The sequence below is a fragment of the Aquarana catesbeiana genome, linkage group LG02 (assembly GCF_042186555.1).
Source record: "Aquarana catesbeiana isolate 2022-GZ linkage group LG02, ASM4218655v1, whole genome shotgun sequence".
In the NCBI taxonomy this organism is placed as follows: domain Eukaryota; kingdom Metazoa; phylum Chordata; class Amphibia; order Anura; family Ranidae; genus Aquarana; species Aquarana catesbeiana.
Window position 1 is genome coordinate 17,425,141 of NC_133325.1, and position 144,179 is coordinate 17,569,319.

At 48.2% G+C, this 144,179-nt stretch overlaps 2 protein-coding genes across 2 annotated transcripts in view; both read right to left on the reverse strand.

The window, feature by feature from the left end:
- Window positions 1-33,031: 33,031 nt before the first annotated feature.
- On the reverse strand, window positions 33,032-116,058 carry STARD10 (StAR related lipid transfer domain containing 10). The gene is made up of 6 exons (XM_073612634.1): window positions 115,459-116,058; window positions 65,154-65,301; window positions 59,858-59,961; window positions 44,441-44,558; window positions 37,747-37,799; window positions 33,032-33,808 (listed from the first exon to the last, which is right to left on the reverse strand). Exons 1-6 carry the CDS (start codon window positions 115,615-115,617, stop codon window positions 33,581-33,583), a joined length of 810 nt encoding a protein of 269 aa, XP_073468735.1. The 5' UTR covers window positions 115,618-116,058; the 3' UTR covers window positions 33,032-33,580.
- Window positions 116,059-142,777: 26,719 nt separating this feature from the next.
- The window catches only part of CWC25 (CWC25 spliceosome associated protein homolog), a 7,574-nt gene continuing 6,172 nt past the window's right edge, over window positions 142,778-144,179 (reverse strand). Inside the window, exon 2 of the mRNA XM_073612635.1 lies at window positions 142,778-144,179. This exon is cut by the window's right edge and continues 1 nt beyond it. Coding sequence (XP_073468736.1) covers window positions 142,975-144,111 — 1,137 coding nt within the window. The 5' untranslated portion in view covers window positions 144,112-144,179 and the 3' untranslated portion in view covers window positions 142,778-142,974.

The window sequence follows — 144,179 nt, forward strand, 5'->3', positions numbered from 1 at the left end:
TCCTATCAGTGCCCATTAGTGCCTTCTATCAGTGCCCATCAGTGCCTTCTATCAGTGCTCATCTGTGCCCATAAATGTCTCCTATCAGTGCCCATTAGTGCCTCCTATCAGTGCCCATAAATGTCTCCTATCAGTGCCCATCAGTGCCTCCTATCAGTGCCCATTAGTGCCTCCTATCAGTGCCCATAAATGCCTCCTATCAGTGCCCATTAGTGCCTTCTATCAGTGCCCATCAGTGCTTTCTATCAGTGCTTATCAGTGCCTTCTATCAGTGCCTTCTATCAGTGCTCATCAGTGCCGTCTATCAGTGCGTTCTATCAGTGCTCATCAGTGCCCATCAGTGCCTTCTATCAGTGCTCATCAGTGCCTTCTATCAGTGCCTTCTATCAGTGCTCATCTGTGCCCATAAATTCCTCCTATCAGTGCCCATTAGTGCCTCCTATCAGTGCCCATAAATGCCTCCTATCAGTGCCCATTAGTGCCTTCTATCAGTGCCCATTAGTGCCTTCTATCAGTGCCCATCAGTGCCTTCTATCAGTGCTCATCTGTGCCCATAAATGTCTCCTATCAGTGCCCATTAGTGCCTCCTATCAGTGCCCATAAATGTCTCCTATCAGTGCCCATTAGTGCCTTCTATCAGTGCCCATTAGTGCCTTCTATCAGTGCCCATTAGTGCATTCTATCAGTGCTTATCAGTGCCTTCTATCATTGCTCATCAGTGCTGTCTATCAGTGCCTTCTATCGGTGCTCATCAGTGCCTTCTATCAGTGCTCATCAGTGCCCATCAGTGCCTTCTATCAGTGCTCATCAGTGCCTTCTATCAGTGCTCATCAGTGCCTTCTATCAGTGCTCATCAGTGCCTTCTATCAGTGCTCATCAGTGCCCATCATTGCCTTCTATCAGTGCTCATCAGTGCCGTCTATCAGTGCTCATCAGTGCCGTCTATCAGTGCTCATCAGTGCCGTCTATCAGTGCCATCTATCAGCGCTCATCAGTGCCTTCTATCAGTGCTCAATCAGTGCTCATCAGTGCCTTCTATCAGTGCCTTCTATCAGTGCCTATCAGTGCCTTCTATCAGTGCTCATCAGTGCCTTCTATCAGTGCTCATCAGTGCCCTCTATCAATGCCTTCTATCAGTGCTCATCAGTGCCCATCAGTGCCTTCTATCAGTGCTGCCTATCAGTGCTCATCAATGTGGCCTATCAGTGCTCATCAGTGCCTCCTATCAGTGCCCATAAATGCCTCCTATCAGTGCCCATCAGTGCCTTTTATCAGTATCAATCAGTGCCTTCTATCAGTGCCCATCAGTGCCTCCTATCAGTGCCCATTAGTGCCTCCTATCAGTGCCCATAAATGCCTCCTATCAGTGCCCATTAGTGCCTTCTATCAGTGCCCATCAGTGCCTTCTATCAGTGCTTATCAGTGCCTTCTATCAGTGCCTTCTATCAGTGCTCATCAGTGCCGTCTATCAGTGCGTTCTATCAGTGCTCATCAGTGCCCATCAGTGCCTTCTATCAGTGCTCATCAGTGCCTTCTATCAGTGCCTTCTATCAGTGCTCATCAGTGCCGTCTATCAGTGCTTATCAGTGGCCATCATTGCCTTCTATCAGTGCTCATCAGTGCCTTCTATCAATGCCCATCAGTGCCTTCTATCAGTGCCTTCTATCAGTGCCCATCAGTGCCTTCCATCAGTGCTCATCAGTGCCTTCTATCAGTGCTCATCAGTGCTCATCAGTGCCTTCTATCAGTGCTCATCAGTGCTCATCAGTGCCTTCTATCAGTGCTCATCAGTGCTCATCAGTGCCTTCTATCAGTGCTCATCAGTGCTCATCAGTGCCTTCTATCAGTGTGAAGAAGAAAATCCCGGACTGCTGCACTCTGAAAAGCGATCATCTTTACTCCATCTTTAATCCATGGTAAAAACAACAAAAGTCATCCACACAGACAGGAGATAGCAATAGCTAACGCGTTTCACATGCAAAGATGCTCACTCATAGCTAAAGTGTGAATAAACGCAATTACAAATATGTAGGTAGAACAATTAGAAAACCACCAATAGAAAAACTAGTGGCAATTAATCAATGAAATGAATGAACAGTAATGGGTTCAAATAGAAAGGACATATGGAATCACACAGCCCCAGATCTTTAGCTGTTACAATATGACGTGCTTGAAAAACACGAACATATAAATCTATATTAACATGCACATTTAAAACGTAAAACTCAACCCAAAATACTGAAATAAGTCAATTATGTACGAATTCCAATATTGCTTGCCCCAGGAAAGCTAAGATGTTTCCTCTACATAACGCATCAGCCGGAAAAAGAAACCACAATGGCCAGATTCACATATCTGCATATAAATACCCCATGCATGTACCTAGACCAATATACTGACAGTGGGTGTAGAAAATCCCATTAAAATGTACTTAAAGAGGAGTTCCACCCGAGGTCCAGTCAAAAAAAAAAAAAAAAATTAAAAGTCAGCAGCTACAAATACTGCAGCTGCTGACTTTTAATTGGACACTTACCTGTCCCAGGGTCCAGCCATGCGGGGGATCGAAGCCCCGCTCGTCTCCCCCTCCATTCAGTGGCGCCGGCATTGCAACTGTGGGCGCCGGGCTGTGGCCCAGTCACCTGGGACCTGTAATGGGTCTCAGATGATTGACAGGAGGGAGGGAGCAGAGCTGAGCCCTTCCTGTGCCGAGGGGGAAGTGATGTCACCAGCCCAGGCACTGGAAGAGGCAGACTACGAGGGACCCCCTAGCAACAAGCATTTAGAGGTAAGTAAAAAAAAAAAAAAAAATATCCAAATTTTTTTTTTTTTTTTTTTTTTTTTTTAGGATTTTTCATGTACTTTTTTTTTTGGGGTGGAACCCCACTTTAAATTACGTAATATTTTGGGCAAAAATTGGAAAATAGACTAGCAGCTGAGCCGTAAGCAGACCCACTCCTCTTACTACAATGCTGTGGCTATAGATACATCGACTGAACAAGAATAAACTAGCATTAGGAGTCGTAGGTAGTCTCACTCCTCCTGCCATAACACTGTAGCTATAGATAGATTAACTAAAAAGACGGGTCCTGCCTTCTGACATTTTAACCTTATACAGGAAAATGCCAGGTTAGATGTCTTCCAATTATTAACATTACACAAATTAATGTCAAACTACACTTCAGGCTTAATAGCTTTTCAACAAAAGACTTAGGCCTCATGCACACGGGACGCTGGTAAACGCTCGTTCAGAGGCAGTTGGACACTTTTTTCAACTGCCCCTGAACCCATTAAATGCTATCCTATGTGTCCATGTACACAGTCTCGTTTTTTGGCGTTTTTAGGCAGCTGCGTTTAACCTCGTTTTTCCAGAAGTAAAAAAATGGGTTCAGACGCAAAAGTTTTCCACATTTCAGACAACAAACGCGGCTAAACGCCGGTACCGTGTTTAGCCCCGTTTGCGTTTATAAGTGTTTTTTTACAACCCGAATTTGGGGCCCCATATCTCAGGGCCACTTGGTGCTAGGAACCCCAAATTTGGTATGCAAACACTATAACATAACCAAATATGGGGTTCCTAGCACCAAGTGGCCCCAAGATATGGGGCCCCAAAGTCGGGTTACAAAATGTCATTCTCTGCTGCAGAAGTGCTTGACATTTTGCGACCCGATTTTGGGGCCCCATATTTCGGGGCCACTTTGTGCTAGGAACCCCAAATTTGGTATGCTAACACAGTTGGACAAACACTATAACATACCAAATATGGGGTTCCTAGCACCAAGTGGCCCCAAGATATGGGGCCCCAAAGTCAGGTCGGAAAATGTCATTTTCTGCTGCAGGTGCTTGACATTTTGCGACCCGATTTTGGGGCCCTGTATCTCGGGGCCACTTGATACCGGGAACCCCAAATTTGGTATGCTAACACAGTTGGACAAACTCTATAACATATCCAAATTTGTGGTTCCTAGCACCAAGTGGCCCCGAGATATGGGGCCCCAAAATTGGGTCACAAAATGTCATTCTCTGCTGCAGGTGCTTGACATTTTGTGACCCGAATTTGGGGCCCCATATCTCGGGGCCACTTGATTCTAGGAACCCCAACTTTGGTATACTAACACTGTTGGACGAACAATATAACATATCCAAATTTGGGGTTTCTAACACCAAGTGGCCCCAAGATATGGGGCCCCAAAGTTGGGTCGCAAAATGTCATTCTCTGCTCTGCAGACGCTTCTGGATGCAAACGCAGCTAAACGCAGCATGCAAACACGGCAAAATGGGCATTTCCAAACCCCAGTTTCAGCTTTTAAAAACATGTGTTCAGCAGAGTTTGCACCGGCGTCTCGTGTGCATGAGGCCTTTCTGTACAGAAAAACCCAGAGTTCATGCGTATACATGTAAATTTGTGAATCCTGACATACGGTGGAAAGTCTAATGCCCTGAACACACGGTCGGATTTTAGTGATAGAACCTTGTTGTCAGAAATTCCGACCGTGTGTGGGCTCCATCACACATTTTCCATCGGAATTTCCGACACACAAAGTTTGAGAGCAGGATATAAAATTTTCCAGCAACAAAATCCGTTGTCGGAAATTCCGATCGTGTGTACACAAATCCGACGCACAAAGTGCCACGCATGCTCAGAATAAATAAAGAGATGAAAGCTATTGGCCACTGCCCCGTTTATAGTCCCGACGTACGTGTTTTATGTCACCGATCGGATTTTCCGACAACTTTGTGTGACCGTGTGTATGCAAGACAAGTTTGAGCCAACATCCGTCGGAAAAAATCCATGGATTTTGTTGTCGGAATGTCCGATCAATGTCCGATCGTGTGTACGGGGCATAAGTGTAAATATAGGTTTGTGAAACCTGACATGCAAGATCCTTATTTGTATAAGTAAACTTATACAAATAATATGTAAATTGGTTCCTGTTAATGCAGGCTGTGTAGCCATCAGACCGCTGGAAACAGGAAAATAATTACATCGCCTGAGCCTTAGGCTAATATACAGTATTTTCTCCATTTATAGTAGCCCTATTCTTTAGTCTAACTCACATTGCTAGATTTGGATAATATATCCAAATTATTTAACCCTAAACGTGCTACAACTCATCGATAATATGGCCATAATTGGACAGAGACTCACTCCGTCCACTGAAAAAAACGGAACCTACTCTCAGTAATAACCATAGAGTGGGGGTGTATGCATAACGTGTATGCATAATCTAGTATAGATCTCGTATCTCGTATAATAACGTATATCTAGAACTAGTTCCCATCAGGGGAGTATACTGAAAGTTAAACCCCCGCTATAGACATCAGCCGTATGCCAACCATCAACAGAGTCTCACTCCGTTTGCTGAAAAACAGAACCATTGACCCCTTTTCACTTTCAGACAAAATACAACAAATGAAAAAAAAGCAATGAGAAAAAGCAAAGAAAAAAGCAAAAGGCACCTATTAATGGACTGTCAAAAGTTTCTTTTAGGGTTATTAAAGTATATTCTTCCATATATATGTAACCACATCTTACTTTATCTTAAATTAAAGTGGAGTTCCACCCACTTTTACAACTCTTCAGCATCCCTCACTAAACTGTGCACTGTAAACAAATTGGATATTTTTTAATTTTTTTTCCCAGCACCTACTGTATATCTGCTGTATTCATTTTTCACTTCCTCTTCCCTGGCCGTGGCCCATCGCATCATTTCCTGTTTGCAGTGCCTTCTGGGAAAGGGCGGCAACTTCCGCTGAAACTGCAGTTGCTATGGAAACCTGACCTGAAACCTATTACACTGCTTGTGCTGCACTGAGCATGTGCGAGATCTGCAAGGATGAGATGCAGGAAGAAATACAGTCTGGCTTCAGATGCCCACACTTAAGATGGCCACAGCCTGCTGTAAGTTTATAAAATGACAAACTACTGCTATAAACTAACAAAACAGACCTTAGTTTACAGACTAACTTTACTAGAATACATTAAGCTTGTGTGTTATAGGCATATTTTTATTTAAAAAGTATCATTTCAGCCGGAACACCACTTTAACAGATTCATATGGCTCCATGACTTTCTGTTATTGTTAACACTAAACATATTAAAATTGTTAGTGTGTATCTAAAAGGTGTCTCGCAATCGGATCAATGAGAGCTACAAATGGAACAAAAAAATAAATAAACAATTGGTTTAAAGGCTACTCTTAACTACAAGCTGTACTGCTTTTTAAGCCTTGATTAAAGGCTAAATGACTATATGACCTTCCATCAAATTGACACTAGTTGAGTTAGGTTACTGATATATGCACATAGAGTGTCTCAACACTAAACGAACACAGAGACTCCAAACATATCGAGAAGGATATACACTTAAAGTGGAGTTCCACCCACTTTTACAACTCTTCAGCATCCCTCACTAAACTGTGCACTGTAAACGAATTGGATATTTTTTAATTTATTTTCCCAGCACCTACTGTATATTTGCTGTATTAATTTTTCACTTCCTCCTCCCTGGCCGAGGCCCATCGCATCATTTCCTGTTTGCAATGCCTTCTGGGAAGGGGTGGCAACTTCCTCTGAAACTGCCGTTGCTATGGAAACCTGGCCTGAAACCTATTACACTGCTTGTGCTGCACTGAGCATGTGCGAGATCTGCAAGGATGAGATCCAGGAAGAAATAAAGTCTGGCTTCAGATGCCCACACTTAAGATGGCCACGGCCTGCTGTAAGTTTATAAAATAACAAACTACTGCTATAAACTAACAAAACAGACCTTAGTTTACAGACGAACTTTACTAGAATACATTAAGCTTGTGTATTATAGGGGTATTTTTATTTAAAAAGTATAATTTCGACTAGAACACCACTTTAACTACAAGCTGTACTGCTTTTTAACCCTTGATTAAAGGCTAAATGGCTATATGACCTTCCATCAAATTCACACTAGTTGAGTGTGTCTCAACGCTAAACAAACACAGAGACTCCAAACATATCGAGAAGGGTATACACTTAATTTAAAGGCTAATCAAAACTACACCAAACTAAGTTGCGTGCCTCATAAAAATCTGAAATTTATTGATAAAAATGGGAAACGACCCATTCAAAATTAAGGCCAAATGGAAGACGAGTATTTAAAATAAAAATCCACCGAACTTCTCGTTTACGCAATAAATTAAATTTATCTCCTCCTCTTGGTGGTCTCAAAATTTTATCTTTAGCCTGAATGAACAAACTAGAAGTATTTTTATTATGAAAGTCATTCCAGTGCCGTGCAACACTGGTATTGTGATTTTTCTCTATATCATAGAAGTGATCGTATAATCGATCCTTCAACCTACGTATAGTCCTAACTACATACTGGATAGAGCATGTAGTGCATGTAATAGCATAGATCACATAACGAGTGTTGCAATTGGCAAAAGAATGAATCTTGTGAGATTTACCTGTTGATGGGGAAATAATTACGTCCCCCCCCTTTTATAAATGGGCAATAAGAGCAATTATGTGTTCCACATTTAAAAGTGCCCTTAAACTGCAACCAGTTGTCTGTATTTGTTTTACTTGAGAAAAGGCTGGGTGACAGTAAATTTCCAAGGGATGGTGCCGTCCTAGACACCGTACGGATCCCACCGGCCAAAACCTGAGAATAGACAGGATCATGTGACAAAACGGAAAGATGCTTTTTAACTATTCTACGTGCTTTATCATATTCGAGGCTATACGGGGTAGTGAAAGTAGGGCTACCATAGGTCCTACTTTTACCATTTTGTTTTCTGTTTTAATTTCTCGGTTTTTCTTCTAACAATTTTTCTCTTGGTGTCTCAGATGCTATGGTCAGACCCAGGGGCGTTGCTAGGTCTACAAAAGATCTGGGGCTAGAGCCCATAGCAACGTAGTAAAGAAATTCATACGCTTGGGCGGGCATACACATGTATATAATATGCGTGTGTGTATATATCCCCAGAGAGCCCCCCCTTACATCGGGGTCCCCAGAGAGCCTCCCCCTTACATCAGGGTCCCCAGAGAGCCTCCCCCTTGCATCAGGGTTCCCAGAGAGCTTCCCCCTTGCATTAGGGTTCCCAGAGAGCCTCCCCCTTGCATCAGGGTCCCCATAGAGCCTCCGACTTAAATCAGGGTCCCCAGAGAGCCTCTCCCTTGCATCAGGGTCCCCATAGAGCCTCCGACTTAAATCAGGGTCCCCAGAGAGCCTCCCCCCTGCATCAGGGTCCCAAGAGAGCCCCCCCACTTACATCAGGGTCCCCAGAGAGCCTCCCCTCCCCTTGGGGACCCCTGCAGAGACTCGGGGTTATGGGCCTAAGATTCAGGGCTATAGCCCCAAAAGCCACCTCCTAGCGACGCCACTGGTCAGACCCCTATTGATCATTGATACTGAATAGCCTCTCTCTTTAAATCTGGATGTCATGTTGATAGCCTCGGAGTCAAAATCAGACCCCCTACTGCAAAGTCTCTTTAACCTCAGAAACTGGCCAACCGGGATACTACGAATAGTGTGACCCGGGTGGCTAGAGTCAGCCCTCAAAAGTGTATTCCCTGCGCTAGGTTTCCTAAATAAATTCGTAACAATTTCATTACCAGTTCCTGTAAGCGTAACGTCTAGAAACTCAATCGTATGAGGATCCAACTTACCAAGTAAATTTCAAATTAAGATCATTATCATTTAAATACTCAAGCCATGACTCCAACTTAATATGAGGGCCAGAAACAATAAATAACAGATCATCAATATACCTTCAAAAGAAAACTGTGTCCCCGCGACAGGGACTATCGACACCAAAAATGCGGAGTCTTTCCCACCACCCCATATAGAGATTGGCCAGGGATGGCGAGAATTTGGCTCCCATAGAGGCTCTGCATTTTTGGATATAATAGTCTCCGTTGAACATAAAAAAATTGTGAGTAAGGAGATATTCCAAGCAGAGGATGATAAATTCTTGTTCAACTGAAGAAAAATGTCCTGATCTATCCAAGAAAAAGGCAACCGCTCTAAGACCCAAATTATGTGGGATTGATGAATACAGGCTAGAAACATCGCATGATATCCAGCTGAAATTGTCTTTCCATGCTATTTCTCCCAGCATTGCTAATAATTGTTTAGTGTCTCGTAAGAAACCAGGCAGACTTTTAACTAGTGGTTGCAGTTGTTGGTCAACCCATTTACCTAAACGTTCGTTAAGGGAGTCAATGCCTGCCACCTAGAGTTTTATTGAAGTGCATATCAAACACACCTACATACAGTATACTCTTCATTTCAAGACACATATAGACGATGGTGAAACAATTTTTTTTTTTTTCTTTAGAGGAATTCAGAATAAAAATTCTTCTGTTGCGTTCTCCTACGTATTTTAATTATTTGACTAGATAAGATAAGCTAAGATAAGATAAGAATATCGGAGCAGGAAGTGTGTTTGCTAAGGGTGTTGCTGAATTTCAATACTTATCTCGCAAGCTTAATTCTTTTTTTTTTTTATGGGACACAGGGAAAAAAGGTTTTTTTTTCATGTTAGGTTTGGAAGTTGATAAGGAAAAGCTATTATATGCTTTACTGGTGATTAAAGTATAACTAAAAGCAAAACTTGTTTTTCTTAGTTTTGGACAAAGTAGAGAGGTATTGGACCCCCTGCCATGTTTTTATTGCTGTCTATGCTCCCTGTTATGGGAGAACAATCCTATTTTCCCTGTTTACTATTATCTTTGAAAGTCAAAGAGAATCCCAAATTTTGGGTTGTCCCCAGAACAGGAACAGAGGGGAGATCTTCCAATGGGGACACTAGAATCTGGGATTTCCTCTCTTTGGAAATTGCAAATGAATGTGTAGCCAAGGGTTTGTTACTATAATTATTACAGTTGTTGTTATTTTAAATGAGTTCGACTCTCTCTAGTGCCTGCTGGGTTCTGCTATGAGTAAGCATCTTTGCATGTGAAAAGCGTTAGTTATTGCTATCTCCTGTCTGTGTTGATGACTCTTGTTGATTTCATCATGGAATAAAGATGATCGTTTCTCAGAGTGCAGCAGTCCGGGATTTCCTTGTTCATATAGCCTGCTGGGTTCTGTTAGGATTTTCTTCTTATTCCTGAGAAGGAACGCAGCAAAGTATTGTGGGAGATGTAGTTTGGATGAGGAAGTGACTCTCTTAGCTGGATCAGCCCTGAACTACAATACAGACAATGCAAAGCACGCAGCACTGCCTGCTGGGAGGAGTGATAAAAGGACCGTAGCGGGCTGCTTTCAGCCTCTCGGGAACGCCATTTAACACCTGCCAGCAGGAGGTCTGTGTGTGACCAGGAGTGAAAGGCCGCGGCCTATACAGCGGAGAGCCAGGTCGCCCGCCTCTGAGGGATTTCGGAGCACAGCTTTGCCATCTTAGCAAGCGGACCGGCCTGCGATTCAGAGGAGCTTAAAGCCCCTGCACTTCAGCCCACCGGGAGCTGCAGAGCAGCACGTTGGCACCATCTTCACCAGACGGAGACACCAGGAGGGGATTCCAGACGGAGCCTCACAGCCATTGGAGTCCATTGTGGTGAGAGGGCACCTGCCCATTTCAGTAGAGAGTACAGTATTGTTGAGTGAGTTCTTTCTACAGACTGCTGGTGAGACTTGTAGTTCCACGGAGGTGAATCTACTTCTTCACAGGCATCATACAGCTAGACTTTGGGGCCTTGTCTTTTTTCCCTGCGCTGTAAGGTCAGTACTGTATTACACTCACAAATAAGGAGGAATCTACAAGTGTTATATTTCTTCAGTTAAGCAGTTATCAACATACCATTTATTCTACAGTCATTTCTTCTCCTTTGCTTTGTGGATTACAAATACTGCAGTTTAAACATCCGGCTAGCTGAAGATATCTGGAGCTAAAGAACTTTTACTATCTTCCTCAAGCATTGCTGCTCTTCTTATAGTTTGAACTCTGAATTACAGCCTAGGGGGAGCTATTGAGTACATGTTAAGCCCCATACACACAATAGGACTTTGTACAAACTTTCCCTTGGATTTTTGTACAAAGGGCGTTGGCCATAAGTTTGTATTGCATACAGTCGGCAGGACTTTTCCAGCCAACTTTCACCAAATCACGTGGTTTTTCAGCTCTTTACCACCACCCTTTGGTCAACTTCTGTATTGTTGTCTGATATTGCGTCAATCTCGCCGCTTTTATGGGCGAGGTTGACACCTTGCGAGCCGGGTTCACACTGGTGCAGGGATCCGGCTTGGATCCCCACCAATGACAGGCACTGTGTTTGGTATGAATCTTGAGGGGGAACCCCATGCCAAATTTTAAATAAAAAACCGGCATGGGTTCCCCTCCAGGGGCATACCAGGCCCTTAGATCTGGTATGGATTTTAAGGGGAACCCCTACGCTGAAAAAACTGAGTGGGGGTCCCCCCAAAATCCATACCAGACCGAAGGGCCTGGTATTCCCCTCAGAGGGGAATTCCCTCTCGCGCCCGCCGCAGTAGGAAAATGTGTTTTTCCTATTGCAGCCAGTGCGAGATGTGCAGTACCCTGTCGCCGAGAACCAACGCGATGGGATCGCGCTGGAAACATTCTCGCGGCTGCGTACTGTAGTTTCTACAAAAGTCTCATGCTTTTGTGTACACACGATCGGACTTTGCTGCATCGGACTTTTGTTGCCGGAAAGTTTGTCCGTTCGCACAGCCAACAAAAGTCCGATGGAAACAGAAAAAGTTTGTCCGGTGGAGCGTACACACGGTCGGATGTTGCTCCAAAACAGCTAATTTGCATGTTTGTTGTCAAAAAGTCCGATCGCGTGTACGGCCCTTAAGACTTTACACTGTTGTTCCTGAATGTAAGGAATATTATATTGCAATTTGGTGTGTGTGTTGAGGCCTCAGTGGGAAGGTATTTAATATATTTTTCAAAGATATTGAGTGCTGAGTAACAGTTTTGCATATCTGAATTAAGTAATACCAATTGTCAATTATTGCTTGTGTTTATTCATACTGTCCATTGTGTTCCATCATTCACTCTAGTAAACTTTCTGAGTGGTTCAGTGACATGTGTGAGTTTCTCATTGCTAACATTGCAGAATGGAACCCAAGGTGTCAGAGGTAAGAGGGGATCTGCAGAGTCGGGGTAGCCAGTGGGGTACAGAGTCAATCAGCAGACCTCACGGGGGGGGGGGGGGGGTACCGCTACAAATGTCACGATCTCCCCTACTCCAATCACAGTGCACCTTGTATCTGTTTAAAAGAATACAAGATGTTTACTGAATGAAGCAGGTGGAGCGCCACCTACTGTGATCTGGGTACTCCAGCCCCTCGAGAGCCTGCAGAGCAGCAGCTAGCCGCTGTCACTGTCAGTCAGTGGCATACCAGGAGGATGCCACCTGTGCCATACACAATCGTTGTGCCGCACCACACACCATTGCTCCTGTCCTGCTCCTGAGCCACTACATGTTCACAGTTGGCCATCTGAAGTCTTTAGTATTGATGGTTTTTAAACTAGTAATGTATATGCAATGTAAATGTCATTTATGAACCAACCTTCCCCCCACCCCAAAAAAAAAAAAAAAAGATGTACGCCCAAGTATGTTCAGTGGATGAAGGACATTACAAGGCGTTGGCGAAAAGAACCGTGACAATACCACATCATTCCAGCAGAGAGCGCTCCTGTTCTATCTTTGATTCTTTCCCTTCTTTCTAAGCGGAAAACTAGAACTGCGTTGGGTGATTTCTTAGTTCAGGTCATCAGAGGATAGTTTTTTATTATTATTATACAGGATTTATATAGCGCCAACAGTTTGCGCAGCGCTTTACAACATGGGGGCAGACAGTACAATTACAATACAATTCAATGCAGGAAGAATCAGAGGGCCCTGCTCGTAAGAGCTTACAATCTAGGGGGGAGGGTCAAGTGTACCTGTCACCACATCTAACAGCGTAATGTTAATTATCTACTGATATAGATTAAATGTTTGTTGCAGGTCCATCAGTTGAGTGAAACAGCTCAATAAAGAATTCTGGAATACGGTCCCCTTTCTTCAATGGCCGACCACCCACCGCACAGGCCGACAGTTAGTGATGGTAATTTATTGTTATTTTTTACAATGACTGTTGGTTGGGTGTTATACACTATCTCACAAAAGTAAGTACACCCCTCACATTTCTGTAAATCTTTTCTTCTATCTTTTCATGTGACAACACTGAAGAAATGACACTTGTCTACAATGTAAAGTAGTGAGTGTACAGATTGTATAACAGTGTAAATTTGCTGTCCCCTCAAAATAACTCAACACACAGCCATTAATGTCTAAACCGCTGGGAACAAAAGTCAGTACACCCCTAAGTGAAAATGTCCAAGTTGGGCCCAAAGTGTCAATATTTTGTGTGGCCACCATTATTTTCCAGCACTGCCTTAACCCTTTTGGGCATGGAGATCACCAGAGCTTCACAGGTTACCACCGGAGTCCTCTTCCACTCCTCCATGACGACATCACAGAGCTGGTGGATGTTAGAGACCTTGTGCTCCTCCACCTTCCATTTGAGGATGCCCCACAGATGCTCAATAGGGTTTAGGTCTGGAGACATGCTTGGCCAGTCCATCACCTTTACCCTCAGCTTCTTTAGCAAGGCAGTGGTCATCTTGGAGGTGTGTTTGGGGTCGTTATCATGTTGGAATACTGCCCTGCGGCCCAGTCTCTGAAGGGAGAGGATCATACTCTGCTTCAGTATATCACAGTACATGTTGGCATTCATGGTTCCCTAAATGATCTGTATCTCCCCAGTGCCGGCAGCACTCATGCAGCCCCAGACCATGACACTCCCACCACCATGCGTGACTGTAGACAAGACACACTTGTTTTTGTCCTCATCACCTGGTTGCCCCCACACACGCTTGTCACCATCTGAACCAAATAAGTTTATCTTGGTCTCATCAGACCACAGGACATGGTTCCAGTAATCCATGTTCTTAGTCTGCTTGTCTTCAGCAAACTGTTTGTGGACTTTCTTGTGCATCATCTTTAGAAGAGGCTTCCTTCTGGGATGACAGCCATGTAGACCAATTTGATGCAGTGTACGGCGTATGGTCTGAGCACTGACAGGCTGACCCCCCACCCCTACAACCTCTGCAGCAATGCTGGCAGCACTCATACGTCTATTTCCCAAAGACAACCTCTGGATATGATGCTGAGCACGTGACCTCAACTTCTTTGGTGGACCATGGCGTGGCTTGTTCTGAGTGGAACCTGTCCTGTTATACCTCTGTATGGTCTTGGCCACCCTGCTTCAGCTCAGTTTCAGGGTCTTGGCAATCTTCTTATAGCCTAGGCCATCTTTATGTAGAGCAACAATTCTTTTTTTCAGATCCTCAGAGAATTCTCTGCCATGAGGTGCCATGTTGAACTTCCAGTGACCAGTATGAGAGAGTGAGAGCGATAACACCAAATTTAACACACCTGCTCCCTATTCACACCTGAGACCTTGTAACACTAACGAGTCACATGACACCGGGGAGGGAAAATGGCTAATTGGGCCCAATTTGGACATTTTCACTTAGGGGTGTACTCACTTTTGTTGCCAGCGGTTTAGACATTAATGGCTGTGTGTTGAGTTATTTTGAGGGGACAGCAAATTTACACTGTTATACAAGCTGTACACTCACTACATTACATTGTAGACAAGTGTCATTTCTTCAGTGTTGTCACATGAAAAGATAGAAGAAAAGATTTACAGAAATGTGAGTGATGTACTTACTTTTGTGAGATACTGTATATAATGACTGTTGGTTGGGTGTTATGGTTGCACCACACTGTGGTCTTTATTTAGACTTGTACTCCTTCCTTAACCTCTTAGGTTTTCTTCTTGCTGTTTTAAAAACAAAAAAAAAAATTGGTAGCAATACTCTATTCTGCTCAGGTGCAGTACATCTTCTCCACCACAAGGTGTCCTCAGTCTTTTAGTTTGAATAACAACCAGCGTCATTTAACACAGAAGACCGAGGACATACTGTGAGTGCAGGTCATCATTTTTGACTTGCCAAGCATCTTTACCATTGCCAGAGGTCATCTGAAGAAGAAGAGGGTCCTGTACATCAGTGGTTCTCAACCTCAGTCCTCAAATACCCCCAACGGGCCATGTTTAAGCAAACTTAGAGAGAGCACCACTCTAAGGTGTTGGGACGTTCACAGATATGTCACTGTCTCTGAGGTAAGCACATACACAGTGGGTAATAATAAAATATAAATTTATTACAAAATATACAAAGCATAAAACTTATTTGACAGTAACATTAGGCCATATAGAGAATTAACCAAAAATGATACTCAATCCATATAAAAGCTTGAAAGATGCTTGTGTGTGCGGTAATCCGACGCGTTTCGCAGACTCCTTATCTGCTTCTTGACAGAAATAGTCAGTGTGACGCATACCACGGTAATGAGGCACGGATCTGAGACTGAGGGGTAATCTGTATCTCCATCAGGGGCGGATTGACAACTCATGGGGCCCCCGGAATAGGAGATTATGGGGCCCTCGGGCAATAGGATAAGATTATGGGGCCCCCGGGCAATAGAAGATTATGGGGCCCCCAGGCAATAGATTATGGGGCCGCACAGTATACACACACAGACATACAATATACACACACAGTATACACACACAGAATACACATACACACACATTTTTACATACTGTACCTGGTTTTATTGAGGCTGGTAACCCTGATGGGACCCCCTAGTGGCATGGGGCCCTCGGGCAGTGCCCGAGTGCCCAAATGGTCAGTCCGCCCCTGATCTCCATTTTCTAAACACAACCATGCACTTTGTCTCTATTATACCCAGGTAACTAGCCATGGACCAGGATGACCCTTAACAATTTGTCGGTGCTGGGCTCAGCACTTCCTTCTCTGAGCTGGCCGCACAGCTGTCGGCTAATTGCCAGCTCCCATCTGTCCACAGTTACTCAGCTGTTGATGATATCCTGCTCGTCGGTCCTGCCTACGTAAGCCGTCCAGTCCAGATGATCTCTGCCTTCGCCTTGGTCACATCTCTAGAGACTATCTCCTGCGTTCCTGTTAAAGACTTGCCTGGCTGACATTCCTTCTGGCTCCCTGATGTTTTGGCTTGTCTGACTATCCGTTCCAGTTCCTGAACTCTGGCTATGTTTTGACTACGTTTTCTCTGTTTACCTTTTTTTTATTATTATTAAACAAGTGTGATTTAACTGTACTTCTGTCTTGGTTTGATTTCATGGTTTCTGACAGTAGGTGAAGGCCATGAATTCAGAAGATACAGTCAATCAACTTGTTGGTAATATTTTTTCCAGATTGGATGAGCAAGATCACTGCATGGATCAGTTTGCCATGGCGTTACAAACGCTCCTGAGTCGCGCGGCTCACCTGGAATCCCCCACTGTAGCTGCTCTGGTACAACCTGTGTTGCAGGCCGTCCCTGCTGCTGCTCCAGTCTCTGTGCAGGCATCCACCTCGAGTATTACCTCTATATTACCTCTATAAGAGGTTTGTCTGGTTCCGCTCTGCTTCCCCAGCGATTTGGGGGCGATCCAGTCCAATGCAGAGGGTTTCTCAACCAGGTTGAGATATACTTTGAGATGGTGCCCCAGGCGTTTCCCACGGACAGAAGCAAAGTAGGTTTCGTGACATCTTTGCTTTCTGAGAGAGCCTTGGCCTGGGCAAACCCTCCATGGGAGACGCAAAAAACCTGTTTTCTTGAGTTACCCTGAGTTTGTGGCAAGAATGAGTAATTGTTCAGCTAGACAGAGAGACAATCGGTAAAAAGTGGTGTGCAAGTAAAGGTCGTCCATGGCCGCCAAGTGTCCCTAATTTCCTCCTCTCTTATTCGTAGATAGACGCTGTCATATTTTCCATTCTCCTAATTCAGTCTATTCTGGAGAACCTCTGTTTCAGAGATGGCGTGGTGGTACTCTTCCACAGGCCCGGGCAGCATTCAACATGTGCACCATCAATGATTTTTTATATTGGCGAAGGGGGGGGGGGTGCGTTTAGGTGCGAAAAGATATCCCAAGGGGTCCGAGCCGAGATCAACTGATGTCAGTTGTCTAATCACATTTCTCACCTCCTTCCAAAACGGGGTAAGTAAGAGGCACCCCCCCCAAAAAAATATGTAGTAATGTCCCTTGCTCTTTATTACAGCGCCAGCAGAGCCCAGACGTTTGCGGGTATAACTCATTAAGTAGGGCTGGAACCCTATACCACCTAGCCAGCAACTTATATCCCTGTTCTTGAAAAGGGCTGGTTGTGTTTTCTGTAGTGTGCCAAAAAAAATGCCAAGTTTAAAAGTTGAACATCGTGTCAATTTGAAATTTTTTAGTAAAATTGCACAAAACGCCAACAGAATGTTTTCAAATGCTTACTACATCTTATGGGAACGACGGCCTGTCTCGTGCGCGTGTGTTTGAGTGGCCCAAAAGATTCACCGAGGGACGTGAGAATGAATTCCCAAAAGTTAAATCAGTGCTTAATCACTTCAGCCCCCCCGGAAGGATTTACCCCCCTCTTCCTGACCAAGCCATTTTTTTTGCGATCCGGCGCTGTGTCGCTTTAACTGACAATTGCGCGGTCGTGGGACCCTCTACCCAAACAAAATTTGCATCCTTTTTTTCCCACAACCAGAGCTTTCTTTTGGTGGTATTTGATCACCTCTGCGGTTTTTATTTTTTGCGCTATAAACAAAAGAAGAGCGACAATTTTGAAAAAAAAAAAAAAAACAATGTTTTACTTTTTGCTATAATAAGTATCTCCAAATTTAAAAAAAAAATGAATTTCTTTCTCAGTTTAGGCCGATATGTATTGTTCTAAATATTTTTGGTAAAAAAAAAATCGCAATAAGCGTTTATTAACTGGTTATAGCGTCTGCAAAATAGGGGATAGATTTATGGCATTTTTTTTTTAAACTAGTAATGGAGGCGATCTGCGATTTTTATCGGGACTGCGACATTGCGGCGGACAGATCGGACACTTTTGACACATTTTTGGGACCATTGACATTTATACAGCGATCAGTGCTATAAAAATGATTACTGTGTAAATGTCACTGGCAGAGAAGGGGTTAACACTAGGGGGCGATCAAGGGGTTAAATGTGTTCCCTCTGTGTGTGTTCTAACTGTGGGGGGGGGATGGGACTGACTTGGGTGGGAGACCCATCGTTGTTCCTATATACTAGGAACACATATGTTTACACACACAAATCCCAGTTCTCTCTCTGGCAGGAGCGATCGCCGGGCGGACATTGCGGGCGCCGGGCACGCTCATCGGCTCCTTAAGGACGCAGCAGGTGCGCGTGGGCGTGCACGCCCCCTATACTCCTTAAAGCGCCCGCTGTACAGCTACGGCGATTTGCGCAGGAGTGCCGTTTTGCCGCCGTCAATCGACGGCGGGCAGTCGTCAATTGGTTAAAGGGGAACGTTTTGAGTCAGTTGATGCTGTAAAGAAGAAAATGGCGGATGTGTTGAAACAGCTGACAGAAATTGATTTTCTCCATGCCTTCGACGAGTGGAAAACAAGACTGCAGCAATTTATTAGTGCAAATGGGGAATATATTGAAGGGTACAAGCATTAAATTTGTAATAGATATAAATAAAGGTGAGTTATTTAATCAGTCTCATTATTTAATAGACACACCTCGTATTTGAGTTGGTGGGCTGAACTCAGAAGAGAAGAGGGGAATGATTAAAGACCAATTATCAAGGTAGAGTTGTCCTTTATGTCCAGAAAGGGGCCCATGTGGGATAGCTCTAGTGCTGCATCAGTCATAATGATAAATACAGCATTCTGATTGGCTCCTATGAAGGGGGGGGCGGCACTTCCTGAGCAGTAGTAACCAAAACCCTTTAGGCAGCAAAGCCACCACCCGGGGACCCTCAACTGAAGTACTGCTGCCTTTTTCAAAAGCAGGAAGGTTCCTCTCCTCTTTAATCTGGAGGACGTGGCGCCGGGCGGTTGCCAAAAAGAATGTCTAATTTTGACTCGTCTGACCACAGAGTCGTTTTTCCACTTTGCAACAGACAATTTTAAATTAGCTTTGGGCCCAGAGAAGACGGCGGTGTTTCTGGATCATCTTCAGATGTGGCTTCTTCTTAGCGTGAGAGAACTTTACCTTACTTATTTGGATGACGCGAGCGAATTGTGTTCAGACGGTGATTTCTGGAAGTACTCCCGAGCCCATGCAATGATGTCCATCACAGAATCTTGTCTTGTTTTTATTGCAGGGCCGTCTGAGGGCTCGCAGATCACCAGCATCCAATATTGAGTTTGGGCCTTGTCCCTTCCACACCGAGATTTCTCCAGATTCTCTGAACCTTTTGATGATATTATGTACTGTAGTTTCAGAAACCATGAATCAGACTGAGACAGAAGTACAGTTAAATCTCACTTGTTTAATAATAGAAATAATAAAAAAAGGTAAACGTAGTCAAAACATAGCCAGAGTTCAGGAACCGGAACGGATAGTCAGACAAGGCAAAACGTCAGGGAGCCAGAAAACAGCATAGTAGAACGGCAAGAAGCAGGATTTGGAGCCAGAAGGAATGTCAGCCAAGCAAGTCTATAACAGGAACACAGGAGAGAGTCTCTAGAGATGTTGACCAAGGCGAAGGCAGAGATCATCTGGGCTGGACGGCTAAAGTAGGCAGGACTGACGAGCAGGATATCATCAACATGTGAGTCACTTTGGAGAGATAGGAGATGGCAATTAGCTGACAGCTGTGCGGCCAGCTCAGAGAAGGAAGGGCTGAGCCCAGTCATGACACTGTAGACCAGGGATATGCAATTAGTGGGCCACCAGCTGTTGCAAAACTACAAGTCCCATCATGCCTCTGCCTCTGGGTGTTATGGTTGTGGCTGTCATAGTCTTGCTATGCCTCATGGGACTTGTAGTTCTGCAACAGTTGGAGGTCCACTAATTGCATATCCCTGCTGTAGATGATGATATACTTAACCACTTGCTGACCGCCGCACGCCGATATATGTCAGCACAATGGCAGCAGTGGGCAAATGGGCAAACCTGTACGTCCCCTTTAAGAGGCTAAGAGGGATAGCAGGCGCGCCACGTACAGCGTGACCGTGCCCGCGGGACCGGCAGACGCGATGTCCGCCGGTCTCCTGGCGATGGTGTCACAGAGCACCAGAAGTGCCTATGTAAACAAGGCATTACCCCGTTCGGGCCTGTGTCATGACAGAGATCACTGCTCCCTGTGACTTGAAGCCCCCCCCCCACAGTTAGAATAACTCCCTAGGACACACTTAACCCCTTCGTCGCCCCCTAGTGTTTAACCCCTTCCCTGCCAGTGTCATTTATATAGTAATCAGTGCATTTTTATAGCACTGATCGCTGTATAAATGACAATGGTCCCAAAAAAGTGTCAAAAGTGTCCGATGTGTCCGCCATAATGTCACAGTCCTAATAAAAATTGCTGATTGCTGCCATTACTAATAAAAATAAATAAATAAATAAAAATGCCATAAAACTATCCCCTATTTTGTAGACGCTATAACTTTTGCGCAAACCAATCAATATACGCCTATTGCTATTTTTTTTACCAAAAATATGTAGAAGAATACGTATCAGCCTAAACTGAGGAAAAAATTGTTTTTTTATATATTTTTGGGGATATTTATTATGGCAAAAGTGAAATAATATTGCGTCTTTTTCCAAAATCGTCGCTCTTTTTTTGTTTATAGCGCAAAAAATAAAAACCGCAGAGGTGATCAAATACCACCGAAAGAAAGCTCTATATGTGGGGGGGGGGGGGGGGGACATCAATTTCGTTTGGGTGCAACGTCGCACGACAATTGTCAGTTAAAGAGTCACAGTGCCGAATCACAAAAAGTGCTCTGGTCAGGAAGGGGGTAAAATCCTCCGGGGCTGAAGCAGTTAAAGTCTTTGCAATTTTATGCTGAGGAACATTATTCTGAAATTGCTGGACAGTTTTTAGATGCAGCTTTTCACAGATTGGTGAACCTCTGCCTATCTTTACTTCTGAGACACTCTGACTCTCTAAGATGCTCTTTTTTTTTTACTCAATCATGTTACTGGCCTGTTGCCAATTAACCTAATTAGTTGCAAAATCTGCTTCCAGCTCTTCCTAGTTACGCTGGCCATACATTATACAATTTTCTTGTTCAACTTTCCTTTAGATTTACCAAAACCATATAATATGAGGTAAAACCTAAGCCCTTTCAATTTGTATGCAATCAGGCAGGCCCTTGCACTACATAGTTGAAGGTAAATCTAAAGGAAATTCAATAAGAAAATTGTATAGTGTATGGCCAGCCTTAGTAACACTTATTTTACCAGTTTTTAGTTGCCCTGCTCCAACTTTTTTGAGACCTGTTGCTGCCACGAATTTCATAATGACCTTATTTATTTTTCTTAAAATGGTTGTTTTTTTTTTCATTTTAAACATTTGATACGTTTTCTATTTTATATTGTGAATAAAATATGGGTTTATGAGATTTGCAAATTATTGCATTCTGTTTCTTATGTAGATTTTACATGGCGCCCCCATTTTTTTGGAATTGGGGGTTGTACCGTATATATGGACAATATGTACTCTTATCTTCTCTATATCCCAGCGCTGTCCCCGACTTCCTTCTTAGTCCAGCGCTGGCGGTTATCTTTAGGCCAAAACTACATCATTCGGCTCATTTCAGCCCAGCCTGTCCTTTACACCCCCCTCCTATACTGGATCTGTTCTTGTGCCAAAAATCATCCTCCTCATTAGTCTTATTATTGTTTTATTTTTTTTTATTTTTTTTAAAGCAAACAGTACAAAAAAAGATAAATAAAAATAAAAACTGTCAGAACACAAATAAGGATAAAAAAAAAAAAGGAATGCAAAAACAAAAGGATAAAATAGAAAACAGCCTCGCAGTGGCCATTTTGTTATGAGGTCAGTGATGGTGGGAGAGGCAGTTCTTTTGGGGATCTGGGGAGCCCCGTGGAGGAGTCTGAGTAGAGACGGCTGGGTTACCCACAAATGGGAGAATCTGCAGTCAATCTGGACCCCTCCATTGCTGCTGAGGCTCCACGAGGACTCGCTGGGAGTGTGAGTCCAGGCCTGAGACCCCAAATCACACCACTGTCTGACCTAAGTGACAGCGGGACTAATGGTGTGACAACAGTAAAAGCCATTCACACAACTGTTTTGGGGCCTATTGGTGGAAGGGGCCCCATTGGGGGACTGTTGAGGCTGGAGCTGTTTAGCCTGGCAGAGAGAGTGGACTGAGCTGTGAGCTGCTTGACCATTAAAGTCCTCTGAAAGCCCCTTGGGCTCTTGGCTGAGTCCCTGGTAGCTCTATGTTTGATGCTGAGCCTACAAAAGGGTGAAAAGTTTTTATTTCTTTGTTACCTTAGTGCAGGGGTGTCAAACTCAGTTTTACCGCGGGCCGCATGAGCAGTATGATTGCCCTCAAAGGGCTGGTTGTATCTGGGGTGCACTGCATACAGAGTGCAGGGTTCTGGAGTGCACTATGCACAGAGTGCAGAGTTTAGGAGTTTGTTATGTTCTGTACATAGCACACTCCTAAACTCTGCACTCTGTACATAGCGCACTTCTGAACTCTGCACTCTGTATGTACAGAGTGCAGGGTCAGGCCCGGACTGGGACAAAAAATAGGCCTGGGCATTTTAGACTGGGCAGCCTGACCCCTGGGGGAATGGGGTGGAGATGGGGGGGGGGGGGGGGCAGGCATTCGCGTGGGTGGTTGTGACGGGATATTCATCTTGAGAGACATCCCAATCCAGCAAAGAGACAGCCTCAGACCAGCAAAGGGACACCCCCAGTGCAGCAAAGAGACAGCCTCAGTCCAGCAAAGAGACAGCCCCAGTCCAGCAAAGAGACAGCCTCAGTCCTGCAAAGAGACAGCCTCAGTCCAGCAAAGAGACATGCCCAGTCCAGCAAAGAGACAGCCCCAGTCCAGCAAAGAGACAGCCTCAGTCCTGCAAAGAGACAGCCTCAGTCCAGCAAAGAGACATGCCCAGTCCAGCAAAGAGACAGCCCCAGTCCAGCAAAGAGACAGCCTCAGTCCTGCAAAGAGACAGCCTCAGTCCAGCAAAGAGACATGCCCAGTCCAGCAAAGAGACAGCCCCAGTCCAGCAAAGACACAGCCCCAGTCCAGCAAAGACACAGCCCCAGTCCAGCAAAGAGACAGCCTCAGTCCAGCAAAGAGACAGCCTCAGTCCAGAAAAGAGACATCCTCAGTCCAGCAAAGAGAAAGCCCCAGTCCAGCAAAGAGAAAGCCCCAGTCCAGCAAAGAGACAGCCTCAGTCCAGCGAAGAGACAACCCCAGTCCAGCAAAGAGACAGCCTCAGCCCAGCAAAGAGACAGCCTCAGTCCAGTAAAGAGACACCCTCAGTCCAGCAAAGAGACAGCCTCAGCCCAGCAAAGAGACAGCCCCAGTGCAGCAAAGAGAAAGCCCCAGTCCAGCAAAGAGAAAGCCCCAGTCCAGCAAAGAGACAGCCCCTGCCCAGCAAAGAGAAAGCCCCAGTCCAGCAAAGAGACATCCTCAGTCCAGCAAAGAGAAAGCCCCAGTCCAGCAAAGAGACAGCCCCAGTCCAGCAAAGAGAAAGCCCCAGTCCAGCAAAGAGACATCCTCAGTCCAGCAAAGAGAAAGCCCCAGTCCAGCAAAGAGAAAGCCCCAGTCCAGCAAAGAGACAGCCCCAGTCCAGCAAAGAGAAAGCCCCAGTCCACTGAGTCCAGCAAAGAGAAAGCCCCAGTCCAGCAAAGAGAAAGCCCCAGTCCAGCAAACAGATCCCAATCCACCCCCTTAACCGCCGCTACAGAGCGGGACTTTGGCTGTAACACACACTGGATCAGTTCAGTGCACTAACCTTCCTCCCTGTGCAGCTGTCACAGTGCGCCGGCCATTGTTAGGAGAGAGGCTGCCATTGTCCCGAGTGCAGGTATATCTCCAGCGGCTGGCTCTGGAGGTGTCTGTCCCCTGCAGGTACTTCTCTTCCGCCTTCTTCTGCACATCCTAGTTTGCTTGCGCCGTCTCTGCTTCAGGCACAGCCGCATAGCGGGAGGTGGGTGGTGGCCGCAGTCTGTGTTAGCCGTGTCCAAACTGTGGTACCGCTTATGATTTGCTGTGCGGTCTGGTCTTCTTAGGACATGCAGCCCGGAGACCCCGGCCCACTGGGCAAACGCCTGGTGTGCCCTATGGCCAGTCCGGGCCTGGCAGGGCGTTCTAGGTGTGAAAGGGGTCCTTCTACCTTTGTTCAGCATCACTCACATTGTGTAAGACCCCTTTCACACTGAGGCGTTTTACAGGCGTTTTTGCGCTAAAAATAGCGCCTGTACAGCGCCTGTAAACTGCCCCTTCTGCAGCCCCAGTGTGAAAGTCTAAGTGCTTTCACACGGGAGTGGTGCGCTTGCTGGACAGGAAAAATGTGCTGCAAGCAGCATGTTTGGGGCGGTGGGGGAGCGGTGTATACACCGCTCCTGCCCATTGAAATGAATGAGCGCCACTTTCAAAGCGCTTTGAAAGCAGCGCTAAGAGAGTGCTTTTAACCCCTTCTGGGGGGTTAAAAGCGCCCCGTTAGTGGCGCCGAAGCGCCCCTATAACAGTGGTAAAGCGCCGCTAAAACTAGTGCCTCTTTACCGCTAACGCCCCCACCGCCTCAGTGTGAAAGGGGTCTCTAAGAGAGACTGACCAAAGCATGCTTTCATTATGAATAGTTTAAAACATTGGCAGGCAGTATACAAAAAAAAAATAAATAAATAAACATTGGCAGGCAGCATACAAAAAGAATAAAAATAAATAAATAAACATTGGCAGGCAGGATACAAAAAAACAAAAAAAAAAACATTGGCAGGCTGGCATAGTGTAACTTACCTTTCTGGCAGTCCAGGCTCTTTCACGACATCAGGCAGAATGGGTCTCCTCCAGCTCCTCCCCCTTCACGGTCACATGACCTGACCTCTTCATTTCCTCCGTCCAGAGCCTGATAGGAGACTGGCCGGACTGCCGCAGGGCCGGCCGTGGTGAGCCGTGCCGGCACAAGAAGCAGCCCAGCTGCCTTGAGAGTGGGAACCCGCGACCCTGCCAGAGAGACATGCGGCCCTCTACGCAGAGAGGCCGGCGGCGGGTGTGCAGGGCCGGCACCAGCAGCTGAGAGTCAGGAGATGTGACATGCGGCCTGGCGGCCCCCGGCCCACCGGGCACGTGCCCGGTGTGCCCTATGGCCAGTCTGGGCCTGTGCAGGGTTCAGGGGTGCGCTATGCACAGAGTGCAGGTATCACGGGTGCGCTATGTACAGAGTGCAGAGTTCAGAATTACACTACGTGCAGAGTTCAGAATTATGCTACATACAGACTGCAGAGTTCAGGATTACACTACGCACAGAGTGCAGAGTTCAGGAGTATGTTATGTACAGAGTACAGGGATAAGGAGTGCCTTACGTACAGAGTGCAGAGTTCAGGAGTGTGCTATATACAGAATGCAGAGTTTAGGAGTGTGTTATGTTCTGTACACTGTACATAGTGCAGAGTGCAGGGTTCAGGGGCGCACCATGTACAGAGTACAGGGTTCAGGGGTGCGCTATATACAGAGTGCAGGGTTCAGGGGTACAGTATGTACAGATCGCAGGGTTCAGGGGGACAGTATGTACAGATTGCAGGGTTCAGGGGGACAGTATGTACAGAGTGCATTCAGAATTACGCTAACTACAGGGGGCAGAGTCCGGGATTACACTACATACAGAGTGCAGGGATCAGGAGTGCACTATATACAGAGTAAAGAGTTTAGGAGTGTGTTATGTTGCTTACTCTGTATGTAGTGTAGAGTGTAGGGTTTAGGGGTAAGTTATGTACAGAGTGCAGGCTTCAGAATTATGCAATCTATAGTACAGAGTCCGGGGTTCAGCTACATACAGAGTGCAGGGATCAGAAGTGCGTTATGTACAGAGTGCAAAGTTCAGGAATGCACTATATACAGAGTGCAGAGTTTAGGAGTGTGTTATGTACAGAGTGCAGGGATCAGGAATGCGTTACGTACAGAGTGCAAAGTTCAGGAGTGCACTATATACAGAGTGCAGAGTTTAGGAGTGTGTTATATTCCGTACTCTGTATGTAGTGCAGGGTTCAGGGGTGCGCTATGTACAGAGTGCAGGATTCAGAATTACGCTAACTGCAAAGTGCATAGTCCGAGATTACTCTACATACAGAGTGCAGGGATCAGGAGTGCATTACGTACAGAAAAAGGTTATTGGTAAAGTATTTCAGTTGATAATCAGCACCACATCCCATAAAATAATAAGACAAAGAACAAATAAGTAATGGGATTTTCATGGCGCTGAACCATAACATTTGACAAATTTATAAAAAAGTATATAAAAATATATTTTATTATAAATGTTTAAAATAGCGTCTGTATCAGAATAGACCTATAGTGCAAAGAATATATATGTGTACACAGAAATCTCTAAAAGCAATGCAAACATCCCCTAGGCCAAGATATGCTAATTCCTCTATAATCATACATGCATACAATCATGGATACCCATGGCATACACCATAACATATAGTAGAGGAAGAGGTACAACCCGACGTGTTTCGCTTGATAGCTTCTTCAAGGGTTCTTATTGGAAGGAAATAGATGCAATAGAGTTGATTTAGTAAGTGATCATTCTGAGAAGCCCCCTAAGGGCATTACAAATTCCCAGCAGTGCAGTGAGAGGTGGATCTGATGTCCGTCTCCGTCGAACAGATCAAAAGCCGGTTAGGGAAGTCTGTCCCGGAAGCCACACAGGGTCCCATATAAAGGATAGACAGTTAATTCTGGTTGGTCACAAATATTGCCATATGGCACTAGGAGAAACCTCCCTGGTACACACACAGTCAGCAGCAGAAGCGGTGAACAGATTCCAATAGCTAAAGTGGACGGCAAAATCAATCTTGATAATGGCATGAAACATCAGAGACCAACCGCAAATGCCCTTGACTTGATCCACATTAACCACAACTGTCCTGGTAGGTGAATACCTCCAAATGAAGAACCTTTGATGGAGACGGGCATCAGATCCACCTCTCACTGCACTGGTGGGAATTTGTCATTTCTCAGAATGATCACTTACTAAATCAACTCTATTGTATCTATTTCCTTCCAATAAGAACCCTTGAAGAAGCTATCAAGCGAAACACGTCGGGTTGTGCCTCTTCCTCTACTATATGTTATGGTGTATGCCATGGGTATCCATGATTGTATGCATGCATGATTATAGAGGAATTAGCATATCTTGGCATAGGGGATGTTTGCATTGCTTTTAGAGATTGCTGTATACACATATATATTCTTTGCGCTATAGGTCTATTCTGTTATAGATGCTATTTTATAATAAAATATATTTTTATATATCACTTTGTCAAATGTTATCCCTTAAGGAGGGTTCAGCGCCTTGAAAATCCCATTATCCAGTTGTTCTTTGTCTTGCATTACGTACAGAGTGCAAAGTTCAGGAGTGTGTTATGTACAGAGCGCAGGGTTTGGAGGAGCGCTATGTAGAGAGTGCAGTTCCAGGGGTGCCCTATGCACAGAGTGCAGAGTTCAGGGGTGTGCTATGTACAGAGTACAGGGTTTAGGGGTGCGCTACGTACAGAGTGCAAGGCTCAGGAGTGGGCTACGTACAAAGTGCAGGGTTTAGGGGTGCACTATGCACAGTATGCAAACCGGAGGTTGCAAACCTGGGTGCGAGGGCTACCACAAAAAAATGTGGGTTGCAACCTGGAGGTTGCGAGGGTCTTGTATTTGACCTATGTGCCTTAGTGGGTCAATGAGCTAAAATAAGAGTTTGCATCTGTGTAACATTTTTCTGATGGCCACCAAAATCACTCCACTCATCCCTAATAAGGGGAAAATCCAGCTGCAGGTGGTGAAGGCCAGCCTTGTGCATATTAATTGGAGTCACTGGGGGCCTCTGCAGACTTCTTTCTCCTGAGGGGTCTGGGGACGGCAGCGCCTGGGACATTCTGTAGAAGAGCAGCGTGATGGGTTGTTTTACTCAGCATGACACCAACTGTAGCTGCACATCAAAGCCTGGCGTTAGTAGGCTGGCGGCACACCGCCGCAGTGCTCTGGAGGCGGAGGAGGTAATTAAAGGGAAGACGGCAGGAGGAGGTCCATCCACTGCTGTGATGTACAGACTGTTCGATGGAGTCCTGACCACAACAATCCTGAGCCGGTGATGCTCAGGCATCCTCATCCGTCCAATGGAGAGCGACTGATGAATTATTTACCACTTAAAGCGGATCTGTACACGTTTATTTCTCTTTTAAAAGGAAAGGCCAATCAAATTTTAAAGAGAAATATGTAAAAAAAATAAATAAATAAGAAAGCATTAAAAAAATCTCCAAAAATATTCGTGACATTGAACTTCCTCTATAAACAGACCTCTGTCAGGTTTTTATTGATCTCTATGAATGTGACATTCGCACTCTCTCCTGTCTTCTGCTGGTGTCACTGGGACAGGAAGTGAGAGGAAATCTCTACTGGGGACACAGACAGGAATGAAAGATGGAAGTTCTGACTGCTGTCTCATCTATCAGAGATGTAGAGAAGGCAGATTATGAAGAAGGATTTTCAGGAGCTCAGCAATGTGCATTGTGCAGTACAGTGTTGACATGGGTGACCGGGGTGCCTAGAAAGGATTCTTATTCTGGGTGCCAAGTGCTTTTTCCAGACCTCCACAGTACACTTATTCTCAATGTGAAGAGATCAGAGATGGTATATTATGTGCAGAAAGAGAAATCATATCCTATGGGCCTCCTTCCTGTAAACCCAACACTAACCCTCCCTGTGACCCCAAAACTAACCCTCTCTGTAATCCCAACACTAACCCTCCTGTGTGATCCCAACACTAACACTCTCTATAGCTTCTAATACTAACTCTTCCTGTAATCCTAACACCACCCTCCCTGTAACCCCCATACCATCCCTCTGTGTAACCCTAACACCATCCCTCTGCGTAACCCCAACACCAACCCTCCCTGTAACCTCAAAACGAACCCTCGCTGTAATCCCAACACTAATGCTCTTGGTAATCCTAACACAAACCCATCTTGTAATCTCAACATTAGCCCTCCCTGTAACCCTAACATCAACCTCACCTGTAACCCCAACACTAACGCTCTCTGTAGCTTCTAATACTAACTCTTCCTGTAATCCTAACACCAACCCTCCCTGTAACCCTAACACTAACCTTACCTGTAACCCCAACATTAACGCTCTTTGTAGCCCTAACACTAACCCTCCCTGTTATCCCAACACTGACCCTCCTGATAATCCTAACACCAACCCTCCCTGTAACCCTAACACTAACCTTACCTGTAACCCCAACATTAACGCTCTTTGTAGCCCTAACACTAACCCTCCCTGTTATCCCAGCACTGACCCTCCTGATAATCCTAACACCAACCATCCCTGTAACCCTAACTTTACCTGTAACCCTTACACCAACCCTTCCTGTAACCCCAACATCATCCCTCCTTGTAACCGCAACACCATCCCTCCCTGCAATCCTAACACCAACCTTACCTTTACCACTAACAATAACTCTCTGTAGCTTCTAATACTAACCCTTCCTGTAATCCTAACACTAACCTTACCTGTAACCCCAACATTAACGCTCTTTGTAGCCCTAATACTAACCCTCCCTGTTATCCCAAGACTGACCCTCCTGGTAATCCTAACACCATCCCTCACCGTAACCCTAACCTTACATGTAACCCTAACACCAACCCTCCCTGTAACCCTAACACCAACCCTCCCTGTAACCCTAACACCAACCCTTCCTGTAATCCTAACACCAACCCTGCCTGATGTAATAGCCAAGGGACGCCAGGGCTTGGTGGGAGGGAATTATTTGTTATGGAAAGACTTTGTGTATGTTTAATGTTGCCTTACGCTGCATAAAACAAACCTTCTCCCTGCTGAATTATATATATTTTTTTAAATATTTGCATTGGTACATCCCCCCCCCCCCATGATAGTGCCCATCTGCTCAATCATTTTTTTGCTTTTCAAAACAATACATTGTCTATCATCCCTGAAGGCCGGGAAAAATATATAATTTTTTTTATTTATTTTTTGCTGAATGTAAATGCAGCCATTGGTGGTGGGCCTGCACTCGTGTTCTGCTCTGCCGGCCTGTTGATGGATCTGGTTTTCAGGGATACAGTCGGGTTGTCATGAAAACGGCTCTGACGGCAATTCCAGATAAAAAAGAAATGTTATTTTCCCTCAAGGACAATTTTGCTTGTGGAACTCATTTTAACCTCTCGAAGGGGGGTGTAATGGTAGCACAGTGTTCAGCAAGTAGGAGCAGATGCCAAGTCTGCCGTTGAAGATGATGTACTGTACATGCAAGATAAGGAGAAAGCACTCTCAGCAACCTGGCGTGGTTCCGGCCATGGGCAGAGCTGTGGGTTTTTTACAAGCGATGTCTCTAAAATGACCAGCTACGTGACCCCTTGTGCCGATCACTGGACTAGTCTTCTGCCATTGCTGACTATAGTAATGGATTATCACTGACCTGATGGCATGCGGGGTAAAAGGGTAAACCCTTTGTATCCAGCATACATTGTGGGGGTGATACAATGTAGTAGAAGCACAAGGTAATAGAGGAGGGGCTACAGCTTAGTACTAGGAGCCTATCACTGGCTCAGCACTCATCTACCAACCCATGAGGAGCTCCTGTCAAAATTATAAGGACTCAATGTAACAGAAGTACGGGGAACAAAGAGGGAAGATCCAGCTTTGAAGAAGAATCTCTTCCTGACCATTACCAGCCAATAAATTATGAGAAGGACGAGGAAGCTCTGTTCTCTGGTTACTTGCTGGCAATGATACAAAGTGAAGCTGACCATAGACATCAGAAAAAGGACGGATATACAAAAACGAGGCATCTCACACATTATCTTCTGGATCATCTACAGCAGGGGTCTCCAGACTTTCTAAACAAAGGGCCAGTTTACTGTCCTTCAGACTTAAGGTGGGCCGAACTGTGACCATTGGGAGTAGAAAAGGTCCCGACGTCAATGGGAATAAACAATGCTCCATCTTTGGTGTCAGTAGGAGGAATAGTGCCCCATCATTGTCATGGCAGCAATTGTGGCTGGCAAGACTAGGCTAGCAGGGTAGCAGCAGTTAAAGAGTTTAAATATATAATAAGGTCAGCAGGGCTAAAACGTGTAGAGATAGTGATTGGGTGAAAAGCAAGGTTTGGGTGGGGCAACGTATGTGGGAAGTGGAAACGTGAAGGATCGGATGAGGAAGAAGAAGTTTTCCCACCCTCCCGCCCTGTTGATGGAGATCTTATTGGATGCTCATAGTGGTCTGGCGGTTGGGGTCCTTGGAGGCTTTCTAAATTTTTCTGGGTAATACCAGAGTAAGAACCCGTCTATGGTATGGCGTCCTATGGTTAATCCCAGTTAGTGGAATAACGGGAATTTGTGGAAATGGAGGTGTCTGCGTGATATTTTGGTATTGTCCTCGAGCCCGTGTTCTGCGGCTGAGGACCCCTAAATGGTCTCCTAGATGCAATTTTTTTATGTTGGTTGGGTAGTACCTCCATGGATCGGCAACTTAGGGGGTCAGTACTGTTAAAGTTCTATATTCTGTTCTAGGGAATGTTGTTAATGGTTAATAAATGGCCGATACGGCCAATTTTCACTCCATAAAGGTGTGTCGGTTGTGTCATTTTAGGTATATATGGGAAGTGGAGTTAATTTTGGCTATTGTGGTCTACGGGAGCATAGTGGGCGATACCTCTGGTATGCCCTAGTCATGCATCTCCCCAACTCCAGTCATGATGACTGACCTTTGAACATTTTTTTTAGCTATCAAGAATAAAGAACAATTTTAAAAATAAATGTACAAACTACTCCTGATATGACCTCTTCATAGTTATTATTGTGGCCCCCTGTTCCTAAAATTGGGGCTATAGTGTAAATTTAGTTTTTGGCTGAGCTGTAAACAGCTCAGATTTGATTGTATATTTGGTTCTGTTCCAAACTTGGCTGAGTTGTGCATTTCCCACTGTTGCCGGTAGGTGTCACTGGTACCACAGGTCAGTATGAGAATTACAACTAGGTTGAGCTGTAATGAATATTCTTTTTCCAGAGACAGCCCAATAGGAGGTTCCTGGCCGCTGTGCATTCTGGGAAGGGGTATTTATTGGACAGATGCCATGTGCTCTTAGTCGTTACCTCTGGGCCCTCCTGGCCTGAGGATGTGCTGCTGCAAGTTCTGCAGTAGGCCTAGAAGCCTGTCTGGGGCCTACTAATCCTGCGGTGGTCCTTAGGCTGTCTCGCCTGCGTGGAAGAAGCCAAGCCAAGCTGAGGAAATCCAGGGGAGGACCCTTGCTGGAGAGAGCCAGGATGAAGGCTGCTCTCCCAGGAGGGCCTGGAGACTCGTTTGGAGGATGCGCCTATATCTAAACTACCCTTACAGTATTGCCGGGTCGGCTTAAAGGTTCTGGTACTGTCAAGCTGTTCTGCAATCTAATCAAGGTAACTAGCTCCTGGCTGCTAAGTCTGTGAGAGAGACTTATCCAGACATTCTACCGGTTGCTAGGTCTTGTGGGAGAGACTTATCCAGACATTCTACCGGTTGCTAGGTCTTGTGAGAGACCTATCCAGGTATCCAAGATCTTCTAAAGAAAGCCGTTTTGTCCTTTGGATTCAAGGAGTCTGCAAGTGATCTGCTACAAAGTGTATCGGAAACCTCCCCTAACCCTCTTTCCTACAACCTTTCTCAAGTTCTCATTAAAGCATTGAAAAATACCTAAAGTGACTGGCGCATAAATTCTGTTCTAACTCCCCATTATAGCCATGGATTCAGCCCTGGGGTGAATGTAAGCTTGCTCCCTGCCTCTGGAGGTAACTTTCTGCTCCCAGTAGAACCAGAGAGGCGCTACATTATATAGCGGTATGGTATTTTGGGGTTGATTTATTCATTCCATCCATCAAAGAAGAGAAAAAGTAAGAATGTAAAACATGAAAAAAAAAAAAAATACAACACGCAGAAATGAGTTGTAAAATCTTTTAATATCTCCATGGTGAACAGATCTGAAGATGTCACCTGGCTTTGTCACTTCCGATGTCTCTCAGGCGTCCAGTCCGTCACCGAGCCACTCTCACCGCTCCTATCTCACGCTCCCTCGTTAAAACAATTAGCGCCACATAAGTCACCACTAAAAATATTCACTCTGGGCAGTGCAGACATTTAAAAAAATTCAGACAGCAAAATAGACTTAAATTACAATCTCATGGAGTGCTATTTGTCATGGGGTGATGCCTAAAAGTTGACGCTCAGTCTCTAGTGAAGGCCAATATCACCAAATCTATATGCAACAGTTCTCGGTCATTAAACAGTTCACTGAAAAGGAGCAAAACAAATGCCAGAACCCTTTAGATTTGTGTAAAAAAAAAAAATCACCTTCTTCCCAAATAAATTTTTTTACCCTCCCCACCCCCACCCATCCTCAGTGTCTTTCTCCGCCAAACCCTACATCGTAGGGCGAAGACACTGTTTTTTGGTCCTCAAAACCTAGGGTCTGGCAAAGGTTCTGCGCCTCTCAGTTGACACTGTCTTCATCACTGGCATCTCCTCGGTCATCCTTGGTCTCTGCTACGCCGCTCTCATCGATATTTTCTAGCGAATCGGCGTGCTGAACGGACACCTCGGACAGACTGATGTTGGGCAGGGTGCTCTGCTCTGGGTACAGCCAGGGCTTGTGCTGCGGATTGTGTTTCTTTTTCCAGTCTGGGTACTTCAAGCAGGCTTTATACATCTTCTTCATGGCCTGTGGAGATGAAAAGCATTGAAAGATTTTTAGGAGGACACCCAAACCTCTCTGCATTCTCTTCTTTATGGAATTTGTATGGTACCTTTAACCCGTATGGCTCCCCCATAGATGGGTAACAGCAAATAACCTTAAGTGCTCATGAACACTGGCCATTTACTTTTCTATTTTGGGTCTTTACGCCTGGAGGGCAGGAAGTGCTGCCTCATCACATGACCACTGTTATTGTCACAATGGTCAATGCCATCTTAATAACAACATCATGGGCCCCTGGGCAAAGTAATTTACTGGGGACCCCCAATCCCCGCCGGCCGTCCTCTCCTATCCACTTGCTTACTGGGCACCTAAACCCCCTTCTGCCCAGACCAATTTTCAGCATTTAGCGCTCTCACTCTTTGAATGACAATTGCCCGGTCATGCAACACTGTACCCAAATAAAATTTTTATAATTTTTTTCACACAAATAGAGCTTTCTTTTGGTGGTATTTGATCACCTCTGGGTTTTTAATTTTTTGTTAAAAAAATTTAAAAAGATGGAATGCAAAAAAAAAGATACAAAACCGTTTTATATTTTGTTAATAAATTTTGCAAACAGGTAGTTTTTCTCTTTCACTGATGTACGCTGATGAGGCTACACTGATGGGCACTGATAGGTGGCACTGAAGGCCACTAATAGGTGGCACTGGTGGGCACTGATGAGGTGGCACTGGTGGGCACTGATAGGTGGCACTGATGGGTGGTACTGATGGGCATTGATAGGTGGCAGTGAAGGCCACTAATAGGTGGCACTGATGGGTGGCAGTTATGGGCACTGATCGGCATTGGTAGGTGACACTGATAGGCAGCACTGCTAGGTGGCACTGACTGGCACCACTGGTGGGCATTGATAGGTGGCACTCGTGGGCATTGATAGGTGGCACTGATTGCTGGCACTTATGTACTGGTGGGCACTGTGGGCACTGATTCATGGCACTGGCAGGTGGCACTGGCCAGGGGCATACCAACAGGCTGGCGAGACCGGCGCCTGACAGGGGCGCAGGCCGAGGGGGTGGCGCAAATTGGCAGTGTACTACTGCTCTTCTAAGTGGTTCTTGTTCATTAAGTTCAGCCAGTGGCGTATAGTGGGGGGGCAGGGGGGCCGTGGCACTGGGAGAAACATTGGGGGGGGCGAAATCCCGCACCAGTTTGTGTCACTTTGCTTCAATTCTCTGAATTTCCATTAACTGTGTCCCCTGCGATCCGGCCGCCATGTTGGCGCCCTGCGATTGGGCGAATGTGGTCATGTGCTGCGGCGGAGCTGGCCAGTCCTTGAACGCGGGCGGCGCATGCGCGAAGGCTGCTCCTGGAGTCCCGCCCCCGCTTCTGTAAGCCGTCGCCGTCTTCTCCTCCACCCTTCCTCCTGACCGTGCCGGATCTGGAAGTGCAGTGGGACTTCATCTGGGACTGGGAATCATTCCCTGTCAGCAGTGTGGCATACAGTGATCGATGGAGAACAAAAAAAAGGAGGTGAGTGTGTGTGAGCCTGTGAGGGAGCCATCTCAGATGGGAGCAGCCGTCGGTCAGCAGCAGTTAGGGAGAGTCACGCCACCGCCATGCCACGTGTTAATGCCAGCCAGCAAGCACACTTACATTACATTCCAAAAGCCCCCCTACCGGGACATGCATGCTGCAGGATTAATAATTTACAGCTTCATGATGTATCCCTCAGGGCTTTCAGCATGTAAAGGGTTAAATGATGAATCCTGATGGGTTTTCGCATGTCGAATGCCCTGAGAGATGGAGTGGGTGCTGCATTCATGGCAACGCTGGGTGCTGCATTCATGGCAATAAGGTGGGTGCTGCATTCATGGCAATAAGGTGGGTCCTGCATTCATGGCAATAAGGTGGGTCCTGCATTCATGGCAATAAGGTGGGTCCTGCATTCATGGCAATAAGGTGGGTCCTGCATTCATGGCAATAAGGTGGGTCCTGCATTCATGGCAATAAGGTGGGTCCTGCATTCATGGCAATAAGGTGGGTCCTGCATTCATGGCAATAAGGTGGGTCCTGCATTCATGGCAATACGGTGGGTCCTGCATTCATGGCAATACGGTGGGTGCTGCATTCATGGCAACGGTGGGTGCTGCGATCATGGCACTTGTGAGGCTGCAGATGGGCACTGATTAGGCTGCATTGATGGGCACTGAACCTTATTTTGCTTCACAGTTCTTTATTTAAAATTTAAGATTTTTTTCCTAAAACTTCCTTTTTAAAGTGAAGGTGCGTGTTATAAACCGTTAAATACAACATCTTTTTTCAAAAGTTAAAAACAATAGAAAAGGGACTGTATAGCCTAAACATTATCTTGTATGGATATGCAGACAATTAAAAATTAAAGGAAATTGATGTGAAAAAACAAACAACTGAAATTCTAAAATTCTAACTCTTTAATGGGGGGGGGGGGGGGCGCCGATACAGATTCTCGCCAAGGGCGCTGGAGACCCTAGGCACGCCTTTGGCACTGGCACTGGCAGGCAGTACTGGTGGGCACATATGAGGCAGGTTCGCCTCTTCCTCTTCGCGACCGATGTCCCTTCAGTAGAAGCCAGCGATCGGCTTTTTTTCTCCTCACGCTGTCAGCGTCAACGATTACCGCTCTTCTGTTTACTTCACACGATCATCTGTCATTGGCTGACAGCTGATCATGTGGTAAGGGGCCGGGATCGACCCCTTACTCTGATCTGTGATCACCTGAGTCTCATTGACTCAGGTGATCACAGCGCGCGCCCTTCAGGGGGGTGTGGTGAGCATGCAAAGGGGAGGACGTCTATTGACGGCCTCCTGGCAAAGCAGATCCGCACTGCAGCTGTCATTCGGCTAAAGCGCGGATCTGAAGGGGCTATTCATTCCATATGTTTGGAGCAGTATACATTCTGCCCACATAAGCAAGTAGTAGTAAGATGCTTTGCCTTGGGGGTTCTTCCTTAACCCCTGCAAAGCGCTGGAAACTGTGGGAAAAGCGTAGCGGGGAGAGATGTCATTCTGGTTGCAGATTTAGCCCAGTGCTGTCCCCATAGCTCAGAATCCGGGACGCTGCCGGGGACACAGTCATCCTGGGACAGCCTAGTAAAAAGCTTGACTGTCCCGGCAAATCTGACACAGTTGGCAAGTATGATGTAATGCAAGATTATCATGGGGCCCATAGACAGTGCCCAGGGGTGCCATTGCATTAAGAGGGCCCTGACAATGCTCACATGACTGACAGCCAGTCCCAATGGCTCCCAATCATTGCCAGAGACGCGATCGTGCCCTTTCTTCAGTGGGCATGAGTCGATCATGTTGGTGCTAGCGTATTTGGTAAATATCTCCTAAACCGTGCAGGTTTAGGAGATATTTCCAGTACCTACAGGTAAGCCTTATTATAGGCTTACCTGTAGGTATAAGTGGTGTGTATAGGTTTACAACCACTTTAATAACCATCTTATGACCAATATACATTTACTACTTTTTCACATAGAAGTCTGCAGAGCATTCATCTTGCAGTGGTGCCCCCTTCCCCCCCCCTGGAAGGCCCTCAGTGTACCGCTGTTACATGAAGAGCTGGGTCTCTTCCAAATCTTCTCCTCCAGAGGTAAGCAATGCTCAGTGATGTACAGAGATGCGATGCCACGATGGCATCAATGTCACTGTCTGCATCGTTACACTGTGAGTGAAGGGCGACTTAGTGACACCTCTTTAGTGGGCAGATTCATGAAGCTCTGCACTCACTTGATGTCCTTAGTCTACAGACTTGAATGATGGTGGGTGTCATTCAGCCCAGAAGAATGAGGACATCTAGGAGCCAAAACAGAACTACCGCCAAGGGGCAGTTCGCAAGATTTTTGCAGCTAGAGGGTACAAGGGGACATTTTAGTTTAATTTTCCTGAAGTGGGTCTTTACCAAAATCACACTCACTTACCTTTGGAGCCAAAAACTGTGACGATTTATTCACTACCCATTTGGGTAAAGAACCTGCAGACAGAAGAAAAACAGATCTTTAGTTTTTGGTTTTCTGATATCATGTGTATTACCCCAGACAGCAGGAGAACTTTTCTACAGATTCAACATTTGCAAATCGGAGTTATCAGATAAAAGACCTCTAATAATCTGAGATTGCTGCTACTTATTGTATAGATAAAAGGTTTTGTTTTCTCAGAATTCTAAGTTCTGTTTAAGGTCCTGAAGCCCCCCACCGGTCTAAGCATTACACAGGCCTTTATATATGTGATCTGACTGATGATCAATACTTTCTCTCTCCTTTATATATATATGTGATTTGACTGATGATCAATGCAAACCTATAGTGTACCCGCATTGGTTGCTGCCTCACTCCAAGTCCAAGTCCCTTCCAGTCCCTCGGTAATCAGTGCCTACCCACAACGGGCGGAAGAGAAGAGGAGAGGAGTCAGATCAGCAAGCCACAACTGGGCCAGGAACCAGGAGTCATTGGCACTGGTAAGGCTACATTTCATGGGCACCAGTAAGGCTGCATTTCATGGGCAGAGGTCAGGCTGCATTTAATTGGCACTGGTAAATATTTTAATACACCATTTGGTTCAGAATATTTTTTTTCTTGTTTTCCTCCTCTAAAACCTAGGTGCATCTTATGGAGAGAAAAATATGGTATGTGATCTGACTGATGATCAAGACTCTCTCTTTCCTCTACATACTGTATGTGATCTGACTGATGATCAAGACTCTCTCTTTCCTCTACATACTGTATGTGTTCTGACTGATGATCAAGACTCTCTCTTTCCTCTACATACTGTATGTGTTCTGACTGATGATCAAGACTCTCTCTTTCCTCTACATACTGTATGTGTTCTGACTGATGATCAAGACTTTCTTTCCTCTACATACTGTATGTGATCTGACTGATGATCAAGACTCTCTCTTTCCTCTACATACTGTATGTGTTCTGACTGATGATCAAGACTTTCTTTCCTCTACATACTGTATGTGATCTGACTGATGATCAAGACTCTCTCTTTCCTCTACATATGTGATCTGACTGATGATCAAGGCTCTCTCTTTCCTCTACATACTGTATGTGATCTGACTGATGATCAAGACTCTCTCTTTCCTCTACATACTGTATGTGATCTGACTGATGATCAAGACTCTCTCTTTCCTCTACATACTGTATGTGATCTGACTGATGATCAAGACTCTCTCTTTCCTCTACATACTGTATGTGATCTGACTGATGATCAAGGCTCTCTCTTTCCTCTACATACTGTATGTGATCTGACTGATGATCAAGACTCTCTCTTTCCTCTACATACTGTATGTGATCTGACTGATGATCAAGGCTCCCTCGCTCTCTTGCTCTCCCAGCTGTCAGAGACTGCTGCAGGGTGAAATGGCTGATTTGGAACAGAACACTAAAAAGGTACAAGTGCTGCCTGTTTGTTTTGGAGAACCTACTAGGCAGCACCCTGTTAGTCAGGAACTGACCTGAGTTGAGTTATTTGCTTGGACGAGCAGATGTTTTCTCTGTTGTATGCTACAGACGTGCTGCACAAATCCTTTCTCCACTGAAACTTTGTTTGCTGCCTTACCAAGAATAGAAGCAGGACGAACTGTTCCCAGGTGTCCCGGTCTAGTTTACAGTTGCCAAAATCAGTTGAGCCTGCCCCCCCTTACAATACATACACAGTATGTATAACCAAAAGTATGTGGACCCCCATCCAAATGATTGCGTTTTTGTATTTACAGTGAAGGGTACCATTGATACTACATCATACAAAGACATTGTAGACAATTGTGTTCTTCCAACCTTGTGGTAACAGCTTAGTGAACACTCTTTTCTGTTCCAGCATGATTGTGCCCCGGTGTACAAAGCCAGCTTCATAAAGACATGGTTTGACCAATTTGGTGTGAAGGAAGTGTCTTGCCTGACCTCAACCCTACTGAACATCTTTGAGATGAATTGGAATGAGGATGGTGAGTCAGGTCTTCTCATTCAACATCACTACTTGACCCCACAAATGCTTTTTTTGGATGACACGATTTCTAGCTTTCCCCTACATTAACAACCTTGTGGCAACGATTTTGGGAAGGTCCTTTTCTGTTCCACCATGACTGTGCCCATATGGACAGTTTGACCAGTTTGGTGTGGAGGAACTCAAGTGTCCTGCACAGAGCCCTGACCTCAGCCCTATTGAACACCTTTTGGGTGAGCTGGAATGAGAATGGTGATCCAGGTCTTCTCATCCAACATCAGTACCTAACAAATTCCCACAGACACTCCAAAATCTTGTGGAAAGTTTTCCCAGAAGAGTGGAGGATATTATATCTACAAAAGGGGGCAACTCCATATTAATAGCAATGGTTCTGGAATGGGATGTCCAGCAATCTCATATAGGCTTGCTGGTCAGGTGTCATCAAACCTTTGGCCAATAGCGTAAACATTTGTCCTTTTGTATTTTTTAAAATGTATTTGAACCATTGACACAGACAGACATTCGACAGGACTTCTTTTACTTATATCCAACACAGCATACAGGAACCACAGATGCTAAAGATACATAGCTCTACCAGAACGATAAACAAGTGAACAACTTCCCCCTACTGGATGGAGAGCAGTATAACACACTAATACATAACACTCCTTCCCCCTAGACCTCAAAGTCTTTGAGATAACTGGGAGGGTGAATATTTCTCTTTGGGCGCCTAAAGACCACTGTTTTGAGACAGTTTCCTGGAACCCTCAGTTGGATGCAATTCTTCTTCTTGTGCTGTGCCAGAGGGACTGAGAGAAACTGGCTCTGCAACAACATTTCCTGGAGGAATAGCACCTGTATCAACCAATGGTTCACCATGATCTGGCATCACTGGAATCCCAGTACCACTAGCAGCGGGTACAAATTTCACCACTTCTTTCTCGGATCTGATCAACATGCCTTCGTAATATTCTACCATCAGTAATTTGTACTTTGTATGACAAAGTCCCTGTAGCCACAAGCACCTTTGCCGGTATCCAACGAGGCCCAGCAGCATAGTTTCTGACATAGACAGCACTGTCAGGCTCAAACACTCTCACAGAAACATTAGCATCCTTTTTACAATGCAGTTCTTGCTTTTCTTGTAACTCCGATGTCAGATCAGGGCGTAAACGATCCAAACATGGTTTTAGACGACGGTTCATTAGGAGCTCTGCTGGGCTACAACCAGTGCTTGAGCATGGTGTCACGTGTTGTTTCAGAAGGAAATTTGCAAGTCTCTGATTCCAATCTAATTGAACAATTCTCTTCAATGAGTCCTTGGTGGTCTGAACCATATGTTCAGCTTGACCATTTGATGACTGGGTGAAATGGTGCAATCGTAACATGTCGAATAAGATTGCGTTCCCCATTGACAACGTCAGATGATGACGAAACGCGTCTGGGAGGGTACGCACTGACGTCACCACGCTTTTGGAGTAGGAGAACGGGCTCCGTTTGTTTTGTATGCCGGCCGGCTTTTATATGCGCAACTCTGCTATTTTTAATGTAAGTGACTACATGTTTTATAATAAATATTTGGAGGATATCACACTATGGCCAGTCTTTCTTTCCTCTGAGCTACCTGGGTTTCCATTTGCAACATGTGGATATGTGGACACCGTGAGTGAGCTTGGAGATTTACCCCCCCCGCCATTTGGACACCGGGAGCGGCAGCAAGCTTAAAGGCCTTGGCTGGGCTATAGCCACTTGCCCTTTTGAGCTTGCCATCTGGTAAGCTGAATCAACTACTACGGTGGATTAGCACTATTGTCTATAGGTGCACGGTGGTGGTGTTTACGCTTTTGAAGGACTCATTTTTTCCTTTGATGTCATTTGTTATGGACTTTAATTGCAATTTTTAGCGCAGCTTTTTTACAAGATTTTTGAATAAGATTGCGTGCCATAAAGGTTTTGAATTCTGAGGAGGTAAATTGCGTTCCATTATCAGACACGATTGTATCTGGCAGCCCATGTGTAGCAAACTGCCTCTTTAAAACTCTTATGATAGTGGCTGAGGTAAAGGGGTGTAACTCAAACAACTTCCAGCCATTTTGAGAAGGAATCGACAACTAAAAAAAAAATCTGTCCTTGAAAGTGCCCGGCAAAATCTATATGCAACTGTGACCAAGGTGACCTAGTCACTTCCCAGGGATGGACTGAGGCTGTAGGTGGAGCATGACGGGAGGATTGACATGGTACACAGTTCTTTACACACTTCTTAATAACTTCATCCATTTTAGGCCACCAGACATAACTTCTGTCTAACGCTTTCATGCGGACTATTTCAGGATCTCCTTCGTGGAGAGCATACAGTACTTGAGCTTGTCCTGCCTTTGGAATTACCACTCTGTTTCCCCGTAATAGGCAAACTTTATAGACAGACAGCTCATGTTGGTGCACTCAAAATGGTTTGATGTTCTCATCAACTTTTGATTTGAGCCGTCCCCTCCGCACCCAATTGAGCACACGGGCCAGCAAGGGATCTTTAGCAGTCCTACCAGCAATGTCTCTAGCATGTAACGGAGGGTTTGGAATAGATTCCAACATGAGAACCTCAGGCACAGGAAGGACAAGGCAATCAGGAGAAAACAAAGGCAACCATCAAACCATCAGCATGAGTGATATTCTTGCCAGGACGATATTCAAAATCACAGTCATAGGCATTCAGCATGTGTGACCATCTGAGCATTTGTGGGGAAATAATATGAGGAGTGGGAGTACTTCTGGTGAACAACCCCAGCAAAGGCTTATGGTCTGTTACAATGATAAACCTCCACCCATACAAGCCATGAAACTTTTTTACCCCGGACACAATAGCTAAAGCCTGCTTGTCAATTTGAGCATAATTCCTCTTGGTCGTAGACAAGGTCCTTGAATAAAATGCAATAGGAGCCTCAACACCAGTTTCCAAAACATGACTCAATACAGCTCCAATGCCATATGGAGAAGCATCGCAGGCAAGAGTGAGTGGTTTTTGTAAATCCTAGTGTGCAAGCACACTGTCAGAGGATAACAGCTTTTTTGCAGCATTGAAAGCTGTAGAATGAACGTCAGTCCACTTCCATGGAACATCTTTATCTACTAAACGATGCAGGAGTTCCACAACAGTGTCAAGCAGAAAAGAATGGTAAAAATTAAGTAACCCTATGAAAGCTTGCAGCTCTTGTTTGTTTGTTGGGACTGGAGCTTCAACTTTGGAATCAGTTGGATGGATTCCGTGTTCATCAATTCTGTATCCAAGGAAATCCACACTGTTTACCCCAAAAACACACTTTTCTTTTTTAAGTTTGAGACCAGCAGTAAGAAAACATTTCAAAACAAGTTGTAGTTGTGAAGCCAAAGACTGAATGCAATCCGCTCCAGTGAGAACATCACCAAAATAAAGTACTACACCTGGAAGTCCAGATAAGAGGTCCTCTATAAATTTCTGGAATATGCCAGGAGCAGTGGAAACTCCAAACTGCAAACGTTTTCCTCGGAAAGCTCCTTTGTGTTGTTATTATTGTTTGTGCATCCGCAGCGTCGTCATCCACAGGTAATTGTTGGTAAGCCTGTGCCATATCCAGTTTGGTAAATACCTTTCCTTTTGCTAACGTAGTCAGAATTTCATGTACAGCTGGAATTTGATAGGGATGTTCCTGCAGTGCTTTGTTGATTGTACATTTATAGTGAGCACAAAGTCTAACATCACCATTTGGCTTCAATACTGGAACTATTGGGGTACACCACTTTAGGGTGTGTTATGGGTTCAAGTGTACCTTGCTTCGCAAAACGTGTAATCTCAGCATAAATCTTTGGGCTGAGAGCTAATGCAACTTTGCGCAGTTTCATACGAACTGGGTTTACTGTAGGGTCTAATTTGAAAGAAACAAGAGGCCCTTTATACATGCCAAGGCCTTCTTCAAAAACCGCACTAAAGTCCTCTATCACATTCTGTAGAGTAACTGAAGATACATTATGAACTTCCAATAATGAAATTCCAAGGGTTTCAAACTACTCCTTACCCAACAAACTTGCTCTTTGTCCCTTATGCCATGTACACACGAGGGGACTTTTCGACCGAACTCATCCGCCGAAACAAATCCGTCGGACAATCCGATCATGTGTGGGCTTCATCAAACTTCCGATGGACCTTTTCGGTCGAAAATCAGACAGACTTTAGATTTGAAACATGTTTCAAATCTTTCTGACGGATTCGAGTCCAGTCGAAAAATCCGTTCGTCTGTATGCTAGTCCGACGGACGAAAACCAACGCTACGGCAGCTATTGGCTACTGGCTATCAACTTTCTTATTTTAGTCTGGTTGTACGTCATCATGTACGAATCTGTCAGACTTTGGTGTGATCGTGTGTAGCCAAGTCCGTTCGTTCGAAAGTCTATCGGAAGTCCTCTTTGAGCGGTGGTAACACAAAAAGGTGGGCAGGGACACCAAACTTCCCCATGTGGACAGGAAAATAGTTGGGAACTATGGAAGGGAGCCTTCCCAGTTGAGGTATGCAATGTATATGAGAAGCCAAGGGTCGACTCAGTTCACAAGGCTCAACCTGCAGTTCTTTTTTTTTGGGGTTGAGAACAACTTTAATCTGCTTGAGAGAATTTACCAACCATATGGTATTTGGCACTCACCTCTGGGATCCACCTGGGCCAGATAGATGAGTGTACAGTTGTTGGGTCCTCCTCCTAGTATAAGATACCCGGTCTGTATGGACACAGCCCTTACAAGGTCCTTTTTCGGGGGGTATTTCTGTAACAACAACAACAAGAGAAGAAGAGAGAAGTTTTAGGACAACCTGTTGATTCAGTATAATAATTTATACTACTGGAGACATGAGCCAACTATGGGACTTTGAGGCCTAATTTGCTAACAATCGGCCATTGCATCTAATAATACCGTACAACAATAGTCTCCAAACTGCGGCCTAGGGACCAGATGCAGCCCCTTGCTTGCTTTTATGCGGCTCTTGGGGCAATATTTCATCCTCTGACACCAACGATGGGGCGTAGTTCCCCCCACTGACACCAACGAAGGGGCACAATTCCGTCGAATGACACCAAAAATGGGGCCCAGTTCCTCCCAATGACACCAAGGATGGGAGACAACTCCTCCCAGTAAAACCAGTGATGAAGCATGATTCTTCCCACCCAATGACACCAATGAGGGGAGACAATTCCTCCCAGTGAGACCAGTGATGAGGCATGATTCTTCCCACCCAATGACACCAATGAGGGGAGACAATTCCTCCCAGTGAGACCAGTGATGAGGCATGATTCTTCCCACCCAATGACACCAATGAGGGGAAACAATTACTCCCAGTGAGACCAGTGATGAGGCATGATTCTTCCCACCCAATGACACCAATGAGGGGAAACAATTACTCCCAGTGAGACCAGTGATGAGGCATGATTCTTCCCACCCAATGACACCAATGAGGGGAAACAATTACTCCCAGTGAGACCAGTGATGAGGCATGATTCTTCCCACCCAATGACACCAATGAGGGGAGACAATTCCTCCCAGTGAGACCAGTGATGAGGCATGATTTTTCCCACCCAATGACACCAATGAGGGGAAACAATTACTCCCAGTGAGACCAGTGATGAGGCATGATTCTTCCCACCCAACGACACCAATGAGGGGAGACAATTCCTCCCAGAGAGACCAGTGGTGAGGCATGATTCTTCCCACCCAATGACACCAATGAAGGGGCTCAATTCCTCCCACTGACACCAACGATGGAGCATAGTTTACTCCCACGGATGTTGGGGCATTTTCTACTTCCAATGGCCACAGTCTGCCCCCCCCCCTAAAGTCTGAAGGACAGTAAACTGGCTCTTTGTTTCGAAAGTTTGGAGACCCTTGGGCTACCGAATACTGAACGATCAATACCAAAGTTCAGTTGTACAATGATCCAAAGTGTATCCATTACTCATCTCACAGTCTGCATCTTCTCTTCTATGACCCAGGGTGTCCATTGCAGGGTTCATACATCAGGAAATATTATTTTTCACCAGACATTTGAATAACTACATATTTTTAATGGATTCCCACCACCCTCCTGTTTTTAAGTACAAGCTGAGAGTTAGGTAGCACATCATTAAAGTGTATATAAATCCAAATGTTTTTGGCTTTGGATAAAGTAGGGAAAAGTTGATGTAGCACCCTGATGTTTAGGCAGGATTGCTATTACATTTATTTGACAAGTAATGTTTGCCTTGACCAATTGTTAGGAGATCAATTGATTTTTCCTGCACTTCTCTCTTCTATCACTAGATGGCCGGGTATCTGGTGACATTTGATAAGACAAGGGCATTGCAAGGACAGATTAGGAATAGATGGGGTGTCTCAGCCAATGGACAGGGATTTTCTTGGGTCCCTTGGCCTGCTGGGAGAACCTATTTATTTGGGTGGAGTCAGGTGATCGGGGATTCTGTGCCACCTGGACGGCTGTCTGGGTGGATGTGTGTTGCATTGCTAGGCCACAAACCTAAGGTCTATCCCAGGCACATCTGGCTGCTAGGCTGTCTGAGGGCCTTTCCAGAAGTAGGAAAGCAGCGTAGGGTTGGGACTGCGGGCTTGTAGTCCAACCAGAAGCAACGGTTCTGCCTCCCGGGGAACTAGTCATGGTTGAAGGTAGAAGGAAAGCTCTCGCCACTAAGGGACCATCCACCTTGCTGCCGAAGATCATTGTGAGCAAGCTGAGGCCAGTACGAGAGCAGACTTCTCGCCTCGGGATGATGAAAAAGTGGGAAAACTTCAGCCAGTGCCAAGTCAGGGACCCAGCTGGACAGCAGAGGTGATGCTTGAGGAGTGCCAAGCCAGGGACCTAACGTGTCAGCAGGGGTGAAGCTTGAAGAGTATCTGTGAGTGCCAAGCCAGGGACCTAACGTGTCAGCAGGGGTGAAGCTTGAAGAATATCTGTGAGTGCCAAGCCAGGGACCTAACCTGTCAGCAGGGGTGAAGCTTGAAGAGTATCTGTGAGTGCCAAGCCAGGGACCTAATGTGTCAGCAGGGGTGAAGCTTGAAGAGTATCTGTGAGTGCCAAGCCAGGGACCTAACGTGTCAGCAGGGGTGAAGCTTGAAGAGTATCTGTGAGTGCCAAGCCAGGGACCTAACGTGTCAGCAGGGGTGAAGCTTGAAGAATATCTGTGAGTGCCAAGCCAGGGACCTAACGTGTCAGCAGGGGTGAAGCTTGAAGAGTATCTGTGAGTGCCAAGCCAGGGACCTAACGTGTCAGCAGGGATGAAGCTTGAAGAGTATCTGTGAGTGCCAAGCCAGGGACCTAACGTGTCAGCAGGGGTGAAGCTTGGAGAGTATCTGTGAGTGCCAAGCCAGGGACCCAGCAGTGAAACGGGGGTGACGTTTGAGGAAGATACTGAGTGCTACAGTTAAAGAACTCAGGGGATCCAGTGGCTATTGGATCTGAAGTCTAGTGAGATAAACTGGGAGCTCGTTGAGTGAAGACCCACAGTGAGTGATGGTGGGGTAAAAGGAACTGTTCGTGTTGCAGATAGTTGAATACCATTATCATTAGTAACAGCTACAAGATTGTTGCCATAAGAGACAGCGGTCCTACCTGTACAGAAGTGGTGTCTGGCTGGAGGCCTTCACCAGTATAGCTGTCTGTCTATAGAAGTCTTGGAGTCTGCTAATTATCTTTGCATCTACCTAAGCGTGTTCTGGCCCTAACCCTCTCTCTCACAGTTCTGATAAGAGACAATAAATCTCTTTGTATTCAAAAAGTGTCTGGCGCCCACCTGTTCATCTTGCATCACACCCACCATGCCTCGTAACCCACTCTACACTGAAGGATGTCAGCTCTCCCTAATTCAGGAGGTAACTATTAGGCCTAAAGAGGCCTGGGACTTTGCTGCATTAAAACTAGATTATTCTTTAATGTCCCATTGGGGCGATTTCTCTTCACAGAATAGAAGAGGAACTTAAAGGTAATCTTTCCAAGCAAGGGAAATTCCTCTCTTAGACAGCTGCCCATAGAAACAGGTGTCCCCGTTGGTAGACTTCTTCCTATTCTGGGGACAATTCTACAATGTTGGATTTCCCATCTCGTTCTCTGAGATAATATTTACCAGGACAAATAGAGATGGTGAATATCCCCAGCAGAGATACAGACAGCAATAAAAACCCTGACAGAGGGTCTAATCAGGGGTCTCAAACTGGCGGCCCTCCAGCTGTTGCGAAACTACAAGTCCCATCATGCCTCTGCCTGTGGGAGTCATGCTTGTAACTGTCAGCCTTGCAATGCCTCATGGGACTTGTAATTTTGCAACAGCTGGAGGGCCGCCAGTTTGAGACCCCACCTCAAGAGACAGACTGAGATACAGCCCATTGTTGAGGTTTATATGTATTGTAGTGAAGGGCTGAAATAATTGAATGAGATACAGTTGGTGAAAATAGAGCTGGAGAGAGTAGTGGCAATACTGGCGAATGATAATCTCAATAGCACCACACAATGCCAAAAAGGAGCTGCAGAAGCAAAGAAATCCAGGGATGTCCACTAAGGGGGATGAAGACACAAGGAGAGTATAATATCAGCTCTATGAAATATTTACTGTATAATTCCTCTTGTTATATAGTAAGTACAGCTGTTAGAAAAAAAAAACCCCGAAAACGAAGCAGATTTGGAGATCAGGAATGAGTTTAAACTGAGAGTTTTGATTTCGCCAAAATGGGGAAGGTGAGGTCAATGCATAAAGTCAAGTGGTGAGAAAGGAGAAGCCAATGGGTAAAGCAAAGCCAATGGGGAAAGAGATGTCAGTGGGTAAAGCAAAGTCAATGGGGAAAGAGACGTCGATGGGGAAAGAGACGTCGATGGGGAAAGAGACGTCAATGGGGAAAGAGACGTCGATGGGGAAAGAGACGTCGATGGGGAAAGAGACGTCGATGGGAAAACTGACGTCGATGGGAAAAGAGACATCAATGGCAAAAGAGACGTCAATGGGGAAATAAAAGTCAATGGGGAAAGAGATGTCAATGGAGAAAGAGACGTTGATGGGAAAAGAGACATCAATGGCAAAAGGGACGTCAGTGGGGAAATAAAAGTCAATGGGGAAAGAGATGTCAATGGGGAAAGAGACATTGATGGGAAAAGAGACGTCAATGGCAAAAGAGACGTCAATAAGGAAATCAAAGTCAATGTGGAAAGAGACGTTAATGGCTAAAGCAAAGTCAATGGGGAAAGAGATGTTGATGGGGAAAGAGACGTCAATGGGAAAATAGACATCAATGGGGAAAGAGATGTCAAGGGGTAAAGCAAAGTCAATGGGGAAAGAGACGTCAATGGTGAAAGAGATGTCGACAGGAAAAGAAACATCAATGGGAAAAGCGATGTCAAGGGGTAAAGCAAAGTCAATGGCAAAAGAGACGTCAATGGTGAAAGAGATGTCAATGGGTAAAGCAAAGTCAATGGGAAAAGAGACATTAATGGGTAAAGCAAAGTCAATAAGAAAAAGAGACGTCAATGGGGAAAGAGACGTCAATGGGGAAAGAGACGTCAATGGAGATAGGGACATCAATGGGGATAGGGACATCAATGGGGATAGAGATGTTGATGGGGAAAGAGACATAAATGGGAAAAGAGACGTCAATGGGGAAAGAGATGTCGATGGGAGAAGAGATGTCAATGGGGAAAGAGATGTCAATGAGGAAAGAGATGTCAATGAGGAAAGAGACGTCAGTGGGGAAAGAAATGTCAAAGGATAAAGCAAAGTCAATGGGAAAAAGAGACGTTAATGGGTGAAGCAAAGTGAATGGGAAAAAGAGACGTCGATGGGGAAAGAGACGTTGATGGGGAAAGAGTTGTTAATGGGTAAAGCAAAGTCAATGGGGTAAGAGACGTCAATGAGGAAAGAGACGTCAATGAGGAAAGAGACTTCAATGGGGAAAGAGACTTCAATGGGGAAAGAGACTTCAATGGGGAAAGAGACGTCAATGGGGAAAGAGACATCAATGGGTAAAGCAAAGTCAATGGGGAAAGAGACGTTGATGGGTAAAGCAAAGTCAATGGGAAAAAGAGACGTCAGTGGGGAAAGAAATGTCAATGGGTAAAGCAAAGTCAATGGGGAAAGAGACGTTAATGGGTAAAGCAAAGTCAATGGGAAGAAGAGACTTTAATGGGTAAAGCAAAGTCAATGGGAAAAAGAGACGTCAATGGGTGAAGCAAAGTCAATGGGAAAGAGATGTCAATGGGGAAAGAGACGTCAATGGGGAAAGAGACGTCAATGGGGAAAGAGACATCAATGGGGAAAGCAAAGTCAACGGGGAAAGAGACGTCAATGGGGAAAGAGGCGTCAATGGGGAAAGCAAAGTCAATGGGGAAAGAGACGTTGATGGGTAAAGCAAAGTCAATGGGAAAAAGAGACGTTAATGGGGAAAGAGACGTCAGTGGGGAAAGAAAGGTCAATGGGTAAGGCAAAGTCAATGGGGAAAGAGACGTTGATGGGTGAAGCAAAGTCAATGGGAAAAAGAGACGTCAATGGGGAAAGAGACGTCAATGGGGAAAGAGTTATTAATGGGTAAAGCAAAGTCAATGGGGAAAGAGACGTCAATAGGGAAAGAGTTGTCGATGGGAAAAGAGACGTCAATGGGGAAAGAGACGTTAATGGAGAAAGAGACGTCAATGGGGAAAGAGACGTCAATGGAGAAAGAGACGTCAATGGAGAAAGAGACGTCAATGGGGAAAGAGTTATTAATGGGTGAAGCAAAGTCAATGGGAAAAAGAGACGTCAATGGGGAAAGAGACATCAATGGGGAAAGAGTTATTAATGGGTAAAGCAAAGTCAATGGGGAAAGAGATGTCGATGGGAATAGAGACATCAATGTGGAAAGAGACATCAATGGGTAAAGCAAAGTCAATGGGGAAAGAGATGTCAATGGGGAAAGAGACGTCAATGGGGAAAGAGACGTCAATGGGGAAAGAGACGTCAATGGGGAAAGAGATGTCAATGGGGAAAGAGACGTCAATGGGTAAAGCAAAGTCAATGGGAAAAAGAGACGTCAATGGGGAAAGAGACGTCAATGGGAAAGATGAAGTCAACGAGGAAAGCAAAGTCATTGGGCAAGACATAGTCAATGGGGAAGATGAAATTAGTGGAGTAAGCAATGTCAATGCGGAAAGCAAAGTCAACTAAAAAAAGAAAAGTTATTAGGCAAGACAAGGTCAATGGAAAAAGTGACATCAATGGAAGAAGATGAAGTCAATGGGGAAAGCAAAGTCAATAGGAATAGCAAAGTCAGTGGGGAAAGCAAAGTCTGTGAGGAATGTGAAGTCAATGGGGAAGGTGAAATCAATGGGGAAGGCAAAGTCAATGACGAAGGCAAAGTCAATGGGAAAGGCAGACTCAAGGGAGAAGGTAAAGTCAATGGGGAAGGAAAAGTCAATGGGGAAGGCAAAATCAATGGGGAAGGCAAGATCAATGGGAAAGGTGAAGTCGATGAGGAAGGCAAAGTCAGTGGGAAAGGCGAAGTCAATGGGAAAGACAGACCCAAGGAGAAGATGAAGACAATGGGGAGGGTAAGTCAATGAGGAAGACAATATTAAGTTGGTCTTTGGTACTATTAGTACTGCTTGGATCAATCAGAATTGGGTAGACCAACAAAAGAAATCCTGTTGTGAGAGAAGTGATGGAGGCTTCTATTGCTAACCATGTGGACCTTGCTTTGAAAGGCTAAATACACCGGCTCCCCTCCCCAGTTCCAAAACAATGCATCAATGCTTAAACAGAACTGTGAAGAAATGTTAAAAAACATATAAAACTGCCTCCGAACTTCTGCCTGAGGCACCTAGGTGTGGGTGACATCACAATCCTTCCAGTGAGATCCCGGGGAATGTAGAATAGACGGAGTCATTTACACGGGGAGCTCTAGATTGGTAATTAACCACGTTTCCTGTAAGCTGCTCATTGAGTGGCACTGAGAGATCCCACTAAGTTTGCCCAAATCCCTCCACTGATCCCCACTGAAGAGGATTTACCAACTATATGAACAAAGGGGCGGAGTGTCTCACAATGAAAAGTGAAAATCCGGGTCTACTCAGATATATCAAATGCCAATAAATAAATATTGCAAAACCAATTTGTATCCTGAAGCAAAAAGGAATATAGGCTGCTAATGGAAGAAAGAACATTTTTTCCCCCTGAGCTGGGGGGAGGGGTTCTTTGCGGTAAGAGAGATTAAGCTGTGGAATGTGATACTGCAATGGCAAAATCACAAATTAAATCTACAGAAGGATTGCAAAAGCTTCTTTAATTAAAATTTGTAATTCATTAATTGTACTTATTAACCACTTGCTTACCGGGCACGTTCATCCCCTTCCTGCCCAGACCAATTTTCAGCTCTCAGCGCTCTCACACTTTGAATGACAATTAGGCGGTCATACAACACTGTACTCAAATGACATTTGTATCATTTTTTTTCACACAGATAGAGCTTTCTTTCGGTGGTATTTAATTGCTGCTGGGATTTTTTAGTTTTTGCTAAATAAAACAAAAAAGACAGAAAATCTTGAAAAAAAAAAAAAACACTTCATAGTTTGTTAAAAAATTTTGAAAAAATGTAATTTTTCTCCTTCATTGATGTGCGCTGATGAGGCTGCACTGATGGGCACTATATACACTGATGAGGCGGCACTTATAGGTGGCACTGAGAAGTGGCGCTGATGGGTGGCACTGATGGTTGGCACTGATAAGCGGTACTGATAGGTGATACTGATGGGCACTGATGATCACTGATGGGTGGCACTGATGGGCACTGATAGGCAGCACTGATGGGCACTATAGGCACTGATAAGGTGGCACTAATGGGCACTGATAGGTGGCACTGATAAGGTGGCACTGATAGGTGGCACTGAGAAGTGGCACTGATGGTTGGCACTGATGGGCGGCACTGATGGTTGGCACTGATGGGCGGTACTGATAGGTGGAACTGATGGGCACTGATGGGCACTGATAAGCAGCACTAATGGGCACTATAGGCACTGATAAGGTGGCACTGATAGGTGGCACTGATAAGCAAGGATGAGGCGGCACTGAGAAGTGACACTGATGGGTGTCACTGATGGTTGGCACTGAAGGGCACTGATAGGTGGCACTGATAAGCAGCACTGATGATCACTGATGGGTGGAACTGATGGGCACTGATAGGCAGCACTGATGGGCACTATAGGCACTGATAAGGCAGCACTAATGGGCACTGATAGGTGGCACTGATAAGGCAACACTGATAGGTGGCACTGAGAAGTGGCACTGATGGTTGGTACTGATGGTTGGCACTGATGGGCGGTACTGATAGGTGGAACTGATGGGCACTGATAGGCAGCACTAATGGGCACTATAGGCACTGATAAGACGGCACTAATGGGCACTGATAGGTGGCACTGATAAGCAAGGATGAGGCGGCACTGAGAAGTGACACTGATGGGTGGCACTGATGGTTGGCACTGAAGGGCACTGATAGGTGGCACCGATAAGCAGCACTGATGATCACTGATGGGTGGCACTGATGGGCACTGGTAGGTGACACTGATAGGCAGCACTTATCTGTGTCACTGATTATGAGACACTGATGGGCATTGATTGGCAGCATTGGTGGGCATTGATGGTTGTCACTGTCGGCACTGGCAGCTGACACTGGTGGGCACAGAAAATGCAGCCGCGGCTTTCTGTGTGAGGGACCGATGTCTCTCTGACAGAAGCCGGTGATCGGCTTTTTTTTCCCCTCACGCTGACAGTGTGAGGAAAAAAAAATACGGATTACTGAGGTTCTGTTTACATCACATGATCAGCCATCATTGGCTGACAGCTGATCACATGGTAATGGGCCAGGATCGACCCCTTACTCCGATCTGTCATCAGCCGAGTCTCATAGACTCTCTGATCACAGAGCGCGCCGCGTGCGACCCGCGGGGTTGCTTGGGAGGATGTCCATGAATGCAACAACTTTGTTGACTCTTAGAGGCGGCATCACCTGTCAAACTTGGCCATTGAATGGGACCGCGCCGCTACCGCATGGCAAATGCAGGCATGGTCTGGTAGTTCATTGGTAACCCCCCCCAAAAAAAATCCCATGGGGTCAGTTTTCAGAGGACAGTAAGGTCTGCAAGAGAAGCCTAACCCGCCCCCGAGGTTCTGCATCAGTGGTTCCTCCCACCCTACATCACTACAGGACACAACAGTAAGGGGAGGGGTCAATGGGAGGAACCACACAGAACAGTCGGGGGGGAGAACCGAAGATCAACCTAGGGTTGCCACCTTTCTGAGAAAAATAGATCAGCCAAGATAGGTGAGGCCTTGGCGCCATGCAAAATTCTGAAAAGAATGCTACGAGTTGGTTACAACTAACTTCAGGGTGTGTGCATTTATTTATTTATTTGTTTATTTCTTAATTTATTATTTTTTTTAAATAATTACATTTTTTAATTTTTTTTTTGTGCTTGAAATCCAGTGTCAGTATAATCAGTGTATGGACAGTGATCATTTCCCAGCATGCCGCCAGTCATACATCTAATCTAATTTAGGACGCCGGGCACCTGAATTACAGGGGCGGGGGAGTTTTTTTGAAGCACCTGATTAGAGCTATAGGCTCTAATACGCTTCAAAGAAGGGTTGGCTCGGAGCGCAGAGCATTGCGCTCGGAGCCCACCCATGTGTGTTAGAAAAGCAAATGAATATTCGATTTTCTAACACTGAACCGCCTCTCCGCCAATCAGGAAGCGCGGGTCTAATACCCGTCACTGCATTTGATGGGCACAGTGGCGGCATTTGATGGGCACAGCGGCTGCATTTGATGGGCACAGTGGCGGCATTTGATGGGGCACAGTGGCTGCAATTGGAGGCACAGTGGCTGCATTTGATGGGGCACAGTGGCTGCAATTGGAGGCACAGTGGCTGCATTTGATGGGGCACAGTGGCTGCATTTGATGGGGCACAGCGGCTGCATTTGATGGGCACAGTGGCTGCATTTGATGGGCAGAGTGGCTGCAATTGGAGGCACAGTGGCTGCATTTGATGGGGCACAGTGGCTGCATTTGATGGGGCACAGCGGCTGCATTTGATGGGCACAGTGGCGGCATTTGATGGGGCACAGTGGCTGCAATTGGAGGCACAGTGGCTGCATTTGATGGGCACAGTGGCTGCATTTGATGGGGCACAGCGGCTGCATTTGATGGGCACAGCGGCTGCATTTGATGGGCACAGCGGCTGCATTTGATGGGCACAGCGGCTGCATTTGATGGGCACAGCGGCTGCATTTGATGGGCACAGCGGCTGCATTTGATGGGGCACAGCGGCTGCATTTGATGGGGCACAGCGGCTGCATTTGATGGGCACAGTGGCTGCATTTGATGGGCACAGTGGCTGCATTTGATGGGCACAGCGGCTGCATTTGATGGGGCACAGCGGCTGCATTTGATGGGCACAGCGGCTGCATTTGATGGGCACAGCGGCTGCATTTGATGGGCACAGCGGCTGCATTTGATGGGCACAGCGGCTGCATTTAAAGGCCACAGTGGCGGCATTTGATGGGCACAGCGGCTGCATTTGATGGGCACAGCGGCTGCATTTGATGGGCACAGTGGCGGTATTTGATGGGGCACAGTGGCTGCAATTAGAGGCACAGTGGCTGCATTTGATGGGGCACAGCGGCTGCATTTGATGGGCACAGCGGCTGCATTTGATGGGCACAATGGCTGCATTTGATGGGCACAGCGGCTGCATTTGATGGGCACAGTGGCTGCATTTGATGGGCACAGTGGCTGCATTTGATGGGCACAGTGGCTGCATTTGATGGGCACAGCGGCTGCATTTGATGGGGCACAGCGGCTGCATTTGATGGGCACAGCGGCTGCATTTGATGGGCACAGCGGCTGCATTTGATGGGCACAGTGGCGGCATTTGATGGGCACAGCGGCTGCATTTGATGGGCACAGCGGCTGCATTTGATGGGCACAGCGGCTGCATTTAAAGGCCACAGTGGCGGCATTTGATGGGCACAGCGGCTGCATTTGATGGGCACAGCGGCTGCATTTGATGGGCACAGTGGCGGTATTTGATGGGGCACAGTGGCTGCAATTAGAGGCACAGTGGCTGCATTTGATGGGGCACAGCGGCTGCATTTGATGGGCACAGCGGCTGCATTTGATGGGCACAATGGCTGCATTTGATGGGCACAGCGGCTGCATTTGATGGGCACAGTGGCTGCATTTGATGGGCACAGTGGCTGCATTTGATGGCACACTGGCTTACAGTACACCTCCCTCTTTGCTATGGGAATGAGGAGAGGAGGAAGTGTTCTGCAGTCCTTCCATAGGATGCAATGAGTGAGCGTTGTCACCCTAGGACAGGACCTATAGCATGCCTCCCTCTTTGTTCTGGAGATGATGAGATGTTCTGTATTCCAGCCATTGGGTGACAACACTGCTCCTGTACAGTGACTGAGCGTTGTCACCCGAGGACAGGAAATGTGTCACTGGTAGGATCACCAGGTGAAGATATCGGGAGGACACCATATCTAATGATGGGTAAGTGATCAAATGTTACATTTTCTTTCTTTATTTAGATACATTATAACTGTCATGCCTCCCCTCCCCCCTTGTACAAGGAGCCCTGTGTTCATGGAGCCACTCTAAGGATGACATTTCCGGACTAGTTGGCGTAGAATCCTTCATTTACGGATCATGCGGTATTGTGACATGTGACAGCGACATTTAGCGTGACGCTCCGTATGTGACACATCGGGCCCATTGTGTCATCCATAATTAGGAATGTTTTCGGCACGTAGATTGGGAGTGGGGGGGGGGGGGGGGGTTGGCAGAGGTGCCGTTGTTTGATGTTGGAATGGTGTCAGGATTCCTCCAGAGGCTCTGAGCCGAATATAGAAACACTTCCCAACCACCGATCTCCGGGGGAAGAGAAACGTCTCTACATGTGAGATCTCAATCTGTCCTCCACCAGACGTGTACCCCTTCTTCTCACCATTAAAGGACCACTCCACCCAAAAGTCATGTGATGATGGGAACCTCTCATAATGGGCACTGCAGGTGTACAGACCCGGGAACTCAGCACAGGGATGGTGGGAACCCCTCATAATGGGCACAGCAGGTGTACAGACCCGGGAACTCAGCACAGGGATGGTGGGAACCCCTCATAATGGGCACAGCAGGTGTACAGACCTGGGAACTCAGCACAGGGATGGTGGGAACCCCTCATAATGGGCACAGCAGGTGTACAGACCTGGGAACTCAGCACAGGGATGGTGGGAACCCCTCATAATGGGCACAGCAGGTGTACAGACCTGGGAACTCAGCACAGGGATGGTGGGAACCCCTCATAATGGGCACAGCAGGTGTACAGACCCGGGAACTCAGCACAGGGATGGTGGAACCCCTCATAATGGGCACAGCAGGTGTACAGACCCAGGAACTCAGCACAGGGATGGTGGGAACCCCTCATAATGGGCACATCAGGTGTACAGACCCGAGAACTCAGCACAGGGATGGTGGGAACCCCTCATAATGAGGACAGCAGGTGTACAGACCCAGGAACACCGGGTCACATGACCGATCCCTGCAGACAGATTGTATATTTCGGTGTTTTTTTTGCTCTTGGTCTGGAATGATGGAATAAATCACGCTTCATTTCCTGCTATATGTTCACTTTAATCCTCATTATTGCTGCCAGAGGCTCCCTCTTTCAGATACCATCCCCCGGCGGGAGCATTACCGAGCGTCCCACCAGCCTGGCGCGGATTGTGCGTATCGCTCTCCTTTGTGCTCTCGTCTCCGGCTGGCCGTGGTAAGTGACCTAGTTTTAATCAGATCAGACGCAAAAAAAACGCGTCAGAAGGGGCTATAAAAAGTCGCCGCGCACAGCTGCCGATCCGTGTTTTGTTGACACAACGTGATCAGTGACAGATTGTTCCATGACTGAGCACCGAACAGACGCCGGGGGGGGGGGGACCGCACTCTGCAAACCAGAAACGGTGCAGAAAAATGAGACTCCAGGAACACAACGGGTGACACGCCAGGGACATGTTAGGTAACATATCAGGGACACGTCAGGTGACACGCCAGGGACACGTTAGGTAACATATCAGGGACACGCCAGGGACACGCTAGGGACACGTTAGGTAACATATCAGGGACACGTCAGGAACATAACAGGTGACACGCCAGGGACACGTTAGGTAACATATCAGGGACATGTCAGGGACACGTCAGGTGACACGCCAGGGACACGTTAGGTAACATATCAGGGACACATCAGGAACACAACAGGTGACACGCCAGGGACATGTCAGGTAACATATCAGGGACACGTCAGGGACACGTCAGGTGACACGCCAGGGACACGTTAGGTAACATATCAGGGACACGTGAGGGACACGTCAGGTGACACGGCAGGGACACGTCAGGTAACATATCAGGGACACGCCAGGTGACACGCCAGGGACACGTCAGGTGACACGCCAGGGACACGTCAGGTAACATATCAGGGACACGCCAGGGACACGTCAGGTGACACGCCAGGAACACGCCAGGGACACGTCAGGTGACACACCAGGGACACGCCAGGGACACGTCAGGTGACACACCAGGGACACGCCAGGGACACGTCAGGTGACACACCAGGGACACGTCAGGTGACACGCCAGGGACACGTCAGGTGACAATTCAGACGAAATTTGAATTTGAATAGTTTTCCAATTTCCAAAGAAAAAAAATAGAATAGAAAATAAAGGAATAGAATAGAAAAATATATATTTTTTTGTATTCTATTCCTTTATTTTCTATTCTATTTTATTCTCTTTGGAAATTGAATTTCTGAATTAAAATAGAACCGAATTTAAATGAATCTGAAATAACAAAAAAAAAAAAATTCAGACGAAATTCGAATAGTTTTCAATTTCCAAAGAGAATAAAATAGAATAGAAAATAAAGGTAAAGTATAGAAAAAAAAAAAAAAAAAAAAAAATATATATATATATATATATATATATATATATATATATATATATATATATTTTTTTTTTTTTTTTATTCTATTCCTTTAGTTTCTATTCTATTTTATTCTCTTTGGAAATTCGAAAACTATTCAAAATTGATTTGAAAACTTTTTGAATCAATCCGAATTCGAAAAATGTGAATCGGTTGGAAAAACAAATAAACAAAACAAATTCCGAAAATGAATTAAACTAATTTATGTAAATAACGAATCAAAATAAATGTTTTCGCTCTGCACATGTCTAGTTCCTTGTCAGCATATATGCAGATAGCACACCTGATAGGCTCCCAGTGCTGCCCCTCCTTGCCCCTGGGCTGTGACTAGACAGATAAGGAGCAGCAGAATACTGATGAGGTCGTGTCTCTGCTCTCTTCTGTCTAGACATGTGCACTGCCGAAAAAATGTTTCATTTTTGTTCTTTCCATAAGTTTGAAAATTCAGAAAATTGGAAAATCAGAATTTTCGAATTTTTGAATATTCCAATTTTCAAATTTTCGACAATTAGATTTTTCAAAGTTTCGACAATCTGAAAATTCGGATATTTCTGAATTCTAAAAAACAAATTCAGAACTAAATGAATTGCATGTGTCCCTTGCGTTCCTTATCAGTACACATTCCTGCAGTTCCCAGTGCTGCCTCTCCCTCCCCTCCCCCCCCCCACTCTGTGCTCTAGTACTGGGCATTTCAGGAAGCTGATATGAAATTAACACCAGGTACTTCTATTAGCTGCATTTAGAAATACATTGTATTACTTTTTAATGAATACATAACAGCAGTTATGCAACTTACAACTTTACAGCTCAATAATTAAGAGTTAACCATAAATAATGGCCCTGGAATGTATTCCTCAGTCTCCAGTCTGTGCGGTGATATCTAAAGCTGGCCATACACTGTGCAATCTGATTGTACAATCTCCTTCAGATCTACCAAACCTAAACAATCATTTCATCAAAAAATGTATCAGAACACCACCTCCTTTCCTCATCCTAATTATAGAGGGGGAGGGGGAGGGATTTTTCAGTGCCTACTTACCGCATGTTTTACAGAATAATTCATGATGATGTAATCCTTCCCCATTGGCAGCCAGGAGCGCAGAGTGATGACATCACGGTTCTTCAGCGGTTTCGGACATTTCCCTGTAGAGAGGAGACAGACTCTCATGGAAAAGGTTTCCTAGATTTCACAATTCCTGTCCGCCGATCGATGGGCAAAATTATAACCCCCCCGCAGATTTTCTGTTTTGCTATCTGTGTCCCCATTGGGGAGATCTCCATTCGCTTCCTGTCCCCATAGCCAAACAGGAAGTGAGAGGAAATCGTACATTTGAATATTTGAGTATTTGGAAATTCAAGATTCGAGAATCTGAAAATCCCAAATTTCGGAAATTTGGGAATTTGAAAATCTGAAAATTCTAAAATAAGAACGAAAATTCAAAAACCCGAAAATCTGAAATAATAACTAACTAATAATAACTATTACTGACTATTAAGTTATAGGTGTTGGAATTTCCTTTTCAAATTTGGCTGTCAGACAACGTAACGAAGACGAATTTATCCGAAGTTACGAATTATCCAAAAAAAAAAACAAACGAAAACGAATGGAAAGTAACGAATTAATAATAATAAATGGCAATAATAATAATAATAAAAAAAGTTTTATTATTATTATTATTATTATTATTATTATTATTATTAATAATAATAATAATAATTCATTCCATTCCATTCCATTCGTTTAGATGCAGCGTTCTTTTGTTTGGATAATTCGTAACTTCGGATAAATTCGTCTTCGTTACGTTGTCTGACAGCCAAATTTGAAAAGGAAATTACAAGACCTATAACTTAATAGTCAGTTATTATTAATTATTATTTCAAATTTTCGGATTTTCGTTCTTATTTTATGATCTTCTAATTTTCGGATTTTCTAGTTTTCTAATTTTACAAATTTTCAAATTTACGAATTTCGATCATAACAAATGACCCGAAAAAAGAAAAAAAAAAAAAAAACGAATGAAAAGAAAACAAACAAATCTTTTGGCAGTGCACATCAGAAACAGCGATCTCTGTTTTGTCCCAGGCAGCCCATGGTCGCCCCCCCCCCCCCCTAATGTTAACCACTTCCCTGCCAGTGTCATTTGTACAGTGACAGTGCATTTTTTATAGCACTGATCACTGTATTTTTGTCACTGGTCCCCAAAAAGTGTCACTTGGGGTCAGATTTGTCCGCCGCAATGTCGCAGTTTTGCTAAAAAAAAAAAAAAAAAAAATAGCAGATCGCCGCCATTACCAGTAAAAACAATAAAAGAAGATTCCCTAAATCTATCCCATAGTTTGTAGACGTGATAACTTTTGCACAAACCAATCAATATATACTATATGGGATTTTTTTTTACCAAAAATATGTAGAAGAAATTGGTTTTCTAATATTTTATTTGGATATTTATTATAGCAGAAAGCAAAAATGTAATTTTTTTTTTTCAAAATTGTCGTTTTTTTTTTGTTTCTAGTGCAAAAAAAAAAAAAAAAAAAAAAACGCAGAGGTGATCAAATACCACCAAAAGAAAGCTCTATTTGTGGGGAAAAAAGGACATCAATTTTGTTTGGGTGCAACGTCGCACGACCGCGCAATTGTCAGTTAAAGCGACGCAGTACAGAATCGCAAGAAATGGCCTGGTCATTAACCACTTCAATACCAGCCACTTTTACCCCTTCCTGCCCAGGCCAATTTTCAGCTTTCAGCGCTGTCGCAATTTGAATGACAATTGCGCGGTCATGCTACACTGTACCCAAACAACATTTTTATCATTTTCTTCCCACATATAGAGCTTTCTATTGGTAGTATTTGATCACCTCTGCGGTTTTTATTTTTTGATAAACAAACTAAAAAAAGACCAAAAATTTTGGGAAAAAAAAAAAAGTTTTTCTTAGTTTTTGTCATAATATTTTGTTTTCCCCTTCACTGACGGGCACTTATGAGGCGGCACTGATATGTAGAATTGATGGACACTGATATGCGGCACTGATGGGCACTGACAGGCGGGTGTGATGGGCACTGACAGGCGGGTGTGATGGGCACTGACAGGCAGCACTGATGGGCACTGACAGGTGGCTGTGATGGGCACTGACAGGCGGGTGTGATGGGCACTGACAGGTGGCTGTGATGGGCACTGACAGGCGGGTGTGATGGGCACTGACAGGCGGGTGTGATGGGCACTGACAGGCGGGTGTGATGGGCACTGACAGGTGGCTGTGATGGGCACTGACAGGCGGGTGTGATGGGCACTGACAGGCAGCACTGATGGGCACTGACAGGTGGCTGTGATGGGCACTGACAGGCGGGTGTGATGGGCACTGACAGGTGGCTGTGATGGGCACTGACAGGCGGGTGTGATGGGCACTGACAGGCGGGTGTGATGGGCACTGACAGGTGGCTGTGATGGGCACTGACAGGCGGGTGTGATGGGCACTGACAGGTGGCTGTGATGGGCACTGACAGGCGGGTGTGATGGGCACTGACAGGTGGGTGTGATGGGCACTGACAGGCAGCACTGATGGGCACTGACAGGTGGCTGTGATGGGCACTGACAGGCGGGTGTGATGGGCACTGACAGGCGGGTGTGATGGGCACTGACAGGTGGCTGTGATGGGCACTGACAGGCGGGTGTGATGGGCACTGACAGGCGGGTGTGATGGGCACTGACAGGTGGCTGTGATGGGCACTGACAGGCGGGTGTGATGGGCACTGACAGGCAGCACTGATGGGCACTGACAGGCAGGTGTGATGGGCACTGACAGGTGGCTGTGATGGGCACTGACAGGCGGGTGTGATGGGCACTGACAGGCGGGTGTGATGGGCACTGACAGGTGGCTGTGATGGGCACTGACAGGCGGGTGTGATGGGCACTGACAGGCAGCACTGATGGGCACTGACAGGCAGGTGTGATGGGCACTGACAGGTGGCTGTGATGGGCACTGACAGGCGGGTGTGATGGGCACTGACAGGCGGGTGTGATGGGCACTGACAGGCAGCACTGATGGGCACTGACAGGTGGCTGTGATGGGCACTGACAGGCGGGTGTGATGGGCACTGACAGGTGGCTGTGATGGGCACTGACAGGCGGGTGTGATGGGCACTGACAGGCGGGTGTGATGGGCACTGACAGGTGGCTGTGATGGGCACTGACAGGCGGGTGTGATGGGCACTGACAGGTGGCTGTGATGGGCACTGACAGGCGGGTGTGATGGGCACTGACAGGTGGGTGTGATGGGCACTGACAGGCAGCACTGATGGGCACTGACAGGTGGCTGTGATGGGCACTGACAGGCGGGTGTGATGGGCACTGACAGGCGGGTGTGATGGGCACTGACAGGTGGCTGTGATGGGCACTGACAGGCGGGTGTGATGGGCACTGACAGGCGGGTGTGATGGGCACTGACAGGCGGGTGTGATGGGCACTGACAGGCGGGTGTGATGGGCACTGACAGGCGGGTGTGATGGGCACTGACAGGTGGCTGTGATGGGCACTGACAGGCGGGTGTGATGGGCACTGACAGGCGGGTGTGATGGGCACTGACAGGTGGCTGTGATGGGCACTGACAGGTGGCTGTGATGGGCACTGACAGGCGGGTGTGATGGGCACTGACAGGCAGCACTGATGGGCACTGACAGGCAGGTGTGATGGGCACTGACAGGCGGGTGTGATGGGCACTGACAGGCGGGTGTGATGGGCACTGACAGGCGGGTGTGATGGGCACTGACAGGCAGGTGTGATGGGAACTGACAGGTGGCTGTGATGGGCACTGACAGGCGGGTGTGATGGGCACTGACAGGCGGGTGTGATGGGCACTGACAGACAGGTGTGATGGGCACTGACAGGTGGGTGTGATGGGCACTGACAGACAGGTGTGATGGGCACTGACAGGCGGGTGTGATGGGCACTGACAGGCGGGTGTGATGGGCACTGACAGACAGGTGTGATGGGCACTGACAGGCGGGTGTGATGGGCACTGACAGACAGGTGTGATGGGCACTGACAGGCGGGTGTGATGGGAACTGACAGGTGGGTGTGATGGGCACTGACAGGCGGGTGTGATGGGCACTGACAGACAGGTGTGATGGGCACTGACAGGCGGGTGTGATGGGCACTGACAGGCGGGTGTGATGGGCACTGACAGACAGGTGTGATGGGCACTGACAGGCGGGTGTGATGGGCACTGACAGGCGGGTGTGATGGGCACTGACAGGCGGGTGTGATGGGCACTGACAGACAGGTGTGATGGGCACTGACAGGCGGGTGTGATGGGCACTGACAGGCGGGTGTGATGGGCACTGACAGGCGGGTGTGATGGGCACTGACAGGCAGCACTGATGATGAGGTACTGATGTGTTACTTACAGGTGTTACTGCTGGGCACTGATTGGCACTGTGGTGGGCACTTGAAGGGTTTTTTATTGGGGGAATGCTGGGCACTGATTGGTAGTGTTTTTTTGCACATCTGATGGGGCTGTGCTGATAATCAATGTGCTGTTTATCAGCACAGACTCCCCCCTGTCAGCGCGAGCCGAGGAATGCCGTTTACCAGCACTTCCTGGTTCATGCGATGATCAGCTGTGATTGGTCACAGCTGATCACGTGGTAAGAAGCCCCTGACAGAGGCTCCATATCACGATCAGAGATGCGGGGTGTCAGACTGACGCGCTGCGCGCCGGCATGTTATCCTGCTGGACGTCATATGACACCCAGTCAGGATAACTGAACCCCTTCTAGACCGTCATTCTGCTATAGGTCGGGTGGGAAGTGGTTAAGGGGGGGAAATCCTTCCGGGGCTGAAGAACAACATCAGTTGCTCTCTCTCTGTACAGGGCGGCCCCCGGGATGGGACCGGAGAGCCCAGGAAAGGCTGGCAGCAGCAGCGGTGGGAGGGGGGTGGGGACCTTTCGCCCACCTGCAGAAGTGATCGAGTGCTTAATTAGCCAATCATATCACTTCTGCCTGAAAGAGAATCACCGGCTGAAAAGAATGATACCGGGATGATGCCTGTAGGTGCGCCTATCATCCCGGGGACATACAGGTACGTACCTTGGGGAGGGAGAACGGGGGGGGGGATGTGATGTTATCAGGAAGTTATGTACAGCCCTTCCCCCCTGCCGGCCCCTCCCACCAGCCATGATCTGCCTGCATTGCATAGAGAAGCACAGAGACCTGGTGATGACATCATCGGGTGTAAAATAAAGACGGGAAGGTTTTATTTGAACATTTCATTAGCATGTGATGGGGGGGGAGGGGAGGCACCAGATATCAGGAGGGTGTCGGGCTGTACAACACTCACATGCGTAGTATCCGATGTCGGCGTTGACGGTCAGCTTCCCGATGTCGAAGGTCTCGATGACGTTCGTGTCCCACTTCTTGCGATATTCCACGTCATGCAGGACGTCATAGAGGACCTCCGCCGACACGTCTTTACATTCCATCCGACACTACAGAGATCAGAGAATAAAATCGGCATCAGCAAAGGATCAACATAAAAAGGGTAAAAAATAAAAAACTTTGACAGAGGGTCCAACCCCGCCCTCCTATACTACATCCAAAAAAAATTTGAAATGCATTATAGAACGTTATAGAAGTTAAAAAAAAAAAAAAGGATTTGTTGCATTATTTGGCTTCAATACAGATATTTCTCAAGCAGTACTTTTTTAGACCACTAGATGTCCTCATTCTCATTTATCCCATTCCCTCTGAGCCCAATCCATCCTGAACCCCCCCCCCCCAGCCTGTGATTGGACAGTGAAAGCAGAAGCAACATCTCTCCATCTCTCTCTGTGTAAATCTTTTCTTCTATCTTTTCATGTGACAACACTGAAGAAATGACACTTGTCTACAATGTAAAGTAGTGAGTGTACAGCTTGTATAACAGTGTAAATTTGCTGTCCCCTCAAAATAACTCAACACACAGCTATTAATGTCTAAACCGCTGGGAACAAAAGTGAGTACACCCCGAAGTGAAAATGTCCAAATTGGGCCCAATTAGCCATTTTCCCTCCCCGGTGTCATGTGACTCGTTAGTGTTACAAGGTCTCAGGTATGAATAGGGAGCAGGTGTGTTAAATTTGGTGTTATCGCTCTCACTCTCTCATACTGGTCACTGGAAGTTCAACATGGCACCTCATGGCAAAGAACTCTCTGAGGATCTGAAAAAAAGAATTGTTGCTCTACATAAAGATGGCCTAGGCTGTAAGAAGATTGCCAAGACCCTGAAACTGAGCTGCAGCACGGTGGCCAAGACCATACAGAGGTATAACAGGACAGGTTCCACTCAGAACAGGCCTCACCATGGTCCACCAAAGAAGTTGAGGTCACGTGCTCAGCGTCATATCCAGAGGTTGTCTTTGGGAAATAGACATATGAGTGCTGCCAGCATTGCTGCAGAGGTTGTAGGGGTGGGGGGGTCAGCCTGTCAGTGCTCAGACCATACGCCGCACACTGCATCAAATGGGTCTGCATGGCTGTCATCCCAGAAGGAAGCCTCTTCTAAAGATGATGCACAAGAAAGTCCGCAAACAGTTTGCTGAAGACAAGCAGACTAAGGACACGGATTACTGGAACCATGTCCTGTGGTCTGATGAGACCAAGATAAACTTATTTGGTTCAGATGGTGACAAGCGTGTGTGGTGGCAACCAGGTGAGGAGTACAAAGACAAGTGTGTCTTGTCTACAGTCAAGCATGGTGGTGGGAGTGTCATGGTCTGGGGCTGTATGAGTGCTGCCGGCACTGGGGAGCTACAGATCATTGAGGGAACCATGAATGCCAACATGTACTGTGACATACTGAAGCAGAGCATGATCCCCTCCCTTCAGAGACTGGGCCGCAGGGCAGTATTCCAACATGATAACGACCCCAAACACACCTCCAAGATGACCACTGCCTTGCTAAAGAAGCTGAGGGTAAAGGTGATGGACTGGCCAAGCATGTCTTCAGACCTAAACCCTATTGAGCATCTGTGGGGCATCCTCAAAGGGAAGGTGGAGGAGCACAAGGTCTCTAACATCCACCAGCTCTGTGATGTCGTCATGGAGGAGAAGAAGAGGACTCCAGTGATAACCTGTGAAGCTCTGGTGACCTCCATGCCCAAGAGGGTTAAGGCAGTGCTGGAAAATAATGGAGGCCACACAAAATATTGACACTTTGGGCCCCAATTTGGACATTTTCACTTAGGGGTGTACTCACTTTTGTTGCCAGCGGTTTAGACATTAATGGCTGTGTGTTGAGTTATTTTGAGGGGACGGCAAATTTACACTGTTATACAAGCTGTACACTCACTACTTTACATTGTAGACAAGTGTCATTTCTTCAGTGTTGTCACATGAAAAGATAGAAGACAATATTTACAAAAACCTGAGGGGTGTACTTACTTTTGTGAGATACTGTATATATATATATATATATGGCACCAGGGAAGTGGGCTTTCTTCACTTATTGTCTTGTAATGTCTGCAGTCTCTGACCATCTCCTGTACTATGTCTGCAGTCTCTGATCATCTCCTGTACTATGTCTGCAGTCTCTGATCATCTCCTGTACTATGTCTGCAGTCTCTGATCATCTCCTGTACTATGTCTGCAGTCTCTGATCATCTCCTGTACTATGTTTGCAGTCTCTGATCATCTCCTGTACTATGTCTGCAGTCTCTGATCATCTCCTGTACTATGTCTGCAGTCTCTGATCATCTCCTGTACTATGTCTGCAGTCTCTGATCATCTCCTGTACTATGTCTGCAGTCTCTGATCATCTCCTGTACTATGTCTGCAGTCTCTGATCATCTCCTGTACTATGTCTGCAGTCTCTGATCATCTCCTGTACTATGTCTGCAGTCTCTGATCATCTCCTGTACTATGTCTGCAGTCTCTGATCATCTCCTGTACTATGTCTGCAGTCTCTGATCATCTCCTGTACTATGTCTGCAATCTCTGATCATCTCCTGTACTATGTCTGCAGTCTCTGATCATCTCCTGTACTATGTCTGCAGTCTCTGATCATCTCCTGTACTATGTCTGCAGTCTCTGATCATCTCCTGTACTATGTCTGCAGTCTCTGATCATCTCCTGTACTATGTCTGCAGTCTCTGATCATCTCCTGTACTATGTCTGCAGTCTCTGATCATCTCCTGTACTATGTCTGCAGTCTCTGATCATCTCCTGTATTATGTCTGCAGTCTCTGATCATCTCCTGTAGTATGTCTGCAGTCTCTGATCATCTCCTGTACTATGTCTGCAGTCTCTGATCATCTCCTGTACTATGTCTGCAGTCTCTGATCATCTCCTGTACTATGTCTGCAGTCTCTGATCATCTCCTGTATTATGTCTGCAGTCTCTGATCATCTCCTGTAGTATGTCTGCAGTCTCTGATCATCTCCTGTACTATGTCTGCAGTCTCTGATCATCTCCTGTACTATGTCTGCAGTCTCTGATCATCTCCTGTACTATGTCTGCAGTCTCTGATCATCTCCTGTATTATGTCTGCAGTCTCTGATCATCTCCTGTATTATGTCTGCAGTCTCTGATCATCTCCTGTAGTATGTCTGCAGTCTCTGATCATCTCCTGTATTATGTCTGCAGTCTCTGATCATCTCCTGTACTATGTCTGCAGTCTCTGATCATCTCCTGTACTATGTCTGCAGTCTCTGATCATCTCCTGTACTATGTCTGCAGTCTCTGATCATCTCCTGTATTATGTCTGCAGTCTCTGATCATCTCCTGTATTATGTCTGCAGTCTCTGATCATCTCCTGTACAATGTCTGCAGTCTCTGATCATCTCCTGTACTATGTCTGCAGTCTCTGATCATCTCCTGTAGTATGTCTGCAGTCTCTGATCATCTCCTGTAGTATGTCTGCAGTCTCTGACCATCTCCTGTACTATGTCTGCAGTCTCTGATCATCTCCTGTACTATGTCTGCAGTCTCTGATCATCTCCTGTACTATGTCTGCAGTCTCTGACAGCTTTCTGAAGGCAATGAAATTCACTGAATATTATATGTGGCCCTTTGGTGATGTCAGGGGTACAATTGAGACCCTCGTACTATTAGAGTTGCCCCCCACTGCTGTGTATTTAACACTTTCGTTACTAACAACATGCCCCAAACATCCTGGTCCTGGAAGGGTAAAAACACGGTCACAGCCGCTATGAGCGTATTTCCCAGCAGGCACCTGGCTATATAGTAAAGGTGATCTGGACAGCTACAGATCCACCCAATCACTCTTACTGGAGTCACAGGTGAGCTTTGAAAATGAAATGAAAAATGAAATTTCCCCCCAATGCTTATATCTACAGAGATAAGTGAGGGATTGTTTTAAACTATTTTTTTCTTCTTTTTTTGCTACATAGAGCCTTGTGACTCCTCTGTTTAGGGCTCCTACCCCCTTGCCTTCCCTTTCTGCTGGATGTACCCACAAAGTGTCCCGCGGTGGTTCGGGTCTAGTCATATCATTTTCACACAAGATTCTCAATTCTCACACATTTCCAACTGAATCCAATCAGAACATGTATGAAGGTTGTGTGAATCTGGCGTGAAAACGTTAATAATTAAAAATCAGTGCTGGGATATCCGGGAGCCCCGATGTCATGTATGGTAGACCAGATCCTGTGTATGTAGATAGGAGGATTACACTGATATAAAGGGATTATTTCCCCCAGACTTACAATGATAGGGATCCCGTAATCCTCGGATTACACCAGACTTGTATGAAGTGTCTCCATTCAGATGCTCATGTTGTAGAAATAAAGCAGTTCTGATTAAATAGTATTTTTAGATATCTAATGGCACTAAACATCGGATTAAAGCAGACCTGTCATGAAAATGGAAACCCAAACTGAGCCAGTCACATCACTCTCTGTACAGAGGAGCTTACACTCTAATGTCCCCCCACAGTCACATCACTCTCTGTACAGAGGAGCTTACACTCTAATGTCCCCTCCCCCCACAGTCACATCAGTCTCTGTACAGAGGAGCTTACACTCTAATGTCCCCTCCCCCCACAGTCACATCAGTCTCTGTACCAGAGGAGCTTACACTCTAATGTCCCCCCCCCCCCCCCACAGTCACATCAGTCTCTGTACAGAGGAGCTTACACTCTAATGCCCCCCCCCCCACAGTCACATCAGTCTCTGTACAGAGGAGCTTACACTCTAATGCCCCCCCCCCACAGTCACATCAGTCTCTGTACAGAGGAGCTTACACTCTAATGCCCCCTCCCCCCACAGTCACATCAGTCTCTGTACAGAGGAGCTTACACTCTAATGTCCCCTCCCCCCACAGTCACATCAGTCTCTGTACAGAGGAGCTTACACTCTAATGCCCCCCCCCCCACAGTCACATCAGTCTCTGTACCAGAGGAGCTTACACTCTAATGTCCCCTCCCCCCACAGTCACACACTATTATTATTATTATTATACAGTGCCTTGAAAAAAGTATTCATACCCCTTGAAATTCTCCACATTTTGTCATGTTACAACCAAAAACATAAATGTATTTTAGTGGGATTTTATGTTATAGACCAACACAAAGTGACTCATAATTGTGAAGTGGAAGGAAAATGATAAATGATACAAATAAATATGTGAAAAGTGTGGGGGGGCATTTGTATTCAGCCCCCTTTACTCCGATACCCCCAACTAAAATCTAGTGGAACCAATTGCCTTCAGAAGTCACCTAATTAGTAAATAGAGTCCCCCTGTGTGTCATTTAATCTCAGTATAAATACAGCTGTTCTGTGAAGCCCTCTGAGGTTTGTTAGAGAACCTTAGTGAACAAACAGCATCATGAAGGCCAAGGAACACACCAGACAGTATAATATAAAGTAAAAATATAAAGTGTGGAAAGACCCATAATAATAATAATAATATTATAAAAGGAACATAAAACAAACAAAGAAATACAACTCTCCTTCTCAGTGCCTATACACTATACAATGTATCTCTGTCTCTTCTCTGGGATTCTCCATTGATCCTCACATTCCAGCATGTGACCATTTTTATTGATCAGTCACTTTAGCGCTGGTTACCATGGCGACCGCCATTGTTGTACAAAGAATGACAAGCCGCGGGCCTCTTTTTTCCCGTGAAATCCTCTTTTCTATGGCAGCTCGGTATCCAGGACACGGCTATAGAATTCCCGAGTGCCCGCCGTATGCCCGGAGCGAGGGGCCGGCTGATCGGAAAACGCTCAGCCATACAGATTTATAATAATGGATGTGTGACGGCGGAGCCCTCGGAGGAACGGTGTTCTCTAAATGTACGAGGCGCTTCTGCCTGGATGAGCCGAGTCAATGGCCATCACAGGGCATCGGGGGAGACGTCCATCTCAGGGGATTACCGACTAACAATTGGGAGATGTCAGCCGGAGATGGAAAATGTGTACATTCTGAGATTTTTCCCCCCTTTTTTTTTTTTACTAGCTGATACCCTAACAAACTACTGACAGGCTGATAACAACAGCTGACTCCCAGCTCCTGAGTGTGCAGAACAGTGTCTTACAGCAAAGCTGTACATTCTATGGACATTCTATGGACAGTCTGTGGAGTATATTGGCAGCTGGCATGGCAGAAACTCAACACAAAGGGCCCGTTTCACACCTTTGTATGGGGTAACCCGCTATAAGGGCAGCACTCTGAAAAGCGATCCGCCGTCAATCTTTTCAGAGACAGGAGTATCAGAGGCATAGGTGTGCACCCCAAAGCTCAAACACTCATCTGTGCTTGTGTATATATACTGACAGTGTCAGAACAGAGATTGGTGTCAGTAGGGCAGAGGACGGTGTCAGTAGAGCAGTGGACGGTGTCAGTAGAGCAGTGGACAGTGTCAGTAGGGCAGTGGACGGTATCAGTAGAGCAGTGGACGGTGTCAGTAGAACAGTGGACGGTGTCAGTAGAGCAGTGGACGGTGTCAGTAGAGCAGTGGATGATGTCAGTAGAACAGTGGATGGTGTCAGTAGAACAGTGGACGGTGTCAGTAGAGCAGTGGACGGTGTCAGTAGAGCAGTGGACGGTGTCAGTAGAGCAGTGGACGGTGTCAGTAGAGCAGTGGACGGTGTCAGTAGGGCAGTGGACAGTGTCAGTAGGGCAGTGGACGGTATCAGTAGAGCAGTGGACGGTGTCAGTAGAACAGTGGACGGTGTCAGTAGAGCAGTGGACGGTGTCAGTAGAGCAGTGGATGATGTCAGTAGAACAGTGGACGGTGTCAGTAGAACAGTGGACGGTGTCAGTAGAGCAGTGGACGGTGTCAGTAGAGCAGTGGACGGTGTCAGTAGAGCAGTGGACGGTGTCAGTAGGGCAGTGGATGATGTCAGTAGAGCAGTGGACGGTGTCAGTAGAGCAGTGGACGGTGTCAGTAGAGCAGTGGATGGTGTCAGTAGGGCAGTGGATGATGTCAGTAGAGCAGTGGACGGTGTCAGTAGAGCAGTGGACGGTGTCAGTAGGGCAGTGGACGGTGTCAGTAGAGCAGTGGACGGTGTCAGTAGAGCAGTGGACGGTGTCAGTAGAGCAGTGGACGGTGTCAGTAGAGCAGTGGACGGTGTCAGTAGAGCAGTGGATGGTGTCAGTAGAGCAGTGGACGGTGTCAGTAGAGCAGTGGACGGTGTCAGTAGGGCAGTGGACGGTGTCAGTAGGGCAGTGGACGGTGTCAGTAGGGCAGTGGACGGTGTCAGTAGGGCAGTGGACGGTGTCAGTAGAGCAGTGGACGGTGTCAGTAGAGCAGTGGACGGTGTCAGTAGAGAAGTGGACGGTGTCAGTAGGGCAGTGGACGGTGTCAGTAGAGCAGTGGACGGTGTCAGTAGGGCAGTGGACGGTGTCAGTAGAGCAGTGGATGGTGTCAGTAGAGCAGTGGATGGTGTCAGTAGAGCAGTGGATGGTGTCAGTAGAGCAGTGGACGGTGTCAGTGGAGCAGTGGATGGTGTCAGTAGAGCAGTGAACGGTGTCAGAGGAGCAGTGGACGGTGTCAGTGGAGCAGTGGATGGTGTCAGTAGAGCAGAGGACGGTGTCAGTAGAGCAGTGGATGGTGTCAGTAGAGCAGTGGACGGTGTCAGTAGAGCAGTGGACGGTGTCAGTAGAGCAGTGGACGGTGTCAGTAGGGCAGTGGACGGTGTCAGTAGGGCAGTGGACGGTGTCAGTAGGGCAGTGGACGGTGTCAGTAGGGCAGTGCACGGTGTCAGTAGGGCAGTGGATGGTGTCAGTAGAGCAGTGGACGGTGTCAGTAGAGCAGTGGACGGTGTAAGTAGAGCAGTGGACGGTATCAGTAGAGCAGTGGACGGTGTAAGTAGAGCAGTGGACGGTGTCAGTAGGGCAGGGGACGGTGTCAGTAGGGCAGTGGACGGTGTCAGTAGAGCAGTGGACGGTGTCAGTAGAGCAGTGGACGGTGTCAGTAGGGGAGGGGACGGTGTCAGTAGAGCAGTGGATGGTGTCAGTAGAGCAGTGGACGGTGTCAGTAGAGCAGTGGACGGTGTCAGTAGGGCAGTGGACGGTGTCAGTAGGGCAGTGGACGGTGTCAGTAGAGCAGTGGACGGTGTCAGTAGAGCAGTGGACGGTGTCAGTAGGGCAGGGGACGGTGTCAGTAGGGCAGTGGACGGTGTCAGTAGAGCAGTGGACGGTGTCAGTAGAGCAGTGGACGGTGTCAGTAGAGCAGTGGACGGTGTCAGTAGGGCAGGGGACGGTGTCAGTAGAGCAGTGGATGGTGTCAGTAGAGCAGTGGATGGTGTCAGTAGGGCAGTGGATGGTGTCAGTAGGGCAGTGGACGGTGTCAGTAGAGCAGTGGACGGTGTCAGTAGAGCAGTGGACGGTGTCAGTAGAGCAGTGGACGGTGTCAGTAGAGCAGTGGACGGTGTCAGTAGAGCAGTGGATGGTGTCAGTAGAGCAGTGGACGGTGTCAGTAGAGCAGTGGACGGTGTCAGTAGGGCAGTGGACGGTGTCAGTAGGGCAGTGGACGGTGTCAGTAGGGCAGTGGACGGTGTCAGTAGAGCAGTGGACGGTGTCAGTAGAGCAGTGGACGTTGTCAGTAGAGAAGTGGACGGTGTCAGTAGAGCAGTGGACGGTGTCAGTAGAGAAGTGGACGGTGTCAGTAGGGCAGTGGACGGTGTCAGTAGAGCAGTGGACGGTGTCAGTAGGGCAGTGGACGGTGTCAGTAGAGCAGTGGATGGTGTCAGTAGAGCAGTGGATGGTGTCAGTAGAGCAGTGGATGGTGTCAGTAGAGCAGTGGACGGTGTCAGTGGAGCAGTGGATGGTGTCAGTAGAGCAGTGAACGGTGTCAGTGGAGCAGTGGATGGTGTCAGTGGAGCAGTGGATGGTGTCAGTAGAGCAGAGGACGGTGTCAGTAGAGCAGTGGATGGTGTCAGTAGAGCAGTGGACGGTGTCAGTAGAGCAGTGGACGGTGTCAGTAGAGCAGTGGACGGTGTCAGTAGGGCAGTGGACGGTGTCAGTAGGGCAGTGGACGGTGTCAGTAGGGCAGTGGACGGTGTCAGTAGGGCAGTGCACGGTGTCAGTAGGGCAGTGGATGGTGTCAGTAGAGCAGTGGACGGTGTCAGTAGAGCAGTGGACGGTGTAAGTAGAGCAGTGGACGGTATCAGTAGAGCAGTGGACGGTGTAAGTAGAGCAGTGGACGGTGTCAGTAGGGCAGGGGACGGTGTCAGTAGGGCAGTGGACGGTGTCAGTAGAGCAGTGGACGGTGTCAGTAGAGCAGTGGACGGTGTCAGTAGGGGAGGGGACGGTGTCAGTAGAGCAGTGAATGGTGTCAGTAGAGCAGTGGACGGTGTCAGTAGAGCAGTGGACGGTGTCAGTAGGGCAGTGGACGGTGTCAGTAGGGCAGTGGACGGTGTCAGTAGAGCAGTGGACGGTGTCAGTAGAGCAGTGGACGGTGTCAGTAGAGCAGTGGACGGTGTCAGTAGAGCAGTGGACGGTGTCAGTAGAGCAGTGGACGGTGTCAGTAGGGCAGGGGACGGTGTCAGTAGAGCAGTGGATGGTGTCAGTAGAGCAGTGGATGGTGTCAGTAGGGCAGTGGATGGTGTCAGTAGGGCAGTGGACGGTGTCAGTAGAGCAGTGGACGGTGTCAGTAGAGAAGTGGACGGTGTCAGTAGAGCAGTGGACGGTGTCAGTAGAAAAGTGGACGGTGTCAGCAGAGCAGTGGAAGGTGTCAGTAGAGAAGTGGACGGTGTCAGTAGAGCAGTGGACGGTGTCATTAGAGCAGTGGACGGTGTCAGTAGAGCAGTGGACGGTGTCAGTAGAGCAGTGGACGGTGTCAGTAGAGCAGTGGACGGTGTCAGTAGAGCAGTGGACGGTGTCATTAGAGCAGTGGACGGTGTCATTAGAGCAGTGGACGGTGTCAGTAGAGGAGTGGACGGTGTCAGTAGGGCAGGGGACGGTGTCAGTAGAGCAGTGGGCGGTGTCAGTAGAGGAGTGGACGGTGTCAGTAGGGCAGGGGACGGTGTCAGTAGAGCAGTGGACGGTGTCAGTAGAGCAGTGGACGGTGTCAGTAGAGCAGTGGACGGTGTCAGTAGGGCAGTGGATGGTGTCAGTAGAGGAGTGGACGGTGTCAGTAGAGCAGTGGACGGTGTCAGTAGAGCAGTGGACGGTGTCAGTAGAGCAGTGGACGGTGTCAGTAGAGCAGTGGACGGTGTCAGTAGAGCAGTGGACGGTGTCAGTAGAGCAGTGAACGGTGTCAGTGGAGCAGTGGATGGTGTCAGTAGAGCAGTGGACGGTGTCAGTAGAGCAGTGGACGGTGTCAGTAGAGCAGTGAACGGTGTCAGTGGAGCAGTGGATGGTGTCAGTAGAGCAGTGGACGGTGTCAGTAGAGCAGTGGACGGTGTCAGTAGAGCAGTGGACGGTGCCAGTAGAGCAGTGGACGGTGTCAGTAGAGGAGTGGACGGTGTCAGTAGAGCAGTGGATGGTGTCAGTAGAGAAGTGGACGGTGTCAGTAGGGCAGTGGACGGTGTCAGTAGGGCAGGGGACGGTGTCAGTAGAGCAGTGGATGGTGTCAGTAGAGCAGTGGATGGTGTCAGTAGGGCAGTGGATGGTGTCAGTAGGGCAGTGGACAGTGTCAGTAGGGCAGTGGACGGTGTCAGTAGAGAAGTGGACGGTGTCAGTAGAGCAGTGGACGGTGTCAGTAGAGCAGTGGACGGTGTCAGTAGGGCAGTGGATGGTGTCAGTAGAGGAGTGGACGGTGTCAGTAGAGCAGTGGACGGTGTCAGTAGAGCAGTGGACGGTGTCAGTAGAGCAGTGGACGGTGTCAGTAGAGCAGTGGACGGTGTCAGTAGAGCAGTGGACGGTGTCAGTAGAGCAGTGAACGGTGTCAGTGGAGCAGTGGATGGTGTCAGTAGAGCAGTGGACGGTGTCAGTAGAGCAGTGGACGGTGTCAGTAGAGCAGTGAACGGTGTCAGTGGAGCAGTGGATGGTGTCAGTAGAGCAGTGGACGGTGTCAGTAGAGCAGTGGACGGTGTCAGTAGAGCAGTGGACGGTGCCAGTAGAGCAGTGGACGGTGTCAGTAGAGGAGTGGACGGTGTCAGTAGAGCAGTGGATGGTGTCAGTAGAGAAGTGGACGGTGTCAGTAGGGCAGTGGACGGTGTCAGTAGGGCAGGGGACGGTGTCAGTAGAGCAGTGGATGGTGTCAGTAGAGCAGTGGATGGTGTCAGTAGGGCAGTGGATGGTGTCAGTAGGGCAGTGGACAGTGTCAGTAGGGCAGTGGACGGTGTCAGTAGAGAAGTGGACGGTGTCAGTAGAGCAGTGGACGGTGTCAGTAGAGAAGTGGACGGTGTCAGTAGAGCAGTGGACGGTGTCAGTAGAAAAGTGGACGGTGTCAGTAGAGCAGTGGACGGTGTCAGTAGAGAAGTGGACGGTGTCAGTAGAGCAGTGGACGGTGTCATTAGAGCAGTGGACGGTGTCAGTAGAGCAGTGGACGGTGTCAGTAGAGCAGTGGACGGTGTCATTAGAGCAGTGGACGGTATCAGTAGAGCAGTGGACGGTGTCAGTAGAGCAGTGGACGGTGTCATTAGAGCAGTGGACGGTGTCAGTAGAGCAGTGGACGGTGTCAGTAGAGCAGTGGACGGTGTCAGTAGAGCAGTGGACGGTGTCATTAGAGCAGTGGACGGTGTCATTAGAGCAGTGGACGGTGTCAGTAGAGGAGTGGACGGTGTCAGTAGGGCAGGGGACGGTGTCAGTAGAGCAGTGGACGGTGTCAGTAGAGGAGTGGACGGTGTCAGTAGGGCAGGGGACGGTGTCAGTACAGCAGTGGACGGTGTCAGTAGAGCAGTGGACGGTGTCAGTAGAGCAGTGGACGGTGTCAGTAGGGCAGTGGACGGTGTCAGTAGAGCAGTGGACGGTGTCAGTAGAGCAGTGGACGGTGTCAGTAGAGCAGTGGACGGTGTCAGTAGAGCAGTGGAAGGTGTCAGTAGAGCAGTGGATGGTGTCAGTAGGGCAGTGGATGGTGTCAGTAGAGCAGTGGATGGTGTCAGTAGGGCAGTGGATGGTGTCAGTAGAGCAGTGGACGGTGTCAGTAGAGCAGTGGACGGTGTCAGTAGAGCAGTGGACGGTGTCAGTAGGGCAGTGGACGGTGTCAGTAGAGCAGTGGATGGTGTCAGTAGGGCAGTGGATGGTGTCAGTAGAGCAGTGGACGGTGTCAGTAGAGCAGTGGACGGTGTCAGTAGAGCAGTGGACGGTGTCAGTAGGGCAGGGGACGGTGTCAGTAGGGCAGGGGACGGTGTCAGTAGAGCAGTGGATGGTGTCAGTAGAGCAGTGGACGATGTCAGTAGAGCAGTGGACGTTGTCAGTAGGGCAGTGGACGATGTCAGTAGGGCAGTGGACGGTGTCAGTAGGGCAGGGGACGGTGTCAGTAGAGCAGTGGACGGTGTCAGTAGAGCAGTGGACGGTGTCAGTAGAGCAGTGGACGGTGTCAGTAGGGCAGTGGACGGTGTCAGTAGAGCAGTGGATGGTGTCAGTAGGGCAGTGGATGGTGTCAGTAGAGGAGTGGACGGTGTCAGTAGAGCAGTGGATGGTGTCAGTAGAGCAGTGGATGGTGTCAGTAGAGCAGTGGACGGTGTCAGTGGAGCAGTGGAAGGTGTCAGTGGAGCAGTGGATGGTGTCAGTGGAGCAGTGAACGGTGTCAGTGGAGCAGTGGATGGTGTCAGTAGAGCAGTGAACGGTGTCAGTGGAGCAGTGGATGGTGTCAGTAGGGCAGTGGACGGTGTCAGTAGGGCAGTGGACGGTAGAGCAGTGGACGGTGTCAGTAGGGCAGTGGACGGTGTCAGTAGAGAAGTGGACGGTGTCAGTAGAGCAGTGGACGGTGCCAGTAGAGCAGTGGACGGTGTCAGTAGAGCAATGGACGGTGTCAGTAGGGCAGTGGACGGTGTCAGTAGGGCAGTGGACGGTGTCAGTAGGGCAGTGGACGGTAGAGCAGTGGACGGTGTCAGTAGGGCAGTGGACGGTGTCAGTAGAGAAGTGGACGGTGTCAGTAGAGCAGTGGACGGTGCCAGTAGAGCAGTGGACGGTGTCAGTAGAGCAGTGAACGGTGTCAGTGGAGCAGTGGATGGTGTCAGTAGAGCAGTGGACGGTGTCAGTAGAGCAGTGGACGGTGTCAGTAGAGCAGTGAACGGTGTCAGTGGAGCAGTGGATGGTGTCAGTAGAGCAGTGGACGGTGTCAGTAGAGCAGTGGATGGTGTCAGTAGAGCAGTGAACGGTGTCAGTGGAGCAGTGGATGGTGTCAGTAGAGCAGTGGACGGTGTCAGTAGAGCAGTGGACGGTGTCAGTAGAGCAGTGGACGGTGTCAGTAGAGCAGTGGACGGTGTCAGTAGGGCAGTGGACGGTGCCAGTAGAGCAGTGGACGGTGTCAGTAGAGGAGTGGACGGTGTCAGTAGAGCAGTGGATGGTGTCAGTAGAGCAGTGGATGGTGTCAGTAGCGCAGTGGACGGTGTCAGTGGAGCAGTGGAAGGTGTCAGTGGAGCAGTGGATGGTGTCAGTAGAGCAGTGAACGGTGTCAGTGGAGCAGTGGATGGTGTCAGTAGAGCAGTGAACGGTGTCAGTGGAGCAGTGGATGGTGTCAGTGGAGCAGTGGACGGTGTCAGTAGAGCAGTGGATGGTGTCAGTAGAGCAATGGACGGTGTCAGTAGGGCAGTGGACGGTGTCAGTAGGGCAGTGGACGGTAGAGCAGTGGACGGTGTCAGTAGGGCAGTGGACGGTGTCAGTAGAGAAGTGGACGGTGTCAGTAGAGCAGTGGACGGTGCCAGTAGAGCAGTGGACGGTGTCAGTAGAGCAGTGAACGGTGTCAGTGGAGCAGTGGATGGTGTCAGTAGAGCAGTGGACGGTGTCAGTAGAGCAGTGGACGGTGTCAGTAGAGCAGTGGACGGTGTCAGTAGAGCAGTGAACGGTGTCAGTGGAGCAGTGGATGGTGTCAGTAGAGCAGTGGACGGTGTCAGTAGAGCAGTGGATGGTGTCAGTAGAGCAGTGAACGGTGTCAGTGGAGCAGTGGATGGTGTCAGTAGAGCAGTGGACGGTGTCAGTAGAGCAGTGGACGGTGTCAGTAGGGCAGTGGACGGTGCCAGTAGAGCAGTGGACGGTGTCAGTAGAGGAGTGGACGGTGTCAGTAGAGCAGTGGATGGTGTCAGTAGAGCAGTGGATGGTGTCAGTAGAGCAGTGGACGGTGTCAGTGGAGCAGTGGAAGGTGTCAGTGGAGCAGTGGATGGTGTCAGTAGAGCAGTGAACGGTGTCAGTGGAGCAGTGGATGGTGTCAGTGGAGCAGTGGACGGTGTCAGTAGAGCAGTGGACGGTGTCAGTAGAGCAATGGACGGTGTCAGTAGGGCAGTGGACGGTGTCAGTAGGGCAGTGGATGGTAGAGCAGTGGACGGTGTCAGTAGAGAAGTGGACGGTGTCAGTAGAGCAGTGGACGGTGCCAGTAGAGCAGTGAACGGTGTCAGTGGAGCAGTGGATGGTGTCAGTAGAGCAGTGGACGGTGTCAGTAGAGCAGTGGATGGTGTCAGTAGAGCAGTGAACGGTGTCAGTGGAGCAGTGGATGGTGTCAGTAGAGCAGTGGACGGTGTCAGTAGAGCAGTGGATGGTGTCAGTAGAGCAGTGAACGGTGTCAGTGGAGCAGTGGACGGTGTCAGTAGAGCAGTGGACGGTGTCAGTAGGGCAGTGGATGGTGTCAGTAGAGCAGTGGATGGTGTCAGTAGAGCAGTGGAAGGTGTCAGTAGAGCAGTGGATGGTGTCAGTAGAGCAGTGGATGGTGTCAGTAGAGCAGTTTTTTTTTTTTACAGTTTTTTAGGAGCCTCTTTTGTGAAATATCAGGGGTCTATACAGGGGGAATCTACACCACACTGGGTGATTAGGGTGTGCCCAGGCACACCTGACACACTCTGTGCGCACGCCTATGCTCAGAGGCTTTCAATAAGACCATCTCTGGTAAACCCACTTTACATTTCCTGTTATAGGGTGACAACACTCTGCACCTGTCTCCCAATCGTCCTTCTGCGTTGTCACCCTGTGGCTGTTTGGACACACAATACACAAGCATGATCCATTGTTGTCACCATGCAGAGTGCATGTAGTCGGGGGGTGGGGGGGGGGGATCAGCAGCACTGAGATGTAGGAGGGAAAGAAAGATGCAGAGACGGGATTTCATTTTAAAAAGGCCGACTGTCTATAATACACGGCAAAGTGATTGTCACTCCTTCAGGCTAAGTTTAGACTTCTCCTTTTATAAAAAACGACCGCGGCATATGAGCAGACCTGTCCATTACCTTCACAGGAGGGAGGGGAGACTGAGGAAATGCCCCCTCCTCCTTCTACAAAGCACAATGTACAGTCTGATCACTGGGGGAGGGGAGACTGAGGAAATGACCCCTCCTCCTTCTACAAAGTTACAATGTACAGTCTGATCACCGGGGAGAGGGGAGACTGAGGAAATGCTTCCTCCGGCCTGCAGCAGACTGATGACATCACGACAGATAAACGATCCTGTTGCTGTATATTGTGACATGTCGGGGGTTTATCAATGCAGTATATGACCTCCAGTGTTCCTCATTGGACAAGAGACAAAATAGGTTTCATGTTCACTATCAAATCTTTTTCTTGCTCTTCATCAGTTCTGATAAGAAGCATGCTGATAGGAGGAGAGAGCAGAGAGATGAGCTCATCGCTGTACTGCTTCTCCTCTCACTGTCCAGTCCCAGGCTGAGAGCGACCTGGGCTCAGAAGAAGCGCGTTGAATGATGTTGGCCATCAGACCGAGGGCATCTAGTGGCAGAAAAAAGTACTGCAAGGGAAATTCTCTGCATCGAAGGTCAATATTGTAGCATCAGCTGGTTTTGTTCTTTTACATTTTATTGGCTGTTCATTTTGTTATTTTTGGCCGGAGTTCCGCTTTAAATATTTGAACACAGACGCCGGTGTCATGTAAAGCCGTGCGATGTTTGCATTATTAAAATGATGAGTCTTATTATTGCCTGGCTTGGCGCTGCGCCCGGCTCGGTGTTGTGGCATCCCGGCACAGGGTCACACAAAGCCCGGGTCCCAGAGGAGGCTGCGCTGCCAGGCAGGGGAAGAGGGATGCTTCAAGTCTCCAGGCAACAACGCCGCAGAGAGAGAGCGTGAAAACCATTAACCCTTCGCCTGTACCGGAGAGGAGGACGGAGCGCTCCATGGAGGGGGAGGGGAGATTAAATATTTAGGACACTTCAATAAAGCAAAATCACTTATTATAATGTCAGCTCTGGGAAGAAGAACACAGGCGTCTGTCTATCTATAGCTCCCCCCCCCCACTCCTTCCCTCTATCCCTTCCCCCATCCCTATCTCTCCCTCTATCCCTCCCCCCATCCCTCCCTCTATCCCTCCCCCATCCATATCTCCCCCTCTTCCCTCCCCCCACTCCTTCCCTCCATCCCTTCCCCCAACCCTATCTCTCCCTCTCCCCCCCATCCCTATCTCTCCCTCTACCCCCCCCCCCCCACTCCTTCCCTCTATCCCTTCCCCCATCCCTATCTCTCCCCCCCCCTCTTCTTACCCCTCATCCTCCCCTCTCTCTCCTCTTTCCCCTCACCCCCCCATCTCTCCCCCCTCTTCCCCTATCCCTATTGCTCTTTCTCCCTCTACCCCCTTTCATCCCTCTCCCATTCTCCCTTCTTGTTTTCTCCCACTCACTCCTCTTCTTCCCACTCACACCCCTTCTTTTCCCCCTCCATCCCTCTCACCCCTCTCCCTCTTTTCTCTCTCTCCCCCCCCTCCCTCCTCTCTTCTTTCTCCCTCTCTCTCATTCTCCCTCTCATCCCTCTCTTTTCTTTCCCTTCTCTTTCTTCCTCTCCCCTCTTTTCTCTCTCTTCCTTCCTTCTCTCTTCTTTCGCTCTCCCCCTTTCTTCCTCCCATCTTCTCACTTTCTCGAACCCTTCTCTTTGCTTCCCCCTTCTCTCTCTCTCCCCTCTCTACTCTCCTTTCTCTCTTCCTCCCTTTCTCCCCCTCCTTCTTTTCCCTCTCTCCTTCTTACCCTTCCTCTCTTCTTTGGTTCTCCCCCTCTCTTTGCTCACCCCCTTCTCTTCCTCCCCATTACCCCTTTCTCTCTCTTCCCCTCCTCCCCTTTTCTCCCTCTCCCCTCCCCTCTTCTCCCTCTCCCCCTCTTCTCCCTCTCCCCCTCCCCTCTTCTCCCTCCCCTCTTCTCCCTCTCTCTTCTCCCTCTCCCCCTTCTCCCTCTCCTCCCTCTACCTTCTCCCTCTTCCCCTCTTCTCCCTCTCTCTTCTCCCTCTTCCCCTCCCCTCTTCTCCCTCTCTCTCTTCTCCCTCTCCCCCCTCCCCTCTTCTCCCTCTTCTCCCTCTCTCTTCTCCCCCTCCCTTCTCTTCCTCCCCATTACCCCTTTCTCTCTCTTCCCCTCCTCCCCTTTTCTCCCTCTCCCCTCCCCTTTTCTCCCTCTCCCCTCCCCTCTTCTCCCTCTCCCCCTCTTCTCCCTCTCCCCCTCCCCTCTTCTCCCTCCCCTCTTCTCCCCTCTCTCTTCTCCCCTCTCTCTTCTCCCCTCTCTCCTCTCTCTTCTCCCCTCTTCTCCCCTCTCTCTTCTCCTTCTGCTTCTCCCTCTCTCTTCCTCTTCTCTCTCCCATCTCTAATCATTTGAGTTTGCAGTACATGTATGACATCATGGATTTTCTTACCACATTCATCCTGAAAGTACATTCAGTTCTGAGATGAAGGACACCCTGACAGTCCTTGTCATTGTCACAATGTCACACGTTTACTAAAAGTCTCCCACATAAAAGAGTAGATATGACGTTGGACTCTTCTGGCTGTAACCCCTCTTAGCACATTTCAAGCTTTTGGCACCGACATCCCATAAATCAATATCAGAAATGAACCTCCTGACGGTGGTCATGCACGCTTCGATTTTTGTAGCCATTCGATCAAAACGATCTAAACTATCAAATCTGCAATCAATTGAAGAGCCATAAATTCCCCTCCTCTTTTGCATCAATTGGCAGCTTTGAGATACTTTGTTCTTTGTTACGCGATTACGTGGTGGAAACCGTGATGTGATCGATAACTTACAACTGGAAGATAAGATCATATCTTGGCTATCAATCAAAATCCACCTACCTATATGTGGTATATCGATCAAATGAGTTGTCGACTATAAATCGCTTATTTCTATTGGAAGAGATATATTGGAAAAAAAACAATCACCACCAGAAGTTCCCAATTTTCCCAAATACAGTGAGGCTGAGTGTAAGAGACAGTTTCGTCAATAGTCATCTATTCTCCTCAGGGCTACCTGTGACAACCTCACCTACCTTCTTATTGATCCTTCACCTCTTTCCTATTCCTGCTACTAATACCCTCTATACATACGAGCCCCATGGGCCAAACTCCAATGCTTACCTAACAGCTGCCTGTTGGTTGCCAACCTGGATTGACCTGACTGTTCTCTTACCTAACACCTACCTCAACCCTTGCCTGGACCTGACTACACTTTTGTTTGCCACCTGCCACAACCTCTGTCTGGACATGACTACTCCTGTGTTTGTTGCCTGCTTGGGCCTGACTACTGTTGTCTACCACATCATAAAAAGTCTCCACTCTGTAGACTTTCTTTTTCCACACCCCTTGGTGGGCCGATCCTGAGGGCCACAACCTTGTGTCAGGTTGCACAAAAGAGAACAAGGGATCATTATGGTTTATGGCCCATTATCACCATCAGGAGCTCCTGAGAAAATCAACTGGTACTTAGGTCCAGGTTATGTGGGCTCCCCCAAGGTGCAGAGTACCAGTTTATTTTCTCAGGAGCTGATGGTGGAGATAAAGCAGAAACCCCAATGGTCCCTGGTTCTCTTTGCTGCAACCTGCCACCAGGTTGTGGCCCCAGGATTGCCCAACAAAGGGGTTGTGGGAACAGAAAGACACGGACTGTTTATGATGCAGTAACCAAGAGTAGTCAGGTCCAGGGTAAATTGAGCTCCCCCAAAGTCCAGAGTCTGACTACTCTTGTCTACCGGATCATGAACAGCCTCCACTCTGTAGCTCTTCTCTTCCCACAAACCCTGGTGGATCAGTCCTGAGGGCCGCAACCTGGTACCAGGTTGCAGCAAAAAGAACCAGCGACCATTAGGAGTACTCTTGTCTACTGCATCATAAAAAGTCTCAGCTCTGTAGACTTTCACTTCCCACAAAAACTTGTTGGGTCAATCCTGAGGGTCGCATCCTGCTACCAGGTTGCCGCAAAGAGAATTTGGGACCATTAGGATTTCTGGCCCATTACCATCATTAGGAGCTCCTGAGAAAACCAACTGGTACTTAGATTCTGCACCTTGGGGGAGCCCATATCACCTGGACCTGATTAAACTTGTCCACCACATCAACCCCTCGGTGGGTTGGCCCTGAGGGCCACAACCTGGTGCCAGGTTGCAGCAAAGAGATCCAGGGACCATTAGGGTTTTTGGCCCATCACCGCCATCAGGAACTCCTGAGAAAATGAGCTGGTACTTAGACTCTGCACCTTGGGGGGCCCACATCACATGGACCTGACTACTCTTGTCTACTGCATCATAAACAGTTTCTGCTCCGTATCCCTTTTTCTTCCAAAAATCTCTTGGTGGGTCAATTCTGAGGCCACAACCTGCTGTCAGTTTGCAGCAAAGAGAACCAGGGACCATTAGTGTTTCTGGCCCAATAAACACGAATGGGCCAGAAACACTAATGGTCACCATCACCACCATCAGGAACTCCTGAAAAAATCAACTGGTACCTAGACTCTGAACCTTGGGGGAGTTCACATCACCTGCCAAAGGGCACCATAACATGTTTGATACTCTGTATCTCTTGTTACTTGAATTAACAAGCACTGCTATTAAAAATATATATAAAGTGTTGATTCTCAAGATTCTGACTTGTTTCCTATATCAACATCCACCTCTTCAAAAGAACATACGTGGTGTCAATCTCAATACTGGTTACAGATGTCTTGCTTCATAAGGATGTAACTAGCCCACACAAAGCCTGGATAGGGGAAAAAATCATCTCCAGGACTCCATCGCTGGGTGGGAACAAAGTTGTTGATGTTCCCAAGTACCAAGTTCAAGTCCAAGGTGGGATAGATGCATCCCGCTGCTCTCTGGGAACATCAAGGGACTCGAGAAACCTGTCAATATACAGTATGTTCTAAGCATCCCCATCTAATCCTAACCTTAGGTAAATGTTAAAGAAAACTTTGCAGAATTTCCAAAAACAACCTTTCATTCTGTGGAGGTATTGCAGAGTGCAAAACAACCAAGGAAATGCAAATGGAAACAAAGTTATGGATGGAGGGTTCATTTTGATATGAGTTGCAAGACCAGTGAGATGTAGGGGGATTGTGTGTGTTATGGGGGGGTAACTGGAGGTGTGATCACAGTAGAGGAATCTGGGGGTGTGATCTGGTTGGGTACCTAGAGATGTGATCAGGTTGGGGAGATGGGTCGGGGAATCTAGGGGTGTGATAAGAGTGGAGGGATCTAGTGGGGTATTTGGGGGTGTGATCAGAGTGGCGAGATCTGGTGAGGGGTCTGGGGGTGTGACCAGAGTGGCGAGATCTGTTGAGGGATATGGGGGTGTGATCTGGTGGGGTATCTGGAGATGTGATCAGAGTGAAGGGATGGGGGGGGGATCTGGGGGTGTGATCAGAGTGGAGGGATCTGGTGGGGTATCTGGGGGTGTGATCAGAGTGGTGAGATCTGGTGAGGGGTCTGGGGGTGTGATCAGAGTGGCGAAATCTGGTGAGGGATCTGGGGGTGTGATCAGAGTGGTGAGATCTGGTGGGGGATCTAGGAGTGTGATCTGGTGGGGTACCTGGAGATGTGATCAGGTTGGGGGGGGAATCTGGGGGTGTGATCAGAGTGAAGGGATAGGGGGGGGTATCTGGGGGAGTGATCAGAGTGGAGGGATCTGGTGGGGGATCTAGGAGTGTGATCTGGTGGGGTACCTGGAGATGTGATCAGGTTGGGGGGGGGGATCTGGGGGTGTGATCAGAGTGGAGGGATCTGGTGGGGGATCTAGGATTGTGATCAGAGTGGAGGGAATCTGGGGTTGTGATCAGAGTTGTGATCAGAGTGGAGATATCTGGGGGGGGTGATTAGAGTAAGGGTATGGTCAGAATTAAGGTATCTGAGGGGTGTGATCAGAGTGGGGTTCTCAGAGGTGAGATCAGGATGGGGAAATCTAAAAGTCAGGTGCAGATTTCTTGCCTTGCCCTGTGTGCTGACAATCCACGCTACGCCACTGGTTGTGCTCCTGTGTGCCCCACGACTTGAAGTATACCTAAGAGAATCCCATGTCATCTGATGACTCCAGTGTTCCCTGGGCGCCCCATGACTCCAAGTGTACCCAAGAGTATCTTATGTCACCTAGTGACCGCGTTGTACTCCTGTGCGCCCCATGACTCCAACTACACCTCAGAGCATCCCGTGTCATCTAGTGACTCTTGAAAGGAAAACCTTGCAGATCCAATTTCCATTTGGAAACCTTCTATGTAAATGACTTGTTTCGAGATCACAAATGATTGCAGTGGTTGTCCTACAAGTTGAAGTGAAATGATACGATGGAGATAAGACGTAGCACCGTGCTATCGTTTCCTGACTTTATTTTGGGTGTTTGGCAACTGTTGTAGAGATTACGACGCCCATAAGAGACGAAATTCTGGAAACATTTTGCCGTCTTAATCTAAATTATAAAAGAATTGAGCTTTTGGTACCCATTTCTCGGTTTTGAGCATAATCAAAATGTTGGGCACAAATGATCTGAAAATTCAGGAGCTTGCCAAACCTACCCTTTGTAACAACTATTGAACAAATGTGGCACGTGTGCAGCAGAATTTCTGCTGGCAGTCAGATATATCATGCAAAGATCTCTGCTTGGGTTTGAAGGTCCCTGCATGTGATGAAAATGTCCTCCAATACTTAGGATTGACCCTCTTGCCGCCTGACCATTACTCAAACCCATCACACTGGCTGTACGTAGGTGGCTTCGGCATTCAGGACCAGAATAGAAGACTCATGGCCCTACAGCTGGAGAGGAGCTGTGGCCACGCAGCTGTGATGTCTTCGTCTCTGGAGGGTGTCAGAGACAGGCGGTCACCGAGGGGCTCGGCAAATGTCACTGTGACGGCTGCAGCCAGTAATTGTCAGCCAGCCGCACCAGCTGTGATTACAGGTTTACCACACTCAGGTCACAGAGTACACCCATGTCCCCATAGAACAATGACACCATAATAACAGGGTGCCGGGAACACAGCAGTGCGCACAACGGGGAGCCATATACGTCAGAGCTATATAAATGTATAATAATAATAGTATGTGATTGTAGGGGGGACATTAGAGTGTAAGCTCCTCTGGTACAGAGACTGATGTGACTGGCTCATGGTTCTCTGTACAGCGCTGCGGTATATGTCAGAGCTATATAAATGTATAATAATAATAGTGTGTGATTGTAGGGGGGACATTAGAGTGTAAGCTCCTCTGGTACAGAGACTGATGTGACCGGCTCATGGTTCTCTGTACAGCGCTGCGGTATATGTCAGCGACACAGCGTATTTCCAGGGAGGGGAGTCTGAAGAACAGGAACATCTGAAGGTGTTAATTCATCCCTCCTCCATGCATCCCTCTTTGTGACGTGTCCAGGAGATTTCATGGGTGAGATACGGAGACAAACACAGAGACACAGGAACCAGGATACAGAGCCGCACTCCTCTCCGTGTCACCCGTCAGCACCACGCCGCTGGTTACCACGCTCTCTATGTAAGCACGTGTTGCTCCATTACCCTGGCACGCCAATATTAGCATATTATTTATATAGTGATAACGACAGCACAATCCTAGAATAAATCCAGGAAGTGAGAAGAAATTCCTACGAAGTGGGGGGAATCCAGAATCGGTGCCCCCACTGGGTGATTTCCTCTCACTTCCCTTTTTTTTTTTGGCGACCAAAAAGTTTTGGCATTCTAGTCGGTATGTTTATGGGCTTTTACGCATTTCTGAAAGCTTAACCAATACCAAAACCGTTTTTATTTTTTTCATATCCTTTCCTGTGGGGTCAATGGTGTTTATAATGATGGCGAATCTCCCCAATGGGGACACAGACAGCAATAAAACCCTTCCCTACTCAACAGAAATAGAAATGGCTACACGTTAACGTGAATAGAAAATCTAACAATAAACTTCTAATTATTTGCTCCCATTTGGTTTGTTAAATATCCTATTGAAAGTGTTCTGTTATTTCTGACCAATAAGTGCAAAAAATACCCTGGTGATCCTGCCAGAAATCCAGGTCTCTGGGCTCTGTGGTTCTCTTAAGCCCAGCATCTTTGAGCTATAGAACCCCCTCCTCTATGTCAGCTTTTTCCAAGTTTCTTCAGGGGTGCCTTGGCAAAGTGCCTAAAAATTGCCCCAAAATTGTATACAAGCCACCAGTGGGTGGATGAAACCTGCCTTTTAATTACACAAAGTCACAGGTTGTAAGAGAACTGCTCTGGCGCATGCGCTTACGGGCAACAGCAGACTTCCAGGGCTCCGATGTGCATGCGCGTGCGCAACGGACTACGTGCACGCGCAGGAGCGCGTCCCTAATGCCAGTTTGCGCCAGGCGGCCTATTTAAAGGGTGCCCCGATTCACAAACAGCACCGGCTGTTCTTCAGCTGTGTCCTGATCTTCTGATTCCTGTTGTACTCTGCCTGATACCTGTTGCTGAACCTAGCTTACCCTGACTCTGCCTCTGGATAGATTCCTGATTACCGGTTCCTGATCTCAGCTTCCATTCCAGGCCTCTGCTCATGCCTTTCTACTTCGCTGCCTGCCTGTTACCCAACCCGGCTATCCTTGAGACCCTGCTCCTGCTCTTCGCCTGGCTCAAACACTGCCTGTTGTCCTGCCTGTGCCACCGGGCCTACAACTCCATCTGCAAGTTCTGCAAGCAACACTTACAGGCACTCGTGTTCCTCCTGGCGCTAGCCACCATCTGTTCCACCTTCAGTGGGGCTTGGGCTGGAGATACAAGGGAGGCCGACCTCGTCATATCAGACTCCTACCAGGTACGTGACACAGGTTTTGATTATACACCATTACAACATTCTAGCTGCCAACCTCCAACCAATGGCATCATCAGTTGATAAGAAGGATGTCAGATGCCTGCATATCATCCTTCTTTGACCCTCCCTTGCCTCTCTCCATCAGCTTTGGGGTCTCATTAGTGATGGAGAGAAATCGAGGGAAAAGAGAAACATTGGAATACTAGTCAGTACCAATGTGCAAAAGTGTATTTGCTTTGGAAGAATAAATCACCTCAAACGTTGGGTGTCCTACATGTATTGATGTTGCTGCATTATGTAAAACTATTAGAATGGTTTCTACACTTTAGAATGAGGTGCCTCGAGACTGTCCATAATTTTGGAGGGCACCTCAAGACTGTCCATAATTTTTGAGGGTGCCTCAAGACTGCCCATAATTTTGGAGGGTGCCTCGAGACTGCCCATAATTTTGGAGGGTGCCTCGAGACTGTCCATAGTTTTGGAGGGTGCCTCGAAACGGTCCATAGTTTTGGAGGGCGCCTCGAGACGGTCCATAATTTTTGGAGGCGACTCAAGACTGTCAATAATTTTTGAGGGTGCCTCGATACTGTCCATAATTTAGGAGGGTGCTTTGAGACTGTCTATAATTTTAAAGGGTGCCATAACTGAAAAAAGGTTGCAAAACACTGATCTATGTTATGGAGAAGAGAAAAAGGTGGTGTTCATTTGCTTTGGAAGAATAAATCACCTCTAATGTTGGGTGTCCTACGTGTATTGATGTTGCTGCATTATGTAAAACTATTAGAATAGGTTCTACATTTTAGAATGGGGCGCCTCAAGACTGTCCATAATTTTGGAGGGCGCCTCAAGACTGTCCATAATTTTGGAGGGTGCCTTAAGACTGTCCATAATTTTGGAGGGCGCCTCAAGACTGTCCATAATTTTGGAGGGTGCCTCAAGACGGTCCATAATTTAGGAGAGTGCTTTGAGACTGCCCATAATTTTAAAGGGTGCCGTGACTGAAAAAAGGTTGAAAAACACTGATCTATGTTATGGAGAAGAGGAAAAGGCGGTGTTCATTTGGTTTGGAAGAATAAATCACCTCTAATGTTGGGTTTCCTACGTGTATTGATGTTGCTGCATTATGTAAAACTATTAGAATAGGTTCTACATTTTAGAATGGGGCGCCTCAAGACTGTCCATAATTTTGGAGGGCGCTTCAAGACTGTCCATAAGTTTGGAGGGTGCCTCGAGACGGTCCATAATCTTGGAGGGTGCCTCGAGACGGTCCATAATCTTGGAGGGTGCCTTAAGATGGTCCATCATTTTGGAGGGTGCCTTAAGACGGTCCATCATTTTGGAGGGTGCCTCGAGACGGTCTATAATATAGGAGGGTGCTTTGAGACTGTCCATAATTTTAAAGGGTGCCGTAACTGAAAAAAGGTTGCAAAACACTTATCTATGTTATGGAAAAGAGGAAAAGGTGGTGTTCATTTGCTTTGGAAGAATAAATCACCTCTAACGTTGGGTGTCCTACGTGTACTGATGTTGCTGCATTATGTAAAACTATTAGAATGGTTTCTACACTTTAGAATGAGGTGCCTCGAGACTGTCCATAATTTTGGAGGGCACCTCAAGACTGTCCATAATTTTTGAGGGTGCCTCAAGACTGCTCATAATTTTGGAGGGTGCCTCGAGACTGCTCATAATTTTGGAGGGTGCCTCGAGACTGTCCATAGTTTTGGAGGGTGCCTCGAGACTGTCCATAGTTTTGGAGGGTGCCTCGAGACAGTCCATATTTTGGAGGGTGCCTCAAGACGGTCCATAATTTTTGGAGGCGACTCAAGACTGTCAATAATTTTTGAGGGTGCCTCGAGACTGTCCATAATTTTAAAGGGTGCCATAACTGAAAAAAGGTTGCAAAACACCGATCTATGTTATGGAGAAGAGAAAAAGGTGGTGTTCATTTGCTTTGGAAGAATAAATCACCTCTATTGTTGGGTGTCCTACATGTATTGATGTTGCTGCATTATGTAAAACTATTAGAATAGGTTCTACATTTTAGAATGGGGCGCCTCAAGACTGTCCATAATTTTGGAGGGCACCTCAAGACTGTCCATAATTTTGGAGGGTGCCTTAAGACTGTCCATAATTTTGGAGGGCGCCTCAAGACTGTCCATAATTTTAGAGGTCGCCTCAAGACTGTCCATAATTTTGGAGGGTGCCTCAAGACGGTCCATAATTTAGGAGAGTGCTTTGAGACTGCCCATAATTTTAAAGGGTGCCGTAACTGAAAAAAGGTTGAAAAACACTGATCTATGTTATGGAGAAGCGGAAAAGGCAGTGTTCATTTGATTTGGAAGAATAAATCACCTCTAATGTTGGGTGTCCTACGTGTATTGATGTTGCTGCATTATGTAAAACTATTAGAATAGGTTCTACATTTTAGAATGGGGCAACTCAAGACTGTCCATAATTTTGGAGGGCGCTTCAAGACTGTCCATAAGTTTGGAGGGTGCCTCGAGACGGTCCATAATCTTGGAGGGTGCCTCGAGATGGTCCATAATCTTGGAGGGTGCCTTAAGATGGTCCATCATTTTGGAGGGTGCCTTAAGACGGTCCATCATTTTGGGGGGTGCCTCGAGACGGTCTATAATTTAGGAGGGTGCTTTGAGACTGTCCATAATTTTAAAGGGTGCCGTAACTGAAAAAAGGTTGCAAAACACTGATCTATATTATGGAAAAGAGGAAAAGGTGGTGTTCATTTGCTTTGGAAGAATAAATCACCTCTAACGTTGGGTGTCCTACGTGTACTGATGTTGCTGCATTATGTAAAACTATAAGAATAGTTTCTACATTTTAGAATGGTGTGCCTCGACACTGTCCATAATTTTGGAGGATGCCTCAAGACTGTCCAAAATTTGGAGGGTGCCTCAAGACTGTCCATAATTTTGGAGGGTGCCTTGAGACTGACCATGATTTTGGTGGGTGCCTTGAGACTGTCCATAATTTTGGAGGATGCCTCAAGACTGTCCAAAATTTAGAGGATGCCTCAAGACTGTCCAAAATTTGGAAGGTGCCTCAAAACTGTCCATAATTTTGGAGGGTGCCTTGAGACTGTCCATAATTTTGGCGGGTGCCTTGAGACTGTCCATAATTTTGGAGGGTGCCTTGAGACTGTCCATAATTTTGGAGAGTGCCTCAAGACTGTCCATAATTTTAAAGGGTGCCCCGAGACTGTCCATAATTTTAAAGGGTGCCTTGACTGAAAAAAGGTTGAGAAACATTGATCTATGTTATTGAGAAGAGAAGAAGGTGGAGGTGTTCAACCAGTTACCCGCATGGATGAAGATGGCCCTTTCTCTATGGTGTACGGATCGATATGTCTGTATGAATGAGCCCCAAAAGTGCAATGCCAATCAAGCAATACAGGCTTGTCCACAAATATCAAAGTGGGTGGTGAAGTGAAGGAATAAATGGCGCCAACAAACTCAAAAAAAGGGGTAACTAGAACCATAGCAGCTCATGCAGATGCTATGGGGCCCAGAAGGTACTGATCACCAATGTTAATGATTAATAATAAGGATAGTATATAAATCATTGACCATTATTAATAAGGATTATTAATGAGGGTAGAATATAAATCAATGATCACCAATGTTAATGATTATTAATAGGGGTATTATATAAACCATTGATCAACAATATTAATGATTATTAATAGGGATAGTACATACATTATTGATCACCAATGTTAATGATTATTAATAGGGATATTATATAAATCATTGATCACCAATGTTAATGATTATTAATAAGGGTAGTATATAAGGCATTGATCACCAATGATAATGGTTATTAATAAGGGGAAGTATATAAACCATTGATCACCAATGATAATGATTATTAATATGGGTAGTAGTATGTATCTGTAAATCATTCATCACCAATGATAATGATTATTAATGGGGGAGTATATAAAGCCCTGCTCACTGATGATTATTAATAAGGGGAGTATATAAACCATTGATCACCAATGTTATAAGGGTTATATCAGAGGTAATATGATAAGGAGGTTACTTTAAGTCTGCGATAAGCTGTTTGCCATCATTTTCCATTTTTAAGGGAACTACTTTTGAATATCCAATATATGCCGGATGCCAAAGAGAGATCACTATTGGGCAAGCAAGTAGGGGACCCATCAAAATTTTGCTCTGGGGCCCTGTGGTTTGTAGTTACGCTCCTGCTTGAAATATAGGAGATCACAGACCAACGTTTTGGGATCGCATAGGATTCCATTATCGAAGCAACTTCATGAGGAGATTTTGATATTATGCCCATAATCTCCTGTCCACATATAAGACATCATCCATATCTCCTGACCTCGCTGTGATTTTGGTTATGGAGATTCACGTTCACCTTCTGGTCACAGCTCAGATGTAAGAGGTATCAGTGATCACTACATTCTTTCATTCTGCTCTACAAACTATTATTATTATCATACAGGATTTATAGAGCGCCTAACAGTCTACACAGCTCTTTACACAATAAAGGTAGACAGTGCATGTACAATACAATTCAATACAAGAGGGATCACAGGGCCCTGGTCATTGGAGCTTACAATCTAAAAACAATGATCTTGTGTCACATGGGACGGGGTCGGGTGTACCGGGTCTCTCCATTGCACACGGACACCTCTGCATGCATGGGGGGGGGGGTTAACAGCAGCTGTCCGCGGATGGACGAGGTGACATGTTGAATAATTCATCACAGCTCCCTGATCTACCAGACGGTGAGGACATCTAATGCGTCACAGACCGGCCGCGCAGAAAGGGCACCTGAATGTTAAATTCAGCCATGGAGCCTGGGTGCGCAACATGTAGGAATGCAACGCATTCACTTTAAGGAGAGAGATAGATAGATAGATAGATAGATAGATAGATAGATAGATAGATAGATAGATAGATAGATAGATAGATAGATAGATAGATAGATAGATAGATAGATAGATAGATGATAGATAGATAGATAGATAGATAGATAGATAGATAGATAGATAGATAGATAGATAGATAGATAGATAGATACATAGATTAGATAGATAGATACTGTAGATATATAAATGATTGATAGATGGAGAGAGAGAAAGATAGATAGACATTGATAAATACTATTGATAGATAGATATTGATCGAGAGATGAAAGATACTATAGATATATAGATGATTGATAAACAGAGTGAGAAAGAAAGAGAGAGAGTAGATAGATTAATAATGATTGATAGATATCAATAAATAGATAAAGATAAATAAATATTGATAGATTGATACTGTAGATATATCTAGATGATTGATAGATACTGTAAAGTTTAGATAGATAGATAGAGAAAGAAAGAGTAGATACATTAATAATGATTGATAGATATCAAAAAATAGATAAAGATAAATGAATATTGATAGATCAATACTGTATCTATAGATAGATAGATAGATAGATAGATAGATAGATAGATAGATAGATAGATAGATAGATAGATAGATAGATAGATAGATAGATAGATAGATAGATAGATAAATGATTGATAGATGGAGAGAGAGAGAAAGATAGATAGATAGACATTGATAAATACTATAGATAGATATTGATCGAGTGATGAAAGATAGTATAGATACATAGAGGATTGATAGATGGAGTGAGAAAGAAAGAGAGAGAGAGTAGATAGATTAATAATGATTGATAGATATCAATAAATAGATAAAGATGAATAAATATTGATGGATAGAGAGATAGATACTGTAGAGATATATATATATAATTTATAGATAGATACTATAGATATGATAATGATAGATAGATCGGGGTTGAAAAGGTTCACATTTTTCAAACACAACATACATAAGTACCTTATTCTATCATCTTCCTGTGAGCTCCTTTATAGCAGGACTTGGAGATACAGTGGTCACCAGTGTCAGCCAATCAGCATCTACTGTGCTGTCAGTTCAGCACTGGCAACGTGCTTACAGGAGGAGAGAGACATGTGCTGCTACTTTTTCATTGTCAGACCGCGGTGGTTGGAGGGGGGGGGGGGCGGAGGGTGACACCACTGTCATTACCTGACTAGAGCAGTGTCACCCTCCTGGACTTGGAGGTTCACTAAAATGGCAGAACAGAATGGTGAATCGTTCAGCAAATCGCTCCAATCACATACACATTTCAGTGTTTAAAGGGGAACTCCAGCTACAGTCCAAAAACAGTAATTTATTTATTTATTTATTTCAGGTACTTATATAGCGCCGTCAATTTACGCAGCGCTTTACATATACATTGTACATTCACATCAGTCCCTACCCTCAAGGAGCTTACAATCTATGGTCCCTAACTCACATTCATACATACTAGGGTCAATTTAGACAGGATCCAATTAACCTACCAGCATGTCTTTGGAGTAAATAAATGGGACTCCTTCCAGTTTCCTCCATATCCCCTCCACATTGTTGTGCAAGTCTTGGGTTGGTTTATTATGGGGGAGGGGAAATATCTGCGTATGACCTCTTATATACAGGCCCCATCATTGCGTGTCTTCATTACAATTGCGCTGCTCGCTGGTAATAGCTGCTGAGTCATCACCGCTGCAGAACACATGATCCCCCCCCATCTCATACAAACACACCGCTCTTTATATCTCTGGGATAATTGAATCCCATCGTCTCAGGAGGAGGACGCAGCGTCTGTGCGTTTATTCTCCGCGCTGGGCCTGGAAAACCCTTCCTGCCTGCTAACAGTCCAAGGCAAGAGGATCAGCAGCACAGGTGGGCGTTACCTATGCAAATACGGCCTGCCTAGGACCGCCCACTCCCCCAGACTTACTCAGCATCACAGGTGGGCGTTACCTATGCAAATACGGCCTGTCTAGGACCGCCCACTCCCCCAGACTTACTCAGCATCACAGGTGGGCGTTACCTATGCAAATACGGCCTGCCTAGGACCGCCCACTCCCCCAGACTTACTCAGCATCACAGGTGGGCGTTACCTATGCAAATACGGCCTGCCTAGGACCGCCCACTCCTCCATACTAACTCAGCATCACATGTGGGTGTTACCTATGCAAATACGGCCTGCCTAGGACCGCCCACTCCCCCAGACTGACTCAGCATCACAGGTGGGCGTTACCTATGCAAATACGGCCTGCCTAGGACCGCCCACTCCTCCATACTAACTCAGCATCACATGTGGGTGTTACCTATGCAAATACAGCCTGTCTAGGACCGCCCACTCCCCCAGATTAGTCCATCCATCAAGGCATTTTGATATTTGCATAACTCCTCCCAAAAATCTGCATGCTGCCTGCATCAGGACACAGGACTGAAGGCTATTGAGAGGAGTACTGAAGCCGGGTGCTGTGATGTCTACAGGAAGCGATGTACAGCCCCCTGCTGGCCCCTCCCACCAGACATGATCTGCCTGCATTGCATAGAGAAGCACAGAGACCCAGTGATGCAAAATATGGTATATAATAAAATCAGGAAGGTTTTATTTAAAAATGTAATCGGCCCCAAATCCAGACGATTGAATTGATTATCTCCATCACAGTCATACAATCACACACAGGTGAGGTCCCAGCAGCAAACAAATCAAGCAAGTATGCAAATACAGAAAGAGTTCCTTGTTCTTGCTGTCCCCAGAGGAAGAGATCCTTATCAGGTTCCTGGTCTGATAATTCCTCACTCCTTGTCTGGTCCCATTAAAGGGGACCTGTCATCAGATATGATCAGTGCAGCACCCCGAGCCATGAGTGCGTGTAATCCCTCCCGGTATCATTGAAGAGCTATCCCTGAGCTCCATTCCGAGACTTCTCCTGGGCGGGGGAGGAGTCATTTCCTCAGTCTCCCCTCCCACAGTGATCAGACTGTACATTAATACTTTGTAGAAGGGGGCGGAGTCATTTCCTCAGTCTCCCCTCCCACAGTGATCAGACTGTACATTAATACTTTGTAGAAGGGGGCGGAGTCATTTCCTCAGTCTCCCCTCCCACAGTGATCAGACTGTACATTAATACTTTGTAGAAGGGGGAGGAGTCATTTCCTCAGTCTACCCTCCCATAGTGATCAGACTTTACATTAATACTTTGTAGAAGGGGGAGGAGTCATTTCCTCAGTCTCCCCTCCCACAGTGATCAGACTGTACATTAATACTTTGTAGAAGGGGGCGGAGTCATTTCCTCAGTCTCCCCTCCCACAGTGATCAGACTGTACATTAATACTTTGTAGAAGGGGGAGGAGTCATTTCCTCAGTCTCCCCTCCCACAGTGATCAGACTGTACATTAATACTTTGTAGAAGGGGGAGGAGTCATTTCCTCAGTCTCCCCTCCCACAGTGATCAGACTGTACATTAATACTTTGTAGAAGGGGGAGGAGTCATTTCCTCAGTCTACCCTCCCACAGTGATCAGACTGTACATTAATACTTTGTAGAAGGGGGAGGAGTCATTTCCTCAGTCTCCCCTCCCACAGTGATCAGACTGTACATTAATACTTTGTAGAAGGGGAGGAGTCATTTCCTCAGTCTCCCCTCCCACAGTGATCAGACTGTACATTAATACTTTGTAGAAGGGGAGGAGTCATTTCCTCAGTCTCCCCTCCCACAGTGATCAGACTGTACATTAATACTTTGTAGAAGGGGAGGAGTCATTTCCTCAGTCTCCCCTCCCACAGTGATCAGACTGTACATTAATACTTTGTAGAAGGGGGAGGAGTCATTTCCCCAGTCTCCCCTCCCACAGTGATCAGACTGTACATTAATACTTTGTAGAAGGGGGAGGAGTCATTTCCTCAGTCTCCCCTCCCACAGTGATCAGACTGTACATTAATACTTTGTAGAAGGGGAGGAGTCATTTCCTCAGTCTCCCCTCCCACAGTGATCAGACTGTACATTAATACTTTGTAGAAGGGGAGGAGTCATTTCCTCAGTCTCCCCTCCCACAGTGATCAGACTGTACATTAATACTTTGTAGAAGGGGGAGGAGTCATTTCCCCAGTCTCCCCTCCCACAGTGATCAGACTGTACATTAATACTTTGTAGAAGGGGGAGGAGTCATTTCCTCAGTCTCCCCCTCCCACAGTGATCAGACAGGTTAGAGGTTGCAGCAGGGGCTGATTTGTGTCAGACATTTGTGAACACAGACAGGAACTACACTGGCAGCCTGGTTGTGTCATCTGTGAGCCGGTATCTCATGTACTCGGCCATGCAATGACTGACTGTAATCTGACCTCAGCCAATCCTAATAGGCTGGTAAGGGTGAGGTGTCCTGGGAAGGGGGAGGGGTGATGGAAGCAGGTGCAGTCCATGTGGAGGAACCGGTCTGGTGGGTGCCGAGAGGCGGATGAATAAAGTCATTATTACTCTATCATTGCTGGGAGGACTGCGGGGTGAGAACGTGGGGGGTGGAGACCAATGGGGAGAGGTTAAAGTACAACTCCGGACACAAAACATTTTTCCTTTAAATCCATTCCTCAATAGCCATGAAGAATAGAAATCCACTTTGTGTGCCCCAAATGCCTCTCCAAACCCAGATATTACCTTGTAGAAGTAGCCGTGACATCATCACTGGGCTGTACATAGGCTGTGCAGAGAGCAGAGGTGTGGGAGGGGCCCAGCGAGCTCCACCCACTACAAAGCACTTCAGAAGGGGGGTGGAGACAGGACCAGTCGCCAGGGCTATCGGGAAATTTCCCGGTGGGCCGCTTTTTTTCGAGCTGCGGCGGTGCCCAGGACCGATCCAAGTGCGGCCTCCTCCTCTCCCTCCGCTTGAATCAGCGTTCTGTTTATCACAATCTAGGAGGCGGGGCTTTGTTACAGTTCAGAGTTCAGACCCCAGCTCCATGTCACAGCGGGAGATCGATGTGTGGGGAGGGAGAGGAGGAGGAGGAGGCCACACTTGGATCGGTCCTGGGCGCCGCTGCAACCCACTCTGTGTAATCAAGGCACTGGTGAGGCTGTATTAATCTCTTGTATCATGTCCGCAGTCTCTGATCATCTCCTGTACTATGTCTGCAGTCTCTGATCATCTCCTGTATCATGTCTGCAGTCTCTGATCATCTCCTGTACTATGTCTGCAGTCTCTGATCATCTCCTGTATTATGTCTGCAGTCTCTGATCATCTCCTGTACTATGTCTGCAGTCTCTGATCATCTCCTGTATCATGTCTGCAGTCTCTGATCATCTCCTGTACTATGTCTGCAGTCTCTGATCATCTCCTGTACTATGTCTGCAGTCTCTGATCATCTCCTGTACTATGTCTGCAGTCTCTGATCATCTCCTGTATTATGTCGGCAGTCTCTGATCATCTCCTGTACTATGTCTGCAGTCTCTGATCATCTCCTGTAGTATGTCTGCAGTCTCTGTTCATCTCCTGTACTATGTCTGCAGTCTCTGATCATCTCCTGTATCATGTCTGCAATCTCTGATCATCTCCTGTACTATGTCTGCAGTCTCTGATCATCTCCTGTATCATGTCTGCAGTCTCTGATCATCTCCTGTACTATGTCTGCAGTCTCTGATCATCTCCTGTACTATGTCTGCAGTCTCTGATCATCTCCTGTAGTATGTCTGCAGTCTCTGATCATCTCCTGTACTATGTCTGCAGTCTCTGATCATCTCCTGTATCATGTCTGCAATCTCTGATCATCTCCTGTACTATGTCTGCAGTCTCTGATCATCACCTGTATCATGTCTGCAGTCTCTCATCATCTCCTGTATCATGTCTGCAGTCTCTGATCATCTCCTGTACTATGTCTGCAGTCTCTGATCATCTCCTGTACTATGTCTGCAGTCTCTGATCATCTCCTGTACTATATCTGCAGTCTCTGATCATCTCCTGTATTATGCCTGCAGTCTCTGATCATCTCCTGTAGTATGTCTGCAGTCTCTGATCATCTCCTGTACTATGTCTGCAGTCTCTGATCATCACCTGTACTATGTCTGCAGTCTCTGACCATCTCCTGTATTATGTTTGCAGTCTCTGATCATCACCTGTATCATGTTTGCAGTCTCTGATCATCTCCTGTATCATGTCTGCAGTCTCTGATCATCTCCTGTAATATGTCTGCAGTCTCTGATCATCTCCTGTACCATGTCTGCAGTCTCTGATCATCTCCTGTACTATGTCTGCAGTCTCTGATCATCTCCTGTACTATGTCTGCAGTCTCTGATCATCTCCTGTACTATGTCTGCAGTCTCTGATCATCTCCTGTACTATGTCTGCAGTCTCTGACCATCTCCTGTACTATGTCTGCAGTCTCTGACCATCTCTTGTACTATGTCTGCAGTCTCTGATCATCTCCTGTACTATGTCTGCAGTCTCTGATCATCTCCTGTACTATGTCTGCAGTCTCTGATCATCTCCTGTACTATGTCTGCAGTCTCTGACCATCTCTTGTACTATGTCTGCAGTCTCTGATCATCTCCTGTACTATGTCTGCAGTCTCTGACCATCTCTTGTACTATGTCTGCAGTCTCTGATCATCTCCTGTACTATGTCTGCAGTCTCTGACCATCTCTTGTACTATGTCTGCAGTCTCTGATCATCTCCTGTACTATGTCTGCAGTCTCTGATCATCTCCTGTAGTATGTCTGCAGTCTCTGATCATCTCCTGTAGTATGTCTGCAGTCTCTGATCATCTCCTGTATTATGTCTGCAGTCTCTGATCATCTCCTGTAGTATGTCTGCAGTCTCTGATCATCTCCTGTAGTATGTCTGCAGTCTCTGACCATCTCCTGTACTATGCAGTCTCTGATCATCTCCTGTACTATGTCTGCAGTCTCTGACCATCTCCTGTACTATGTCTGCAGTCTCTGATCATCTCCTGTATCATGTCTGCAGTCTCTGACCATCTCCTGTACTATGTCTGCAGTCTCTGATCATCTCCTGTACTATGTCTGCAGTCTCTGATCATCTCCTGTATTATGTCTGCAGTCTCTGATCATCTCCTGTACTATGTCTGCAGTCTCTGATCATCTCCTGTACTATGTCTGCAGTCTCTGACCATCTCCTGTAGTATGTCTGCAGTCTCTAAGGGAGTCTGGAGAGGAGTCCAGAGTAGGAGTGCCGCCAGGATGGGGGTCATGGGAGAAGTCAGACAGGTGTGGACTATGTAGAGGAGACTATAGGATAAAACCAGAGCCACCAACCTGGAGCCGTCTGACTGCTCCCTGTACGGTGCACCCGAGAGGAGGTCAGTGACAGCGCCGCCAGGCCAGTCTGGGGGGGGGGGGGGCGGGGGTTGAATACAATAATGTAAGGGGGCACTGATATAAAGATTTCCCCCTTATATCAGTAACCCCGCCCCCTTACCGCAATGTGGTCTCTGTGGTTTAAAATGAATGGTTTTTCCCTTTTTATGAACAAAAAAATAATGACGTTTGCTGTTGGGCTGGTATAATAATGCTATGGGTCTGGTGTGACATTTTTTCCAGGGCTGGTATTCATTCCTAGTCCGGCTCTGCCAGTCACCCTGCACAAGTGAGAGAGCCGTGGGAGGGGCCCAGTGGGCTCCACCTACTACAGAAAACTACAGGAGGGGGCGGAGACAAGACCAGTCACCCTGCAGGCTCCACCCACTACAGAAAACTACAGGAGGGGGCGGAGACAAGACCAATCACCCTGCAGGTTCCACCCACTACACAAAACTACAGGAGGGGCGGAGACAAGACCAATCACTCTGCAGGCCCCACCCACTACAGAAAACTACAGGAGGGGGCTGAGACAAGACCAATCACCCTGCAGGCTCCACCCACTACAGAAAACTACAGGGGGGCGGAGACAAGACCAATCACCCTGCAGGCTCCACCCACTACAGAAAACTACAGGGGGGCGGAGACAAGACCAATCATCCTGCAGGCTCCACGCACTACAGAAAACTACAGGAGGGGGCGGAGACAAGAAGAATCACCCTGCTGGCTCCACCCACTACAGAAAACTACAGGAGGGGGCTGAGACAAGACCAATCACCCTGCAGGCTCCACCCACTACAGAAAACTACAGGAGGGGGCGGAGACAAGACCAATCACCCTGCAGGCTCCACCCACTACAGAAAACTACAGGAAGGGGCGGAGGCAAGACCACTCACCCTGCAGGCTCCACCCACTACAGAAAACTACAGGAGGGGGCGGAGGCAAGACCAATCACCCTGCAGGCTCCACCCACTACAGAAAACTACAGGAGGGGCGGAGGCAAGACCAATCACCCTGCAGGCTCCACCCACTACACAAAACTACAGGAGGGGGCGGAGACAAGACTAGTCACCCTGCAGGCTTCACCTACTGCCAAAAACTACAGGAGGGGGGCGGAGACAAGACCATTCACCCTGCAGGCTCCACCCACTACAGAAAACTACAGGAGGGGGCGGAGACAAGATTAGTCACCCTGTACAAGGAGAGAGAGCAGAGTTGTGGGAGTGGCCTAGCAAGCTTCACCTACTGCCAAAAACTACAGGAGGGGGGCGGAGACAAGACCATTCACCCTGCAGGCTCCACCCACTACAGAAAACTACAGGAGGGGGCGGAGACAAGACCATTCACCCTGCAGGCTCCACCCACTACAGAAAACTACAGGAGGGATGGAGACATGACCAATCACCCTGCACAAGGAGAGAGAACAGAATTGTGGGAGGGGTCCAGCTGGCCCCACCCACTACAGAAAACTAAGAAAACTACAGGAGGAGGCGGAGACAAGACAAGTCACCCTGTACAAGGAGAGAGAGAGAGCAGAGTTGTGGGAGGGGCTAGGCAGGCTCCACCCCATACAGAAAACTACATGAGAGGGCGGAGACAAGATCAGTCACCCTGTACAAGAAGAGAGTAGAATTGTGGGAGGGGCCAGGCAGGCTCCATCCACTGCAGAAAACTACAGGAGGGGCGGAGACAAGATCAGGTACCCTGCACAAAGAGAGAGCAGAGATGTGGGAGGGGCCCTTAGATCTACAATCACACTATGTAGTGCAAGGTTTTACATAGCTGTAGTAAGATTTAAGGGAGATTGTATGGAGATTGTACAATCCCATTGCATAGTGTATGGCCAGCTGTAAACTTTTCACAGAGAAAGGCTGAATGTAAAACAGGGGAACCCTGCACTGCAATGCCCGGGGGGCATCTCTCTACTGGTGTGCCGCTCTCCGGGGAGGACGGATTGCTGGTTTTCCAAACATTTCAAGAGATATCGCCCACGCAGGTTTTCTGCTGCTCCAAAAATATCTCTTCAATCTGGAGCAGCTGTTACGGGAGCAGAATCAATCTGCTAATCCGCCAACTAAACCGGGGGGCTCAGGACCGCCATTTGCCTCTGTCAAAGGACCATAGAGGGGGGGAGAAGATATAGGGACAGCCAGAAAGAATCCATCCTGCTTGTTGGAGCCCCACTCTGCCCTCATAGGGCCAATCAATGGATAGGCAGGGGAAGTTATAGAGATAGGCGAAGAGAACTTATCCTGACTCACAGGGGTCCACCTCCCTCCCAGGGCCAATTAATGAATGGAGGAGGAGTTATAGGAGCCAGCTGGAGAGAACTCATCCTGCCTCCCTGGGCCCCACCACTCTGCCGGGGCCAATCATTGGATGGCAGTGGAGGAGAAGCTAAAGAGGCCGTTGGAGAGAACTCATCCTAATTCCCAAGGCCAATCAATAGACAACAGAAGAGGAGAGCTATAGGAGCTATAGGGACAGCCAGAGAAAACTCCTCCTGACTCCTGGGGCCAATCAATGGATGGCAGAGGTGGGGAATATATAGGGGTGCACCAGAAAGACCCAACCATGACTCACAGGGGCCCACTGCCCTACCAAGGCTAATCCGTGGATGGCAGTGGAGGAAAAGTTAAAAGAGACAGTTGGAGAAAACTCATTTTGCTTGCAGGGGCCCCACTGCCCTCCCGGGGCCCATCAAGAGATGGCAGAGGAAGAGAAGATATAGAGAGAACTTATCCTGCCTGCCAGGACCCCACCAACCTCCTGGGGCACATCAATGAACAGCAGAGGAGGAGACGCTAAAGGGACACTTGTTGAGAACTCATCCTGACTCCCGGGGCCCCACTGCCCTCCTGGGGGGTGATCAATTGATGGCAATGGAGGAAAAGCTATAGAGACAGCCAGAGAGAACTCATCCTGCCTGCAGAGGCCGTACAATGGACAGCAGAGGAGGAAAAGCTTTTTTGGACAGCCAAAGAAAACTCATCCTACCTGCCAGGGCCCCTGTGTCCTCCCGGGGGCCAATTAACAGATGGCAGAGGAGAAGAAGTTACAGTATGTGGACAGCTTGAGAGAACTCAACCTGACTTCCAAGGACAATGAATGGATATCAGACTAAAACTCATCTTGACTCTCATGGTCCCACTGTTCTCCAGGGGCTGATCAGAGATAGCAGAGGAGGAAAAGCTTTAGGGATAGCCGGACAGAACTCATTCTGCTTGCAGGGGCCACTCAATGGATGGCCGGAGGAGGAGCTATTGGGACAGTCAGAGAACTCATCCTGCCTGCCAGGGCCCCACCGGGCTCCAAGGGTCTATAGGGAAAGCTGGAGAGAACTCAATCCACAGCAAGGAAGGAGAAGCTTCTGGGACAGCCAAAGGGAACGTGAACCATGTGCCAGAACCCCTTCACCCTCCTGGAGCCAATCAACAGATGATGGCAGAGAAGAAGCTATAGAGACAGCCAGAGAGAACTCATCTTGATTCTCAGGGCCCCGCTGCCCTCCAAGGGCCAACCAATGGACAGCAGAGAAGGGAAAGCTATAAGGACAGCTGGAGAGAACTCATCCTGCCTGCCAGAAGGTCCCTCCTGGGGCCAATCAACTGATGGCAGAGGAGAAGAAGCTATAGCTACAGTCGTAGAGAATCCATCCTGACTCCTGGGGCTAATCAATGGATGGAAGTGGTGGAGAAGTCATGGGAATAGTAAGAGAGAACTCATCTTGCCTGCCAGGGCCCTATTGCCCTCCTAAGGTCAATCAATGGACAGCAGAGGAGGAGAAGCTATAGATGCAGTCGTAGAGAATCCATCCCAACTCCCGGGGGCCAATCAATGGACAGCAGAGAAGGGAAAGCTATGGGGCCAGCCAGAGAGAACTCATTCTGGCTGCCAGAAGGCCCCTCCTGGGGCCAATCAACTGATGACAGAGGAGAAGACACTATAGCTACAGTCGTAGAGAATCTATTCTGACTCCCAGGGCCAATCAATGGATGGAAGAGGTGGAGAAGTTATAGGGATAGTAAGAGAGAACTCATCCTGCCTGCCAGGCTCATAGGGACAATCAATGGATGGCAGAGGAGAAGCATCTATAGGGAAAGCAGGAGAGAACTCAATCCACAGCAGGGGAGGAAAAGCTTCTGGGACAGTCAAAGTCAAAGGAAACTTGAACCATGTGCCAGAACCCCTTCGCCCTCCTGGAGCCAACAGATGATGGCAGAGAAGAAGCTATAGAGACAGCCAGAGAAAACTAATCTTGACTCTCAGGGCCCCACTGCCCTCCAGGGGCCAACCAGTGGACAGCAGAGATGGGAAAGCTATAGGGACAGCTGGAGAAAACTCATCCTGCCTACCAGAAGGCCCCTCTGGGGCCAATCAACTGATGGCAGAGGAGAAGAAGCTATAGCTACAGCCGTAGAGAATCCGTCCTGACTCCCGGGGCCAATCAATGGTTGGAAGGGGTGGAAAAGTCATAGGGATAGCCAGAGAGAACTCATCTTGCCTGCCAGGGCCCTATTGCCCTCCCAAGGACAGCAGAGGAGGAGAAGCTATAGATACAGTTGTAGAGAATCCATCCTGACTCCTGGGGGGCAATCAATGGACAGCAGAGGAGGGAAAGCTATGGGGCCAGCCAGAGAGAACTCATTCTGCCTGCCAGAAGGCCCTTCCTGGGGCCAATCAACTGATGTCAGAGGAGAAGACGCTATAGCTACACGTGGTGTCCAAACTATGGCCCTCCAGTTGTTAAGGAACTACAACTCCAATCATGCCTAGTCATGTCTGTGAATGTCAGAGTTTTACAATGCCTCATGGGAAGTGTAGTTCCGCAACAGCTGGAGGGCCGTAGTTTGGACATCCCTGCGAATACATCCCAACTCCCAGGGGCCAATCAATGGACAGCAGAGGAGGGAAAGCTATGGGATCAGCTAGAGAGAACTCATGCTGCCTTCCAGAAGGCCCCTCCTGGGGCCAATCAATGGATGGAAGAGGTGGAGAAGTCATAGGGGATAGCCAGAGAGAACTCCTCTTCCCTGCCAGGGCCCTATTGCCCTCCCAAGGTCAATCAATGGATGGCAGAGGAGAAGAGGCTATAGAGACAGCCTGAACCCTGGTGCCCCATTGCCTTCCAAGGGTCCATTGACAGATGAGCTGTACAGAGGGTGATATTGGAGTCTATTCCTAAATGGCGACCCTTAAAGGTGACCACTGACCATACACTATACAATCTGATTGTACAATCTTCTTCCAAATGATACAAATTGAATGGATTGTGTCCTATTATTACATGGTTTGGGTACATCTAAATACATTGTAGAGACATTGTACAATCAAACTGTATAGAGTATAAACAGCTTAAGAGGAATTTACTAAAACAATTAATTATTTTTTTTTATCGAGTCATGAAGATCAGTGGTCTGCAAACTGCACCCTGAGGGCCAGAGGTGGCCCTTTACTTGCCTTTATCCAGCCCTTGGGGAATTATTCCTCCCACTGACACCAATGATGGGACACTATTCCTCCCACTGACACCAATGATGGGGCACTATTCCTCCCACTAACACCAATGATGGGACACTATTCCTCCCACTAACACCAATGATGGGACACTATTCCTCCCACTGACACCAATGATGGGACACTATTCCTCCCACTGACACCAATGATGGGGCACTATTCCTCCCACGAACACCAGTGATGGGGCACTATTCCTCCCACTAACACCAATGATGGGGCATTGTTTACTCCCAGCAACGCCAGGACATCTTCTTCCACTGACATCACTCCGGTCCCCCTAATGCTTAAAGGACAGTAAACTAGCCCTTTGTGTATAAAGTTTGGAGACCCTTGATGTAGACTGAAGAAGATGATACCAGCAGATTGTAAGGTGTGTGGCCTGCTTTAAGGACACCATGCACTGGATACATGGATTGTACAATTCTCTTTAGAATTGCCATCAGATATATAGTACAAGAGCCTGTGCAACCAACTTTAGAGCAACCAAAACTATGTAATATGAGGACCGACCTAATCTATCCAATCAATGTATATCTAATCAGACAGGCTATTGTGTTATATAGTTATTGGTAGATCCAAAGGAGATTGTATAATCGGATTGTAACATGTGATGAGCCGTAAAGATACACATATCTTCAATAGAAAGGTGGTGAGAGCGAACCCCACACTGGGGACCCCCCGGACCCCCCCCCCCCCCCCCGACACCATCCACCTTCCTACCGGAGTGAATGGAAGAACGACTTGGAAAGTTTTACTAGGTGGAAAGTTCATATCATGAGAAGAAGGAGAACTGGTTTATGATCAGAACAATCCAACTCAAATCAGAAAAGGGGGGGGGGGAGGAGAGATGGGAAGAGCGGAAGGAGAGAGAGGAGAGAAAGAGAGAGAGAAGAGAGGAGAGAAAAAGAGAGAGAGAGAGAGAGAGAGAGAGGGGAGAGAGAGAGAGAGAGAGAGAGAGAGAGAGAGAGAGAGAGAGAGGGAGAGGAGAGAGGGAGAGAGAGAGAGAGAGAGAGAGAGGAGAAGAGAAGAGAGAGAGGAAGAGAAGAGAGAGAGAGAGAGAGAGAGATGGGAAGAGACGAAGGAGAGAGAAGAGAGAGAGAGAGAGATGAGAAGAGACGAAGGAGAGAGAGAGAGAGAAGAGAGAGAGAGAGAGAGAGAGAGAGAGAGAGAGAGAGAGAGAGAGAGAGAGAGAGAGAGAGAGAGAGAGAGAGAGAGAGAGAGAGAGAGAGAGAGAGAGAGAGAGAGGAAGAGAGGAAGGAGAGAGAGGAGAGAGAGAGAGAGAGAGAGAGAGGGGAGAAGAGAAGAGAGAGAGAGATGGGAAGAGACGAAGGAGAGAAGAGAGAGAGAGAGAGAGAGAGATGGGAAGAGAGGAAGGAGAGAGAGAGAGGAGAGAGAGAGAGAGAGAGGGAGAGGGAGAGAGAGAGAGATGGGAAGAGACGAAGGAGAGAGAAGAGAGAAGAGAGAGAGAAGGAGGGAGAGAGAGAGAGAAGGAGGGAGAGAGAGAAGGGGAGAGAGAGAGAGAGAGATGGGAAGAGAGGAAGGAGAGAGAGAGAGAGAGAGAGAAGGAAGGAGAGAGTCCCTGGCCTGGAAGAAGTATGAGGAGCAGGTGATCTGACATCGAGCTGACTTCATATGCTGCATGCTTGTTCCCAGTCTGTGACTCAGAAAGTGGGGACGGCCTTTCCTGTTCCAGCATGACTGCACACCAGTGCACAAAGCAAGGTCCATAAAGACATGGATGAGCGAGTTTGGGGTGGAGGAACTTGACTGGCCTGCACAGAGACCTGACCTCAACCCGATAGAAAACCTTTGGAATGAATTAGAGTGGAGACTGGGAGCCAGGCCTTCTCGTCCAACATCAGCACCTGACCTCAGAAATGCGCTTCTGGAAGAATAGTCAAACATTCCCATAGACACACTCCTAAACCTTGTGGACGGCCTTCCCAGAAGAGTTGAAGCTGTTATAGCTGCAAAGGGTGGGCCAACTCAATATTGAACCCTACGGACTAAGACTGGGATGTCATTAAAGTTCATGTGTGTGTAAAGGCAGGCGTCCCAATACTTCTGGTAATATAGTGTGTGTCCTAGAGAAGTACACTGGATAAAAGATTAGGGATGGAAGCCAAGACGCCGGTGCTGGCAGTATATTGTGCTTCTAGAAGCTGCTCATTTTGAGGTCAGGGAGGACTCTTCTCATCCAGAGAGCCTCAGCCGGCCTGCAACCAGTTATTATTAATGGAGCCATTTTATACAAAATGAAAATAAACATCCCCCTCCCGTCTGACCTTCCAACCAACCGAATCAAACAGATTTGCCGAAAGAGCCTCCAGGCACAGCACACGGGTCACATCCATCAGAGTCCACTACAGAGAGTTCCTGTAATGTTCCGACACATAACTGACATACACAATACATTCCAACATAATCATTCAAAGGTCACTCCACTTAAATTCCCACTGTGCCCATTATAAGGGGCTCCCACCACCCCTGTGCTGAGTTCTTGGGTCTGTACACCTGATGTGCCCATTATGAGGGGATCTCACCATCCCTGTGCTGAGTTCCCGGGTCTGTACACCTGATGTGCCCATTATGAGGGGATCTCACCATCCCTGTGCTGAGTTCCCGGGTCTGTACACCTGCTGTGCCCATTATGAGGGGTTCCCACCATCCCTGTGCTGAGTTCCTGGGTCTGTACACCTGCTGTGCCCATTATGAGGGGTTCCCACCATCCCTGTACTGAGTTCTCAGGTCTGTACACCTGATGTGCCCATTATGAGGGGTTCCCACCATCCCTGTGCTGAGTTCCCATGTCTGTACACCTGATGTGCCCATTATGAGGGGATCTCACCATCCCTGTGCTGGGTTCCCGGGTCTGTACACCTGATGTGCCCATTATGAGGGGTTCTCACCATCCCTGTGCTGGGTTCCCGGGTCTGTACACCTGATGTGCCCATTATGAGGGGTTCCCACCATCCCTGTGCTGAGTTCCCGGGTCTGTACACCTGATGTGCCCATTATGAGGGGTTCCCACCATCCCTGTGCTGAGTTCCCGGGTCTGTACACCTGCTGTGCCCATTATGAGGGGTTCTCACCATCCCTGTGCCGAGTTCCCAGGTCTGTACACCTGCTGTGCCCATTATATGCAGCTGAAATTGGTGATAATCATATTTATGTACCAAGGCTCCGGCTTGGATTGTTGGCCTCATATAAAAGCCGTACATCACTGGTTGGGTGAAGGTTGAATGGAATGTGTCTATTTTAGTCTTTCTCATGGTGGATGGAGAAGTGCCGCAATGCCGCTATCCTCTTATTTTCTTTGGCATTTCAATAACACTGCGCACTTCAAACAAGCAGGGAAACACACAGATGAAAGACATAGATCAGGGCCTAAGGATTTACTTTTCTGCACATCCAGTCCTGAGATTTACACAGCTCAGCTACATAGCACAGCTTGGTCTGGCAAGACAGGAGACCAGACTATTTCCTACTGCAGTTCAGTTACGCTTACAGGTCTTGTCCCTCCCCCCAGCCTGTGATTGGATAGTGAAAGGAGAAGCATCACACCGATGAGCCCATCTCCTGGTCACTCTGCTCTCTCCTCCTTATCAGCATGCCAGCTGGTTACAGGAACTGCGGGAGGCAGATACTTGCACTGCTTGTATGTAATTCAATCCATGTAATGATGTAGTAATGAATACAAAGCCAAATTCATTTGTGCTTTTATATGTGAGCCGAGTTCTTATCCTGCACATGCGCATCAGAGTTACATTGTCCCCAGCCTCTTACAGATGCCGGGAATGAGCCGAGAGTGAACACGATGCATGCTCCGTACACAGCTAAGAGGAAGACGTTTTTTTTTTTTGCAGAACTGACTTTGCAGGTTTCTTCTACCAACAACCCCCACCTTCCTAGAATTAAACTCCGCTTGAAGTCGCGTGCTTTGTATATGATTTATGTGCCGCAGCTGTCATTTACTGCATGTTGTTGAATGACGGAAACATCTGGAAGGGAGTCAGAGGATCCCCCCGGGTGTCATACATGTGAGGGTTGCGTGCACTCTGGGTCCCAAGTGAGCAGGTCGGGCCCTGCGATGTCACAAATGGCACCATGTACAGAATGCTTTTCACTCTCAGTAACTGTAAAGTGTTCTCTGATTGGATGAGGTGGAGAGGCAGCGCGGTGATGTCACATCACACCAAGGGTTTGGGACAGCAGCGTTTTCCTCCTGTCTATCACTACCAACACTTATCACTGCATATCCACCAATGAGATTTCACCGATCCCTCCTCTACAGCCCTCCTAATAAAGAGAGGTGGTGAGGACTGGCTGGATGATAAGGAGGACTGTCCCGGGGGAAGCGCTTTTTGTGTTATTTTCTCTGGAGACCCCTGCCCTGCGCTACATTTCATCATCGCTTTGTATAGGACAATCAATGAGGGGAATACTACAACTCGGCTCATGCAGGCGATATTCTACGACGCTGGGCTCACATCTGTCTGACAGCCCAACACATACAATGTAACATCTGATACAATGTAACAGCCAAGGTCCAAACCAACAACCATAAAAGATACCAGCACACCGCCAGACATGGGACCCCCTGTATACATTGTGACTTACACTGAAGGTCCACCTTGCTAGTAGCGGGTTGGACCCCCTTTTGCCTTCATTCTTCGTGGCATAGATACAACAAGGTGTTGGAAACGTTCCTCAGAGATTGTCCAATCGGATGAACTGTCGTGATCGGCTCTCGACAGCTCTTTACTAACTATTCCAATTATTGTACGATTGCTTTGAAAGCAGTATTTTTCATTCGATTTTCAGATCGTGTGTACGAACTAAGGCTGGCCATACATTATACAATTTTCTTGTACAACTTTCCTTCCTACCAAAACCATATAATATGAGGTCAAACCTAAACACTTTCAATTTGTAGGCAATCAGGCAGGTTTTTACACAACATAGTTTTGGGAATTGGTGGAATGGCAGATTGGCATCATGGATGTGCAGCCGACAAATCTGCAGCAACTGCGTGAGGTTATCATATCACTATGGAGCAAAATCTCTGAGGAACATTTCCAACACCTTGTTGTATCTATGCCACCAAGAATGAAGGCAAAAGGGGGTCCAACCCGGTACTAGCAAGGTGTACCTAATAAAGTGTCCGGTGAGTGTAGATCTGATTCCTTACATCTTGTTCCCTTCATATCCATAATACACCCTGTATATACACCCCATTCCCTATATACAGTACATCCCATTCCCTATATACAGTACATCCCATTCCCTATATACAGTACATCCCATTCCCTATATACAGTACATCCCATTCCCTGTATTCAGCTTGTTACTAGTAGGAACTTTAATCTGCTGCAGTTCCTGATACTATTAATAGATACATTGTAACACGTGGACTCAGTGTGACCACTAGGGGTCCCTGTACATTCACACTGTACCCACCCCGCACCTACCTTGTACCCGCCCCGCACCTACCTTGTACCAACCCCGCACCTACCTTGTACCCAGCCCGCACATACCTCCTTGCACCCACCCCGCACCTACCTTGTACCCAGCCCGCACATACCTCCTTGCACCCACCCCGCACCTACCTTGTACCCACCCTGCACATACCTCCTTGCACCCACCCCGCACCTACCTTGTACCCACCCCGCACATACCTCCTTGCACCCACCCCGCACCTACCTTGTACCCACCCCGCACATACCTCCTTGCACCCACCCCGCACATACCTCCTTGCACCCACCCCGCACCTACCTTACACCCACCCCGCACCTACCTTGTACCCACCCCGCACCTACCTTGTACCAACCCCGCACCTACCTTGTACCCACCCCGCACATACCTCCTTGCACCCACCCCGCACCTACCTTGTACCCACCCCGCACATACCTCCTTGCACCCACCCCGCACATACCTCCTTGCACCCACCCCGCACCTACCTTGTACCCACCCCTCACCTACCTTGTACCCACCCCGCACATACCTCCTTGCACCCACCCCGCACATACCTCCTTACACCCACCCCGCACCTATCTTGTACCCACCTCGCACCTACCTTGTACCCACCCCGCACATACCTTGTACCAACCCCGCACCTACCTTGTACCCACCCAGCACATACCTTGTACCCGCACCTACCTTGTACCCACCCCGCACATACTTCCTTGCACCCACCCCGCACCTACCTTGTACCCACCCGCACATACCCCGCACATCCCTTGTACCCACCCCGCACATACCTGGTACCCAATCCGCACATACCTTGTACCCACCCCGCACATACCTTGTACCCACCCCGCACATACCTGGTACCCAATCCACACATACCTTGTACCCACCCCGCACATACCTTGTACCCACCCCGCACATACCTGGTACCCACCCCGCACCTACCCCGCACATACCTTGTACCCACCCCACACATACCTTGTACCCACCCCGCACATACCTTGTACCCACCCAGCACATACCTTGTACCCGCACCTACCTTGTACCCACCCCGCACATACCTCCTTGCACCGACCCTGCACCTACCTTGTACCCAATCCACACATACCTTGTACCCACCCCGCACATACCTTGTATCCACCCCGCACATACCTTGTACCCACCCCGCACATACCTTGTACCCACCCCACACCTACCCCGCACATACCTTGTACCAACCCCGCACATACCTTGTACCCACCCCGCACATACCTTGTACCCACCCCGCACATACCTTGTACCCACCCCGCACATACCTTGTACCCACCCTGCACCTACCCCGCACATACCTTGTACCCACCCCGCACATATCTTGTACCCACCTCAGACCTACCCCGCACATACCTTGAACCCACCCCACACCTACCCTGCACATACCTTGTACCAACCCCGTACCAACCCTGCACACACCTTGTACCCACCCCCCACCTACCCTGCACATACCCTGCACCTACCCCGCACATACCTTGTACCCACCCCACACCTACCCTGCACATACCCCTCACCTACCCCGCAACTACCCGCTCATACCTTGTACCCACCGCGCACCTACCATACCCCGTGTCCCGTTTTATGATCCCCCTCCCCTTTTTGGTGGTAGAGACGAGGCTTCTCACACAGATGTCCCAATTTATGACCCCCCTCCTTTTCGGTGGTAGAAAAAAGGCTTCTCTCACAGGTGTCCCGTTTTATGACCCCCCTTTTTGGTGGTAAAAACTAGGCTTCTCACACAGGTGTCCCATTTTATGACTCCCCCCCCTTTTTGGTGGTAAAGATGAGGCTTCTCACACAGGTGTCCCGATTTATGACTCCCCCTTTTTGGTGGTAGAGAAAAGGCTTCTCACACAGGTGTCCCGTTTTATGACCCCCCTTTTTGGTGGTAGAAACAAGGCTTCTCACACAGGTGTCCCGTTTTAGAACCCCCCCCCCCCCCTTTGGTGGTAGAGACAAGGCTTCTCACACAGGTGTCCCATTTTATGACCCCCCTTTTTGGTGGTAGAAACAAGGCTTCTCACACAGGTGTCCCGTTTTAGAACCCCCCCCCCCCTTTGGTGGTAGAGACAAGGCTTCTCACACAGGTGTCCCATTTTAGAACCCCCCCCCCCTTTGGTGGTAGAGACAAGGCTTCTCACACAGGTGTCCCATTTTATGACCCCCCTTTTTGGTGGTAGAAACAAGGCTTCTCACACAGGTGTCCCGTTTTAGAACCCCCCCCCCCCCCTTTGGTGGTAGAGACAAGGCTTCTCACACAGGTGTCCCATTTTAGAACCCCCCCCCCCCTTTGGTGGTAGAGACAAGGCTTCTCACACAGGTGTCCCATTTTATGACACCCCCCCCTTTGGTGGTAGAGACAAGGCTTCTCACACAGGTGTCCCGTTTTAGGACCCCCCCCCCCTTTTGGTGGTAGAGACAAGGCTTCTCACACAGGTGTCCCATTTTATGACACCCCCCCCCCCCCCCTTTGGTGGTAGAGACAAGGCTTCTCACACAGGTGTCCCGTTTTAGGACCCCCCCCCTTTTGGTGGTAGAGACAAGGCTTCTCACACAGGTGTCCCATTTTATGACACCCCCCCCCCCCCTTTGGTGGTAGAGACAAGGCTTCTCACACAGGTGTCCCGTTTTAGGACCCCCCCCTTTTGGTGGTAGAGACAAGGCTTTTCAAACAGGTGTCCCGTTTTAGAACCCCCCCCCTTTTGGTGGTAGAGACAAGGCTTCTCACACAGGTGTTCCGTTTTAGGACCCCCCCCCCCCTTTTGGTGGTAGAGACAAGGCTTCTCACACAGGTGTCCCATTTTATGACCCCGCCTTTTTTGGTGGTGGAGAACAGGTGACCTCCTGTCGATCTCCTTGCCGTCTCACCTTGATCTTGTGCAGGGCCCGCTCCTCCTCCAGGACCTGCACCCACACGGTGATCCCGGACTTGTTATACGTCAAGGTCCAGCCGGCCTCCGAGTCACACTCCGTCCTGAAGTTGTGAAAGTCCCGGTCATCTGGGATCTGGACGCACTCCCTGGACATGGTGGCGGGGGTGGTGGTGGCGGAGATGTTGGTGGCGGAGATGTTGGTGGTGGCGGTGGAGGTGACGATGCTAGGGATGAAGGTGACGGTGGTGGTGGTGGTGGTGGTGGGGGTCAGAGCGAGGGGCCCCTCACACTGCACAAGCTTAGTCACCGAGTCTCAGTGGCTCCCCCCCTCCAGCACATCCATATGGCTGCCCAGGGTGGCGGATCTGGTTCTTCCAGCCAGACAGGTGCAGCAGGTCCCCTCCCAGCGCGGCTCTGTCACCAGCTGGCTCTGTGTACCGGGGAAGGGGAGGGGGGGGGTTTCCACGACGTTGGAGGGTGGGCGTCCTACGGCGTCCGATGGACCAAGGTGAGGATGCTGAGCGAGGAAGAATGAGCGAGGCTGAGAGAAATGAATATATGAGGATCTCTATGTACACAGAGGGATCCCCTCCCACATTGCGCACACCCCCCTCCCCGGGTCACATCTACCAGCTGCTGGGTCCTACAAACTGACAGCTTCTCCCGACTCCTCGTCCTCCTCCCCACCTCCCTCTGCCTGTACCGGTGTGGGGGGGGGGGGATTCGTCCTTCGCTAAATACCCCCCCAACATCTCAGATCCCGTTCTGTAGGGAAACATCTACCAAGTGCGATAAATTTAACGCATAAAATGATCTTAAATCCCGGGATCCCTGAGTGACATCACTGACCATAAAAGGTCATTTTATGACAATGGATGACATCACAGAGGATCCCCTGAAATTAAAAATTAAAGCGACAGTACACATTTAAAAAAAACAAACAAACAAACAAAAAAAAAAAAAAACCACGTGGGGTTCCCCTTAGGGCTTGCTCACAACAGGCGCGGTAGAGGAACGCGTGCAAAATCACACGTTTTCTCGTAACCCCCTCGTAAACTTTCTGCTTTGCGCAGATGGGTAAGGCCGCCGCTAATTCTTAAGTAAGCGCCAAAACGCACGGTACCGCAGCCCGCATGCAGTTTGGTGTGCAGCAATTTAGAAAAAAAATCGCGCTAATACCTTTTTTTTTGCATGTAAATGTGCGAGAACGCAAAAAAAAAAAATTTTTTTTAAAAAGGGAATACAGGAATGCAAAAAAAAGGGAATGCAGGAACACAAAAAAAGGGAATACAGGAACGCAAAAAAAAAAAGGAATACAGGAACGCAAAAAAAAAAGGGAATACAAGAACGCAGAAAAAAAAGGAATACAAGAACGCAAAAAAAAGAGCACATGTTTTGACGCACCTCAAGGCGGGAATAAGCCACGCAGTTCGGATCTGTGCGTTTTCTCGCAAACCCATAAAAAAAAAAAAAAAAAAAAAAAAGTCTGCTTTTCACAAATGCTCAGGGCTGCCATTAATTCTTAAAGGCGCTCACACGCGTCTAGCAAGCCCGCGCACGTTCGCAAGTGCCAAAACACATGGTACCGTGCGTTTTGGTGTGCTGGGAGTTTTAAAAAAATCACGCTAACATCTTTTTTTTTGCATGTAAAAATTGACACGCGGGAATGCAAAAAAAAAAGGGAATAAGGGAGCGGAAAAAAAAAAAAGCGCACGTTTGGACGCACCCCGTGGTGTGAATGAGCCCCTTAGGCTCAGGTCAGATCTGTGCGTTTGAGTGTTTTCTCGCAAACCGCACAAAAACGGTCTGCTTTTCGCAGGTGCTCGGGGCTGTAATTAATTCTTAATGGTACCTATGTGCATTTAGCACATGCGCGCGCGTTCGCAAGTGCCAAAACGCGTGGTACTGCAGTGCCGTGCATTTTGGTGCGCCGCAATTCAAAAAAAATCACGCTGTCACCTTTTTTTGCATGTAAATGCGACATTCGGGAACTCAGTGAAAAAGAATGTAGGAAGAGCAAAAAAGCGCACGTTTGGACGCACCTCGTAGCGTGAATGAGCCCTCAAGCTCGGTTCAGATTTGTGCGTTTGCGCTTTTTCACAAAAACTGGCTGCATTTGGCAGATGCATTAATTATTAATGGTGCTTATACGCTTCTTGAAAACGCACGTGCTTACAAGCGGAGAAACACATGGTACTGTAGTGCTGCACGTTTTGGTGCGTCGCAATTTTAAAAGTCGTGCCGTAAAACGTGACATGCGGGAACACGGAAAAGAAAAAGAGAGCATGGAAACGCAAAAAAAAGCGCATGTTTGGACGCACCTCATGGTGTGAATGAGCCCTTTAGGCTCAGTTCAGATTTGTGCATTTGCGCGTTTTCTCCTAACCGCACAAAAACATTTCGCAGATGCATTTATTCTTAATGGCTCCAATATGCATCTAGTAAGCATGCGCACGTTTGCAAGCGCTGCAATTTGAAAAATGCAATTTGAATTGCATTCAGTAAACGCGCACACGTTCGCAAGTGCGGCAATTTTATAGATTGTGTCGGCACCTTTTTGGCACGTAAAATGCAACGTGTTGGAACACAAAACATTTTTTTTAAAAAGCATGGGAGCGCAAAAAAGTGCACATGCTATTGGACCGTTATATTGCGCTACATGGTGCTGATGCGCAGGGGTGGCATTAAGCCCCATTCACACTTTGCGTAGCGGGAATTTGCGTTCCCCTCCCTCGCGATTTTCACGCAATTTTGTGTGTCATGCATAGGTGCGGCCCATTCATTTCAAGGGGCTGCTCTATGCACATTTGTTGCCCAAAAGAAGCTCCTGCTCCTTTATGGGCGACAAGCTGCTAGGCATGGTTTGTTGCAATTGCAACGCAATTCTGTCACGGCAAAAGTTTTGAAAGCCAATGCATTTGGGGTGCCATTTTAAATGCGCATCACACATGTTACAGCTGTCATGTGATTTGGCATCATGGGCAGAATCGCGAAAATAACAAATCGGCTTAACAATGAATGGCACCACCGTGCGTCTGCTGAAGTGCAGAGCGTTTCTCTACAGGTCTGAACCTTCGCCTTATTCAGGCCACACGCCTGTGCCCATTATGAGGGGTTCCCACCATCCCTGTGCTGAGTTCCCGGGTCTGTACACCTGATGTGCCCATTATGAGAGGTTCCCACCATCCCTGTGCTGAGTTCCCGGGTCTGTACACCCACTGTGCCCATTATGAGGGGTTCCCACCATCCCTGTGCTGAGTTCCCGGGTCTGTACACCCACTGTGCCCATTATGAGGGGTTCCCACCATCCCTGTCCTGAGTTCCCAGGTCTGTACACCTGATGTGCCCATTATGAGGGGTTCCTACCATCCCTGTGCTGAGTTCCCAGGTCTGTACACCTGCTGTACCCATTATGAGAGGTTTCCACCATCCCTGTGCTGAGTTCTCAGGTCTGTACACCTGATGTGCCCATTATGAGGGGTTTCCACCATCCCTGTGCTGGGTTCCCAGGTCTGTACACCTGCTGTGCCCATTATGAGGGGTTCCCACCATCCCTGTGCTGAGTTCCCAGGTCTGTACACCCACTGTGCCCATTATGAGGGGTTCCCACCATCCCTGTCCTGAGTTCCCGGGTCTGTACACCTGCTGTGCCCATTATGAGGGGTTCCCACCATCCCTGTGCTGAGTTCCCGGGTCTGTACACCTGCTGTGCCCATTATAAGGGGTTCCCACCATCCCTGTCCTGAGTTCCCGGGTCTGTACACCTGCTGTGCCCATTATGAGGGGTTCCCGGGGTTTGTACCCCTGCTGTGCCCATTATGAGGGGTCCCCACCCCTCATAATGGGCACAGCAGGGGTACAAACCTGGGAACTCAGTACAGGGATGGTGGGAACCCCTCATAATGGGCACATCAGGTGTACAGACCCGGGAACTCAGCACAGGGATGGTGGGAACCCCTCATAATGGGCACAGCGGGTGTACAGACCCGGGAACTCAATTCTTGAGCTTTGGACATTTCTGGGGGTTCACCTGCTCCTAGGGTTCATGTGAGGTCCTATCTCGTGGTGGCTGTGCTGTACTGTTCCTCTCTAACTAATACACATTATATAGAGCTCACTGATTTTATTGTTTTGCAGTATCGCTGACTGTGCTGCCTGATCTACAATAAGCTGGTTTTAGGGAAAGTCTATAAAAAGGAGACGCAGAGATCATGTGAAAACGTCATCAGAAATGAATCTGGCTTTCACTGAACACACCTTAGGAACCCGTTTGGCCGGTCGGGCAGCAGGTTGGACGGTGTTCTGGGGAAGATGGTAAGGAAATCATTACAGAGGGGAACAATCATTACAATTAAGTAGCCCGGCCATTGCTGCCCCCCATCCTCAAACATGGAGCTTCCAGTTCACACTGGTGGACACGCTCGGTAAAACGCACATCTTGCTGTGTGTGGCCATTTAAAACTTAAAAGTGCTTTGTTTTCCTTTATCTTTTTTAATTGGACTACAGCTAGCGAGGGGCTTTAAGGTAAAGATGACCCAGGTGGCTTTAAAGTCACCAGATCACGCCCCCCCCCCCCGGTGCCTGTGGTGGTCCTTGGGCTTCTCCCAGTCCTCCGTGGAGCCCAGGACTGTAGTAAACAGCGGCATTCAAGTGAGCAGGAGGTGATCAGGGAACATTCATTCACTGATCTCCCTGCAAGTAATGAACCTGGAAGTGACATGTGTTACATCGCTTCCGAGTTCACAGCAGTCATTCCTTGGCTAGATTAGCCAAGGATGCAGCTAATCAAGCTCACGCTGTGCTTGATTACCTACATTAGCTATTGTGAGTAATGAACCTGGAAGAGGGTGACCAGACATCCCCGGTTTCTGGGGACAGTCCCCGGACTGAGGACACTGTCTCCGAACCAGGTCTGTCCCTGGTTTTGTCCCCGGATTGCAGTGGAGTAGCATGGGGGGGGGGGGGGGGGGTTGGAAGCTGGTACTCTCATCCTGGACACAACATTTAGGGGAGCACAAAATTATTACCCCCCCCCCAAGTGTGCCGTGACCATGTGCAGCATGACTTTCCTGGCCCCTACACCTCTGATGAGGCATGTCCCAACTACCGGAATTTGCTCTGCAGCACCTCCTCCCCCCCCCACCCAGGGACTTCTGTGGTCCAGCATGTCCCCCATGATCCCTCGGGTGCGGGTGGCCTGTGTGTGTGAGAATGGCAGGGGGAGGGGTGGTGCAGAGCGTACGGCGGCTGTTGGAGAAGCTCTCGCAGGGGATACTGAGGAGCGGCCAAGTGGCGGGACTCCAGAACAATACCCGGTGCTGGGGAGAGCCCTGCTTCGATGGAGCATCATGGAGGCCATGGAGAGGTGAGCAAAATCAAACAATCTACCAGGGATCTTCAAACTACGGCCCTCCAGCTGTTGCAGGACTACACGTCCCATGAGGCATTGTAAAACTCTTGACATTCACAGACATGACTAGGCATTATGGGAATTGTAGTTCCTGAACAACTGGAGGGCCGTAGTTTGAAAAACCCCTGATCTACACTGTAAATGTGTGGGAGGAGTGTGAGTAGTGCAGGAAGTAAGAATCAAATAGGTCATCGCAGTGGTCAGCGTAGGGATCAGGTAGGTCAGTGTAGTAGTCAGTGTAGGAATCAGGTAGGTTAGTGTAGTGGTCAGTGTAGGAATCAGGTAGGTTAGTGTAGTGGTCAGGTAGGTCAGTGTCTGAATCAGGTAGGTCAGTGTAAGGATCAGGTAGGTCATTGTAGTGGTCAGTGTAGGAATCAGGTAGGTCAGTGTAGTGGTCAGATAGGTCAGTGTAGAAATCGGGTAGGTTAGCGTAGTGGTCAGGTAGGTCAGTGTATTGGTCAGTGTAGGGATCAGGTAGGTCAGTGTAGGAATCAGGTAGGTCAGTGTAAGGATCAGGTAGGTCATTGTAGTGGTCAGTGTAGGAATCAGGTAGGTCAGTGTAGTGGTCAGATAGGTCAGTGTAGAAATCGGGTAGGTTAGCGTAGTGGTCAGGTAGGTCAGTGTAGGAATCAGGTAGGTCAGTGTATTGGTCACTGTAGGAATCAGGTCGGTTAGTACCATTGTACTAGTGGAAGGGACTCAGTGAGTGCTAAAAGTCTGCGGTTTAGGGGGTGCAAGTTTCTAGTCTTTCCACTGGGGGCGCTGACAACCCACGCTACGCCACTGATTGCATATATAATTTGAGGAAAATATGCTTATAAAATCGTTTACGATTTAATTTTGAATATCTGGTCACCTTAACCTGGAAGCGACGTGTTGCATCACTTCCTAGTTCACAGCAGTCATTCCCCGGGCTGAAGTAGCCAAGGATGCAGCTAATCAAGCACAAGCTGTGCTATGAGGTCAGGGGAGACATTGGTGATATAATAGACCCCCAATGTCTTCATAAAGAGTTCACCTGCCCTTGGAATCACATAGGGCGTTACCCTCCTTGTGATAATAATAATGTTAAATAGACAAAAACAATAAAACTAAAAAAAAAGTTCATCCTCTCTCTGTAGTCACCTCCTCCTTGGTACTCCCGGAGTCATGGACTCAGTTTGCACTCTTCTGCTGGTCATAAAGCTGCTTATTAGGCCTATCAGATAGACGGCCAACATCCATATACGTAGCTCACGTGGCAGGCAGGCAACCTTGCTGCTAGTTGTGAGGTGTTGCCTTAGTGTTGTCAGCCTGCAACAGGAAGTGCTGTTACTGGCGGGATCACCGGGTAAGAAACTTTGCAACACAGATTCACAACATATCAGTGATCAGACTGTAACTTTGCAGTCAAAAGGTGAGAGGCTGCAGCATGGGGCTGGCCTGTGTCAGACATTTGTGAACACAGCCGGCATCTCAGTCCAGGATGTAGATGGTAACCCTGGATGATACCTGAAAAAAAGATGGCGCTAGCCTTCTGGAAAGAAGAGCAGATGAAGGCATTGTCAGTGGTAGTAGTGTAACACCTGGACATGTTACAATGGTATATTATCGAGTATGCTAGATCTTCTCCGTTCTCTATATCCATCTCTGAAAGGACAGGGCCCGACCTGCAGGTAACACTCCGTACAGCGATCAGCCCCGTCCTTCTGTGGCTTTCCATAGACTATCACAGGCTGCAGGAGGGACACAGTGCCCTTAGATAGCCCCGTGTGCAAAGGACCGAATCCGATGACAGGTCCACTTTATTTAATGGAGGAGCAGAACTCTCCTACATGAATGGAAGTCTCCAGTCCCTTAGGGCCCTTTCACACTGGGGCGGGGGCGGCGTCAGCGGTAAAAGGCCGCTATTGTAAGCGGCGCTTTACCGTCGGTATTTGGCCGCTAGCGGGGCGGTTTTACCCCCCGCTAGCGGCCGAGAAAGGGTTAAAAACCACAGGCCTTTGCAGAGGCGCTTTGCTGGCAGTATAGCCACACTGTCCCATTGATTTCAATGGGCAGGAGCGGGGAAGGAGCGATGTATACACTCCGCTCCGAAGATGCTGCTAGCAAGACTTTCTTTCCCGTCCTGCCAGCGCACCGCTCCAGTGTCAGAGCCCTCGGGGGGTTCACACTGGAGACACAGCAGCGGCACTTTCGGGTCGGTTTGCAGGCGCTATTATTAGCACAATACCGCCTGAAAACCGCCCCGGTGTGCAAGGGCTCTTACCTATTGTACTGATTGCAGTATAAGCTGCACCTGCACTGAATATGACGACCTATCAATCAATAGCCTGCAGCTGGGACTTATTAATGATTTCCACCATTCTGCGAGAGAAGAGAGCGCAGCAGCAAAGAGAGCAGTGTGCTTTACCTATGGATCCTTCTCTCCCTCTTCTCCCCTCTCTCTCCCCCCTCCCCTCCCTCTGTGTCTCTCCCTCTTCTCCCCTCTCCCTCTCTCCCTACCCCCCCCTCCCCTTCCCTCTCTCTCTGTCTCTCCCTCCCTCTTCTCCCCTCTCTCTGCGTCTCTCCCTCTTCTCCCCTCTCTCTCCCCCCTCCCCTCTCTCTGTGTCTCTCCCTCTTCTCCCCTCTCCCTCTCTCCCTACCTCCCCCCCTCCCCTCCCCTCTCTCTGTGTCTCTCCCTCTTCTCCCCTCTCCCTCTCTCCCTACCCCCCCCTCCCCTTCCCTCTCTGTCTCTCCCTCCCTCTTCTCCCCTCTCTCTGCGTCTCTCCCTCTTCTCCCCTCTCTCTCCCCCCTCCCCTCTCTCTGCGTCTCTCCCTCTTCTCCCCTCTCTCTCCCCCCTCCCCTCTCTCTGTGTCTCTCCCTCTTCTCCCCTCTCTCTCCCCCCTCCCCTCTCTCTGTGTCTCTCCCTCTTCTCCCCTCTCTCTCCCCCCTCCCCTCTCTCTGTGTCTCTCCCTCTTCTCCCCTCTCTACCTACCTCCCCCCTCCCCTCCCCTCTCTCTCTGTCTGTCTCTCTGTCCCTCTCCCCCCCTCCCATCCCCTCTCTCTGTCTCTCTCTCCCCCCTCCCCTCTCTCTGTGTCTCTCCCTCTTCTCCCCTCTCCCTCTCTCCCTACCTCCCCCCCTCCCCTTCCCTCTCTCTGTGTCTCTCTCCCTCTTCTCCCCTCTCTCTGTGTCTCTCCCTCTTCTCCCCTCTCCCTCTCTCCCTACCTCCCCCCCTCCCCTTCCCTCTCTCTGTGTCTCTCCCTCTTCTCCCCTCTCCCTCTCTCCCTACCTCCCCCCCTCCCCTTCCCTCTCTCTGTCTCTCTCTCCCTCTTCTCCCCTCTCTACCTACCTCCCCCCTCCCCTCCCCTCTCTCTCTGTCTGTCTCTCTGTCCCCCTCCCCTCCCCTCCCCTCTCTCTGTCTCTCTGTCTCTCTCTCCCTCTTCTCCCTCTCCCCCCCCCCTTCCCTCTCTCTGTGTCTCTCTCCCTACCTCCCCCCTCCCCGTGTCTCTCTCTCCCTCTTCTCCCTACCCCCTCCCCTCTCTCTGTCTCCGTCTTCTCCTCTCCCTACCTTCCCCCCTTCTCTCTCTCCCTCTTCTCCCCCTTCCCTCTCTCTCTCTCCATATCTCTCTTTTCTCCCTCTCTCTCACTCCCCCCCCTCTCGCTCCCTCTCTTACCCCCCTCTCCCTCTCTCCCTCTCCCCCCCCCCCCTCTCTCTCCCTCTCCCCTTGTTTTCCGGCAACAACATGTGGTGAAAATTCTTTTTTTTCCACTTTTTATATGTTCCTTAATTTACCACTTCAGCCCCGGAAGATTTTACCCCCTTCCTGACCAGAGCACTTTTTACAATTTGGCACTGCGTCGCTTTAACTGATAATTGCGCGGTCGTGCGATGCTGCACCCGAACAAAATCTGCGTCCTTTATTTCCCACATATAGAGCTTTCTTTGGGTGGTATTTGACCACCTCTGTTGTTTTTATTTTTTGTGCTATAAATGGAAAAAGAGCGACAATTTTCAAAGAAAAAAAACAATATTTTCTACTCTTTGCTATAATAAATATCCCCAAGTTTAAAAAAACAAAAACAAATTCCTTCATCAGTTTAGGCCGATATGTATTCTTCTACATATTTTTGGTAAAAAAAAAATCACAATAAGCGTATATTGATTGGTTTGTGCAAAAGTTATAGCGTTTACAAACTATGGGAAAGATTTATGGCATTTTTTTTTTTTTACTAGTAATGTGATTTTTAGCGGTACTGCGACATTGCGGCGGACAGATCAGACACTTTTGACACATATTTGGGATCATTGACATTTATACAGCGATCAGTGCTATAAATATGCACTGATTACTGTGTAAATGTCACTGGCAGGGAAGGGGTTAACACTAGGGGGGCGATCAAGGGGTTAAATGTGTGTTCCCTGGGTGTGTTCTAACTGTGTGGGGATAGGACTGACTAGGGGAGGAGACAGATCGTGTGTTCCTACTCAGTAGGAACACACGAACTGTCTCCTCTCCCCTGATAGCACAGGGATTTGTGTATTTACACACACAAATCCCCGTGCATGCGATCGCTCATTGGGCACGCACCTTCGGCAGCTCTGCTGGGCCCATACGGGATTTCACCCAGGTGAGACATTCTGCAGCATTAAAGGTAGGTGAGCCGGTCGGGAACCGGTTAAAAACGCTTATAAACGCAAACGCTCATAAAGGGCGGGTTGCTGTGTTTACAAGCATTTGGTGTTTGAAATACCGGTAAACTACAGTCCTGAATGTGATTTTTCTGCTTTCAAAAAAATGTCAGTAAACTCAACGGCCTCTAAACTATTATAAACGACTGAGTTTAAATGTACACATAAGGGAACATTAAGGAAAGTTCAGGGGCTGCTGAAAAAAAACGCCCAACTGCTCCTAAACGTGCGTTTAGCAGCTGCAGGGTACATGAGGGCTAATTGCTGCCAGTGGTGGGGCCAGTGCTTTATGGAGGTGCACTTCGACTAACGCTTCATTTCCCCTTATACCCTGAAATCGGTATCCTCATACATTTATGAAATGTTATTAAAGGATATCTAAAGGTTGCCTCAGGGCACCCGTTCGGGCGCGCTCCTGTGTTCTACTGCTGCATCTATTGACACAGACAGCAGGACTTGGCCCTGCCCCTCACGTCACTGGATTTGACTGACAGCAACGGGAGCCAATGGCTGCACTGCTATCACTCTATTCAATCAGGTGGGGCCAGTGCTTTATGGAGGTGCACTTTGACTAACACTTCATTTCCCCTTATACCCTGAATTCGGTATCCTCATACACTTATGAAATGTTATTAAAGGATATTCAAAGGTTGCCTCGGGGCACCCGTTCGGGCGCGCTCCCGTGTTCTACTGCTGCGTCTATTGACACAGACAGCAGGACTTGGCCCTGCCCCTCATATCACTGGATTTGATTGACAGCAACGGGAGCCAATGGCTGTGCTGCTATCACTCTGTTCAATCAGGTGGGGCCAGTGCTTTATGGAGGTGCACTTCGACTAACACTTCATTTCTCCTTATACCCTGAAATCGGTATCCTCATACATTTATGGAATGTTATTAAAGGATATCTAAAGGTTGCCTCAGGGCACCCGTTCGGGCGCACTCCCGATCGGGTTCAGGTAAGTAAAAGGGGGGCTGCTGCATCACAGGAGCTTTTTCACCTTCTTGCATAGAATGCAAACCTCAAAGATTTAGAACGCCTTTAATTTTTATTCATTATTCCTTCCATAAGGCCCTTACAAGAGCAAATACAGGGAAGTAGCTGTTCAGTTCTGCACATTTATTCTCACTGAATACTGTGTTTTTGCCCGGAGTGTCCCCTTTAAGTGCGCCGCAGTCATGGCTCAGTCTCTCCTCGCGTTGAGTCAGGCCGTGACTCATCATCATCTACCCTCACGCGGCATTTCAGAGCTCGCTAATGCGCAGCCGACGCTGGGAGATGATTATAATGATTTCGCTTCTCCTGCTGGAAATAAAACACAAAAGCACTTTGTTTAACACATTAAATTAACGCTCGATTCCTGGGTCAGGGGCGGAGATCGGCTTCCCTCCGCGAGCTTCAATCGGGAGTCAACCCGTCGAGGAGATTCATTTCGCCTTTTGGATTCATGTGAAAGAGAAGTTAAGTCGTATTGTTCAGCCTCAGTAATTACATCCAAAAATGAGCTTCTTTATTCTTACTAAATACGGTATATAGAACACGCCGGAAAACAGGGAGGAGCTGGTGAGACGGCAGCTGGAAATAAAAGGACCAATCACACAAGCTGCTTTGATTAAAGATTATTTTTTTTTATCACCAAGCGAGATTTACCCAACCTAACCCCAAATTTCACATCACGGTTCTGCCAGTTGTGGACGCTGGCCATGCTACACATGTCCATTGAAGTACACAGGACGTATGTAGTACACCCTGCCCTTCAGCCTTGCAACACTTGCCGGCAATTCCCTGCTGTCAAACTGACAGCTGGGTGTTGCTGTGTAAATACAGAGCTGTCATAGGTTTGTGTAGTTGGTAACAGTTTATGGTCAGGGACAGTGTTGGATGCAGTTTTGGAAGGGCTAGCCCGGCATTGAATGGAGATTGTGGGTGGGGGAGTGAAGTGTTTTGAACAGGGGTTATGGGCAGGAACAGTGTTGGATGCAGTTTTGGGAGGGGGAGCCCAGGCATTGAATGGGGTTTATGGGTGAGGGAGCGTGGAGTTGGATGGGGGTTATAGTTTGGGGAGTGTGGCGTTTGTCGGGGGTTATGGGTGAGGGAAAGCAATGTTGGATGGGGGTTATAGTTTGGGGAGTGCAGTGTTGGACGGGGGCTATGGGTGAGGGAGCGCAGTGTTGGGTGGGGGCTATAGTTTGGGGAGTGCAGTGTTGGATGGGGGTTATGGGTGAGGGAATGTGATGTTGGATGGGGGTTATGGGTGAGGGAGTGCAATGTTGGACGGGGGTTATGGGTGAGGGAGTGTGGTGTTGGACGGGGGTTATGGGTGAGGGAGTGTGATGTTGGATGGGGGTTATGGGTGAGGGAGTGTGATGTTGAACAAGGGTTATGGGTGAACGAGTGTGGTGTTGGACAGAGGTTATGGGTGAGGGAGTGCGGTGTTAGATGGGGTTTATGAGTGAAGAAGTGTGATGCTGGACGGGGGTTATGTGTGAGGGAGTGCGGTGTTGGACGGGGGTTATGGGTGAGGGAGTGCGGTGCTGGATGGAGGTTATGGGTGAGGGAGTGCGGTGTTGGACGGGGGTTTTGGGTGAGGGAGTGCGGTGGTGGATGGAGGGTATGGGTGAGGGAGTGCGGTGTTGGATGGGGTTTATAAGTGAAGGAGTGTGATGCTGGATGGAGGTTATGTGTGAGGGAGTGCGGTTTTAAACGGGGGTTGTGGGTGAGGGAGTGCGGTGTTGGATGGGGGTTATGAGTGAGGGTGTGCAGTGTTGGATAGGGGTTATGGGTGAGGGAATGTGATGTTGGAAGGGGGTTATGGGTGAGGGAGTGTGATGTTGGATGGGGTTATGGGTGAAGGAGTGTGGTGTTGGACAGAGGTTATGGGTGAGGGAGTGCGGTGTTAGATGGGGTTTATGAGTGAAGGAGTGTGATGCTGGACGGGGGTTATGTGTGAGGGAGTGCGGTGTTGGACGGGGGTTATGGGTGAGGGAGTGCGGTGCTGGATGGAGGTTATGGGTGAGGGAGTGCGGTGTTGGACGGGGGTTATGGGTGAGGGAATGTGATGTTGGAAGGGGGTTATGGGTGAGGGAGTGTGATGTTGGATGGGGTTATGGGTGAGGGAGTGTGATGTTGGATGGGGGTTATGGGTGAGTTAGAGTGATGTTGGACGAGGGTTATGGGTGAGGGAGTGTGATGCTGGACGAGGGTTATGGGTGAGGGAGTGCGGTGTCGAATGAGGGTTATGGGTGAGGGAATGTGATGTTGGATGGTGAGTTAGCGTGATGTTGGACAAGGGTTATGGGTGAGGGAGTGCAGTGTTGGATGGGGGGACATGTGTGGGGGAGTGTGATGTTGGATGGGGGAGATGGGTGAGGGAGTGTGGTGTTGGACAGAGGTTATGGGTGAGGGAGTGTGGTGTTGGACAGAGGTTATGGGTGAGGGAGTGTGATGCTGGATGGGGGTTATGTGTGAGGGAGTGCGGTGTTGGATGGGAGATATGTGTGGGGGAGTGTGATGTTGGATGGAGGTTATGGGTGAGGGAGTGCAGTGTTGGATGGGGTTTATGAGTGAAGGAGTGTGATGCTGGATGAGGGTTATGTGTGAGGAAGTGTGGTGTTGGACAGAGGTTATGGGTGAGGGAGTGTGGTGTTGGATGGAGGTTATGGGTGAGGGAGTGCAGCGTTGGATGGGTTTTATGAGTGTGAAAGTGCGGTGTTGGATGGGGGTTATGGGTGAGAGAGTGTGATGTTGGGTGAGGGTTTTGGGTGAGGGAGTGTGAAGCTGGACGAGGATTATGGGTGAGGGAGTGTGATGTTGGATGGGGGTTATGGGTGAGGGAGTGTGATGTTGGACGAGGATTATGGGTGAGGGAGTGTGATGTTGGATGGGGGTTATGGGTGAGGGAGTGTGATGTTGGATGGGGTTTATGCGTGAGGGAGTGTGATGTTGGATGGAGTTTATGGGTGAGGGAGTGCGGTGTTGGATGGGGGTTATGGGTGAGGGAGTGTGATACTGGACGAGGGTTATGGGTGAGGGATGAGGGTTATGGGTGAGGGAGTGCGGTGTCAAATGAGGGTTATGGGTGAGGGATGGGATGTTGAAGGGGAGATATGTGTAGGGGAATGTGATGTTGGATGGTGAGTTAGCATGATGTTGGACAAGGGTTATGGGTGAGGGAGTGTGGTGTTGGATGGGGGTTATGGGTGAGGGAGTGTGATGTTGAACAAGGGTTATGGGTGAAGGAGTGTGGTGTTGGACAGAGGTTATGGGTGAGGGAGTGCGGTGTTAGATGGGGTTTATGAGTGAAGGAGTGTGATGCTGGACGGGGGTTATGTGTGAGGGTGTGCAGTGTTGGATGGGGGTTATGGGTGAGGGAATGTGATGTTGGATGGGGGTTATTGTTTGGGGAGTGTGGTGTTGGAAGGGGGTTATGGGTGAGGGAGTGTGGTGTTGGACGGGGGTTATGGGTGAGGGAGTGTGATGTTGAACAAGGGTTATGGGTGAAGGAGTGTGGTGTTGGACAGAGGTTATGGGTGAGGGAGTGCGGTGTTAGATGGGGTTTATGAGTGAAGGAGTGTGATGCTGGACGGGGGTTATGTGTGAGGGAGTGCGGTGTTGGACGGGGGTTATGGGTGAGGGAGTGCGGTGCTGGATGGAGGTTATGGGTGAGGGAGTGCAGTTTTGGACGGGGGTTTTGGGTGAGGGAGTGCGGTGGTGGATGGGGGTTATGAGTGAGGGTGTGCAGTGTTGGATGGGGGTTATGGGTGAGGGAATGTGATGTTGGAAGGGGGTTATGGTTGAGGGAGTGTGATGTTGGATGGGGTTATGGGTGAAGGAGTGTGGTGTTGGACAGAGGTTATGGGTGAGGGAGTGCGGTGTTAGATGGGGTTTATGAGTGAAGGAGTGTGATGCTGGATGGGGGTTATGTGTAAGGGAGTGCGGTGTTGGACGGGGGTTATGGGTGAGGGAGTGCGGTGTTGGACGGGGATTATGGGTGAGGGAAAGTGATGTTGGAAGTGGGTTATGGGTGAGGGAGTGTGATGTTGGATGGGGTTATGGGTGAGGGAGTGTGATGTTGGATGGGGGTTATGGGTGAGGGAGTGTGTTGTTGGATGGGGTTTATGCGTGAGGGAGTGTGATGTTGGATGGAGTTTATGGGTGAGGGAGTGCGGTGTTGGATGGGGGTTATGGGTGAGGGAGTGTGATACTGGACGAGGGTTATGGGTGAGGGATGAGGGTTATGGGTGAGGGAGTGCGGTGTCAAATGAGGGTTATGGGTGAGGGATGGGATGTTGAAGGGGAGATATGTGTAGGGGAATGTGATGTTGGATGGTGAGTTAGCATGATGTTGGACAAGGGTTATGGGTGAGGGAGTGTGGTGTTGGATGGGGGTTATGGGTGAGGGAGCGTGATGTTGGATGGGGGTTATTGTTTGGGGAGTGTGGTGTTGGAAGGGGGTTATGGGTGAGGGAGTGTGGTGTTGGACGGGGGTTATGGGTGAGGGAGTGTGATGTTGGATGGGGGTTATGGGTGAGGGAGTGTGATGTTGAACAAGGGTTATGGGTGAAGGAGTGTGGTGTTGGATAGAGGTTATGGGTGAGGGAGTGCGGTGTTAGATGGGGTTTATGAGTGAGGGAGTGTGATGCTGGACGGGGGTTATGTGTGATGGAGTGCGGTGTTGGATGGGGGTTATGGGTGAGGGAGTGCGGTGCTGGATGGAGGTTATGGGTGAGGGAGTGCAGTTTTGGACGGGGGTTTTGGGTGAGGGAGTGCGGTGGTGGATGGAGGGTATGGGTGAGGGAGTGCAGTGTTGGATGGGGTTTATAAGTGAAGGAGTGTGATGCTGGATGGAGGTTATGTGTGAGGGAGTGCGGTTTTAAACTGGGGTTGTGGGTGAGGGAGTGCGGTGTTGGATGGGGGTTATGAGTGAGGGTGTGCAGTGTTGGATGGGGGTTATGGGTGAGGGAATGTGATGTTGGATGGGGTTATGGGTGAAGGAGTGTGGTGTTGGACAGAGGTTATGGGTGAGGGAGTGCGGTGTTAGATGGGGTTTATGAGTGAAGGAGTGTGATGCTGGACGGGGGTTATGTGTGAGGGAGTGCGGTGTTGGACGGGGGTTATGGGTGAGGGAGTGCGGTGCTGGATGGAGGTTATGGGTGAGGGAGTGCGGTGTTGGACGGGGGTTATGGGTGAGGGAGTGTGATGTTGGATGGGGTTATGGGTGAGGGCGTGTGATGTTGGATGGGGTTATGGGTGAGGGCGTGTGATGTTGGATGGGGGTTATGGGTGAGTTAGAGTGATGTTGGACGAGGGTTATGGGTGAGGGAGTGTGATGCTGGACGAGGGTTATGGGTGAGGGAGTGCGGTGTCGAATGAGGGTTATGGGTGAGGGAATGTGATGTTGGATGGTGAGTTAGCGTGATGTTGGACAAGGGTTATGGGTGAGGGAGTGTGATGTTGGATGGGGGTTATGGGTGAGGGAGTGCAGTGTTGGATGGGGGGACATGTGTGGGGGAGTGTGATGTTGGATGGGGGAGATGGGTGAGGGAGTGTGGTGTTGGACAGAGGTTATGGGTGAGGGAGTGCAGTGTTGGATGGGGTTTATGAGTGAAGGAGTGTGATGCTGGATGGGGGTTATGGGTGAGGGAGTGTGATGTTGGATAGAGGTTATGGGTGAGGGAGTGCGGTGTTGGATGGGGTTTATGAGTGAAGGAGTGTGATGCTGGATGGGGGAGATGGGTGAGGGAGTGTGGTGTTGGACAGAGGTTATGGGTGAGGGAGTGTGATGCTGGATGGGGGTTATGTGTGAGGGAGTGCGGTGTTGGATGGGAGATATGTGTGGGGGAGTGTGATGTTGGATGGAGGTTATGGGTGAGGGAGTGCAGTGTTGGATGGGGTTTATGAGTGAAGGAGTGTGATGCTGGATGGGGGTTATGTGTGAGAAAGTGTGGTGTTGGACAGAGGTTATGGGTGAGGGAGTGTGGTGTTGGATGGAGGTTATGGGTGAGGGAGTGCAGCGTTGGATGGGTTTTATGAGTGTGAAAGTGCGGTGTTGGATGGGGGTTATGGGTGAGAGAGTGTGATGTTGGGTGAGGGTTTTGGGTGAGGGAGTGTGAAGCTGGACGAGGATTATGGGTGAGGGAGTGTGATGTTGGATGGGGGTTATGGGTGAGGGAGTGTGATGTTGGATGGGGTTTATGCGTGAGGGAGTGTGATGTTGGATGGAGTTTATGGGTGAGGGAGTGTGATGTTGGATGGAGTTTATGGGTGAGGGAGTGCGGTGTTGGATGGGGGTTATGGGTGAGGGAGTGTGATACTGGACGAGGGTTATGGGTGAGGGATGAGGGTTATGGGTGAGGGAGTGCGGTGTCAAATGAGGGTTATGGGTGAGGGATGGGATGTTGAAGGGGAGATATGTGTGGGGAATGTGATGTTGGATGGTGAGTTAGCATGATGTTGGACAACGGTTATGGGTGAGGGAGTGTGGTGTTGGATGGGGGTTATGGGTGAGGGAGCGTGATGTTGGATGGGGGTTATTGTTTGGGGAGTGTGGTGTTGGAAGGGGGTTATGGGTGAGGGAGTGTGATGTTGGACAAGGGTTATGGGTGAGGGAGCGTGACGTTGGACGGGGGTTATGGGTGAGGGAGTGTGGTGTTGGATGGGGGTTATGGGTGAGGGAGTGTGGTGTTGCATGGGGGTTATGGGTGAGGGAGTGTGATGTTGCATGGGGGTTATGGGTGAGGGAGTGTGATGTTGGATGGGGGTTATGAGTGAGGGAGTGTGATGTTGGATGGGGGTTATGAGTGAGGGAGTGTGATGTTGGATGGGGGTTATGGGTGAGGGAGTGTGGTGTTGGACGGGGGTTATGGGTGAGGGAGTGTGGTGTTGGATGGGGGTTATGGGTGAGGGAGTGTGGTGTTGCATGGGGGTTATGGGTGAGGGAGTGTGATGTTGCATGGGGGTTATGGGTGAGGGAGTGTGATGTTGGATGGGGGTTATGAGTGAGGGAGTGTGATGTTGGATGGGGGTTATGAGTGAGGGAGTGTGATGTTGGATGGGGGTTATGGGTGAGGGAGTGTGATGTTGGATGGGGGTTATGGGTGAGGGAGTGTGATGTTGGATGGGGGTTATGGGTGAGGGAGTGTGATGTTGGATGGGGGTTATGGGTGAGGGAGTGTGATGTTGGATGGGGGTTATGAGTGAGGGAGTGTGATGTTGGATGGGGGTTATGAGTGAGGGAGTGTGATGTTGGATGGGGGTTATGGGTGAGGGAGTGTGATGTTGGATGGGGGTTATGGGTGAGGGAGTGTGATGTTGGATGGGGGTTATGGGTGAGGGAGTGTGATGTTGGATGGGGGTTATGAGTGAGGGAGTGTGATGTTGGATGGGGGTTATGGGTGAGGGAGTGTGATGTTGGATGGGGGTTATGGGTGAGGGAAATGCAGAGTTAGGGATTAAAGAGTGACTGAAAAAAAAAGGCTGCATCGCAGAATGAACCGCTTTGTCACCTTGTTACAGAAAGTGGAAAAGAAGGAATCTACTGGCAGGATCACCAGGTAATAAATAACGTCACATGTCATTTTGTGTTTTGCCTGGAGTTCCACTTTAAAGTGATCCTGCCCTGAGTGACACCTGGAGGCTGGTGACATAACAGGCTGATTTCTAAGCTGTGATGATTGCAGACAAAGCCGCAGGATGAAATTACAGGATTTGAGGAGCGGAGTGTCATTTATGAGCGGATTTGGTGTGAAGTCTCCATACACAGGTAATGGCGGGTAGGTGAGTCTCCTCCGATCACATTATACCGACACATAACACCCGACTAATCCCATTATTCTGATCCTGCTGAATCCGTCAGCCAAGGTCATCGGTCCTCCCAACAGCACAAGAACGTAATGAAGGACCAGTAACTGTCCCAGGGAACTACAAATCCCAGCACAGAGCACTATAAGAGCTGTGATAGCTGAAAGAAGTAGTCTCTCTGCCGAGGTCCAACATCTTCTCTACCCAAGTCAATCAGTAAAGCTCACTGCTGACTCTTGCTGAGCCTAAGCAGGGGGAGATTTGAGCCTCTGCAGAGGGACCACTGCTTCCATCCAGGTAATAATGGTCCTTCTCAGCAGCATGGTGGCAGGGGGCAGGCTCTTCTACTCAGCCTGTGGCTACTTTTCAATGTAAATAACTGTACAACTTTGCACACCTTTTGTTTTAATGCACCTGGAACTTATTTAGCTGATTTAAAAACTGAAGCTCCGCCCTTTTCCAGGGAAATACTAATCCGGCAGATCCACCTGCCAGGCCGGCCACGTCGCTGTGTGTGTGTCTCACTACATGTCCACACCTCGTCATCAAGACTTATCAGCCAAGTACTGAGCTGCTGTGATGACCAATTAACCCCACGCCTGCCGGTCTCAGGTGACACATCCTCATCACATCTGGCTGATATAAAAGATTATGAAAGAATTACTCCAGACAGGTGTAGAAAGGTGAACTTTTATTTGAATTCGGCATTCAAGAAAATAAAAAATACAGCTAATACAAGTACCTAAAATCTGTCTTTATATGCTCCTAGGTCTGTACACCTACTGTACCCATTATGAGAGGTTCCCACCATCCCTGTGCTGAGTTCCCGGGTCTGTACACCTGCTGTGCCCATTATGAGGGGTTCCCACCATCCCTGTGCTGAGTTCCCGGGTCTGTACACCTGCTGTACCCATTATGTGCCCATTATGAGGGGCTCCCACCATCCCTGTGCTGAGTTCCCAGGTCTGTACACCTGCTGTGTCCATTATGAGAGGTTCCCACCATCCCTGTGCTGAGTTCCCAGGTCTGTACACCTGATGTGCCCATTATGAGGGGTTCCCACCATCTCTGTGCTGAGTTCCCAGGTCTGTACACCTGATGTGCCCATTATGAGGGGTTCCCACCATCCCTGTGCTGAGTTCTTGGGTCTGTAGACCTGCTGTGCCCATTATGGGGGGTTCTCACCATCCCTGTACTGAGTTCTTGGGTCTGTACACCGGATGTGCCCATTATGAGGGGTTCCCACCATCCCTGTGTTGAGTTCCCAGGTCTGTACACCTGATGTGCCCATGATGAGGATTTCCCACGATTCCTCCACCAAGGTTGGTGGAGACACAAGTGGACAGACATTATGGCTGGGAGCTCTCACTGTTGGAGTAACTAACTCACAGAAGAACCCGGGGGCTCATGTCACATACCAGGCTCCACCCACAACTAGAATATCACTTTAGGCGGAGTGGCCCTGTAGCAGGTGAGAAGTGGTGGAGTATTAAGAGCTCAGGACGGTGTGTACACAGTGAGACAATGCTGCTTTCCACATCGCCTCTTTGTTTGCTAAAGGAGGAAAAACCTCTAATAAGCAGCTGCCGCATCCGGCTCCAATCAGACCCCACCTGGCAATCCAGAGACCACCTGTCCACAGGCCCCGCCCCCTCTCCCGACTGCCCAGACCCCCCGAAAATGTGACATTCTCCTCCGAAAACCAGATAGACAAAATGTTTACTTTATACATAGAGGACTGCCAATGGCTCAGTGTTCTCTGTACAATGCTGCAGTATATGTCAGAGCTATATAAATGTATAATAATAATAATAGTGTGCGACTGTGGGGGGACATTAGAGTGTAAGCTCCTCTGGTACACCGGAAGCTCATGCGAGAAGAATGCAGGTGGAAGGAAGTGTGAAAAAAAACTGCTGGCAATGGATTAGATAGGAGCAGGGTAGGAGAGGCAGGATAGAACCAATTTTACCAGGATGGGGCTTTTGGGGATTTCCTGTCGCCTATTCCTGATTGGTGGATGTACCTGCATGCAAGAGAAATCTTTTGGCCAATCAGGTGGTTGTGGAAGTTAAAAAGAAAAAAAAATGAAGAAAAGAAAAAGGAGGAAGTGGTGTGTCAAAAAACAGTTACTATACTTCCTTAGAAGTACCTATTCCCCAGCAGCCATATAGGCTCCTCCCCTATGGTGACATCACGGCTTTATGCACAATGACATCACACTACCACTTTTTTCCAGGGCACACCTCTTCTCTTACATCACAACCCCATCCTATAAGAATACACCTAGAACCTGAATGTAAATTGTCCTGTGTGTGACCCGCGGGCTCCACTCCTACGTCTCGTGTTTTATGATCCAGTATTGGGACAACACTATTAACCTCCTGGAATAAAATGGAGCTGATGTCAGTGGTAAATGTTTTACAGCCATGCCATAATCAATATCGGAACACAAAAGCCCCCGTTGTGCTCCGGCTCCGCCCTGATACAGGCTCACCCCGGCCAGTTACATATTAAGTGCAGGCTTTGTGGTCTGGTTAAAGGGGAAGCCCGCTCACAACATGAAAACGGTGGTTGTGTAGCGCCTATAAACGAGGCAGACTGAGATCGGTTTTTATGCCTTCTTTCACTCAGTTCTCCTCTGAATTTATCCAGCAAATTGACGACCAAGATTTTTTTTTTCCAGCAGCTTTGTGTGTCATGATGACAACTGCCCCCTCCCCCTCTCCGCCTGCCCTTATACTACTCTAGCCCGCCCTTCTACTGCCCTAACCTGTCTATATACTACCCTACCATGCCCCTCTACTACCCTAACCTGTCTATATACCACCCTAGCCTGTCTATATACTACCCTAGCATGCCCCTCTACTACCCTAGCCTGTCTATATACCACCCTAGCCTGTCTATATACTACCCTAGCATGCCCTTCTACTACCCTAACCTGTCTATATACCACCCTAGCCTGTCTATATACCACCCTAGCCTGTCTATATACTACCCTAGCATGCCCCTCTACTACCCTAGCCTGTCTATATACTACCCTAGCATGCCCCTCTACTACCCTAATTTGTCTATATACCACCCTAGCCTGTCTATATACTACCCTAGCATGCCCCTCTACTACCCTAACCTGTCTATATACCACCCTAGCCTGTCTATATACTACCCTAGCATGCCCCTCTACTACCCTAGCCTGTCTATATACTACCCTAGCATGCCCCTCTACTACTCTAACCTGTCTATATACCACCCTAACCTGTCTATATACCACCCTAGCCTGTCCATATACTACCCTAGCCTGTCTATATACCACCCTAGCATGGCCCTCTACTACCCTAGCCTGTCTATATACCACCCTAGCATGCCCCTCTACTACCCTAACCTGTCTATATACCACCCTAGCCTGTCTATATACTACCCTAGCATACCCCTCTACTACCCTAGCCTGTCTATATACCACCCTAGCCTGTCTATATACTACCCTAGCATGTCTATATACCACCCTAGCCTGTCTATATACTACCCTAGCATACCCCTCTACTACCCTAACCTGTCTATATACTACCCTAGCATGCCCCTCTACTACCCTAACCTGTCTATATACCACCCTAGCCTGTCCATATACCACCCTAGCCTGTCTATATACTACCCTAGCATGCCCCTCTACTACCCTAACCTGTCTATATACCACCCTAGCCTGTCTATATACCACCCTAACCTGTCCATATACCACCCTAGCCTGTCCATATACTACCCTAGCCTGTCTATATACCACCCTAGCCTGTCTATATACCACCCTAGCCTGTCTATATTCCACCCTAGCATGCCCCTCTACTACCCTAGCCTGTCCATATACTACCCCTATAAGGCCCTAGCCTGTCGCTATACTACCCCTATACTGCCCTAGCCTGTCGCTATACTACCCTAGCCTGTCCATATACTACCCCTATACTGCCCTAGCCCGCCTCTTGGAAATAAACAAAATATCATTTTGCATATAGACAAGGTGCTGTTGCATGTAAAATGTGACTTCCGGATTAAATTTTAGTTTTAATTATCATGATATAAAATAATGGATGTGGGGGCCTTTTGGTGGGCATGTTTTTTTTTCTTTTGGGGGGGGGGGGGGGGGGCAGCATTTCATTCTTGGACCCAGACAGCACAATATCTTAGGTCAGCCCTGAGTATATGTAACCCAAAATCTCTACATTCATCCATCATATTCTGTCTGTTCATCCCTGACACAATACCTATGTTAGGTTTCTCTGCTATCCATCTACTTTATTTATCCCTCTCCATCCATCAATATTATCTAATCAATTCATCTCTCTGACATCTATTGATAATCTGTTCATCATTCTATCTCTCCCAACCTCTATCTATCTGACATTTATTTATTATCTAACTCTATATTTATCTAAAAATCCACCCATGTATCCCTTGATTTGACATCTATCTATAAAATCGATCAATTATCCATCCATTTATTTATCTGCCTATCTTATGCTTTTCCATCTATTTATATATCTGACATCTACAGATCATCGCTTCATCCGTCCGTTTATCTGACATCTATCAATCATGCGTCTATCAGACATCTGCATTTTCTACTGATCATCTATCACTCTGACATCTGGTTGTCTATGGTCCGTCCTTCCGGAAGGACTATTAACGTTCATGCTTCATTTTGCTTCAGCACAGAAATGTGATGGCAGATTAGACTTCTAACTCCATCTTCAGGTGAATCGTGGTATCACAGGCTGACCCGCATGAGAGCTGTGTGCTGGATAAAAGCCTGCCCCGAGGTGGATGGGAGCCCCTGGTGGTGAGAAGAGGAAGTGCTCCAAATTATTAAAACAGAGAGAGGAAAACGTATTGTATGTCCTAATTGTCAAGGAAGAAAATCCTTCACAAATATTTATTTATAAAGAACTCAATTTAATTAGTGCCCCCCTCCCCCGTGGTATGCAGTACTAAATACCACATCTTAATCTATGTACCGGAGCGCCAAAGATACCAACAGATGGGAGCAGCAGTCTGAGTGCTCTATGCAGGGCCGCTGTTAGAAATCACGGGGACCCCGTACAGTCCACCTGGCAGGGTCCCCACCCCAATATATCAAGACCATATTTTCAGAAAAAATACACTAAAATCACTATTAGCGGACACAACCCTAACAGAGAACCTGTGTGAATTGGCCCTTTAATTGTTTTAATAAAAAAAAAAAAAAATATATATATATACACACACACACACACACACACACACACACACACACACACAAGTGTATACACACTTTTTATAAAGATGTTTACTTTTAAAGATTATTTATTACAATGTTTAATTATAATTTTTTTTACAGGACAGGGTAGCCTGCAGCTCTGCAGGGGGGGGGGGGGGGGGGGTTGGGGGCAACACAGTGACATATGGGGGGGGTCAGGAGCCAGCAGAACAGGGAGGGGGAATCAGTGTCGGGGAAGACATGACAGGAACGATGCCCTGTGTCTCTCCCTGCAGCAGCTGAAAGCCGACACGAGGGGGAGAAACTGTCTTTCAGCTCCTGCAGGGATAGACACAGGGCATCTCCCCTATGAGACATGGAAAGGGACTGGAGGAGGACGCAGTCCCTTTCTCTGCAGCCACAGCTGCACTGAAGACAAATGGACAGGAGACGCCTCCTGTTCATTCATAAAACAGGAGCATCCTAAACGTACTTTACTATGCTCAGATATGGATGGATAGAGTCAGTGATGTGCATTCGGAAAAGGAAGGAGCTGGTAAATGACAGATTTACCGGCTCCTTCCTCCGCTCTTCATCCTGACAGATCTGGGGGAGGGGGAACCGAGTCGTGCCAAAAAGAGCACACGGGAGGGGGGGAGGCGAGCCAAGGAGGACACGGGAGGGGGGAGGCGAGCCAAGGAGGACACGGGAGGGGGGAGGCGAGCCAAGGAGGACACGGGAGGGGGGAGGCGAGCCAAGGAGGACACGGGAGGGGGGAGCCGAGCCAAGGAGGACACGGGAGGGGGGAGCCGAGCCAAGGAGGACACGGGAGGGGGGAGCCGAGCCAAGGAGGACACGGGAGGGGGGAGCCGAGCCAAGGAGGACACGGGAGGGGGGAGCCGAGCCAAAGAGGACACGGGAGGGGGGAGCCGAGCCAAGGAGGACACGGGAGGGGGGAGCCGAGCCAAGGAGGACACGGGAGGGGGGAGCCGAGCCAAGGAGGACACGGGAGGGGGGAGCCGAGCCAAGGAGGACACGGGAGGGGGGAGCCGAGCCAAGGAGGACACGGGAGGGGGGAGCCGAGCCAAGGAGGACACGGGAGGGGGGAGCCGAGCCAAGGAGGACACGGGAGGGGGGAGCCGAGCCAAGGAGGACACGGGAGGGGGGAGCCAGGCAGCACACAGTCAGCCGGTCAGGGATGATCGGTGCAGTGGTGGGGGCCGTTACAAGCACCAAGCTCCCTGTATAGATTTCAATAAAGTAGCTAAAAGCTGCGGGAGGGAGAGGAGGAGAAGCGGCTGTCAGCTGCTTTACTGAAATCTATACAGGAAGATTGGTGCTTGTAATGGCCCCCATTGCCGCACCGATCATCCCCTGACTGCCCAGGTATCAGATTAGGCAACAGAGCATTTGCCCGAGTACAAGTACTCGGGAAATACTCGGTATGGGCACCGATACCAATACTAGTATCGGTGCAACCCTAATAAAAACTGTATTGATACACTTATAAATACCTCCAGATTTCTCCTGATGAAGTAGACTGTCGGTCTAAGAAAGGCATAGAGAATAAATCCATCTTTCCCATCAAGGAGTCTCATTTTACCCCTCTGCTGCCACCTTCTGGGCGTTTATGCCAGGAGGTGTGGGTGGAATCCCAATTACACGTTCACTGTCACATGATCAGAAGCCTGTCCCATTGGCTCTCACACCGGGAGCTGTGAGTACACCATCAGCCCAGAAACCTCCCCCCCCACAGACACATGTGCAGTGTGTGGGTGTTAAAGCCCACCCTGTTTGCCGCTGCACATACGTCTACATTCATACCTGTGCCCCGCAGGAAGGAAGTCCCTGCGCGATTTTTGAAATCGCAGCCCGCATGGGAAAGTGTGATTTCCATTGTGGGCGGCGCAGCGTTAGGATTAATGCCACCCACCTGCGGGACCCGCATTTCTCTGTGTGGGTGGTTGTGGCTGCCGGTATTTGTGCGGGTCCCGCAGTGGCGCCAACCGCACAGATGTGAACCTTGCCTAACTCAATGTTCAATGTCCCTTTAGTTTGTTTGGGGCAAGCTGGCACAAACTATTTACTACACCCAACAGGATGCAGAAGTTCCCATCCCTCTGGTGGGACACAGCGCTGTATACTGTATATAGCCGTATATAAAGAGCTCCCAGCCTCTGCAACTGTTAATGAAGTAAAATCATTTGGACCAGCTTGGTGCAGACAAACTATTTAAAGTTAAAGTGGAACTTTAGTCCAAAAATTAAAGTCCTGCTAGAAGACTTCAGCCTGGCCCCCTTTGCAGGTATCGATATGTAAAACATTACAAAACAAGTGCCTATACGGTTCAAAATCCAGTAATTTTGCTGTCTCATCCTGCTCTGCACATGCTCAGTTGCTCTCTAGGTTTTGGCACTGTGCCAAAAATGAGGAGGCCGACCTGTTGACAGCCTAAAGATTTGCCGCTGCTCAGAGGCTCTGGGCTTCACCAAAATGGCAGCCTCCAGCAAGAAGAAGAAAAAAAAAAACAAGACCAATGCTGGAGGTAAATTTACAGCACACACTCATTTTGGTAGTGTAATTATTAATGTGGAATGCATGTTCCTTGCTAAAGAACATTTTTTTATTATGTTATTTTGGGTAACGTTCCACTTTATCCTCTTGCAGGCCACCCCACGTAGATTCACTGTGGCAGGGTGGCCCTTCAGCGCGAAATCACATACCTGTATGCGATTAAGATTGCCAGGTCTGGGGTGCGCCGCCGGCGACCCGCTACCGCTGTGATTGGAAACAGCGGGTCCAGTGGACCCCGATGTTCGCCAGCACCCCGCGATTATTACCGAGAGAGAACGACGGTCCACATATGTAAACATAGCAGATCGCCGTTCTGTCAGAGAGGAAGATGGAGATCTTGTGTTTCTGACAAGCAGGAACACAGATCTCTGTCTTCCCCCCAGTCAAAGCACCTCCCCCATACGGTTAGCAAGCACTCCCAGGGAACACAGTCAACCCTTTGATCACCCCTGGTGGTAAACCCTTCCCTGCCAGTGTCATTAGTATAGTGATATTATATATATATTGGTTCAGATGAGGAGGAGGTTAGGAACAAGTAAACAGCATCGATACTTTGTAGGTTTTTATAATTTTGTAATAAAAATGTAAGATTATTTTTACAGTAACATTTGTATTGGAGAGATTTTAGGGACCTCACAAGTCCTGTCTTTTTTTCTTGGATATAACTTAGGATGGTTCCTCCATAAAACAAGCACAATTCTCAGTCTGTACACCTTTAAAAAAAAAAAAAAAAAAAAAAAAAAAAAAGTCGTATATACGGTGAGGAAAAGTCATTAGAAAAGAAGAAAGATGTGAATGTGAAGACCAGGGCATGGAATGGAAGATGTCCGTACAGCAGGAGAAGAAGAAGTGTCCGTCACCTCCTCATGAAGTTCTTCTCTAGAGCCGAGGCCGTCCGCTGGATCCCGTGAATGTTCCGTTTGACCCGGTCCTCCACGGAGGAGGTAGCGGCGCTCGCCAGCTTCATCTCATGCAGGAACTTGCTGTCCTTCCTCCGGTGATCTGCCTTATCTTCTCGCTCGTCCTCCTGCTTGTACCTGCGTACGGCGTTCTCTCTTTCCACCTCCCTCTGCTTGGCGTCCTGCATCATCTCCAGCCTGCGCCGCTCCAGCTCCTCGGCGGACATTTTCCTGGTGTAGCCGGACGCCTTCTGTCTCCGGTACGTTTCTTCTTTTTTCGGGGAAGGACTCCTCCTGGACTTGTGTTCAGTCTTAGATTTATGACTTCTGTCCCTGGATCGATCCCTACTTCTCGAGCGATCCCGACTTCTCGAACGCTCCCTACGCGGCGCCTCATCCCTCTTATGGCTTTTAGTACGTTCCGGAACCTGCAGCCCATATCCCGGGACCTTCTGACGAGGAGCTGGGGAGTGCGGCCGATGCTTGTGAGACCTCCGCTCATCGCCGCTCTCCTCATCACTGCCGCTAGAGCTGCTGGACCTCCTCTCCTTCTTCTTTTTCTTCTTCTTGCTCTTCTTCTCCAAGCTGCTCTGCAGCAGCTCCCGAATCTTTTTCATCTTTACCGGATTGTTCAGGACTTCCCTCTTCTTCTCATCCTCCCGTTTCCTGATCATGAAGAGCGGATCCTCGCGGATCTTGTTGGACATATCCAAGGCGGAGGTGGCCCCGGAGGCGGTGAATATGGATCCTGGGAGGAGCCCGGTCTCCTGGGACGGCCCAGATTCCGGATCCTGCATTTTGTCCAGGATGAACTTATCCACTGGGCGCCCCAGGAGGTACTCCTCCCTGTTCACCATCCCCCCCGGCCCTTGGTACATCCAGTCTAACTTCTCGTCTTTTTTTTTCACGGCGCCGGTATCCTCGGCAAATCTCTGCATCTCCTCCCGGGCCCGTTCATCCCGCAGCTCCCGCTGCAGCTCCTCGATCTTCTTCTGTTCCGCTTCATGTCTCTGCTCCGCTTTCCACACCTTCTCCACATTGCGCAGCGTCTGCGGGTGCCAGCTCTTCTTCAGATTCAAGTCTCCGCCCCCCATGACTTAAACGTTTCGTCCGCTCGATTCTCAGACGGGTGAAGTCGGTGATGTCATCAGAAATGGACGGA

What these genes read in the sequence shown, in the direction of transcription:
- STARD10 (XM_073612634.1), bottom strand. Translation starts at nt 115,617, where the DNA reads ATGTCCAGGGAGTGCGTCCAGATCCCAGATGACCGGGACTTTCACAAC. An exon ending in GGGCCCTGCACAAGATCAAG is followed by an intron (nt 65,302 to 115,458) that starts GTGAGACGGCAA and finishes TGATCTCTGTAG; the next exon opens with TGTCGGATGGAATGTAAAGA. An exon ending in CGACATCGGATACTACGCAT is followed by an intron (nt 59,962 to 65,153) that starts GTGAGTGTTGTA and finishes TCCTCTCTACAG; the next exon opens with GGAAATGTCCGAAACCGCTG.